This window comes from Erithacus rubecula (genome assembly GCF_903797595.1).
Source record: "Erithacus rubecula genome assembly, chromosome: 5".
Classification (NCBI taxonomy): Eukaryota; Metazoa; Chordata; class Aves; order Passeriformes; family Muscicapidae; genus Erithacus; species Erithacus rubecula.
Window position 1 is genome coordinate 48914513 of NC_136687.1, and position 121896 is coordinate 49036408.

Genomic DNA, 121896 nt, shown 5'->3' on the forward strand with positions numbered 1-121896 from the left:
TTAATATTAAAATATTTATTAATTATTTAATAAGGAATAATTTGAATAGGTACACATTTTTAATAGCACTATGTGTGCTTTTTTCTAGTTTCCTTGTGTGGTTAAAAGCAGCCTGCATTTCTTCATTTAGAAGAAATTTGGAAACTGAGCCTCCAAATTTACTGTGAGGGTTGCAACAGACACAGAAATAATGAGAGAGAGATGTTCAGGGTGTTCTATCATACTTCTCAGAGTGTTTTCTTATGGAATATCCAGGAACCAGAGAAGGGCAGCAGTGAACCAGGAAGCCATGGGACAGGAGAGGTGCCTGGCAAACAGGTCACCCTATAAACAGAAATACAAACAAAAAGCTGCCCCATCTCTGAGGGTTCTGGGTTGGGTTTGGCTCTGGTCACTCTGCTGCTGTGTTCTTCCATCTCATCAGTGTCAGTAAAGTGTATCTCACACTTCTGACACTGTTATTTGCCTGCTAGCACTGTCATAATTTTTTTTTTTAACTTTTTTACCTGTTTTCTTTTTTTCTTTTGGCATATGTGCACATTATATAGTGTGAGCAGTGAGTGATTCAAACCACTTTTCTGTGTACCTAATATATGCTGGTTTAGAACTGGTTTATTTGAAAAGTCATAATTAAAGCAACACAACCTTTTAGTGTGGAGTTCAAGTTGTTCATTCTTAATTTTTTTATTAATCTAGGCTGCATAACTATCTTAGTCTTTTGACTAAGTGTCTTAGTCCTTAGAAAACAAAAGGCTTGTAAGGACTATTATGCCAGTTGGATTTTTAGGTAGCATTTAAGTTTTGGAAAAATATCTAATATTTAGCTAGGTCTAGGAGCCTCTTATTTGGCTTTCAAATACCTCTACGAGCCAGAAAATATATACTTTAGTGTTATCAGGACACCCCTATTCATCCCCAGTTATTCAAGGTCTTAAAGAGACTACAGGTTTCTTCTTGTCTGCCATACAGAGTTGAGTATAATTTTATGATATGTTAGAGCTACAAAATTGGGTTAGAAATCTTCACAGAACAGGCAGTAAGCTTTTTTGAATCTGAAGCTTTTCTGTTTCTGTTCAGATAAAGAAAGCTAATGTGGCAACAACCCCTGAGGTGAAATATTACAGCTTTGACTTCCACAGCTATGCTTTGAACTGTAGCATTTAGATTCAAAAGGTTCTGGATTTAGGGTGTTTCTGTAGCCCTAACCCAAACCAGAAAGTTGTGCATCTGTTTATGCACATATACTTCACTTTCAGTGTTCCAGAACACTGGAAAAAGGAAAACTGTTCAACCCACATTGTACCTGCAGAAAAATTTCTGATCCAACTGGATCTTGTTTAGGGCAAGATTTTAAACTGTTATTTATCAGATGATATTTGCTTTTTTAATCACAATGCAAGTGGACTGAAAAAAAGGTGAATTTTGAAAATATGTTCATGATGGGGATATTCTTCTATCAGGCAAACTCTTATCAACCTTGGGTAACAGAACTTTGATCACCTTAGTCACTTGGTTGAAATGAGAAATTTTTTTAACCTTTTTTTGTTTTACTTTTTTGTTGGTTTTGTTCCTCTTAAGATCAGTATATCAAATTCTTTGTATTGAGAGTGCTACATTATTTTCAAGTAACCCAGCAAGTAGAATTTAGCAGACTGAAGTTTCTCTCAGGCTCCTCCCTATCCCTTTCTGCAACTGATAGATAAAATGAATAAAGTAGTTACTCCTGTGAACTTTTTTCTAGTTTTTTTTGAAGATTTATGCATATCTTCAATAGAATTTACTAACATTTCTCAAGTTGTTTCAGTTATAATATAAGATAGTAAACAAGTAAGATGTACATTGTACCATAAGGTCAGAAAATAGTTTGAGAAAGAAAGGAAAAAGAGGAGAATGTTCTTTTACTTTTCAATTTTTAGTTGCATCACCAAAGTGCCAGTGTATCCATCCTTTTTCAGCTGTTCCAAGTCAGATCCAAGTGCTTAGGACAAGAGAATCCAAACTCTTCCAAGGGCTATGAATTTTCATGCAAATGGGAAATAATGTGTAATGGACTTGGCTCCAAGGGAGCTGTAAAAATCTCTTTTATGAGACAAAGCTGGTGTCGATCTGTCTTTGACTAAAACCGCAGTAGCAGACTACAGTCTACTGGCTTCAGTCAAATAGTTGTGTCTGGGAGAGCAAGAGCATATTGTCAGCTTGAGGGAAGAGGTTTTAGCTGTTTGCTTGCTATTAGGAGGAGATATATAGCTAAAACAGAAGTACCTCCAGTTTAAATGAACTTCTGAAAATAATGCCAGAATATTGGAAATGTGTCACTTTTTTCAGATGCCTTTCTCTGATCAGTTGATATTTCCATTTGTAATGTCACGCATGGAAGCGAGAAGCTGGCCATGCCATTTGTAAAGGAGCAGCTAGATTACAAATGTTCAGCTTTCATCTATCTTTAGAAAATTCCTCAGAGCATGAAAAAATCTCTTTGGCAGATAAAAGTAAGAGCCAGTGCATGAAATTTTAATCCAAAGGGGACCTATGAGGTCATGTGGTTTGATTAGCTGCATGATACAGTCCAGAAAAAGTCATCCAGTTATTTGGGGTTTTGAGAGTTTGGCAATAAAGATAGAAAGTGATCTTAGAAACGACAGAGATTTGACTGCATCTAGGTAAACTCACATTCTACCTGCTAAAGGTCATACAACTTAAGAGCAAAATGTATGCCTGAGGCTGTGTGGGTCGGTTCTGCTTCTTTCAGGCAGCCAGTTATGTTTTTCATGCAGCTAACTTGAGCCTGTCTAAAATATATTGGGGTTGTTTTGCTAAAGATTGTCTTACAGAAAGATGTTGAATCTTCATCTGAATTTATCATTTTGTCATCACTTCCTCGGGTAATTTGCTGCATTGCTTGATCTTCTTTCATTAAAAGCCTTTGCATAATTTCCAGTAGGGTATTGGGATGGGGGGGAAGCGTGGGAATGATGCAGATTTTGGTTTGAATCTCCTCCCTACAATTCAGTGCAAATAAGAGAAAGAAGGGCAATGGATGCAACCTATTGGATAATCCTGATCTATAGCCATTGAAGCATGTGGACAAAAGACTTTTATTCCCATTCTAACATCTGAGTGATTATTTTTATATGTAGTAACATTTAGAGGAAGGTCTTGAATTGAGGACCCTCTAAATTAATGTACAATTTAGGCTAAATAGCTCTATGTAGTCTTGCACACTGTCTTAAAATTCAATTTTATTTTACATATATATATATGTCAGTATATATGTACATATGGTAAATATATGCCCCCACACACTCATATATATGTTTTTAAGGAATAGTTTAGTAGTTGCAAGAAGAGGAGGCAGCTGCATCCTTTCTAACCTCCTAGGAAATGAGAAATAATCACACAAGTTAAGTTTCAACGTAAAAATCAAAGATATCCAGGTTTATACAGGTCTAGATTATACTTGACAGTGGAATTTGAAAAGCAGCTTTCTTATTAGGGCATCACAGTGGGACTTGGGTTGGATTTAGGCAACCATGTCCTTTATGTAGCTGTAGACTCTGGATAAATTTATACAGCTCTTGGTAGGGAATTCAAGTGCAAAATGAATGTGATTTTTTAATAATAAGACAGTAGAAGGGATAGGGCATATGGTTTATAGTATACCTATAACCTAAGAAGCTTTGAAAGAGCTCTGAGGCCTTTTTAAAACTATTTACTGTCACTATTTATATCTTCAGATGGGATTATTACATGTATATGTGTAGTGAGACTTCTCAATATGCATTTGTGTATATAGTTATTTGATATGAACTCATGAGTCTGTGCATGGATGCATGAGCAGATACAGAACAGTACCGAGACAGTACCAAGAAACTGCTTTTCCTAAAAACTGACCCCTATATGTTTCAATTTTAATACAAATTTAATACAAGTAAGGATCTAATTCAAACTTGTGTCTGTCAATGGGAAGATTCTCATTGGCTTAAATTGACTGTTAATTAGACTCCCATATGCCTGGGGAAGAATTGCTTTAATTTGATAAAGAAATTTCAACATCAAGGACTCAACCACAGGAATTTTATCTTCGTTCAGACTCATTACATTGTTCTGTCATTAATAATCACAGTGCAAAATAATTGAAATTGTGGTAATACCATGTAAAATGGCATTACATGAGTCTGTGACTAGTCCAAAGTGTGAGAGCAAGACTTTTTCTTTTGGTTTGGTTTGGCTCCTGTCACAAGACACAGCCAGCAGTTTTATTGTGCTGTTTGTCAGAGGGTGATGAATTGCTGTTACTAAACAGGTGAACTGTGACATGCTGGAAATGAATGTGGGGAGGAGCAGTGCACATTTCAAATTACATGCTCTATTATGTAGATTACAGGTGATAGGTGTTGAATGCTACAAAATGGATGGGTTGGTTAAAATAATTCTTTGTAATGCACACCAAGAAGAATCATGAATAAAACTGGGTGCCCTAAGTTTCTAGGGGATGCTTATGATAGTTACTTTCTCTTAAAGAAGAAAAATCTGACTCAAAGTATCTGAATGTAAATAATTATTTCCTACCTTCAGTTTGCTGGAGAGGAGAAGGAAATACATGGCAGTTTTTTGGCTATTTTTTTATTCCCATTAACAAACTGGAAAGTTTTACTCTAAAATATATAAACAATCCAAGACAATTTCAAACAAAGGAGGTTTAAAAGACACAAGTAATCTAAAACTGTGTATCTAAATATTTTTACGTGTGTGGAGGTGATTACATGTGTATTTATCATTGAAATGGTGACCTTTTAAAAAGCAGAATCTTTAAAAACATTCTGCAGATGTCCTGAAGAGATTATGCAAGACTTTCTGCCAGTAGGAAAATAGAATTTTCTTTAAGAGAAATCCACTTTGTCTCTTTTACTGTTATTTCTTCCACAGTGTATTTACTTTTATTTACTTAAAAGCTGACCTAGTGGAGAGCTTCATGGGATGAGTATCTCACTAATTTGTGGTCTCAAGAGGGGTTGGCAGCTCAGAGAGCTTCCTTCAGCTTGTTTCAGATAAACCCTTATAATATCAGAAGTTCAAGCTTAATTAGTAGATAACAACAGTGAGTAGCTGCCCACTCAGTACAAGGAATAGTGAAAGTTCTGGGAAAGAAGAGACAAAGCCTTTCTAAGAATGAAACATGTTAGTATGGTTGGTTAAACTAGAAGCTTGTTCTACCTGCTTGGATGTGTAAACCCCCTGAGTTTTGCAATTTGTACTTACGTTTTTCCAGGTCAGTAATAAAATTTTTCAGGCTTTATGCATAAAGCTAATGAAATTATCACACAGTGCATATTTGAAGGCCTTTCAAGCTCTCTGGTATGCTGAGTAAAATTGTGCCCAGTGAGTGGCCTGTGCCAAGTAACTGTGGTTGTGCAACAGCCACAGAGAGCAGACAATTCACACTGGAGGCAGAGCACCCACACCACCTGAGGAAGTGCCAGCATTTTTATGTGAAAGGTGCAAGGCATGGCTCATATAATTTTCTTCAGGGTGACACTTCATTGTCAAACCTGCAGAACACTAAAAATGCTGTAGTAGACCTGTTCAGCCATTAGTTAGCTGAATTCTGCTGTTGTTTTACTGGTGGAAATTGAAATAACATCAGGATAAAACACAGGAGTCTTCTCAATTTACAATGAATGAGGTATATTGTGGACAAAAATGATATTTTCAGTAGATAAATTCAGTAAGCAAACATAATGTTAAAGTAATTCAGATATTTCAGGGTTGATTAAACCACACATGCAGGAAGATGAGTGTTACAGCAGACAGACTCCATTCAAATAGTCAAGTGGTCAATAAACAGAGTTGTCTAATTTGGATTCTGCACAAAGTATCAGAGACAACACCAAATTATTTGTTTAGTTGGAGCAGAAAACATAGAATGCAAATATTGTATTGCTATGTGTCTCACTCTAAATGAAAAAAAATATCACTGAAAATATTTGGACTTGTTCCTTCAGAATCTTCTACAGAGGTGAAAAAGTGAGCGATGGTATTTTCCTCATGAAATTACTTGTATCTAGGGAATGTCTGTGGAGAATATGTATTTCATTTCAGAATTTAATAGTTTTGACTGAAAAAAAATGTAGTGGTAAATACAAAGTGATAGAATATGTCATAAGTTTTCTTTCAAGCAATTATGGCATAGTCCACACTAATAAAAATATTCTGAACTGTTACAAAACTTTGTTTCTTGGGTTCTCAGAAAAATCTGCACACTGGAAATGAACTTCTGTGGGGTCTCAGTGTCAAAATTGGAGGAGGCTGTCTGAATGGGAATGATGGAAGCTGACTCAGTTCAATTGAATTTTGTAATAGAAGAAGCCTAACCAGAGGAGAAAAGGAAGCATCTAGCTGGGAAGCTGGGAATTGAAGTTTTGTGTGGTGAGAGGAGAGCTCAGCCATTCTGTGACAATATGTGAGATTCTCTGTATCTAATTTTGAGGGAGTGAAATTCATCTCTTACTGAAAGCAACAGTGACATTATTCTAAAAATATTACTGATCAATCTACAAATCCAGAAATGAAGATAGGATTTCATAATCTAACTTGAAAATACCTAGCATAGCAACATCTGCTGCAAATGATGAAGTAATATTATGCAGGAATTCTTCTCCCAGAGAAGCATGTCCTAATTCAAGAGCTTGGTGTGCAGCTATTAGAAAACTTCATCCTCATACTTGGATGAAAAAAATATGTGTGCTAAATTTGGTATGGGATTTAAAAAAATGAGCACTGAGAAAGAAAACAAGAGGAAAGAAACTGTTGGTCTGTGAATAGCAAGGAGTGCTGGCATATTGTGGAGGTGATAATGTACTTAGCAGACAGTACTTACCTTTGGTTTTCTGAATAAGCCCTGATATACTGGTATTACCAGGTAAATCCTGCTTTGGGTTGTAGCTGCTTGAAAATGTTCCATTTCCTGCCAGCTGGAAAGGAATTTGATTGTTTCCTTATATCTGAAAACCTCACTTACTCCTTGTTTTATAAGAACTCAGTAGCAGTGATGGTGAGTTTATGCAGATGAAGTGAGAATTACTGTCATATGAGCATGAATGGAGGGAATTTCATCGACTCTGCTATTTCCTCTCCCAAATTAAAGCTTCTTAACAGGCATTAGGACCCGGACAAAGACTCCTGCCTCTGCAGAAATGTTCTCTCTTTGTATCATCTTTGCAAGATGGGAGCTGAGAGCACCTTGGGATGCTGCAGCAGAGTGGGAGCTGCTCTGAAGTGCTCTTTTTAGGTTGCAGTAACTTCCCAAGCATCTTTGAAAGAAGTGACAAAGTAGCCTGAGGAAATGGTAGTACTTATGGCAGCAGATTTCTGGTTTTCTTGACAGAGAAAGAAAATACTTCTATATTTATTTGGTTTTACGTATATTTCCTATTTTGCAGAACCAAAATAAGAAATTGTAGGTTAAACAAGTTAACTTTTTCTGGAGGGCAAGAAATCATTGCATATATTAAAAAAAGCTATATGCTTCAGTCATTTGGGAGGTACATTTTGATGGTGCCCTATGAAACAACTTGAGTGAAGGTCAAGTGTGAGCATTAGAGACATATAAAACAAGCAGGGGAATTTGAGAGACAAAAAAAAATGAGGAGGAAAAAAAGCCAGTTGTTTCATTTTACATGCAGAGACTCTCTGAGTGTGAGGTGCCAAATGGAAACAGTTGTGTGAGTGTAGCCAGCTCCTGTGCTGGCCCAAAGTTTGTTGGACGACACTTCTTCAATTTCACTAGTTTATACTATGGAGAAAAAAGAGAGAGAGATTTGTAGGCTATATATGCTGATGTGTCTAAGTGTGCAGAGTCATCAGTGAATGTGAGGATATAGGGGAGCAGTTGTTTTCTGCCATTTTAAGTGGTTTTAGAAGAGCACAGGTGGGTGTCCTGGTTTGAAGGACAGGTGTCTGCCAATAAAGGCAGAAGCTTCTCTTTAAAATGAAGAATGTAACATCTTCCCTTGAAATTATTATAATTTCAAAATTAAGGGGCTCTCAGGCAAAGATACGGGAATTAGGAATAACTGTTCATTACTGGGAAAATTAAAATAGAAATGCAGTATTACAAGGAACAATCCCAACCCTGACAGAGTCAGAATGCACCCTGACACCCTGTCAGTCAGTCAGGGTGTTGGCAGCAGTCCCATTAAATGGTGGCTGCATCCTCCTGCAGTGGCAGGTGTGGTTCAGCTGGAGCAGTGCTCCTGTAGAAGGTGCAGTTTTCCTCTGAAGGTCCAGGGATGATGTGGAAAAGGTGTGGTTTTTCTCAGGAATCCAGTGGAACGATAGATAACTTGTTGTCCAAAATCTAAGTTTTTATCTAGGTAGAAAAGGCTTGGCTCCTCCCCCTGGCTGGAGCATCTCCCAGTGGGATGATGTAATTTTATCAGTCACACAGTAGGACTCAATGGGCCAGCAGCAGATGATATCTTCCTGGAGGGAGGATGGAAAAGATAAAGATGATTGCCCTACCTGTTTTTAAAGATGGCCCATTAGCAGATAATATGTGCCATGGAGATAAGGAATCACTGCCCCACCCGGCTTCAACAAATGGTGATAGAATACACATTTCTGGCCACATCAACCCAACACAGTTGGTTTTATCCACGGAAAATAAATCTCATTGGGTATTCTTTGATTTGTTTCAGATTACTACGAGATTGAGATGTTGATGACAAATTCCTAGTTTTAGGGATTTAGGATTTTCCCTGTTCAAATGGAAGAATTTTGACCCTTGTTTTTTCCTAGGTTTTTCAGGTTAAAAAAAAATCTGTTTCTGTTAGAAAAACCCTTTGAAAGGATACCCACTTTACTTAGAATTGGTTAACCTTTTCCAGTGCTGCAGCAGGGAGAGATTGTCTTTTGTTACAAAATCTCCTCGTGAAGGAAGAAAATAAAATCAACCAAAATCTGCAGAAAAAAAACAGCACAGCATTACTGCTGATTCACAACAGCCATGGCAGCAGCAAAAGCCAAAGGATTTTTGCTAAATCCAGTAAGGAAAGCATTTGCCAAGTGATACTGGCTCATTTTGTGTTCAGGCTGCTGAGCACAGGTGCCTTTGACAAGGTGCACAGTGTCCTTTATTTGACCCTCACTTGATGTTAGGGAAATCTGCCTGGTTTTCCTTCATCTCTAAATTTCTCCTTCCAGTGAAAAATAAAAATAAATCATAAAAAGAAAATTAGAAGATTAATTTAAAAAAGAAAAACCAAAGAAAAGCTAAATGAAACCTAATTTCATCTTTTTCAGCTCTTTGGTTTATTTTGAGCTCCTTGAAAAACCCTCCTTCTTTTCAGGATGAGTCCACACAATATTATCTTCCTGGTGGTAGCATAGGAGGAAGTATCATTTTTAAAAGGACAATCTGTCCTTGCTGAAAAGAAAGATTATGAGCAGAGCTGTATATGAATGACTGAACAGGGGAGAAAATAAGAAAATAAAATGGCAGATTTTCTTATGATCTTTTATTTTATCCTCTGAAACTGTTTACTTATTTCATCTTTAAAGGAGTGCAACATTTTGACAGCCAGGAGCTAATTTGCAATTTTTCCCCTGAATTCTAGTTTCAAATAAATTTCCCTGCCCCACCCCTTCCATTGAAATAAAGTAAATCTCAAGCTGACAAATTTTACTATATGCAGGCACTGCAGCTTCTCTCCGATTTAATGGATTTTGGACAAAGTGGCAAAAAAAATCTGGCATAACAAAGAAATGGTGTATACCAAAATGCTCCATGGGAGACACTTTGGAGTTGTGGATTTGATGTATAGGCACAACCAGTTAACACTAAATATTTTTTTAATAAAATTTTCAATAGAGGAAAGAATAAACAGACTGGAAAACTAGGCTGCAGCCTAAATAAAACTGTATTTTCCTTGGCAGATGTGGAATTTAAGGACACCTAGGCAAAAGAAGATAGGCTTGGCTTGCACAATTTTGCTTCCAAAAGAAAACATTTAGGTAGGAATTGCTGTTGTTTTTCTTATCAATTGGTAGAATAACATGAAAGTTTCATTGTCATTCGTTCCCTTTAGTACCCTTTAGTTAGTTCTAATAGCTAAGACTGTACTGTTACTAACATTACTTTCCTAATTTGTTTTGCTTTAAGTTACTTATGCAAGTAAACATTTCACGAAGTCTAATTTTTTTTTTCTCAGAAACAGATGTTAGGATAAATCAGTGCATATCCCTGCATGAGAACAGTTGCAGTTTGTTTGGCTGTGCACTTTGCAGGCATTATTTAGTGCATTGTCATGGAAATATAGACAAAATCTCAGCTAGACTCCGTTGTCATGTTTTTTTGCTTTATGTGGGTCTTTGGATGACCATCAGTGTTTAGTGATTAAAGTGGTGTTAATATTAGTTAATAAATCCATTCTTTCACCTGGCTGCACACTTGACTTGCCCAGTAATATCTGGAAATTTTTTAGCCTCTGTGCTATTGTTTTCTCTTTGCTGACTTCTGGCCACTTAAGTAAATAGCAAAACATGGAAGAAGGAAGTCTTGTACCAAAGGACTCTGACATTCAATAGAAAAAGAGAAGTTGTGGTTCTGATTTCTGAATGCTGTAAGGGTTTAGTTTTCATTCCAATATGGGATGAAAAGAAATAAAAAATCAGAAACACAGAAAATGTTAAGAGACTGTTGGGGGAAGCTAGAGTTGCCCGAACCATTCTAATGATATTCCACATAGTCAGAAAAAGATTTTATGTACAGATATCTAAAATCACAATATTACAGTAGTGGAATGGAAAGACATATGCAGACAGTTGTCAGAAAATAGGAAGATACTGCTGTAGCTGCTATATCTTGCCTTGTTGAGTACCTTTGTGAGGGAAACTGAAAATACAGGATTGGCATTGTGGATGAATAATTTCTTATATTTTTCAGAGGGCACACTCCCCTAGTAAGGTTCATTCACAGAGATCCTCTTCCTGTCACATTTCTAATCCAAGAGAGTTTAAGGCTGGTTTATAAACAGAAACATGAAGCCTAACAAGACAAGCTTGCAAAAATGTGAATAGTCTTCATGCTGTCCATATAAGAAAACAACTCTCTTGCATAAGTAGGCATTTTGCTTGCCAACTCACTTGCATTTTATAAGTATTTTTACAAGGAAAAGTAAGCCATTTCTTGCAGTCATGTCAGGGACAAATTTGAAATGTAATTTGAGAATTCTGACTACTGTGATCTGATTGATAGCATTTCCTGAGTTTTTTGGCTTGTAATTCTTCATGTAGGCTTGCTCAGAAAAAACATCTATGTGCCATCTGTCTTATGATGTGCATGCAAATAATTTTCTGGATCTCTCATGTTACAAATATCTGGATAACAAAATTATGTGGTATTCATGTGAATGGACTGTAGATACCAGCTCACACTGTACCTGCCTGTGTCAGATTAGCACAAGTGCTCAGGCAGTAGGACAGGGTGGTGCTGCAGCTCTCTTGGCCTGTCCCTTTGCACAAAAGTCAGTTCAGTTTCCTTTTTCTTCTCTTGGATCTGAGCTGTTTGTTTGTGACCACTGGAATATCTTGGAGTGATGTCTGGAGGAGTTGTGGACATCTGAAATACCATTCTTTTCTATTCTTTCTCAGCAGAAATGCAAATTTGCCCCAGGATGTTTGTCAGCTTTCATGTAAAGGGCTGGATTGTAAGGTTGTTTGACTTTGTAGTATTTTAAATGCATTTTTAAGTATGTCCTTAAAGGGCAAGGAGCAAGGATATTCTTAACCAAATGAACAGTGGTCCTGCACAGTGTACACCAGCTCAGCAGCATGAAGAGTTGTCCTAGTGCTTCCTGGGAGTGGTTTTGGTATAGTTAAACCTTATTTTGGGACTTGGGCAGCTGTACTTTTTCCATCTTTGAGCAGTACATTTTTTTAGGCATCGCACCACCAGTTTTCATCATGATGTTGGGGTATGTAGGATATTGCTGCCAGTAGGAGAATTAATTCAGTTAGCTTTCAGTTGGACTTCTCTACCTCTAAAAACTCATTAATGATTATCCCCTGTGGACATTGTTCTGGGATGGCTTTCATGCCCTGTGTTGTGCTCTCTGGGATGGCTGTTTGCTGTTTCAGTTCTTCCACAGGCACTTTGCTGCCTGCCCCAGTCCTGGCTGCTCAGGTTTCCATTTCATTGACCCTCCTGAAGAGATGCTCATATTTGCTACCCAGTCCAGCACAAGTGAATGTTTATTGGGTTTTTGTGGCTTTTCCCAACAGGGCAGTGCTTGTTTTGAGTTTGTGGGCTGAGGATTCTGCTGAAACACACCATGTTTGGTTACAGGTGACCCTGTAGGAAAGAAGTTCCTGCTACCATTTTGTTCTGAGGTTTCTGGAGTCTGTAGTGTGCTTGTCCCCCACCAGCAACCTCACTCTGTCTTGCCTTTTTGTGCTATTTATGCAGCAGAAATGGCTGCTTGGAGATCCACTGAAGTGCAACCTCTTCTGCTGCCAGTCCTCTGCATTTCCCTATAAATTACCACCCCCCTGCTGTGATCTGCTGGCTGCCATCAGACTTTAATACAGAGACTGGTGCAAAATAAGACTTTTTAATGTCACCCTGTGGAATTATTCTGGAGGAAAACCAGTGTTTGTGGAACTTTAATCACTTGTGAGACACCTTTTGAGCAGATATGATCCAGTGGTTCCTATTCTCACCTTTTTGATGTTAATGTTAAACAGCAAAAATGTTATTGAAATTAATAGAGTGGTTTGGGATTTTCAAGACTGTCATCAGTTACAAGTTATTCTTCACTTGGTTTAATACTATTATTTATGAAATTTGCTTTAATATGAGATCAAAATCTTGTATCTTTAAATCTGAGGAATTTATGGACGGGTATAATCTGTGACCTTCAGTCAGGCTCTAATGAAAGTCAGAATAATTCACTTCACTTCTGGAGCTCTTCCAAAAATGTGATTTTTTTCTTTTTAATTTAGGCTGTGATCTTGCAGTTGGTAAGATTCTGCCCTGGTTGGAGGTAGCTCTGTTCCTCATGGCATAAGAAAAAAAAAGACAAAACCTAAATCCAAGGCCTATAGTTTAACAGTAAGTGTAATTACAATAAAATAACATAAAATAAAATAAAACAAAATAAAATAATAACATTTAAATAAGAAGGGATTTCCTATGTTGTACAGCTCATGAGCTGTTTCTGATGTTATTTGTAAATGTGAGTTTTGCTTTACAGTGATTGACAGAAGTGAATTTTATTGTCAGAAAACACCAAAGTTGTTCAAGGGTAGGCTTCAGTTTTGAAAAATGAAATTATGATATATAGGTGGTTTTGGTCTTGATTTATCAGTATTTGAAGAGGATAAGGAAAAATAGAAAATAATTTGCTTTAAGTTTTGCCAGGATCTATTTGGATCTTGCTGGGTGCTTTTGTTCAGCTCCAGTCAGAAATTAATCCCTGCACAGCAGCATGCTCACTTCTGCCTTGTTGGGATGGGGGAGAGAACCAGAAGACAAACAGTGAGAAAACTCATGGATTGAGATAAAGGAAAAGGAAAATCTGTGCACATAAGCAAAACAAAAGAGGGACTTCATTCACCATTTTTCATGCCAACCCCAGGACAGGGTTCTGTCACTGAAAAGAGTGACTTGAGAAGACAAGCTGGACATTCTCCCCTTACTTCTTCTTCCCCCAGATTTACATGTTGTCAGCTGTCCTTGCTGTCTACCCCTGTCTCTGGTGGGGTAGGATGAGCAGAAAAGACCCTGAGACTCTGTGCAAGCCCTGCTCAGCAATAAGGAAAATATCCTTGTGTTGCCAACACTGTTTCCAGCACAAATCCAAACACAGCCCCATATCAGATACTGCAGAGAAAATGAACCATCCCAGACAAAACCAGCACACTGAGTTAGGTGTGAAAGTTTATCAATATCTTTTGGTACTTGCTTTGGATCCAATCAGAGGATGCTTTTCTGGACCTCTTTTTATGGCATTTCATTCTGGCATGCTCTCTGTTCTTTATTGGGACGTCATGTTCCCCAAAATGTTGAGTTTTCCTGCCTCCCTTTGCCTGTGAATGCTCCCTGGAATGCTCCCATGTCATTGTCATGATGCAATTTGGTTGGGAGGGGTCATTTTCCTCTCTGCACCTCTGCAGTGAGCTCTGTCAGGAGGGAAATCAGGGGACAGAGGGTCACCCCACAGCCAAGTTCTCTGTTTGAAATAGAGGCAAACAGGGGAATGGCAGGGTGGGTGCATTCACATACTGGACACAGCTGTTAATAAGAATAAAATGTGCAAATTTTATCTGTGTCATTTTCAGTTTCTTGAAGAACAGTATTTTGAGAGAACTTGTATTATCAAAGGAGTAGTGCTTGAAAATAAAAACATAATTAAGCATTGTCAATACAAATAATGTACTTTTTGTATATTTTAGGACTGAAACTTTAGGGCTGAAACTTTCAAGTATGATGCTAGGAGCTTTTTACAAAACTTTTCCCTGGTGTGTGTTGTAGCTGCATGCTTTTCCATCAAAATCAAGAACTATTTGCATAAAAAGGCTTCTTATAACAATTAGAATGTTTTGTATATAATTACCATCAAAAAAACTTTGGTGTCTTCCTTAAAAGGATTTGTGTTTCAATGACCAGAATATAGAATACTGTCTATGAAACCCAGACTAAAAGACAAAGGGTACAAAAATTCTTTGTTTGCTTCTACCTGTCAGTGTTTTTGTTTTATTGGCCGTTTCTAATAGCATATTGAGGTAATTTTTTTTTTCAGAATTTTGGCAGAAGGATTTTCAAAAAACATATCTCACATTTTTAAAATACTATTTTTTCTGTTGCCTTTAAGAAATAGACTAGTAAGATCATGCTATTAGGTGTATTTGTTTTCAAATCCATGTTTTCCTCCTGGTTTTTCAATATTTAAATACTTTTAATATTTTCAATATTGAAGTACCTTATTGTTATAACCAAAGAAAAGCTGAAAAAATATTTGCAACCAGTCGCCCACAATTTTATATGTTTAGTTTTAGGATTCCAGGAGGTTAGAATTTTGTGGGGAACTTCACCTAGATTTGCAAATTACTTCTCCAGAAAACGCAAATTTAGGAAAAGTCAAAGTGCTTAATTTCAAATGAAATGTCTAAGATGTTTCAAAATCACTTTCTAGTTACTAATATGTAATTTCAATAGTGTTAAGAACCCAATTATGAATTTAAATACTTGAGTTTGGACTCCTCAGAGTGGAGTGAATTCCATGAAAGCTAAAACTGTTTCTTTTTAAAAATAAAAAAAATCTATCATGTTGAATTCCAATCATTGTTCAACAATTCTCTCTCCAAATAATTTTTATTCCTTATTGGAGATTTTCCTAGATATTTGCTTTCATTCTTATTAATTATTTAAAAAAAAATCTAGGAAATTTGTTGGTATCCACCAGATGCAGAGACCACTGGTAAATTTCCAGTCCTAGAAAATTTGTTAAATGAAAAAAAAAAAAGTTGGAAAAAACTAAAAGGAAGGTGTTCTAGGTGTTGCACAGTGATGATATTCAGCTGAAATCAGTTAGAGGGGGAAAAGTTTTATATAATGTTTATGTATTAATGTTTGTATTAATATTTAATGTTTATATAATGTAGAAGTTTTGTATACCATACTCTTTGAAGCCAAATCCAAGCCCACTTATTACATCAATCAGGTATCTTTTTGAGAAACTGAAGAATCACTGAGAGTGTGTCTTAGGACTTGATCTGGTCAGTGATGAGGAGGCAGATAGGACTTGGATTCTGTGAAACCTGTACAATTCAATCTGCAGCCCAGCATTCCTGTCATTTGTCTCCTAATAAATCTACAGGAAGGTGATAATAATGTCCACTGCTATATCTGCACATCAGTAAATTGTAATTGCTTCAGTTTTTATGATTTCTCTGTCAGAAAAAGCTCCAGGAAAGTCTGAATGATCTTTAATTTATAAGTGGGCTCCTATTAGGCAGAGGGTTTATAGGCACGGGACAGAGGATTACAGCAGTGGAAAAGCTGCCTCTCACAGCCTCTAATGTCAAAGCAGCTATTACCAATGACAGCCTGAGCATGTCTGGGTGGTTTGGAAATTGTGGTACATGTGAAACATCCATGGAGGCAGCTCCCTTCTCCATGGATTCCTCTCAGGCACTAGAAGCCAAATACTTATTTCCTGCTGCTAAAATGAGTTCAGGTCATAATGATGTGACATTGGCTGTTTCAATAATAATGCCAAATATTCCCTGACTGAAATATAAAATGAACTATCCTAATGCTGCTTTAGTTAGTGCAGAAGATGTTTCCTGGTGTGCTGTATTTAGGATGGGTAAGATCTTGCTAGCACTGCTCATGCTAAAACTTACACTTACTCCACTAAGTGGGCTAAGACTGTTGAAATATATCTGGTGGTAAAAATTAATTTCCCCACTTAAATGACAGAGGTCTTATTTAATATGATGATGCATAAAAAACCCCCAAAACACAATCAAGCCAAAAATTATGTACCTTCAATTTCTAGGTTATTACAATAATAACTGAGTGATAGAAGCAACTCCTTTTCCTCCAGGAGGACAATTGGTCAAGCAGTATATTAATGCTTTTAGGAATGGATTACTCCTGAAGAGAACGAAGGCATTTCTTTGACATCCTTAAGGCAGGTGCCTAAGCTCTGAAGTGGGATTTCTCAAGCACCTGTATGCTTACTATTTCCTAGTAGCTTGTTCTAGGTAACCATTCACATATTTTCAATGATTTTTCATGCACTGTAATAGGTTTGTAATCCTAGAGATCAAGGTGTTTTTCACTTTTGAGTTTCTTTGCTATGCTACCCCCAAGAAACTTCCTGAATCTCTCACTGGACCCAGTCTGCAGGCAGAGAAAATATCTCTCCTTATCACCTGTACAATACATGAATATTTTCCCTGTCAGTCTCTCTCTTACAAGCTCACACACAAATTAAATTTTAATTATGAATCTGCATCAGGCATTGAATCAAAATGCTAGCTAATAAACCACAGACAACAGCAATAATCCTCCCTGCCTGACAATCCCTGGTCCCCTGTGGACAATTGGGCCATTTATTACTCCACTAGTCTAAACAATTGTGCTGTAATAGCTGGATTGAAACATTGCCTCATAACTGAAGGTGCTTGCTTTCTCTACTGTCTGCAAGGCATTGAGCTCAAGGTGATGTCAAACCTCCTAGCTGGAGTACAGAAATGTGAAAAGTGTCAGGGAGCTTGCTGTGTGAGGTGCTGAGCAGAAATTAGGCTTTAGTATCATGTTATGCAAAATAGACATTAGCACTGAAAGCAATTAAGAACCAAGAAACAGGGCCAAATTGCTTTATATTATTTCTTAGTACACACCTGGTATAGATTTTTTGTGTGTGTGTGCAATTTCACCCTGCTCCTCCTCACCTCTTCCACCACTATGTTTGCCTCCTGAAATTCTGGGGGATATATGCAGAGGAATTGTGGTAGGGAGAGATTGTTTGAATATTACTGGTGCTGAGGTATTGATTAAACTGGAGAGAGAGAGGCTTAGTGGACCAGTATCTGATCTTCCCTAGGATGACAGGAAAATAGGAGCAGCTGCTGATTTCAGTGGAGTTATTCTGTGCTGCTACTGATGTACAGAGGAAGCAGAATAAAGCCTAGTCACAATGCTAGGATCTTAATTTTTAAGGCATTACTTGTTGTATTTCCTAATTTTCCTCTGGATATAAATGGCAAAGATAAAGTGAGCCAGAAATACTAAGTAACAACATTTGCAAGAAACTGCTTTTAGGATTCACCTGAACACTGATGAGCTGAATATATCATAGAGAAGGATGAAAAAAAGCCCCCAAAAAGCTTAGAGTAGCAGGTTCCAGTGAAAATTGGTTTGAAAACGAGTTAGAAAAAATGTCACCTTTGTTTTCCCACTTTTTCCATGCTTGTCCTGCCAAGCCAAGGATCTTCATAGTCTGTCCCTTTTGCACACTCTTTACCAGTGCAAACTTGCTGCTGAGTCTGCGAAGGCAGGTTCAAAGCTTTGTCCAAGGATGCTACTCTGAATCTGAGGGGACTGTAAACAAATGGAGGTAAGAAAAACATTGCAAAAACAGACTTACACTTAAAATCAAAAGCAGCAGCCCTTTCTAGATGTTTTCTCAGTTGGTACTGTCCTGATGTTCCCATACTTTTAGCAAACGGACATCTACTTCCCAAAATCTGTCCCTAAGTACATATACTGATTTCTCTCCCTCACCTCCTCTACTCTCAGCCTTTTTGTGTCTCAAGGAATAGACAAGTCAGGATCCAGGGTGCTTTGGACTACACCTACCCAGAAAAACATCAAAATATTTTGGTTTTAGCTTCCTGCTGCTGCCTGTCATTACTGTCACACTGCTTTTATTTTAGGCATGTTTCCCAAAGGATGACATAAAGTACTTCTTGGAGAAGAGGTTCAAGAAGTAACTAATGGTCAGATTCATTGGGAATTGTACTTGTGAACACTTTATAGAAGAAAGCTTCAGGTTTTTTCCATAACCCTTCACCAGAGCAAATGCATATTGTGAGGTAAATTTCTAACTTAATTTGAAGTTTCATTGTATTCTATCACTATCAGTACATTCTACCACTTTTTAATTTTCCATGTTTCTGATAGATTTATGGGAAAAAAAGGTTTAATCTCCACTAATGCAAAAAATACAAACATAATAAATGTTCTCTGGATTTCATGGATTTTTGTCATGTATATAATGTCGTAACTTATTTAAATTCCACATCTGTATTTCCAGCATGTAGTTAATGTCAGTCTGAGAAACATTCCCTTAATAGTTTATGTGATCAAAAACTTGATCTATTTATCACAAGCCTCAAGCTGTAATGAAATCAAAATTTCTCTTTTCCACTTTTTGGTACTGAAATTGCAGAAAGCCAGCCATGTCTCTGTGAGTAAGAATAGGGCTCTGTGATGAACCAAAGCACTGAAAGAGGCTTTTTCAAGAGGCTTGTGAAAAAGTGTTCAAATAGGAGCCTTGAATTAAATTCATTTTCCTGATGGTTACTGTTCTTTCCAGATTAAAAGATGTTTTCTTTTATTGAAATCCAAAAGTGCCAAGCATTGAACTTGCTTTTTAAGACATACATCAAGAGAGAAAATATTTCAGTGCAATGACATGACCTGACATTTTAAAGCAGACAACAAATGACACCTTGTCAATGCCACCAATTTATTATTCCCTCTCTTGTACCTCTATGTTGCAGTGGGACACCACATTCATTTTAATCATGGGCACATGTTAAACAAATTTTTACCAGAAAAGCATTTAAAACTCCCCTAGCTGTTTCCCATTTCCTGACCTTACAGCCATCCCACTGTAACCCATAAAGACAAAAGCTGTGTTAAATTTTTCATTATTTTATCCAATTTCTGATCCAATTACATGAGGCTCTTCCATCACTAACATGAATGTATCTGCTATAATGTCAGCTGCTGCACATTAATCAGGCTTTTTTTTATTCAGTGGACACTGGTGCTAAATCATCTCTCTGAAAAAAATGGGACAAGAAAGAGATGCAAATGAATAAGGAGGAAACTCCTTTTTAAACAATTAGAGTAGGAGTGGGTGGCCTTCCAATCAATGCCCCAAAGACCTGGAAATGCATAGGTTGTTTTACATCTTTTGTTTTTCACCTAATTAAAAAAGAATAGATGCTTTTTTCTTTTGTGGTTTCACTTTTCACTACTTCTTACAAGCCTGTGTGGAGGATTTGAACTATGGTTGGCTGCTAGTCTTAATTCTTTCAACTGAATGTTTCATTCATGTGCAGTTTTATGGATGAAGGAGGGATAGGCTTTCAGGTGGGAAGTACATAATAGATTCTAAATTTGATATTTCATTTATTTCATTGGAATGTGATAAAAAGATCCACAGTGTGATTTATCACTTGTAAGGGAACTGGTCTCATACTCAGATCAAGAATATATTTATAATCAGCACTGATAGGCATAAGCAGATATGGAGCTTTGGGATTTTCCCAGGTCTTCAGAGTCAGATCCAGGGTGTCTCTACCTGGAGGAAAACAAATGTTCAAGAGCAAACAGACAGCATCAAACTGGCTTATGAAGAGCCTTGAACTTGCAGCAAAGGCTGTTATTAGAGGAGGTCTACATGTTTTCTTAGGTTTTGATATAGTTGCCCAGGAATTTTAAAGGTCAGGATTAGTCTGAACAACTCCCTAGCTTCAGGAATATAAATGTTTGCTGAACTTTACATTACTTGGAGAGGGTTTTTGTTTACAGAGATGTTGTCTTTCCCCTTTGATAGTCTGTGGATTGAAATTAACACTATTTTGCAGTTAGATTTGTGGTGCTTAAGAAGTCTTATGTGTCCAGTATGGCCTCAAGAAATCTTAGAACGCAGAAAATTATACTAAATATCAGGGCTACCAAGCTTCCTTGTGGGTTTGATTTCTTTTTTTTTTGATTGGCTTTTATTCCCTGATACTAATCTAGCACAAAGTCTGACATAGGAAGCAATACAATTTGCATTGCAAAATGTATGTATCTCAAAATTGTTGGATAGGTATTTAAAACCCTTTTCATATTAATGAAAATATTATGTGGACATGGCATACAGCAGAAAATAGGTGTGGGGATTTTGTCTGATTTTCAACCTTGGCAAAACTTGTTTATATTTTTTACATTTGGAAATACCCAAGGAGATCTTTAATCATAGACATTAAAGGTAATAGATGTTTCAATTCACTAAAATCACTACTAGATTTTTAAGAAATAAAATAATTTGGAATTCTTGTTTAAATTGTGGAGTTTTATTCATTTATGGATGAGGCATTTTCACTGGTTAAGACTATTATGGCATTTAAAATGCAACATGTGATTTCTGTTATTTCTTCTGCATAATTCAGACACCTTGACTGCCACAGCAAAAGTAGAAATTTTAAATTTATGGTGTATTCGATTTCAATCAGCTGTGTCACACCACAGCTGTATCACATTGCAGCACAAGTAACTATATCAGCAATATGGCAGCTCACAGTTAAACTAAAAAATATAACCATGCAATTAAAATAAAATAAAGTATAATATCAAGCAAGCAGAATGAAAGGTAGAGTTATGAATTATTTCTTTTTTTGGGGAGATTTTCTGGGTTTTTTTGGCTGAAAATAAAATCCAGGGTTATTAACTCGAGGGTGGCTTTTCCTTAGGGCCAGCATCACTCATTTTCATTTTTCATTTTTTTTCCCTGGATTCTACTGAAATGGATGTTATTTCTGAATAAGAGAAAAGAAATGGTGTTTCTTAATACTATCTCTGTAAAACAGGACAAAAAATGCTTGATCATTTTTAAGCTGGCACAGTGGTGTGCAACCAGGAGAGAGGTTTCAAGCATGGAGTACATTGGTGTAATCTTTTAGAAGTGACCAGAGGTGACTGGCTGGTTTGGACTGGTTTAAGAGAATTAATATTTAAAAAATAAGTAATCTATATCTCTCATTCCTTCACATTTGTCAGTTTAGAAGAAATACTACTGGGTGACAGCAGTGTAGTGTATTTTGTGGGAGATATACTGAGAGAAAGAGTTAAATGACTCCACAGCTATATTGCAAAAATAACACAAGAATACATATAAAAAAAAAAAGAATGAGTTGTCTTATAAAGAAATAACATTTCTCTAGCTCTGCCATCCTTAGTGTACTGGGGACTAATATCTGTAATACAGATATAATACAGTATATGAGTTTCCCCATTTAGCTAAGCCTTCTACAGAAGTAAATGTCCCTAGTGCAGCTTAGCCTGACCTGCTGAGGATAAGAATGAGTGACTGAGATAAATAACTCTTGCTTCTTTCTGAGTAACAACTTTCTGGCAGTCTTGGTAAGAATGCAGTCACAAATGTGCAGTTTAGGACTTCTCATCACAGAATGAAATTAAAAGATTAGATGAGATTCAGGAGAGGACAGCTAAAATGCAGATAAACCAACATGCAATTATGTCTGGTGTTAGAGACAAATATGGTTACAACTCACTGTGGTGGGGGATGATAAAAGAATGCTGGGAAATGCAGTGGAAACTTGCACAATAAATGCAGTATTTTGCAGTAATTAGACTTTTATACATTTTATCAGGGAGATATTTTCTGTCTTCAGTAGGCTTTGGCTTGAGAATTATTTAATCAAAAGTAGGCAGGAAGCATATACCTGTAACGTAATTGCCTTTACAAAAGAGCATAAGGAGAACTTGTTTAATAATGGAGGCAGAATTAGGAGTAGAAGCTTCGAGAACAAGAAAAGGAATAAGAAAGATAATTTTTGTTTCTTTTAATAATTGGTAAAATAGAATAGCAATTCAAAATATAAATTATTGCAAATATATGAACTTTTCCTGAAGGCCATTCCCTTCAGGTAGGATACTGTTCTCTGATTAGCACTGATGTCAATCCAGGTTCATTTTGCTGAAGCCTGGAGTTATCCTGACTGGTAATGGAAAACAAAATCTGTCCTGAGGAGATTTGTTCTGCAGAATAGTCAGGATATCAACTGCATAGTGGGAACTCAGCAGTTTTGTTATGGAAACCTCTAAAACAGCCAAAGCAAAATCCCATTGATCTTAGCACTAAGGAGAAATCACGGTGGGATACAAAAGTCTGAACTCACTTCAGGGCCCTGGTTTTGATATCATCTCTAACCTCACCTTTGTTGTGAACTGTGCCTATGTTCTGTTTAACAAACCCATTTTGTGCTTTTTTTTTTTGTCTTCACATTTAATCTTTATCAGGTTCCAACAACGCTGCTTCACTTGTGGTGTTATCAATTTTCCAAAAGCATTGTCACTGGAAATAGTTGCAGACCTACAGCTTCCAAATTCCCTGCATTCATATTTTATTATCCTATTAAAACAAATTTAGTTTCTGTCGTAACAACATAACCACTTTATAAAAGCAGTCAAAAGTTCCAGAAGATAGGCTAAAATCAATGATTACAACAGAAAAAAGTCAATAGTGTTTATATGATTAATAGTACTGTCTGAAACATGGAAGCCTAGATAGGGAAATGAGGAGGCCAGAGAATTTGAGAATTAGAAGCAGCACATTAAAACCTTGAAGTCCAGAGAGGGTACATTCAAGGACCTGTTATTTCCTATCAGGCCTGTAGATACTGACATTTTTTGGTCAACTTCGGTGGTATTTATACTGGCATAAAATTGTGTACGAAAAGAATTCAGTCTCTGGTTTCTAGAGCTTAAAGGGAAAATGCTCTAGCAGTCTCTTGTGCCATTTCTGAATGCAGGTCTACCACGTTCAGTGCTTCAAATATCTGCAACTGAACTCACACACATACAACTTGGGAGGGTGGGAGGTCACCCTTCCTGCAAAGCCTCTTATTGAGGGGATCTCGTTAATCCTTACAGCCTGGTTCAAACTAATTAGGAAGGATATGGACACTGTAAAGAGAAAAACAGGCTGCCCGTCCTTGAGGGGCCCCAGGGATATGGGAGTGGAGAGGGAGCTCTGCAATCACTGACACTGAGGAAGGATCTGTGGCAGACTGCACAGAGCTCTGCTTCCAGCACCCTCAGCTTACCTGCTGAAAAGCCAAGCTCTCAGCTTTGAAAGGTGAGCTGAAAGAGCACAGCAAAAATTAAACCTGATTAAGGACCAGTTTCTGTGCTGAGCTCTCCCTCTGAAAAGGCAATGTGGGACGGGCAGCAGAGGACATGATAAGCAGCTTATTTGAAAATATTTTTATACCCAGAGACTCTGGGTTTTGTTTGCTTCCCTAACAGTCATCACTCACCAACATAAGAATGCTTTGGGTTTTGTTTTTAATAGCAGTGAGTATGAATGTAATTTTGACTTTTTATTTTTATTTTTATTTTCTTTTTATCTAGAATGAGGAAAAGTGGCACAGAAGCTTATCTAGCCAGTTCTTACCCCATATTCTTCTGAGCAGATTTTCAAAATGAAAGGACAATTTCACAAACTTTGTCTAATTCTTTGAGGGATGTTTTCCACAGTTCACAAGTTCTCATTAGCCAGGTTTTGATGATGCCATGTTGTCAAGAAAACTTAAGAATCCCTAATAGCTCAAAGCCACACCCCAATATAAGAAAAAAGTTAGTGAATGTCTGCACTCTGTAGATCACACTAAGGGTGGGTCTGCAGAGAAGAGCAAAATACACACTTCTTATAGAGCCATTTCTCTGCAAACTTGGAATACCTCCAAAAGTAGAGTTTCCACAGCCTCTCTGGGCAACCTGTGTCAGGTCATCCTGCAAGTCGATTTTCCTGCTGTTCAGAGAGAACCTTTGAAAGCAGGTAGATGCTCCATCCCTGGAAACATTTAAGCAGCCTGTGCTTCAGTTTGTGCTCATTGTCCCTAGTGCTCTCAATTCAAGGAGTGTAATAGTCTACAGTGAACTAAGCAGAAGAGAACTCATTTATCATTTTGTTTCAGGAACAAACAGAAGCCAGTAGCACAAGGTCATTCCTGAAAATATCCTTTTGTTCAGTTCCAAGAAAAACTGATGTGAGTGCAGCAGTCAATGCTTAAACATGCCCAGCACTGTCAGCCACTTGCGGCTGCAGAGTTTGGCAATGGACGTCTCACACTGCAAAGATGTGAAATATTACCTTCAGTCCACTCAAAATGCATTGTTGTCTCTGAAATAAGCTTTCATCTCCACAAATCTAAAGAATAATTACCATGCAAATCTTTAATATTGGGCAGTGAGTAGGACCCATTTCTTCTAATCATTGCTAAGTTGCTCTTTAAATGGCAGTTATTGGGTGTTATTCTCCCCTTTTTACTTTTTAAAATGCCTTCTTCATTGTCTTTTATAATTTTTTTAAAATTAGCTGCTCTCACTCAAGTGGGAATAGCTAACTGTGTCACACTGATGTGTTGCTGACAGCCCTTACAATGGCACAGCCACATTAGAGAGGGCTGATACCAGCCCCTGGCACCAGCTCTGGCCATGCTGTGTCTCTGTACTGGGAACTGGTGACATAAGTGGCCCAGGACAGATGTCACCTGGCTGCCAGGGAGATGTGGGATGGACAGCCTTGACCTGAGGCTAGGAGAGTCCTGTACAGGCAGGAGGGGCTCCTCAGGGTATAAGGTGTCTGCTAGTTCTTGTTTCCCTGGTTTTGACATCCTCAGCTCTGGACAGTGACATGACCACATCATGACAGTTCCTGTCCCCACTCTCCTCCACCACTCAGCCAGAGTGTGTTGCAGCTTGCTACAAGGACTACTAAGAATAAAAAAACCCCACATAGTCCCAGTCTGCACCATGTCATAGTCCTACAGGCAGCTGTGAACAAAGAAAGCTCCACCTCATCTGCCTTCTCTGCAACCTGTCATTATTTCATGAAGCAAACAAAACATCACAACTAGAAGAGTGCATAACTGAAATGAAATTGATATTTAAAATTTTTCACCTTTGTGCAAAGAGTGGTTCAGCTTTCCAAGGCTGTTCAGTAGTATATTAAATATTCTAGGTGGTTCAGCACTTTTCTGAAGATCAGGGCCTTTTGCTGTGTTGCTGATGAGAAATATAAATTCACTGGTCACCTTTGGAAATCTTGGTTGAAGCCTGAAAGACTTTAAAAAATTGTTATAATTTAAAATTTATTTTCTCCCTTTATAGATTTGTCCTTCCTTGTGTTTGCATTTTCCTTAAGAGGGACTTCCAAGCACATGAACAAAGATGTATGGGGGATCATGCAGGTCACCCCAGCAGGTTACAGGTATAAATTTCCTCTGAACCACTTTCAGCTGCACTGTACATTAGCATCTCCACTGCTCTAATCTCAGTAGTTTGGTGAATATGAGAAATTGCAGTCCTAACCCCCAGCTGATATAATTTTCACAACTCCTTTAAACTCTCTGCCTCTATATCAGTCTTTGTTGTTTGGACCACAAGGACTTGTGAGTAAGTTATCCAGCACCACTCTCAAAAGTTGATTTTTAGTCAGCAGCCTGTAGGACCTAATTATCACACGAGCACAGATCATTTGATCAATGGTGCCATGTAGAAGCCAATGAAACCAGTGTGCCACAGAGCAGCACGAACCAAAAGAACTGGAGCAGGCTAGTCTTGCAGAAAGAATGCCTTTCATTTGCAAAGCAGCACATGTCATCTAACAAAAGCTCAGACAGAGACAAGGAGTGGAAGAATATTAGATTTATACATTTTACAACTAGATGAGAATGTAGAAAATGTGAGCTCTTACGAGATTGTTTTTCAAAATCTTACAAGTAATTATTCTGTGTTCTGCATAAGCAAATTCTTGAATATTATGTAAAATGCTGCTACTTGTCTTAGCTGAAGTGTTGATGAAAAGCAAATGCAACAATGTGATTTGAAATCTGAAGTACAAACAGATGTTACTTTTGAATGAACTTTCATTGCTTAACCACTGGCTCTAGTTATTGCCATCTAAAGAGAGAGATGAAGCAACTTTGCATGCTGTGGATGTGGCTGTAAATTTTCAGCATGCAAATGAAATTGTAGATAATCCTTTAAAGGCAGTGACTCTAAACACAATGGGTGAGCTCAATTTTTAAATGAAGTTTGGCTGCATAGGACATTATACCAACTCCCCATGCTGAAAACAAAATAACATAAGGTGGGATATATGCTTTAACACTTGTACTCTGGTTATCTGATATAACAGCCCCAGAAAAAAAACCCCAAACATTTCTTGCTCCATGCCTGCTTCCCTCTTAGCACGTCTTGTACATGCCTGCACTGGGCAGGGCATTCTGGCACCAGGACAAGCCTGGGATTGGGGCAAACCTGTGGTGGGTTGACCTTGGCTTAAGCGAAGGACAGAGAGAGAACACTTCCAGTTACCAGCCTAGGTAAAACAAACTTGACTTGGGGAAAATTAAATGAATTTTTTGTCAAACAAATCAGAATAGGATTCTCCAGTGTGGGCTTCCCACAAGGACACTTATTCCTTCAGGCATTCTCCTGCTGTAGCATAGAGTCATCCAGGAATCTCAGCTCCAGCACCTGGAGCACCTCTTTCTCCTCCTTCTCCACTGACCTTGATGTCTTTTTAGCTGTTCCTATCACATACCCTCACTCCCTTCTCTGGTTGCAACTTGTTTCTGTGCAGTAGCTTCTATTTCTTTTAAATACATTATCCCAGAGGCACTGCCACTGCTGATGATGGACTCAGCCTTGGCCAGTGGCAGATCCAGCTTGGAATCAGCAAGCATTGGCTCTGCCACACACACAGAAGCCTCTGGCAGTTTCTCAGAGGTGTTGTCCCCCAGCCCCCCTCACTATCAGAAGTTTTGGGTTGCCACACAGACTGAGTAAAAAGCCTTAATTCAGAGTGTAGAAGTGCATAATAAGATGGAGTGGTATAAGTGCTGCAGAAATGCCAAAGTCTTTGCCTAGAATAATTGTTTTCTGAAGGCTATTGCAGGCATTTCTAAAGCTTTAAATGATGCAAAGATGTGGGAGCTCTTAAAGATGACTTTAAGCTGACTTTTTCCCTCATTTAACTGCCCTTCTGCTGTGTCAGCAGACCTCGGATACCATCAGTCATCTGACCTAAAGTACTTATTTGTAATTAGGTGTCAAAATAAAGTGATAATAGCAGTCTAATTCCAATGGGTCTGTCTACCTGAAATGCAAATCTCTCTCCGTTTGAGTAATTAAGCTATGAAATTTAGAGTGCTCAAAGCTTTTGATGTTTTGAAGTAATTAGCAACATGGAGAAAGATACTGCTCTCTGCAAGTACCAACAGCTGATTTGTAATAAAATCAATGTGTTTGGTTTTCTGTTATTAACTAAGTTATATTATTCATTATTTGCCAGTATTTTGCCAGCTGCCAGCATTTGTAAAAATGTTTGTGTAGCCCAAATGCACTGCAAAGATGAGCACAAACTCTTCAAGCCATTAATTGCCACTTACATGAATAGAACATGTAGGCATTGATCCTCATAAGGCAACAGAGCCTTATCATGCAAGAAGCTGTGCAAACCAAACCAAAATTGTTACAACTTTGATGGCAGGCAATGCTGAAAAATGAACTTCAAATCCTCTATTTGTATTTTAATGGGATATTATTATATCTTATATTACATCCCATAAAGTTATTTTTCTGAACTGCCTGTTCAGAATTACATGAAGACATGGATGCACTCAGTGACTGCCAAGTAGTTTGCAAGCTGTTGTATGTTGTATATTCCTGGGCCTGGGCACAAAGCACTTGGAGGAAATAGGCTGGTTTTCTTCATTGGCATCAAAGCTGTAGACAGGGTCTGCTGAATACTGGGCACAGAGAAAGGCAGCAGAGGTGCTGGGTCGTGTTGCATTACAAGACATTCATTTGTGCAGCCCAAGTGCTCTCCCTGTTGAGTTTTGTCAGGAGCCTCTGGCAAGGCGAGGATCCATGAGCAGCCACATGTGTTGGGAAATGTTTAGAACTCTTCCCTTTTATGGCTTAGCTTAAATGCAAACTCTTACCCTACAGCTCCTGTGTATATTTAAGAATGAATATTTGAAAGATGTTTCTTCACACCAGCTGGACTGGTGCTTAAAGCTTGTAGTTCTCATGTGGGAGTATAGGAACTGCTGTTTTAACCTCAGACTTGTCATCTGGAGATTTCCTAAAGGATAGTTTGGAAAAATAACTGGCCTGGGAACATGCATTTCTTGCTTGCATCTTCCTTGATTTAAAGTATTTGTTGCTTATGGAAGTAGAAATATTCAATTTTTTTGTTATTTTGATTATTTTATAAACAGCCTCTAATAATCACAGACCATTATCAGTCTTCAGGCTAAGGAAGCAATACCATCTTTGGTTCAACTCCTGCAAAGGCAGAATGTTGGTCATCATTGCTTCACCTTTGTTTAACCTGTTCTTAAAATACTGCAAAAAATGGACCTTTCACAGCTCTCTGGAAGTCTTGTCAGGTATTTAGTTACTATTCCATGACATAAACTGAGGCTAATAGTCTTATGTAAAGGCTAAACTTTCACCTGAAGACTGAACTAACCACCAGGCTCTGGGACAGGCTAAGTGGTCACAGTCTCAAGCCTGACAGAGTTCAATAAGTGTGTGCACAGTGCTCTCAGGCACATGGTGGGCTCTCGTGGTGTCCTCTGCAGGGCCAGGAGCTGGACTTTGGTGATCCTCATGAGTCCTCTCCAACTCAGCATATTCTCTGATTCTTTGAAAATATTCGACAAATTTGCTGAAAAGTGAAAGAACAATTATTTTATCAGTACTGAAATTATAAGCCAATTTGAAAAGAGGTTTAGAAATATTCTGAGCTGTTTACATGGTGTTTTTTAAACTAATTTTGATTTGAATGTTGGTAATGCTATCTACCAGTAGAAAGAAGGAGGTTTAGATAGGGATTTGGGCCAGTGAAACATGGCTCTGATCAATCACAAAAAAGCTTAAATTTGTTTGACAATAATAAAAATGAAGCAGTTTATAATCCTCTCCATAAATGCTGGGAATAGATCAGATTTGAGTCACTTTTACAGCAATTTATGTACCTTTTTTATTTTACACCTATTTTTCATTATTTTCAAAGCAGTCCTTACTGAGAGCAAGAAAGATGGCTGATGGTGATGTGCTGAAATCAAACAGGTGTACAAATTCTTCGACATCTGTAAATCTAATGGATCAAATGATTCTCTTACTACGAATATTTAAATCCTGAAATGCCCTGAGACATTTTTGCCACCATACACCCCATGCACACAGCCCCACTGTGGGATGCACACGGTGCCCACAGGGTTACAGTAATTGTTGCCTTTTGTGATTGCAGTGACATGGGTGGGAACAGAATAACAGGTTCGAGATACTTCCCAGGATGACAGATAATGAGAAAAGTTTAGATGGAGGTTTTCAGATGCCAACTAAATCACAATTTCTTGACTCCCTACCCATTTCCTCAGTATCCCAGCATCAAGATCTGCACAGGTTTTAGTGGTGGATTTGGGTTTTTTTTTGGTTTTTTTTTTTTTTTTGTTTGTTTTTTGGGTTTTTTTTTTTGTTTTTTTGTTTTTTTTGTTTTAAATTTAAATTTCATATTCATACTTAGGCAAACTATTTCACATGAGAAACAGCATTTCTGATTATTCCTGCAGGTGCAACATTAGTGCATAAAGATTGGTATTTGCATACCCAGCTTCAGAGATACAGATGCAAATCAAGTTCATTTTATTTGCACACCTTCAATTATCTTACTTATTTCATTATTCTCCTTCATTTCAGGACCAGGTGCTGTAAACACTGTGGCATCTACAGTACCTACTTCTCTGGTGGGTTCTTCCCAGGTGAGTGTCTGGTTTGCTGGTATAAAAGCTTGGAGCTTGCTGAGAGCCTAAAAGAATCAAACCAGTTTGAGAACTGCTAATGAGATACTGGAGGTAAAGTCCCTTCAAATTATATTTTACTGTCATTCAGATTACATTTATTTAGTTTACTTTTGCAAAAAGTGAGTTTTTCTTTTCTATCCCAAACCAACACCATTATCTGTGCTGTGAACAAAGATCTTGTAGTCTGAGTTTATTTTCAGAGTTTATTTCCAGACTTGTAAATCTATTGTTTAGATGGGCGGTGTGTTAAAAGATACCAGGTGGCCTGTGAATCCTCAAAGTAAGGAGGAGGCACTTGAGAGGTTTTAAACTCCTGGATGATAAAGAAGAGGTATAAATAGTGGCTTGTAGCAGTATTAAAAAGCCTCACCTACGTAGAAACTGGCACAATATTTACTGCAAGTAATAAATATTTGTAATTGTTATGTGGTGTTTTTCAAATGATATTTCATGTCTAGTTTTATTTTGAGTTATTTTTTACAACTTCAGTTCCTCATGAAAGCAAGTTGTATAGCTTATGGTATTACTCCAGCAAAATGATTTCCATAAATAAAGCAAGAGGCAATAGAAAGGAACATATATAAAGATTAATGCATCAGACTTTTAAGCCTACACTGACTAACAATAATTTCTGAGACTTAAGTTATTGGGAAGGAAATCTCTCATATGGAAACAGGCAACAAATCCAAAACTACCTGAGCAGTATAGGCAATTTACTTTCCTTCCACTTAAAGAATTGTATTTTTATAGCCATTTTCCCAGAGCTTATTGATTTTGTATGCAATTTTCTTCAGAGACAGAAAGCAGCTAGGTTTGGCACACACACAAATGGATGCAGACAGCAATTAATGCTTGTGCTGTTTGTCAGCTGGTGAGTGCTGCTGTGGGGTTCCCTGCACAGGGCAGGGAATGCTCCCCTCCTGTGAAACTGCGTGGGGAGGTGACCACGGAGCTGGTGGGGGGGACCAGGAAGGTAAGAGCAGATCAGAGAATCGTGTCAAAATAAGAGAAGCAGCTACAGAGACAGGCAGGGAATATTTCCTTCTTTAAAAAGAAAATAGTCATAGGCAAGTGCAACTAGAAAGAGACACCTTGCCTTGTATCATTTCCAAATTAATTTCCACTGAGTCAAGTGTGGAAAAAATGTGGAGCAAATGTCAGGGAATGTAAAGTCAATTTTCTAATTAAGGGCAGTTAACAACCTTACTTTTATGTCTTATATCTGAGGTATCTTAGACCCTGAGATTAAAAAAAATGAGCCTACCAAAAAACCTAACACAGCCTGCATCCCAATTAATGCCTGTAAATTGTAGGAGCTAAAAATCACCAGTTTCTTTCAGAAATTTCCATTTCATTTCTTAAAGCAGCAAAAATAGCAAAGTTCATTAGGAATCAGGTTAAACCCACTTTAGACAGAAATGCATGAAGAATAATTTATGAATATATTATTATTTCATCTTTGAATGATAAGTAATATCAAAGAACAAAACTAGAAAATTTGTTAAGATCTTTCTTTAAAAAATGAGAAGAACATTAATTAAGATCTGGGACAAAAAATGTATCTCTATTTTTATTTCATTTGAGTTTACAACTCTTTATCACAAAAGATCATCACAACCTGTAAAAGAAGACTTGATGTGTTTGGAAGGTACTGGCAGTTAATGAACTGGTGCAGTTGTGTCACCTAAGGTGCATGTTATCTGTGGAGTGAATCTAGGAAAAGCTTTGTTGAAAACTCATTATGTATGACGCAATCCATAAATTACTGAGATTCTCTTACTGTACCTAGAATGACAGAGATGTCAATGCTGCAGCTCTGCAGATTAGAAAACACTAATTGTTTAATGACATCCAATGTCAGAGCATGAGACACTAATGATCATTCTTTTTTGTTTTCCATCTAAAAACATGTTCCATATAGCTGGCAATCATCAAAACAAGCAAGAGTCAAAACTGAAATCTTAAACTTCCAATTATGAACAAGCTATACACATTTTAAAACAGCAGTCTGGAAATAGCAGAGGCCAGGTTCAACCTTTCCCCCTCCAGATCTACCTACTTTAAATTCTTCCTTGATTTCTGCTGCCTTGCTGTTTCCTCTTTCACTGCATGGTGATTCCTTTCAATGAGCAATAATTCACTGTGTTTATCTCACAGCCTAAAGAACCACAGTAGATTAGATAGATACAGTTCCCACATCACATACTTTATTAACTTCAAATGAAACCAACAGGGAAAATTATTAGAAATCCTTACAAAAATGCCTTACACCATGGAGAATCAGGAAATTCAGCTATTCTCTGTGAATTGCAACACCAAAAAAATACATAAATTTAGAACTCATGGGAAAGATGCTTGAAATTCTCAGGAGCCTGACTTCCCTTTTTTTCTCCTTTTTTTCTGCCAGAGCCCTATCTCCTGTTATCTTTGGAACAAGGCACTGCGTTTTTTCTGAAGGGCTTTGGGAAGCCTTCACCTGCGGCTCACAGTTCGTAGATCCAACATTTACATTTTGCAGTAAACAAATTACCATTTTTCAGCCCAGAACCTTGGCCCAGGCTGCTCTACAGCCAGCACAGGCTCTGTGCAGTGTGTGGTGGCACCCTCAGCTTTGGGCAGAGCGTGGTGTCACTGTCCTGCTCCGAGCCCCAAGCACAGAGCTGCACCCTTCCTCACAGGCCAGCACTGCTGCACTGGGAGAGACAGCTTTAAATGCCTGTCTTGTCTTGTGAGCACTGACATTTAAGACTTTTCTTCCCAATGAGTACAGCATTCCAATGTCTAAATTTTACATGGCATCAGTGCAAAAAGCAAAGTGTGGGTAGCTCCTTCTGCTTGATCTGCCTCTAGGTGCCCTAAGGCTCCTCTCATTTATTCAAGGGTCTGTGCAGCCAGCTTTGCCTTCTTGTGCCCCTTCCACACACTCAGGAACCAACAGTTCCTGAAAAGGTTTAAATCTCTGTGTGTGGAAGGTGACTCTTTGGCCTTGCACCTGCACAGAATTGCCAAGGCAGATCTGGTGAGCAGCTCTATGGGATGGACATGTGACAGCAAGGAGTGAACACAACAGCTCAGAAGTTAGACGCAGGAGATTTTTATTTTATAGTGGAGTATGATAGAGAAAATAATTCTCTGGTAGAGAAAAACATTCTTTGGCATAGATTACAGAGATAATACTCTTATGGCCTTTTACTTGACAGAAAATGCATTGTCATATACCACATATGCTGTTTCCTGCAGAAACTAGTGGTTCTATGGAAAGACACTTATAGATCTGAGAATCTGTAGTGTAGAAATATCAAAACTAGTTCAGTGAAAGGTTGTTGTTCTTATCTGGCCTATGAAAAGGAAGAGTGTGTTTTATTTGAATTCATGTCCAGTGCTGCTATTGCAATATTTTATTTTTGTGTATATATGGTTTCCTTCTAATGAAGGAAAATAGATGCTTATTGTGTCTTTGGAATGTAATGTTGTCCTGATAGGAAGGCTCTTGTCACTGTGCTAAAAGATGCTTAAAGTAATTCACATGTGATATCTATCAGAATAATAAATTCTGAGGTTTTGATACCCATAATCCTTTTCTAGAAGAAATCAGAGAGCTTTTGCAATTTTTCTGTGATAAAGCTCATCAATCATACTTGTATCAACTGTTTAATCTCTCATTATTGCCTTGTGAATTTATTTCCTATAGCTCCATTTCTTCCCAGTGTTCTGCACATGCATTCTCTATCCCTAGATTTATGAATCTTGGTCTTGACCTCCACAATAGTTTAATGGGTATTTAAATCAAATTATTTTAAGTAAACATCAGAAGCCATTTATTGATTGTGAGCCAGAAAAGGCAGGAGTTCAGAGGCTTGTAAATTGTACATATAAGTCCTTCACCTATGTGAACACCAGATAAATGCCCTGCCCAGGCAGGAAAAGAACATGCCTCTCCTGTGTGTTCCAGTACAAGGCATGAGTTTAAACAAACCAAAAATTAGGATTCTCCACAAAACATGGCTACTTTTAGGCTCAGTTTCACTCTCTGATACCATTCTTCGACCTCCAACAGCACAGGGGGATGCACAATGGGCAGCCTGTGATCCCCTGATACCTCCTTCTTGCTTCTTCATTTTCACACTGCTCCCCTGCTCTGGTGTGAGTACTCCATGGGCAGCAGTCCCTAAGGATAAACCTGCTTCACTATGGGCTTTTTCTTTTAAGGCAATATTCCCCAGCTCCAGCATGGGCCATGGGTATCTGCTCCAGTGTGGTCTCTACAGGCATTGCAGGGGAGTCTCTGCACCAGAGATCTCTGTTTTCAGGAGCTGCACTTTTGAACAGAGTTTTGCACTGGCCATATGGAAGGAGTCCTTGTACCTATGCAGGATTTGGCATGGCAGAGCTGTGGGAGCTCAGTTGTGGAAGGGACAGGTCTATTCCAGGGTCACTCAGAGCCAGGGTGTTTCATTAAAGCAAAGGCTCACTTTAGGCAGGAGTAGGATATCTTCAAGCTTTTTATCCCTGCCTCAGCAGAGGTTGATGTTTCTCTGCCTACAGTACAGCACTTACCTTGCAGTTTCTTATTGCAGTTAATTTTGCTAATGCTGCTGAGCTCTGTTTGAAGATTGGCAACATTCTGCCCTTAGCAGTTGTGCCTTAAAGCCCACTGCAAACCTTCTCAACCTGTCTAAAAATGTGTTCAGCCATCATGCACAAATCCATTGTGCTCATCAAGAGGCTGCTTTTGGCATTAGTGTCTGCTTTGCTCCATCCTCTGTGATGCCACTTTTAATTAAATACTGTTAATGATATATTTTTGCACTCTCTAGTTCAGATGATTAAGAAGCACATTCCTAAACTCATGTTCCCTGCCTTATAACACAGTGGGGCTTATGCTTTTTTATGAACCAAGTGACTGATATGGAAACCCTCTGTATGGCTTTGTATGTTTTTATTTGTGGACAGTTTGTAAGATTAAATTGCATATCAATATTTGCTTACTCTGCCATTTGATTAATGCACTGCATGCAGATTTAGAATGTTGTTTTGTATAGGTTTTTCAAGAGCTGCTTAATGTGTTTGCTCTTGGAAGTACTTGCCCATTAGATTGAATATACACAAAATAAATCATCCAAACAGTGATTAAAAATAAAGCATATTTGACCATCATATCATTTAGTTAAGACCAAATATTTCTATAGAACTGCTGAACTATGGCAGATGAAAAGAGCAATTCCTACCTTAACAGCTCACCAAAGTGCCATCACCGAAGTGAAAGATCAGATGGATATCACCTAGGTAATGTGCCTTGTCAGTAGCTGTGATGTACTGTGTAATGCAGGTGGTTTCAAGAGGTTCTCAATCTTGCTGTGCTACTACCCATGCACTGAAGTGGTCCTTTCTCAGAAGTGATGGAGGGGCACCTGAAGCCAGCCTGCTGCTGAGAAGATCTTCATGTTTCCCAAGGGTATTAGAGAGAGTGGGACACATACCAAGACCTTTCTAGGTTTACATGCAAGATTCAGTGAGAATAAAGTCTCAAGGATGAGAACATGCTGAATGTGTCTGCCCTGTAGATCAGAATATCAGTAGTCTTTGAGAAATGATAATTTGTTCCTGGTGCTATAATGGCAAAGTTCCAATAGAGCTGGTCAATGCCCATTGTGTCCTGCTCTTGCTTGCTTTTGCTTTTTCTTTCTTTTCCCAAAAAAAGCTGTAAACCTCTAATGTCCTCTTTTACAGAATCCAATTTGTGACCTGCCATAAGGGGCACTATCTCATTAATCAGTGAAAGCAGAAACAACACACCAAGCCCATGAAGAATTATGGGTGTGCCTTGCTAACAATTGGAGCTCTCCTGACAAATAAGACACACAGTTTGTTCTCAAGGCCTTTGACAAAAAGCCACCTAATGTAATTAGGCACAACTGCATTTGAGATGGTGCTGGCTGCACAAAGAGTGTTTTCCCTGTATTATCAACACAGATGATGTCAGTACACAGAGTGGTTCTTGAAAGGCTTCTCATCTCCTCTGCTCAGATATTGAGGGCAACAGGAAACAGAAGAGTGGTTTGACTTAGACATTCCTTTGTTTAGAAACAAGAACAAAGAATGAGCCACACCTGGATCCAGTCAAGAGACAAGTATGCAATGATAGCACACCTAGCTGAACAGTGTAGTGTATGTAGTGGTTTAGGCCCCTGCTCTTCTTGCTTATCTATTTTTGATAAATAGCCACATTGTATGTGTCTCAGTGGCTTTCCAAGAACCTTTTTGTCACACCCATTTTTATGCTGTTTTATTTTTAGAACTTCACTGGAGTACACTGACTTCACTGATTCATTAGAAGTGAAGTCCAGCAAACTCTTCCAAAGGCTATAAAGTTAAAAATATTCAAGTGAATTGAGTGAAGCTTTCCTGCCTACCTTTGGCCAGCTACAAAAGTACCAGATTTCTTCAGCAAGATCTAGAGGTGGCAGAGAGATGGGGGAAGTTTTCAAACAAAATTTGTCTCTCCTTATTTGAGGATTTTTATTTTTTTTTCCATTTATGCCCCTTAATTCTTCACGGATCTCAGGGAAAGTCACTGTTGTAATTGTTACTGACTGCCATGATTATTCAATTTATATTATGATTTCAATTTTGCAACTTTTGTTCCATTTTTTCTTTCCCTTACTCTATGTGTCTCACTGTTTGTCACACTGTTGTTCACAATCTTTTGAAGGTGTTTTGTAGCTATAAGTCAACTGAAAAATGGTCAAGCAATATAACTTTTGAACCTATTTCTCTGAAGACAGCATTTCACCTCCTTTTTTGTGTGATCTGAGATAGGCTGTGAAGCTTCTTTGATATTTCTGTCAATGTGTAGGTCTGCATCATACCTCAGCCACTGCAGAGGGCTTTTGCCTTCCCTAAGTCATGCTGAGCTGCTGAAGAAAGAGGGCTGTGTTTAGATCTTATTTGTTTGAAGGGATAAATGCCCATTATGTTAATTCTTCCTGCCCTAGTAAATAACCTTAAACCTTGCACAACTCTGTAATGGCAAGTTGCAAATCATATTCTCCCACTTACCTCCTGTTGGCATTCCCCATACTAAAGAACTGGTTTATCTTTTAGCCAAAGACCACAGACAGTAATTGATAGTATTTCTCTGTATCCTTTTACCTTTCCCCTCTATCCCTGCAGCATGGCCCAAAGGCTTTTCTGTGAGAATGAGGAACTATGTGAGGCTCATGTTTCTACTCTTCAAATGAGTCCTTGGTAATTACTGAGTTGGTTTTGCTGGCATAGTGCAAGATGTCAGCAGTGGACCAAGTGCTGTGCCAGAAAATAGGAAAAGAAAATTTCTGTTTAGATGGGATGAGACAATTTATTGATATAATGAATGGACAGTGCTCTCAAAGTAGAAGCTTAAGGTGGCATTCACAACTGGTTCACCTTTTTTTCTCAATTCATTATACTTTGCCTTTTCCATTCTCTCTCCAAAATGAATATGTTCATTGCTTAAACTGAGAAGTATGGACAGTTCTACAGATTTGGCACTATCTTCTGTACATATCTGAAAGAATAGGGCTCTATAAATAATAACTTATGCTGCTAGCTCAGCATTTCAGTTCATTTAATGAGACACATGTGACAGTCCCACATGCTTTACAGAGCATGTCTAGAAGGGATATCCTCTTGTGTGTCAGCTCAGCAATGTATCTGTGTCTTCCACTGATATGAGTCTGCTCCAGCCTGGCACTATTTTGAAGACTGCAACCAGGGAAAAGATTATGTTTCTAAACAAAACACACCTGAAACAATCAGTTCCTTTGAGGTTCTTTTGAGTCATGTTGTGCTGGCACTTCAAACTGCTGACAAAACTTGTTACATCAGATAGTGTCTGATATGACAGAAAAAACCCTTATACAACATATGATAACAGAACTGGATAATATGTTTTTATTTCTTTTCCTTTTCCTTTTTTTTTTTTTTCCCAAAAGAAAATGTGCTGTCTTCAAGACTGCTGTGTGCTCACTTGTCTAGCCTTCATTTACCTGTAAAACTCAGACTGAGAATAGTCACACATTCTCAAGGTGCTGGGCTTCTGTTTTGTTTATTCATCCTTTCATTCTGAGCATCTACTCTTGTTTTCCTTTCTTTTTTTAAAAAGCTTTTATTAAGTAGCAATACCAAATATCTGTGACTGAAATATAATAAATCCTCTGAGAATGGATGAGACAGCTCTTGCAGGGTATTTGCAGTGTGAGGCTGACAGAGCATCTCTGCAGGATACATTGCAAATGGGGACACAGGGCTGGGAACCATATTCTGTGGGTATTTTTTAAATTTGGGGAAAAACCATGACAGGCATCTAATTCCATTTTTTTGTACAAAACAAGCCAAAGCACCTTTAATATTTTCATATCAGAGGACTGAATAAACATTTTTTTTCATTTCAGATATTCATGCAAATTAAAGACTATGTAATGGGGCAACACATCTGTAAAATCTGTTGCTAAGTACCTCTTATACTCACTTAAAACTGCTGTGCATTTAATTCCCAGCTTAATATGCCCATTGCCAACATCATACATAAAAAAGGTGTGGATTTTTTTTATTTCTGTTGTTCTGTACTTTAGACTTCAGTATTCATAGTTGAAATGTATTTTATCTGAAGCCACTGAGGGATAGAAATATATTTATTTTTTTAGTGGAAATGCCAACGCTAGGAATGAAATAATTACAGCAGTTGGGAGCTTTATGAAAAATCCTGATGTCATGAGACTCTCATTAAAGGTGAAAATAATCACATCAGTTAAAGCCACTGAAATTTATGTAGCTTCTGTTCCCATGCACTGACAACACCTTGTAGTGTCTTTTGTTAGCTTAAAGAAATACCTGGTGTTCACTTTTTTCCCCCCTCTAAGTGTTCTTAAAACCAAATGGATCCTTTTTTAATCTTCTCTTGCATAAACTAGCTAAATCCAGGATTTACAAGAATGTAAAGAGATATTACAATCAGGGATGTCAGGAAAAATCTTACCAATAAAAAGTGGAGAATTCTTCTTGAAGATGCAACAGTTTGGAGGACTGAGTTCAGAGTTTAACAGAACAATGCAAAAGAGCTTTGAAAACTGGTTTGTTTTTTGTTTCTTTCTGCTGTGCAAAACTGGATACACAGTGAGGAATATAATGAATGGTTCATAGCAATAATGTGCATTTCGTGTCTCTTTACACACTGAGCTTTTGTGCATTTGTTTAAGGGGGAAAACACAGCTTTAGCCTGTGGTAAAACTCTGAGAAATGTACAGATTTGTCAAAAGTTTCAAAGAATTTGTTTCCTTAAAAATGTTTTGCATTAGTTAAATCTATGTGTCAAACCAGAGACTTGTGCTTTTTTTCATGCCAATGTTGTCGAATTCATGTCACAAGAAGATTCCAAGACAGCAATGGCAGACATTAAGAAAAATTGCAGTAAAATACACTGTGCTAGGAAAAAAAAAAAGAAATAAAATGTTCTGGTTGAGGAGTTAGAATGGAATGGGCCACATTTGTCAGTAAATGATATATGAGGTGGAGCCAAAATGTCCCAAATATATTTTATTCCTCTTTGGAGCTATCTTTGTTTAAAATTCCTAATTTGGACATAAATGTTTTGTTTCAGGGAGAAAGCTAGAAGACAGGAAATGGTGTGACAGGTTTAATAATATTTAAAAGAATACAGAGGAGATCAAAGCCAAAGAGATAAAAGCTGCAGCTACTGTATGGGCTGGAAACTTTTTGTGAATCATAAGCACCCTTAAGTGTAGTGCTTCAGAGGCAGCCATCCTGAATTCAGGACAGAGGCACAGCTGAAATGGAAACTCTCTATTTACAGTGTTTTATGACCTGCATTGGCTGCTCTTGGCGAGTTCTGTACTTAGGCAGGCACCAAAATGTCTGGGAGCATTCATGAGAAAACAGTAAAACAAACAGTGCCACCTAAGACAGTAGCCCCAAAATAACCCTCCAGGGGCAGTATTGCTGTGAGCTGTTTGCAGAGATGGCATTTGACTGTGGGCCAAGAAAAATCTTGTATCAACAGATGTAATCAGAACCCCTATGGCAGTAATGACTCTGTCACAGTTTTCATTAGCTATTAGGAATTTGGAAGGAATGGGCTTCCTGCATCACTACCTTTTTATTGGTGCTACATGACCTATTACTAAACCAAAGTTAACAAACTACTGCATCTCCTTTCTGAAAGACAATATGTAATAAAGGAAGTGTAAGCCAAAACAAGGTCCTGGTTATATTTTAAGCAAAGAAGCATCTCCACAGTTTTCACTTCTGTTGCTTTATTCTGAATCCATTAATCCTATAAACTCTGCTCTCCTCAAAGTATTGCTGCTGTATTTCTCCTCTTCTGAGGAAAAAAACCCAGAACCCCCACACTTCTCCCTGAGAAGTTTCTCCCCACTCTGTTCCCCAGCCTCTGCACACTGATCCTCTAGACCCAAAGATCCTCCAGATCTAGTGCACCTCCACTCAAATTTCTTGAGGAAATTCCCTCCCTTCCTGTAGATGGGCATGATGAGATGTCTGTTGCTTCTGCTACAGAAAAAGAAAAAAGGCATTAGGCTGCCTTGGACTTGGGGAATTTGGTTGAATGGAAAGAGAAAGTCTTTTTCTTGGAGGGTAGAAGTCAGGTACTCAGTGTGGTGTTTTGAGGAGATGGAATTTGTTCTTGGTACTTGTGGTTGAGTAAAGCTACTGTTAGAAACAAATTGGTATTCAATATTGCCACAGGATTGTTGGAAATAACTCACCTCTGAGCTGCTGCCCAGGGTATTTCTCTTCTCTTCTGACATTTTTAAGACACGGGGTAGTTCAGTTGACTTCTCTGCACACCTGAAAACCCAATCAAGAGGATGAAGTAGAAATGCCCATAATTGTCTTGGTTCAGTCCCAAGCTTTTAAAAGTCATCACATCAGGAAGTATGGCTGCATTTATTCTACTTTTTTCTGTTCCTGCTGCTGTTTATAAATGTATGTGTAGAAGAAGATGATTATAAGGATGAAACACATTTCCTGTGAGGAAAGCCTGAGAGAGTTGAGGTTGTTCAGGCTGGAGAAGAGAAATCTGGGGTGACCTTATCACAGTCTATCAGTACCTAGAAGGGGCCTACAGAAAGTTGGAGAGGGGCTTCTTATGAGAGTGTGCAGTTCTAGAACAAGGGGGAATGGCTTTAAACAAAAAGAGGGCAGGTCTAGATTGGATACTAGGAAGAAACTCCTTAATGTTTAGCTGAGATTCTGGAAACTTTTGCCCAGGAAAGTTTTAGATACTCCAGCTCTGGGAGTGTTCAAAGCCTGATTAGATGAAACCCTGAGCAACCTGGTCCACTGGAAGGTGTCCCTGCCCAGGGCAGCAGGGATTTGAACTAGATGGCCTTTTGTTCCCTTCCAATCCGCACCATTCTGTGATTTTATGACAATGCAAACATGCATGTCTGGTAAGTGCTGTCACATATTCATGCAGTCACTTGAAATCTATACACCAATAGACTGAATGTTTCTTCTTTTTTCCCACACAGCAGACTATGCTCAACAGGAGTAATGGTATTGCTGCAGAGGGTATTCCTTGCTTTCTGGGCACTGGAGGCTTGTAAACTGCAATGTAAAAAATTCTGGATGCTTCTTGGAATTATTGGCATGCATGTGCAGAGAGAAGAGCATGTCAGAGACACACAGATCAGAGCAGTGTGTGCAGGTACACCAGACCACATAAACTGCCATGTCAAGGCTAATGCACACAGAGCTATTGATCTGCTATTAGAGGTTAGACCAGCTCATCTAAAGTGTAATGAAACTGTGTAGCAAACACATTCATAGTGGTGCCAGTGCAGTTGGTGTCAGAACCTCTTGTTTTCTCACATAGCAATAAGCCAATTTCAACACCAACTGGCCGGGGAAAATCCTGGTTAGACTAGACGACCATAGGTGTTATGGTCTTCCATTCTTTTCACATAAGAGAAAGTGATTTTACACATGTAATTTTTGATTAAGGTTTGTCCAACTCTCTGCAAAATTCGGTGCCCAACCAGAGTGTTCTGTGCTGCCTCTCAGAGGCCTCCTTTTGTTATTCAGGTTTCTGCTCAGGAGGACTGCCTAATCATTTGAGCATTGATAACTGAGCAGGAGAAAAAGGATCAATCTTTGTGATATTTTTAGTAGTACTTATTTGTGGCAGTCATCCTGGAGAGAGGTTGTTATATGGCATTTCAATACCACTGGTTTTGAAGAATGTGAAGCTGCATGAAAATGAAAGCTCTAGGAATTTTATGAAGTAGAACTGATAGGGATCACTTCCAGTATCAGACAAGAACATTTATTATATGTGCTCTTGGAAAACACTGAAAAGAACTTCAGAAGCATGTAGTACTTTCAATGTAGGTTTTCCAGACACTGCTAGATAAAAAGTTGTGTGCACAAATTTTAAAAATATACACTGCAACAATTTCATAGATAAAAGGGAGTGTGTATGTGTAAACAAACACAATATATCAAAACACTTTGTTTCCACAAGGAGGCTGTCCATGTTTTTTTAAGAGGATTTGTTTTTGATGTCTTGTATCTAAACAACTAAAAAAGAAGGGGACCTTATGAATAGATGGGTACACTTCATACACACAGAATATACTTTCCTGTGTACATCTAGATTGTGCACATTGAGTAACTTCTGCAGCTCCAAATTTACACAGCAATGTTCCTAAAGCCATTAGACACGGCTTGCAACTTCAAACCAACATTTTAGCATCTCTGAAGCACAAACAGTTTTTCTTAAAGCTGTGTGAAAACCTGCATTTTCACAGTCCCTTTGGGTTTAACCTTCTGGAATCAACATGAGCTTTTTCCCTGCCTCTCCACTCACTGATGGCATCAAGAAGGCTAAGGCTTTGGCTTTGTGTCAAATTTAGGAAAGACTTATCCTTTTTTTCCCAGAAGGTGTCAGAGGAGATAAAATGGTATTTCCAAGTTCTTTTCAATGCCAGAAAGTTCCCTTTCTCAAGTATCTTTCTGGCCATAGGGTGGGAGATAAGTGTAGTGGGCTTCAGAATCAGTGCCAGCAGAATGCTCCCTGGGACTGCCTGTGCTCAGCATTTGTCATTCCCAAGTCCACTGGGGCATATAGTCCAGTATTAAATCTAAACCTCCTTAAGACTGCCCAGCTGTCTTGCAGACACAGCCTCAAAGGCTTAAAAGTCATGGTGTACAATGGGGATTTTACAGCAAAACCAAGATCCAAGCCTTTAGTGACATGAATGCATGGATATGCTACAGGAGATTTCTGAGAAGCAACACATGCTGCTGAATACAAGCAGAGAGGAATTAAATCTGTGCGTCATTGGGTACTTTTTCACCTCTACTATAAGACATCCATAAATTACATTTCCTAAAAACAAAGGGAGCACATGGATTTATTATTTTCTCATAAAGGCAAGAACATCTGAAATTATGTGTGACAGCCACAGTCCATTTACTGACAGTGCTAAAATCTCTAGTAAACCTTTTTCCTCCACTCTATCTTTACAATTTACATAATGGAGGACTACTCCTAATTGCTTAAAATCCATACTCCAAAGGAGCTGAACAAATGAATGTCTGGAAATGTTGAAAACATTTTTTTTTGCCATAAAACAATGCTGTAAAAAAAAGTTTATATATTTAGGAAAATGGTTTTAGCTTAGTGGCATTTCTTACAGAAATTATTTCAACAAAAAAGTTTCTGCAAAGGAGTGAATGCTTCATTTAAAAAAAGGGCAAGTCCTCTAATTAACCAGTGGAATTACAGCTAAAGCAATAAAACCTTTGTTTAAATATAATGCTGTCAGAGCATAAGATCATTAACTGTAAACCACAGTACCTTATTTGCAAAGTTTTCTCTTAGGTGAAGGGGATGTGGTGGGTGTGTGGGTGTGTGTGTGAAGAAAATGTAATACCTGCTCTAGGATGAAATCAAAAACCATAGTTGTCAAACGTGAAAAATGAAAGCAAAATTTTCAGAAGACAATTAAATGCTGGAACAAGACCAGACCACCATCTTTAGGCAGATTGGGAGGTGCAGTTAAGCAATGTTGTGCATTGCTGGCTAGACAGTGCAGTACAATGTCGTGCAGAGGTACCAGGGGTTTTATTGCTGGTGGTGAATGGCACTGCAACCAGTGGATGGCTAATAAGGTTCTCTAAGGCTCAGTATTGACCAGTCCTGCTTGATATCTTTTTTTATTTGGGTGAGGGGATCGACCGCAGCCTCAGTAAGTTCGCAGACAACACCAGTTAGGGTGGGAATGGTGATCTTCCCGAGGGTAGGAAGGCTCTGCCAGAGATCTGCACAGGCTTAATCAATGATCTGAGTATGAGGTTCAACAAGGCCAAGTGCCAAGTCCTGTCCGTGGGTCACAGCAGCCCCAGGCAGTGCCACAGGCTGGGGACAGAGTGGCTGGGGAGCTGTCCATGGAAAAGGACCTGGGGTGCTGGTCAGTGGCTGAACAGGAGCAGCTGTGCCCAGGGCCAGGAAGGCCAATGGATTCCTGGCTGGGTCAGTAACAGTGTGGCCAGCAGGAGCAGGACAGTGACTGTCCCCGTACTGGCATTACTGAGGCTGCACTTCAAGTGCTGTGTCCAGTTCTGGGTCCCTCACTTATAAGGACATTGAGGTGCTGGAGCAAGTGCAGAGCTGGGGAAGGCTCTAGAGGGAACTCTCATGAGGAGCAGCTGAGACAGTTGGGGAAGTTTAGCCTGGAGTCCTTATCTCTGTAAACAACTCCCTGAACTGGTGTTCTAGTAAGGCATGGGTCAATCTCCTCTCCCAAGCAAGTAGGGACAGAACGAGAGGAGATTGCCTCAAGCTGCCTTCAGGAGAGGTTCAGGCTGGATATCAGGAAGAATTTATTCACTGAAAGGGTTGTCAAGATTGGAACAAGCTGCTCAGGGAAGTGATGGAGTCATGATCCCTGGAACCATTCAAGAAAAAAACTGGATGTGGCACTTAGTGACGTGGCCTAGTTAACATGGTGGTTTCAATCGAATATTGGACTTGATGTGTTTGGAGGTCTTTTCCAACCTTAATGATTCTAGGATTATTAATAATAGTTAATTTATATTATGAATTAATTCACTAGTCCATTTTAACCAGTAAATAGTACTTACTGCAGTGGGGCAGTCTCACCATGGCTTTTTTTTAGCATGGCTTTACTTCCCTCTACTGTGTAGGAATACCCATCATGTAGACAAAAGTACAATGCCCTGGTGGTTAAGGAGTTTTTGAAAGTTGATGCACTCCTCTAAGCAAATGGCCCATCACATCATGGATCTTAAATTTCATTATTGGGAATAATCAAATGTGCTGCTGGTAGTGTGCAAGGGATGCCAGTTTGTGTCAATAGCTGTGCTGCCTGCTTAACTTGATCCTAGACCATAGAGTTTTGGAGTATTACAGCCACACATAGGTTGCCCCAGGGATAACACTCACCTGCTCATAAACAGTGTAAATGATAAATATGTGATGGCTTTCTAGTAACAAAATTAATGCTACTTTAAGTGAGGAAAAAAAAAACAAAACTAGCATGAAGTGCAAAGCAAGAAGGTAGTTCCTACTTTTCCCAGGAAAATAAGCTTTATCCTATGTGCTCTGCTGGATCTTTGAGAAAATACAAAGCATTCCTGGTAAATCCTGACAAGCTTACTTAGGCTTTCAGAAGGCCTCTTCCTCTGATAAAGGTGCCAATAGAGCTAATATGGGTATAACACAGAAGAAAAAGAGTCTTTGTTCTACCCAAGGACCTGAGGTCTTTCAGACAGAAAATCTTTGTAGAATTCACTGAAAAATGAAGTCTGGCAGCAAGTACATTGTTTGCAGCTCTTCCAGAGTTATTAGGGCCCACTGAGTAGATGCTCAGAGCATCTGAGCAGCTTTAGGAATGTGTATTACTTCAGACAGGGTAGTCACTGCAGGCTAGTGAATAATATTAATTCTGTGTTAAAATCCAGGTGTTTTAAACCTGTGTTTTTATCCAGTTCTCTGGCTTTGCATTTAAAACTGCTGCTGTACTAGGAATGCCACACTATGGCCATGTGAGGACAGGGTGTCATCAGGGCAACACCAGGCTGCATCCTCAGAACACTGCAGGTAAGTTGAGCATGTGTTCTGAGCCAGAAAATTTCTGAGTCTTCATGATCAGGGTTTCCTGATTTTAATGAAATAATCTAAATGTCATTTGTATGATTATGGGAAATCTTTTCATCCCCAGAAAACAGAACAGATTTTTTGTGAGTGTAATAGTTTTCTTTTTTTTTTTCTTTCTTTAGAAATCCATTCTTTAGCAGTCCTAACATCCTCCATGGTTTAATCCTTAAGGTAATTCTTTCTATAGTTCTGCTGTTGCTGTAACAATGCAAAGAAGTGATTAAATAGATATCTCCTGCTGGCTAAGACTCCTCTGTGATGTGTTCTGGGATTGAATGCCATTCTATTTTTAAATATTGGGCAATTACATGGCAATAAGTTAAATCTGAGAAATGCAGTAATGTTAAAATGAAAAAATTGCAGATTTCTAATTGCAGTAGAATAGCTAAAGCAAAAGGGGATTTTTTGCACTCTGTAGCAAATAATTAATGGTATTTATTATGAAAGAAAAGCACATGGATTTTGAATTAGATTATGGGTATTGACACTTGGCTATTTGTGGTAGACACAAAAAGACACCTTTGTGATACAATTCAGAGTTTTAGACATTTCCTTGAAAAATGTTTTGTTTCTTTAGCTATGTTTAAAGCAACAATGTTGAAAGAGTGAACCAGTACTTGCATAAAAATTTCTTTAGGAATAGTTGAAACACCCGTTATCTCACTAGCACTCAAATAAGAGTTCCAGATGAAGAGGAGGCACTGGAGCTGCAGTAAGAACAAAAATTATTATTTATAAGAAAGTGTCACAAAATAATCCTTAAAAGTGCTGAAAATTCAGAAAACTTCTAGACATGCATGCCCTAGAAGTATCAGCCATGTTATAAATGCATATAAGTTTTGAATAATAGGATGGGAGATTGAATAATGAGGTAACCATAGCAAAGAAGTAAAACATATTCAGGGAGCTCTTCACTTCTCCTAGTGCTGCTGATGTGGCATCTTAGCAGGTTACACTGACAAAAAGTGCTAGGCTTCTTATTTCATGTCCCAGAATTGTTGGAATGAGAAAATCTATCTGTGTGTATATATATTCATACAGAAAAATACATAAATATCTATAAAAGAAGAAGAAAATGATGATAGCATTAGAGTCTTTTACTCCCACATTGTTACCCAAGTAATCAGAGGGTTCAGTAGCAACACTGAGATTTCTTTTGGCTCATCATTAACCCTTCTCATTTGACATTCCCAGCAATTAACCCTCGTGCCCTGAGACAAAGCATCACAGTGGGTGACAGAGGCACCAGTGCCAGCCCTAGAGCTGCTTGTGCCAAGGGCTCTGGCACTGCTGTGCCCCAGTCTGAGCAGCGTGGCAGTCAGGGCTTGGGCTCTGCTGTTAACCTTCAGCCCTGCTCCCTGTGCTGGCCTCCCCTTCCCCCCGTGTCTGCCTTGCCCATCTAGGCAGAGATTTGCTCATGTTGCTCTGTCAGTGACTGTGCTCTCTGTCCTGTCCTACCTCACCCTTCTCCTTCCTTGTCAGGGCCTGCAGCCAGTAATGCAACATGGAGACAGAACTCATGGCAACTTTTTTTTGAGCTCAACTTTCATTTTCTGAATTATTTAGCTTTAGGTATGCATCTGAAAATAGGGAGAAATCTACAATTCAATGCAATAAAGAAGAAAGAAGTGTGAATTTTTCACTGATGCCTGAAGCTCTGTCCTTTGCTCCTTTGGGCTGGGCAGGTGATACCTTCCAGCTGGTTGCTGATGAAGCTGGGCATTTATCTGTATGGGTAGCCAGGGTGAGGCTTTTTACTTCTTAATTCAGGAAAAACATTTGCTCTTTAGTTGTACAACTTGGGAAGCAAGCATTTAAAGGAACTTCAACTAAATATTTGTGAAGGACAACATGTAATCTAAGCTGTACTCAAGTGCAGTTTGAGCTATGGCAAGGTCTAGGGACTACAAGCAAGGTTTCTTTGTTGTCACAACAGCAACTTGGGCACTGACAGAGCCAACAGCAGATGCTCAGCCTTCTCTGCTTACTGGTGTGCATGGCAGTCTCCTTCACTCCTGTAAAATGCCTGCTGCAGGGTTTCCAAAGAAAATACTGGCTAGGAGAACAAGTGTTTGTCTTCTTGAGAACCTTACTGTGCTTTATCAAATGACAGATTTTATATTGTTTTAAATTAATATTGTAAAAATTTACTGGTTCAAGGGCTGGCAAAAAAGAGAATTATGGAATAAGGGACAATAATTGCTTTTTTCACCTGATTGTCATGAAGATAAACAAACCAAAGGGATACTATGAAGCATCTGGAATACAGACTCATGGTTTTCAGCTGGAGCCAATTAATGCCAAGAGCATGTGAAGGATCAAAACTTGCTCTGGGGCAGCAGTGCTGATACAAATTACCTTGTTTTAGTAAAGAACACAACTAATGAAAGTGATTCACAGTTACTGTGTTGTTTTTTCAGTGAACTTTCTATCCAACTAACAACTCTTCATTTATTTTCTGCTTTCAATTACTTTGTTAACCTCTGCTTTCTTTTTAGGTTTTTTTTTTTTTTTAATAGATAATCCTGTGTTTCTACTGTTTCAAGGTGCTGAAAAGCTTACATTATTCCTCATAAAACCCTTAAAACAGAGTGCCCTTTCCTGTTTGATTTCAGAAGGATTGAATGTCAATTTAGCTTTTCCTCAATTTCATAAATGCCTCCCATTTTATTGAAGGTCCCTGGCAACTGAGAGAAGCCAAAGTCACAGAAGAATACTTGTTTTGTTAATGGTAACACATTTGCCATTCTAAGCCATTGCTGTCTACCTTAGCACACACAGATAAGGTTAAAATGAAGTAATGCAATGTAGGAAGGAATGAAAAAGTTTTCATGATCATATAAAAGCAAGCAACACTTACAAATTTTATCACTGCTTACTAGAAACATTTTGATTTTATTGGACTGTGGGGAAAACTGCCTAAGTGAACTATGTACATATAAATGATCCAGGATTAAGCCTACCTAAAACACCCACGTGGAGGTTAATGTGTTAAAGGAAGCAAGAACCAAAAATAAGTGGCTTCTCTTATAGTTTTTATGGTTTTGCTGACTTTGAATTTAATTGTCATTTAGAACATCTGAAACCTTTAATGAGCATGTCTTTGCCATCACTTATATTCTCAGCAAAATGACATAAATGTGTAGGTAGGTCCAGATGGATAAGTAACTATCCATGGCAGTCCAAAAAATATTTCTGATACTTGAGCCTGCTGTCACTAAACAACCTGAGAGAAGGCAGAGCAATAATTCATAACAGTAGCAAACTGCATCTTGAAGAGGTTCAGGGTCTTTGGTTAGAAACAGAACACACACTTTTCTCCAGTATGTCATCTGAACCTGCCACGTGCAATTTCTCACTGGAGATGAAGGAATAAAGTGTTTTTTCTTTGTTGGATGGGATTTGTTTGTCTTTTGCTGAGTGGTTTGGTGATAGCTAATAATTTGCAGACATAGGTTTTATCAGTGACACCTTTTTTCTGTAGCAGCTTAGTAAAGAGAGAAGAAAGCTAAGACATCTAACTGGTATTAGCATGATTCTTGGTGCATTTATACATGTTATGGATATTTAATTTTGGCAGGAGGAGCATGGGTTCAACCACCAAATCATTGAGTTTCTATCTTGGAATGATTTCCTTTACCATAAATTTATATGTTTTCATTGCTATTTCTATGCCTTTTTGTGAAGAAGTAGGAGAAGCATAAGGACATACAGGCTTACTTGTTATCAATTACATGTTCAAATTAAACTTGGGATACCTGAAAGTTTGAGGACATTTACTGATAGAGGAATATAGCTAAACCTCACCACCTAAAACTCACTGTAAAAAGCCGTTCCTTACCATAAGCCCCATCCTTCAGATTTGCATCCCTTCTCAAAGAAAATTCACATGACATTTGGAATATCTTTTAAGCTTTTGGAGTATTATCTGACCTGAGGGTTAGAATGAGCTGAGAAATAGGAGTCATAAATATTTTCACAGCTCTTGCATTGACTTGCTTTGTGACCTTGAGCAACACTTTAGGAGTTTTCTTGGATTTTGTGTTGTTTGTTTTATCTAGAAAATCTTTTCAGGTGTAAGTTATCAAAGGAAAGCACAAGGAAACTATTGGTATTTAACACCACTAGGAGCCAAAATGCTGGTCAGCATCATTGAAAAAACGGTACATTAAACTCTGCCTCAGTTATTCCATCTGTAACAGGGGGAAAGTAATGTGGAGAGTAAACTGCTTGTGTTTAGAAAAGGAAAAAAATAATCTCTGCACAAAATATTGTTTTATTTTAAGGTTTCTGACTGCTGTGTATAACTCAGGGAATCTTCACATTCTCATGAATGACAAATCTATCTCCTATTTTGCCTCCCATGAAAGGGAAAACTTTGGCATGCTCAAGTGTGCCTTAAAGGCAGCACTACCTCTGGGATCTCACATTAACATAATGATAAATGTGCTGTGTACTGCTGGAAAATGCCGTGTGCTAACGTGTCAGGATATGTTTTCCCTGCACACCACTTGATTAGCATCTTATTTACATATTGGCAGGAAAAAGATCCTGAGGAAGACCTATGAAACAGAACAGGTGTTAGTAGGTTGTTCTCTCAGGCCAGGGTATTAGTTCCAAAAGCAGCTCTCTGGTGGCAGGTCCTTCAGAGCTACTGGGCAACACATTTGGAGCCCAGGTGAGTTTCAGCAAGTAGGAGTAGTGCTGATGCACTTTCCCATCTTATACTAGTGTTGGAGTTACTGTGCCATCAAGATTCAATACATACCTTGAACAAAACTACTTTCCCACATTCCCTGGTATGTTACAGGACAAAATATCTAACTTTAGTAGAATTTTCTTCAGTTTCATCCATTCAAGTATGAAAATATGGGAGAAAATAGTGGAAGCATTTAACATCACTCTCAATTTATTTCTCATTGCTTTTGCATATGTCAAAGTATATTGATTATTCTTTGCTTTGGTTTTGTTTGCTTGTTTGTTTTAAAATAATTTTCTGCTTTTCCAGAATTTCATATTATTCAGAAGCTCCACATTCTTGATACTTATTTTAGCAGGAGTAAGCATGAGAGAATATGTACATAGTCAAAAAGCCACTGAAATAATACTTGCTATTCCTTCTATATAAATTAAAGATACTGTTGACATTGTAATTTATGCTTGTACAGTGCTTGTAAATCCTTGTTATTAGAAAAGCTTCAGGCTGGGGACTGTACAGATCTATCACTATCCTATTGAACTGAGTCAAAATAAATTTCAAGATACAACATACAAATAATGTGAACAGGTAGGAACCTGCAAAGAATGCATGGCCAAATTATTACAAAAATCATATGCATTGAACAGACTAAACAACTTTGTGGCATCATAGAAAAATAAGTCCATATTTTCATATCTGAGAATAGATATGAAAGAAATTAATGAAGTAGCCATTGGTAAGGTAAATTCCATTTTCAAGAAGATGTTGCTTATTTAAGATACACTTTTTTGAAATCATTAAAAAGGATGTAGCACTTGAAATGTGAAATGATCAGAGTAGATGAGCTAATTAGGCATTTAGAGAAGCAAAAAACCTCTTGTCTTTGAATTGCTCTTATGATTTAAGGACAAAAAAAGTCAAAACTTTCTTTGAAGTAGACGTAGCCTGGATGCCATGCCTGGAGATGCCAGATTGGAAAAGAATATGAAAAGAAGGAGGGTGTTATGACTCACCATCTTCTGGAAAGGGCAGAGCAGAGTTTGAAGAAGATTAGATAATCCAATTTATTCTGAATTTTATATGAAAAATGGAAAAAAAGTGGGGTGAGCAGCACAAACTAAAATTCTAGTCTAGAGGAAAGAACTCAAGAAAGGATATGGAGGTTTCTGAACCATTAGAATAGAGTTAGGAGATTAATTCATGCTTTCATTGACTTTTACAAATGGCTCCAAGCAAAACTTGGTTCAGGCTATGATGAATATTATTTTGAATGTTACAATATAATGCACAGTACACTAATACCCCCTCAAGCAATGACTGTAAATACAGTCGTTGGTATTAAATGTCTGGAGGTTATGTTGTTTTAATCACCTCTAGAGAGGACAATCTCTGGGAAGTTCTACTCTGATGTTGAATGTTACTGGCTCCTACTGGCAGCTGTGAAGTCTAAAATTAGAATAGTTTAGCTCAGAAAATCTGGAGAGCTGCAAGATCCACTGAACTCAGTGGTTCAAATTCTTCTGGTTTTACATATGAGGAGTCATTTGGAATTCATTAGGGGCTCATGTGTGTAACACAATACTTTCTTCCAATATGATTTTATCAGAAAACTGGGATTTAGCTGTAGCTGATTTATTATTGCATTAGATATCAGTTTGCTTTCATTGTATCTGTCAACAACAATTTTGAAATAAAAATAAAAGGTAATAACACCTGGAAAAAAAAAAACGTTTGGAAGACAAATGATGGCTTTGGAAAACGAAACAGATTAAACAGACAAAATAAATGAAAAACTGATAAAAATGTCAAAGCAAAGTGCCAGGGCCAGACTGTGAGGCTTAACATCTCTGCTGCCCTCTTACTGATGGCTTAACAGCAAGCTGAGGAATTTAAAATGCAGTAATGACTGAAACAGGGTCATTACAGACAGCAGGTGGGATTTTTCAAGCACAAGTTGATATCTCTCTAGTCCTTGATGTTTCAGCTTTGGTTTTTAGCAGGTGCACAGGTGGGCCAAGCCTGGTATTTCAGACCTGAAGCTGGTGTGTGTCTGCTTCCAGCCACAGAGAGCTGGCTTCTACCTCGTGTTGTGCTTCTGTAGTTCTCACTCAAGCTTGCTCTAGACAGTCAGTCTGCATAGATGGACTCTCCTATTGCATCATTAACAGGGCTGAGAGCTCAACCTCAAGGAGTTCTTGCGTGAGCTGTTTGAAATTGATTACTGTGCTGTTCAGAGGCTCTGGTTACACAGCGCTCATTAGTGACAACCAAGGCACTGAATAAAGCAGACCTGTCAGACTTCCTGCCTTCAGAAAGACAGATAAATTAGTCTGGGCAGAGTGCCATGCTCGTCTGGTTCTATTACTCCCAGTAGCTGAGCTAGCTCCGAGAGGTAGCTCGGGTATCCCTCCAGGAGAGGAGAGCATGCTGCCTGGATGCCTCCCGTGCAGACAGACACTTCATAACACTTTGAGTTGACTTTGCCTGCTCTGCTTCAGTAAAACATTCTGGCAACTCAAAATAATAGCCTAAACGTCACAAGTTTTGCTTTTTTTGGTGGCTGTGCTGTACGGGAGACCTACTGCAGTGCCAAGAGTGAGTGGCCTTTAACCTTTCCAGCTGGCTCTGCTATTACTCAGTCAGGCTCCTTTGGAGGAGCACTCATTTGTCATCCGGTCCTGGGGGCTGGGCAAGTGCAGTGTTGTCTCAGGGGAGCTCAGCCTGGGGGCTCTGGCCCCAGCCCATGGCAGCTAATGCAGAGCCTGACATTGAAGGAAGAGAATAAAGGACAGAGTTTTCTTGCTGCTCTCTCTTTCTGTGCCAGGCTACAGCTGGACCCAGAGAGGGGCCATCAAGTTGAGTTGATGTAAAAGCTGTAGGATGCCTTTGCTCATCTTTTCAGTGGTGTTGTTCAGTGGTGAGTATGTTATAAAAGTGTTAGCAACAGGTTAGCCATAGATTTCTCATTTGACCAGAAAGTGTAATATTAATTCACCCAGAAAACCAAGGGAAATTTGTGCTGGAAATATAGTTTCTGAGAAAATGCTTTCCCTTCCCACCTATACTTTATTACATATTTTCCCTCCTCCAATATCAAGATACAATCAAAATATAGTAATATCTTCTTTTTCTCCCTTCACCCCCAGATATGAGAATAAGAAGAATCAGAGAGAAGGACAGACTGCCTAGAACTTCAGTAAATTCAGCCAGATTTTGGATCAGTAAAAATTTGCACCAAGGCAGACAAATCACAGCTACTTTATACAGGGTGGAAGATCCCCAAAAGGAAAGACCAGTTTCCTTCACAGAAGTCTGGCCTTGAAAGCTTATGCTCTATTGAGTAGCAGGAGAACATGAAAAATTGTTTCCCATTTCCTAAGGAAATGCTTCTCCTGTGCACATGTTTGGGCTGGGTGAGGCCAAGCTTGATTAGCTGGCATTTTCATGATGTCTGACATATTTGGACATAGCTCAGTGAAGCAACAGGAAGCATGACAGGACAGCATCCTGAATCAGTGGTAAACATGGCCCTGACCAAACCATATTTGGTCTGGCTGAAACATTTGTTCTTGTGGATAAACAGTTAATTTTAAGGGCTTCTAGGAAACACTGATTTAACAAAATAAACCCAAATTCTGTCTTATTTTAATATCCTTGTATTTTAGTTTTTAGACACAGCTAGTGAATTTTAGAAAGCTGGGCAACTTTACCCAGGACTTCTTGAGCAAGACTCACATTGCTGCCCTTGTGGATGGGCAGGAAGGGTGTTAGAGAGCAAAGCAGGGTTATTGCAACCTCTCACAACAATATTCACCCAGGAAGGACTCAAAAATCAACTCTCAGCTAAAATGGACTCTTTGTAGCACTCCTAATGACTCGCTGGAGACTTGCAAAACTCTTATCAAATGCTGTTAAATAAAATTTTCCACTTCAGCAGCTTATTCAACCAGAGGGAATTCAGGCTGCAGTACAACTGAAAATATTCTTGTTCAGAAAACAGACATCATTGATTACTCGGCATTTGTGAAGGCATTGTTCTTGATGCTGCCCATTGGTCTGTGCTTTGAATAATCCTTCATGATTGCTACTGAATAAGTCAACATTGCAAAAGCATCAAGCAGGGAATGCTTTATTATTATAACAATTTTTTAGATGCAGTTGTTGCCACAAAGGATGGGTAGAAACAACAAAGATTTCCTGTTAAAATGATACCAGGTTCATCAATCTAGAATTTTGGGGTTAACTAATTAGCACATAAGGTACTCTTAAGAAAAAATGCACTCCTATTTATAAGTAATGAGCATAAAGGAAGAGAAAAACCTCAGTGGAGGAGAAAAAATTCACAAGGGCAGCTTTGTGAAAGCACTTGCCAATACTTGTCAATCTGTGAAAAGAATAAAGCAACCCTTAGTTTCAGGACAAGATAATGAGTTATGTTTGCTCATCACACTCTAGTGCAAATATCCAATAACCTTATGTTCCATCACCTCTGTGCTGATCTTTCCCTCCTTCCAGAGAATCCTGCCATGTTTCAGTTTCAGTGATTCCAAAATGAAGGCATCCCTCCAGCACCTAGTCCTAATCTGGTCACCCACCCTGCTGTAGGTATTTAGATAGTAGAGTCTCATCATATTTTACTCTGCTTATTTTCCATGATTCAAGGTTATCTGCAACAGCTTATTATGGGAAATGCTCTTTCAATATCACCTCACAGTGAAGATTCCAGCAGAGTATTCCTGTTATTTGTATTGCCACAGTTCTTTCAAATTCCAGAAAGGTTATGACACCATGTGGCATTTGCTAGTCCCCAAAATTTACCTGAGCATTTCCATCTTTACAGAATAAGTATCCTTTTCCTGAGTGTCATTTCATTCATGACAGAGAGGATTTTAAGTTCACATATGTTAAGGTGGGTCCTAAAGCATTCTTTAGGAATGCTTTAGAGAAATTCTAATAGCAAAAAATTGCTATTAGAATAGCAATTCTGAATTGCTATTCAGAAATTCTGAAGTGAAATTCTGAATAGCAAGCTACAATTAATTTTTTCTCTCATTATCACTTTAGTGGCCCCATGGCCACTAAAATCTAAGTGACTCCTTCATTTCCATTTATTTGACTGCACACAACTGATTGATGCAGCTAAAGCAGCTGTGACCATTCCTTGCTCCCATTACCTTAGGAAGGGGTAAACAACTTCTTACCTTCTCAGAGGCTTGGATTATTATTTATTTTTACACTACAGCCATATCTAGACCTTCTGGTCAATAAGACACTGTTGGCCAAAGCATTAGGCAAATACTGATAAAAATACAATGTCTCACCCTGAAAAACCTGTGTTCCAGAATGTGTGTTGTGCAGATGGAGGGTAGAGAAGGCTGAAGTCAAAGTCATTATACAAGTTATACTAATCCAAAACTTTTTTTCTCATTATAAATTCACAGAAAAAGTGTTGAAACTCGCCATCAGTACTTTAGGCTAATAGACAGGGCCCAAGGATGCATCTGTAAGGTGACTGGCAATCATGGTTGTCCTCTGCATTTAGAACATTCCTGGAAGTCTTTACAGAGAGTGCAGGGGCAGATATAGTTAGAACAAAGCCTTCCTCAAAACATTCAGAAAGGAATAATAGTCTTGAAAAGGCTGTATGAAAGGCAGCCTCAGAGCTGCTGTGGCCAGCCTCTGTCCAATGATATACACTTATCTTTTTCAGTTTGTCTTCAAAAAATGTCTTGTTCTTACAGAGAAGATTTCAGCACAAAGACAAAAGTGATCAAGGTATCTCTGAGACTCTCCCTGCCAAATGAAAGCTGTTTGTGCTGGGGAGGTGGAGCCCTAAGACAGCTCTCAGACAGAAAACACAAAAAGAATGACAGAAATTCATTCTTAAGACAGGCACACATTCTACAGTATGTGGTTTAATAATTGCATGAAATTACAGATGTACCTGTAGGTTTTTTTACTATGAATTGGCAGAAGTTGCACTGAACAAGACAGAACAAAGCACAAGATAAGAGATAAAATGCTGCAACACACAAGAACCCCATTTCATGCCATTCTTATCTGGTGTTACATACTATGCTGGATGGTGTTGTATGTAATGTTGGATGCCATGCAGTGCATCTAGCTGTTGTTATCAGCCCAATAAATTAAGATAAGGGTTCAGTGCTGGTCTCAAAAGTAGTAGGCTAGTCAAAGGCCTTTTAGTTTTCAGCCTGTTCTCTCACAGCAATTGTCATTTTAACTCTTAGTAGCAAAGACTCAGAGGAGCTGCAGCTATGCCTAAGTGGCAAAAATTGTAAGCTTGGTTGTAAATGAAGTGTGGGATTCACTGTCAATGCAAGCTGCCCAAAACATAATGAGAGCATTTAATATTTTATGATTTTTTCCCAATGTTCTACCAGAGACTGAACACTGGAATGAGTCTTAAGTGAGAGCAACTTACCAGATGAAGAGCATAATTAATGTCTTTCATAAAAATTAATATTTAAGCAGTGTAGTTAGTTGTATTATAATTGTTCCACCTCACTACAATCATGATGTTTCATTATTATTTCCCCTAGTATAATTCTAATCTGAATATTATATATATAAGCCCCACTGAATAGGAATCCATCAGGCATGGAATGATCTCTTAGAAATGCAGCTTTTTGGGATGGTTGCTCCAACCTAATTTTGAAGATGTTTCTTCAAATCTTGCCTCATTTCACTACATTAAAAAGTCACATTTGCTGTGTGTGGTCATGCAGATCCAAACACACACACACATGCACACCTATTGATAGGCAACAGAAACACTGATAGAAATTTCAGGCTGGACTGGGGAGCTAAATCAACATATAAAGTCATCTGGGAACATTCAGCAGCAAATTCAGTTAGTAACCTTCCATATGAGTATCAGCTGCCTTCCTACTTAGCAAAACTTTTGCAATCATCTTTTAAATCAGCTGCATGTTTATCCTTCTGAAGCATCATATTAATTATTTTTTGAGGACCACCTCTCACTGTATGCAGAAGAGGATATCAATGTGAGGCACCTTTCTCATTGGTGTGGATGGCCAGATGGGTGGAAATTGAGGAATAAATTTTGTCAGAAGCTGTTGTTCTGACCACCAGAAGAAATACAGTGGCACAGCACCTTTGGATACTGAATGTATCATCAGATACAACATTTTGAGTTCAGGAATATACTGGACACTAAATCTGCCCAGTGCTGGTCAGCAAGGCAAATTGAGAGAGATGGATGAAGAAAGCAGAATGGAATAATTTTTGGATGAAGCTGGTGTTCCAGCTTCATTTCATTCACATGAAATTATCTAAGAAAGTGTTTTGAGTGAAGATAGAGCAGGATTTTGCTTGTAACTAGTTAATTTTGAAAGAGTTCTATTGCACTTGATCCACACTTGCTAAAAGCATGCTGCATATCATTGAAACCTCTCTAATATTTCCTTTTCTAAATTTTCAAGATTTCAATGTCATTTAAAGGATTATTATATACTCCTGTGTTAGCACATGAGTTTTTTATTTGGTGAACACAGAAGTAGATGGGGAGAGGAACACACAAGTGGAACACTTAAATTAACTGAAACACATCTGAAAATATATGACAGTTAAGACAAAAAAATGCCCAAACCACCAAAATCCCCAAAATCCACCAGTTTAAGCTGTTCTTGTTGAAAAATCATTACTGCAATGAAATCTCAGCAAACACTAATCCTTAGTAGATGGCATTTTATTTCATTTAATTGATTTTCTTCACTGCAGCCAAGTAGCTAAAAGATTGAAAATATTCTATTGTATACATGTAAATAACTTAAGAATATTTTTAATATGCACACTAATTAGCTTCTTAACAAATTCAGACTAGAGAATCATACTTTGAGATGCTATTCCAGCTATTTGCACAACCAACCACCTCAATCCACGTACCAAAAAAGAGGCAGGGTTATTACCAGAGCTGTACACATTTATACCACTCCTACTGTCACAATTATGTGGTGTTTGCTTTTTTCATCACTGAAGAGCAGAGCACTGCCACTGCTGTAGCAAGGCATCAGAGAAACCAGCAAAATCTAGGTCTCACTAGAGCATTTTCCAGTGTTGTCTCTTAATTGATGGGCTGCCAAGGCTCTTACTATGTTGACAATGGAGTTGCTTTGACCAAGGCAGCATCATAAAACCTGTGGGCCCCTACAAGGCAAGAATAACTTTTCATAAAGTCATCCTTGTGAGATATTCTTTGTCTTCTCCATAAATTTAATTACTTGCTCCTGCAAAGCATTCAGAGACTTTCAGCTCCCCGTGGCCTCAGTGAAGGATTAGACTTTCTCAGCTCTTGGATGGATTATGCTCATGTGGACCCTGCAGTCAGGAAACTCCTCTGCTTCACTAGTGCATTTAATTGCCCCCAGCCATAGTTTTTACTCTCTGCCATGAATGTAGTCCCTTAAATGCACTTGACAGCAGGCACTGTGAAAAGCCTTTTTTATTCCCATGCATTAAAAGTGACTGAGCAACACATGATTGGAAGAATGAAGCATTACCCATGTGTGAACAGTGTGGAGATATACAGCAAAAAGCAAGAGAATTTTGGGACAGATTGAAAGAGATGTGTGATGAAGATAAGTAGTGCCAAGAGAGAACAGAGGGGGGAAGTTAAAGGACATGATAGACTCTCCATAAAAAAACACTAAATGGAAACTGAAGGAGCTAAAAGATGAGGAAACAGTGACCATCTGCAGCCACCCATGGAGCACCAAACAGGAAGTTTCAGAGCTCCCTATAGATAGGACACCTAGGATGAATGAAGGATAGATGCAGCAATTTTTAAATGAATTAATTATTGATTTATGAAATTGTATTTATGAAGCTTCTGGTAAAGAATTCCATTAGATTCTTGCCTTGTAAAGGAAAAATTACTCAATTTTAGTCAAGAACTTTCCTGGTCTCCTTTCTGTTATTTTATCTAGGATAGATCACAGCCTGAAAGCATGCTAAGTAAATAAAATAGGGGGAGTTGTTTTTAGGTATGGAAATTGCTTAACTGCTAGAGCAGATCAACTTAAAAGTCACTAGATAGTAGAAATAAATTCTTGTTGGGTTCAGATTTAACACTTCAAATCTGATTCTTCCACCTGAATTCATACAGGACATAATTTTGGACTTGAAATAACTGCTTTTACATCCCCCAAATTCTTCAGCTCGTGTTTCACTGAATAGTTCTTACTGTTTGGTCATATTAACAATAATATTAATAATCATCCTTTTAATATACAGTATTAAAGCTGTATTTTCATGTCAAATTCTCTTATGTCATTGAAGAATTAGGATTTAAAACTAATTATGTAACATGGGTCTTAATTTTTTATTGTTTATACAGGTTTTATTTTTATAGATATTTGAACTTATCATACTGAGTCAAATCCTCAGCAAATACAAACTGCTGTGGGTCTAGGGAAGCTATGAAGTTGAAACTATTTAAACCACTTAAATATCTGGCCTTTATTTCTGCTTTTTGACATCACTGACTTCATTGATGTGGATGAGCTGAGAAATGCAGAGACACACAAACACAAACACAAGGCTGATGTGCTTCAACAGAACCATTCTCAAGAATTACACACATGTAGCTTTGGCTCTGAATCCAGCCCTGTCCCTGCTTCTATTTGATATCTCAGGATTTTCTGTCTTTGATTTAATCTACCACACTAGCAGCAACAAAGTTTGACAAAGAGCCTAATAAACAAATAATGAATTTTAAAAAACCACACAAAGAACCAGCATTACATGAATCCCAAAATAATAGTTAATTTTAAGGCACTCTATGTTTTGGGGATGAGGAATTTAAGTTTCAACAGATGCCCTGAAAAGCAAGGAAACCAAGGGATTATTTGAAGTACAGAAACAGGACATGGTTGTACTAATCATCAAAGTGACTTATTACAAAGTGACCTGCTAGGTACCGATACCCTTGGAGTATTGCAGGAGACAGAGATATCAGAGAACCACTTGGTGTCACAGATGCCTCCCTAGACCACCCTCAACAGCTCTTCTAAGCACACCTCCAGACTAAACTGGGCAGTGTCAGGTGGCATTCCCCTTCATCTGGGGGCAAAGTCATTTATAGTCTGTTTTCATGCTGTAGCTAATTCCCTTTGCTCACACATGCATCATCTGTCCTCTGAGTTATGTGGTACACCTGGCCTTGCTAACACCAGAACAGACCTCCAAGTGCAAACCTACAGCTCAGGTAGTGTTTTTCCCTTAGTTCCAAGAGCAGTTCTGAGGATTACAGGCAAAGGATTGCCTTCCTGGGAGCCAAGGGGCAGGACCAATTCATTTTACTTTTGAAGGCTGTAACCAGAACTGACACGAGGGACCTGATACAATTCATATATTGTATTATGACTATGCCATACTACTCTGAGTGACATAGCAATATTCACACATAGGTAGGGTGTCTGGAGAATGACTATGAAACTGAGTTTTTGCAGGTTTTGAATGATTACTATGATTCTTTATGGTCCTATCAAATAGAGAAAGCAGGATCATGTTTATATTCATCTGTATAACTCATTTTATACCAGCTTTATTAATACTGTGGCAGCATATCTTTCATTTCTTTTTCCTGCAGTTATCTAATAATACTAGTTTCCATAATCATAAATTCAGAACAACAAACCACTTCTAAACTTTTTGAAGTTAAATGCAGGGAAGCAGCTACAATATAATATTTGTTGCCTAGGTTTTCAGAAAACCCAGCTAAAAGAATGCACTTTGGTTTACAATTCAAGACCAGACTCAATCATGTAAGTTTAAGAATGAAGTCTATTATATTACTGTGTGCACAATCTGTGTATTACAGTGTGCACAAAACATGCAATTCCTTTGCAGTTTTCCAGCACAGACCCTGATGCCATTTTTTGGAAGCCTGCATGTTTCAGAGCCCAGGACACAGCAATGAACAGGGATCCATTGTCACCTGTGGAGTCACCTGCTGGGCTTTCTCCCAAAATAAAACATCCTGCAGCATCCTACCAGGGAGCTTCATCAGTGACATGCAGGCAGCACTTGCCTGATTCCCTGTCACCATTTCTAGTGCTGTTCTTTTCATTTGGGAGAATTCTTGGAACAATTCTGGTAGTACAAGACAAGCATGAGAGAGACCATCCCTCCAGAGTCACCCCTGCTGCTTACTGAATAGACACCTGAAGGCAACATCATTTGGCTATTTCTGACCTGCAGTAAATTGCTGCTTGCAAACATTTTTATGCAGTTATTCATCTCCTGAGCCATCTGGCCCCTGTTGTAGGATACCTGCAGATGGATTAATAAACCAATCTAATAGAGCTGTACATATTAAATACACAGCAGAAGCAGCTGTTGGGTGTTTGTTGTGAGCTTTCTATTCTTCCCTAATGTTTCAACCACTGTACTTTAAAGTTCTAAAGGAACAGGTTTTTTCCTCAACTACCCAAAAACCAAAATTAATGTATCTCTCTTAAAAGAAGCCTGTCATTGAAGAACAAGTTATAATCAGCATAAATATAATTTTCTCCTTGGAGTAGAAACTTTCACTTCAGCCTTTGAATAGCATTATCTGTTCATCTTATTATAATTTACCCCCCTGACAGCTCTCATATTAATTGCACCAGATTGCCTGCAGTGTGTTCATTTGTTTGTTTACTCTTAGCTAAGAATGACTCAGAAAACTTTACTTACTTAACATACAAGAGGGGTCAGAGGGAAACCAAACCTATCTTGAAAGACTAGATTATTAGTTTTAATGATCCAACTACTTCTCTTTTGGATAGTGCTTATAATTTTCTCAAAGTGGGCCTATAGATGTTATTATATAAAACAATAGACAAGAAATATGTCTATAAAAAAATAATGAGAATTAAAAAAAAATATAATAGTATCCTTAGGATGCCTCTGAAAAATACCTAAGGGAAAAAGAAAAAAAAAAAAAAAGAAAGGAAAGAAAGAGCACACCACATAACCCTCCCAAGCCAGGGGTTTTTGAGCTTGATTAAATGGGTTTTTCAACTTTGCTCACCTGGTAACTGCTGATCTAATTATGCCAGCATTCAAAACACAATTTAAAGAGTAAGAGAAAAGTGCAGATGTAGGATCAAAAAAACCAAAACCAAAACCAAACAACAGGAGAGAATTGCTAACACAACCAATTAAAGGCTGCAGAGCTGAAACCCAAGTATGTTAGTTGTGGTAATTCAGGGTGGTGGAGTGGAAAATAAAAACTATCTGTAGCAAAAAAACCCACAAACAAACCAACAAACAAACCAACAGACCTTTCCCCCACCCCCTAACAAAATCTAAAATGCTACCTGAGACAGAGGGTAAGAATTTGAAAGTATTTAAATAAAAAAAAAATCCCCCCTCTCCTTGTAAGTTCAGCTGCACTTCTTAAAGATCACAGAACATGAATTTGCAGTTTTCAAAACTTGTGCAAGTTTCTCAACTGGGCCTATGCAAAAATCCTAGGGGAAAACCCCTAAACTATCAGACTGGACAGCTTTGCTTTGGACTAAAGCCCATGAAAGGTCATAAGGATCCTGTAGATGAGTTGTGGAATAAATACCAATAATTCTACATATTCAAGGACAACTCTGTTATAAAAGCCATTACTGTTCAGGCTTTGAACATTCCCTGCAAATTTTCAAGGTGAAAACCAACAGCTGTCTCCAGAGACCCAAGTATATCAAAGATCTCTTTTTTTGCTGCCTATATCTGAGTTCTGAATTCCTTTTTCTCTTTTTCAAGCACCCTTAAGTTAAATTAATCAGAACTCCACGCTGTGATCATCAGAAGCTTCATACAGAGAGGATTATTTAGGGTCAGTACCATCCCCTTTGACTTCAGGTGCTGCAGTGCAGAACAGGATGCTGTGCTACCTGCCCACCACTCCATGTTCTTCTGAAAACATGTCAGCCCAATTAGTACTTTTCTGAAAACCTTTTTATTCCTTCTTCTTCCCTGTGCATGTACTGGTGTTCCTTAGAAGGATGTGCTCAATCTGATTCCCATTACTCAAGTATATTTTGCCTTTTATGTCTAGTGAGTCCAAATTGCTACAAACCATCCTCATAAATGGTCAGATTTATGCCGACCCAAGACTCATCTCCATCTGTTTCAGTGGCTGCACTTAAGAGGGTCAAGCTGGATATGAGCCATTATCCCAGAGGTGGAAAACCAAGGCTTTACACACTAAATCTATAGTTATCTTTGTCCCAATACAAGCCAGAGAACAGCAAAAATTCTTCACTAGAGATGCACAGGAGACTATTTGGCAGGTGAATTGCACTTTTGACACCTGTCAGTAGCATACATGGTCATCTACTGAAATGAGATTACATTTTTCTCAAAGGAGAAAAACATTTCAAACTCACTTCTGAAGTACAAGGGTGAAGTGAAAAAGTAAAACCTAAAGCATAATTTGTAGGTATTTTAAGAAAGACATGAGTGACATTAAAGGATTGCCTCTTTTCTCTGAGACAGGTACAAGGATGTACCTTTAACTGAACCATAAAGTTGCTACAAAATTTATTTTTCTCAGTCTTAACCACTGCTGGATAGTCTGCCCACTTGTGGGGAAAAAAGAGGCAGAGAAGTAGTCATGGATGGATACTGACAGGAGAATACCCTCCACTGCATGCAGATGTGCCTCCTTAACTGCATGAAGCAAGCCCTTAAGCACTCCTTGGTAATGAAATATGGATTTACTGTTTCCCAGTCAGCATAGAAATGCATTATTGCCACTAATTTGTAGAGAGAAGTTTTGGGGCTGGTAAGGTGATTTGTTTAGGCTCATCAGCTAACCAGAGGCTGAATCTCAGGGAGGAGGAGGGTGCTCCTTCCCTCCCAGGCTATTGCACACAGGCTTCTCCATCTCTGCTGCCCCAGTCAACAACTGTTCTCCAGGAAGAAAAAGATAAAAGGCCAAAAGGCCACTGGACAAAGAAATCAATCCTTTTCAGCTCTCACAGCTAGAGATTTTTGTGTTCTTTTTTTCCCTGCAAGCATGACTTACATGCACTGGAACTCATTAACAGCAATTGGGTTAAGTCAGTTAGTTATCCAAATAATGCTTAAGTAACAGTATCTTAAAATCCTGGTACTCCAGAGCAACTACAGAAAACATCCTGAAATTACTTGTTCCTCCCCACCAGTGCTGCTAGAGGTAGATGCAAACTTTGCAGAGCAAGGTACAATTACATTCCTGTTCTTAATGATGCAGGGAATATGAGAAGACAGATCATTTGCAGTGTTTCCAAGGTCATGCCAGAAAAAGAGGAGTTGTCTGTGCTGGGATTGGCCACATTGAGCAAGTGTCTCTTTAATGTGGCATATCACGGTAGTATTTAACATTTGATTAAAGTGGATACAACTTATTCCTTGGATCAGGTTTCCTTTCTACTGAGTGTTGCCTATTATACATTGCTGTGAAATGTTTCAGGGAAGATAAGCAGTATAATTAAGCGAGTGAAATATAACTTCCATTTCTCTTATGATATATCCTGCTATCAATTCAGTCACTGATTCAAATTTTCTGAAAACTGTAGATGTTTGCCAAAACAGTAATTTCCTGTTATTGCCATTCAACTACTTAAAGCACTTTGACATGGAAGGCAAAGTTCCCCCCTCTAGTCAGGAAATCCCCAAGAAATTAAAGACAGCAATTTCCCTATGATCACACTCTTCCAAACCAAAAGAAATCTTGGAATGGAAGGAATTCACTTAGTTTTAAGGTTATGAACTACTTTTTTTTTTTCTTTCTGCAATACTGATCCAACTTTAAAAGTCCTTCAAAACCCTTGAAAATCGTGGCCAAAGCCAGTGTTACAGTAACCTAGAGACACTGGAGTGCGGTTTTTGAACTTCTTGCCAGAAGCAAATATCAATTTTGAAATCAGGATTGTTACTAAGGGACTGGCTCCCACAGAACCATATGTTATACAGTGCTTGCATTTCTGCTGATAACTTAAGGTTTCTTCCCCCTTTTTCTCCAGGAAGGTTGAGCACTGCAGAGCAGAAGCACAGATGCAAGTCCCTTTCACAGTTTCAGCCTGGTATTTCTACATCAGGTCTGTGTAAAGAGCAGTCTGGCTTTGAGTCACATCTGAATGTGACAAAACTCTCTGGAGAAAAGTTATTGCCTCAGGCCCTGAAACCTGACCTTCACCAGATTTATGTTGTGTGAAATCCAAGCAACAAAAACCAGCACAGCATATTCTGAGTAATAATTAACCTTAATTTAACAGCTCATCTGTACTAATTTTCATTGTAATCCTCCACAAGATTACAATGTAAGTCCTGCAATACATACAGTGAGTTTATTTTTCTGTCTTATCTGATATGCTATCAGTCAACATCTCCAAAGGGGTTTTCCCCCTCATCAGTCATCTTGAAAATGAAACACAGCAAGAAGGACAGATGGCTGTGTGTGTCTGCATTTGTGTTAGAGCAAAGAGTGTGGGGGCTAATGGACAGCAAAGGAGTGGAAAAGGAAAGGACATGGCTTGTCTCCTGGTCTTTGATTTGAGCCTTGTTCATCCAATGGATCAGTGGCCCCCAGCAAGCAGCCACAGGCAGCCCTGCCTGGCAGGGCTCAGCGGGGCTCAGCCTGTGTCTGACCACTCACCCCACGGGCTGAGCACCTACTGTCACTCATCCCCCTTCCTCTCCTTTAAACAAGTGCTTTCATTACAGATACAAGCATAATTAGAAATAAATATTCTCTCACACAGGCACATTCACACAGGGAAGGAACCCAGCAGGACTGAACTCCTCCTTGATGGAAGGCTGCTAACCTCAAAGCATGAGTGCCATAGGCACACACAGGTAAAAGGAGCCTGTCCATCTTTGGAAAGCTCCTTCAGGAGAACAGAAAAATCCCACAGTCTAAAACAGAGATATTCTTTAACTTTTTTACAAGTTATCATTGTCTGATTGGCCACAGGCAAGCAGAAACAAAACAATATCTGGGATGATCTGGAGAATATAACTCCACAATCTGTTTGCACTTTGAGAGAGAATTAACTAAGCTAACCAGAAGCAGCTGCTTTTCAAAGCCACATACACTTTGGATTCAGTTAAGTCACAAATTATACATGCAAAACACAACGTGTCCCAGAGACACTCAGAGTGCTTGATACAGCTCTAGAGCTGGAGAGGCTAAGCTTGCAACCAAAAACTTTATATTTTTTCTTAGTCTTGGTCAACAGAAGATAAAGTTCAAGATGAGGGGAAAACCTGTATTTGAGCAAAAGCTAAAAGAAATGGTGCTCCTTATTTAAAAGTTCCTTAGGCCCACCTAATAGGCAGGAAGTTTGGCATTGACAGCAAACAGTCACAGTAAGGGATTACAAAAGTTACACAGTCATTAAGTGTCAGACTCAGGAGCAAGTTTAACTGGTTTATGAACCAGTACAACAGATCTTATTGCTGGACATAGGAAAACATTCAAAGAACTTGGATTCAAGGTGTCTCTTCATAGACAGTGAACACCAACAATTTATTAATTTGGTTTGTGCCTATTTAGATTTCAGAAATTAAATTGCACATGACAACCTTTGTGGATTATGAGTTCTGCCCATGGCTGGCAAGGGACTCATATCTGATGGATAGGAACAGGTTTTTATTTTCTTGATCCTCGCTCAGCATGATTAGAACCATACAATATATCCTTAGCAACATAACTATTTCAAGCACATCAAGCTTTTCTTCTGCTTATGGCAGGCTGTAAAATTGTGAGTCATTATATCTTGATCTTTATCTAAAATCAATATAAAATAACATTACATACCTATAGCCCCCACAAAGCATTTTAAAAAATTGCCCTTAAACCTTCCTGTGGACACTCCACTGCCCATACTTCTCCATTCAGAACAGAAAAAACATCCTAGAAAAAAGTGATGGCTTCAAACTGAAAGAGGGTAGATTTAGGTTAGCTATTAGGAAGAAATTCTTTACTGTGAGTGTGGTGAGACACTGGAAGAGGTATTTCAGAGTCACTGTGGATTTCCCGTGCCTGGGAGCGTTCAAGGCTGGGTTTGGATGGGCTTGGATGGGCTTAGAGCAACCTGTTCTAGTGAAAAATGTCCCTGCCTGTGGCAGGAGGGTTGAAACCAGAGAGTCTTTAAAATTTCTTCCAACCAAGAGATTCTATGATTTTGTGGTTCTGTAAAGTGTTTAGACATGTTTCTTTATACTTTGCTCTTCCAATTAAGCATTGAGAACATAATCTTTAAAAAGAAGTCCACATTTCCTTTCTGCATTCTACAGCATCAGATGAAGGCTCAGGGGATTAAAAAATGTACAGCACTTAATGGCTCACACATAAAGCCTGAAGTCTGAGGAAGAAATCAGAGAGTCTCTTTTCTTTTCTATCATTAAACATAGAAGGCTTGTGTCCTTCACTTCCTCTGATAAAATATGCTGATGGATTTTACTTGTGAACCCTCTCTGCTTTGCAGAGGTGAGAAGGCAAGGAGAAGCTCAATGGAGGCTCTTCTGTTCAGGAAGAAGCAGTATAGCTGTCACTGTTCAGCTACTGCAAATAAGTCACTTAAAAACTCGTTCAGAAAATCACAGATGCTGAGGGACAGAATGGCTCAGGTGAGAGGTGATAGGATACCACTACAATTTTCTACCTCGTTCAAAATCTATTTAAAGGTCTGTAAAAAATTTTTTTAAAAGTCATAATACTTTTTTCATCAAGAAGATCACTTGAAAATAAAATAATACAAAGAAAAAAGAATAAAACAAAAGTGAACAGTGTGAAAGGAAAAGGTTAAAATATCTTCTCAATCAAATGATAGCACATGCCTCCCAACCAGGTTGTTTCTTTTCTTTTTTCTTTTCTAAACTTGTATTTTTTGAAAACAGTACATAGTTTTACTCAATCATCTATCAACACTGAAAATCAGAAGAGTCTCCCTTGATTGTTTCATGAGAAAATAAATTGGAGGAGTAATATGTCAGGTTGTATAATAGGTTTACAGATTAAATCTATTTGGGTCCTTACAGACCTTTGAGTTGGACAATATATTGGGTGAACTGTAGCCTATGATCTGAGAAGAGGTGCTTACCATTGGTTACATATTGAAAAAGTAGAACAATTGTGGGCTTACTTATTTTCTCTTGTTTTTTGTTTTTTGTTTTTTTTTAAATAACTATTAGGAAAGCATACAAAGTGACCTTTAAAATAAATTCTTTTTCTCTAATACTTCAAAAGTAAATTTAGTCTAAAAGATTAAAAAAAAAGGAAAACTAATTTTAAAACCTCAAAGACTGCTTTGAAAAGTGACTCCAGTTCTGCAGCCAGCTCTATTATGCCCAAGACAAAGGCATTTGCCATACCTGTATTGATTTACCATACTTATATCGATTTTGCATCTAGGAAAATATAAAAACATGTTCCAAGCAGATAAACTCTATGTTTAGAACAAAGGATTAAATAGTAGCACAATATCCAGCATTTTGAGTAGAGTTAAAAAATGCTGAGTAATTAAGAACTTACAAATAGTGCAATCTCTACTGCAGTGGATATTGAGGGACTGCTAGAGAACCCATCACTTAGTGATGTTACTTTAGTAGTAGTGCAATACTGAATACAAAAGACCCTTGAGCCCCTCATTCTCCTTTCCCTTCCTTAACTTTTTCCTCCTTACTGCAAAGATACAATACACAAACAGGCAGTCATCCAAATGGCAGTGGCTATAAAAAAGAAATACACACATATATATAATTGTTAATTAGTTCCATAACTAGAACCCTTCAGTATGCTTGCATAGCTACCCTGGGGCATCATGAGTCCCCTAAAGCTATGCAGGAGGAAGGAGGTGTTTGAGGCAGATTTCTCTGCTGAAGAATTCAACAACTGGTTCATGTTATCACATACTGTGTAGTGGTGTCCAGCCAGGGATCTGCTTCTGAGGAAGCAGAGACATGGCACTGGGGAGGCAGAGGAGCAGATCAAAAGCAGAATGGGGTCATACAGATTTAAAGGTATGAGGAAACCAGAGTAAAATAATCCAGCCTGTGGTTTAGATAACTTTTCAAAATGTTTCTTTTCCTTGAAAATTGAGTATTCCATAAAATCCTGCCTGCTGTTCATTAAGTCAGATGCTGATGAAGAAAGGAGTTGTCCCTACAGCAGAGCTTTGCTCCTGCTGGGAGTCTCACACGAGCCTGAGGATGGGATGTTGACACTCTCCAGGGGCAATAGCACATGTCCAGGGCAGAATAATCCTAAATCCAGTCCTTACAAAGTGTCAGAAGAATCTTTTCTGTGTGCTAAACTTTTTATTAGTCAGAAGAAAGGATTGTCCAATAGGTAATTTGTTCTTTGACCTTTTCATTACTGTTTACAAGATAATAAAATGTACCCATTATCAGCAATATGCATTTACACTTTTACATTACATTTTACATAGGCATTAGCAAAGTCCCCTATGAGTCACCTCTTCAGATTGAACAGCTCCCTCAGCCTGTCCTCATAACAAAATGCTCCAGCCCCTTCATCATCTTTGTCACCCCTCACTGTACTTGTTCCATGCCCCTCTTGTCCTGAGGAGCCCAGAACCAAGCACAGCATCCCAGATGTGCCTCACTAGGGCTGAGTAGAGGGGGAGGACCACATCCCTTCAATAAATATAGTAGAAACTCTCATGTAAATTATGTGAGTCCAAGTTTCAGATTTAAAATGTTTTAGACAAATGAAATTTAGAGTCTCTTTGTAGCCAAAGTGCCAATGCCAGCTGTTGAATTTTCACAGAATACATAAACCAGGGAATATGTGTGATTCATGTAATGGACACATCATTTTTATAAGGCCCTAATTTGTTTTTCCTTGCAGATCATTCTATCTTTCTGCAAACAAACAGGGACTGGCCACTGGATTACCTGGCTTTTAATATTCCTTCTTTTTAAAAAAAAGTCCATGTTGAATAACCAAGAAGTAACCAGGTACACTGCAAGCTTAGCACAGTTAACCTTGGAACAAATTGTAGTATCCAGCCACCCAAACTCACTATGCTCATCAGCCCCAGATTACAGTTTTGCAAAGTAATTCTACTGTAAATACTTAAATAATGCATGCAAGTGTCATGAGCAGGACTGCTGATATATTGCAGTAACAGACTGCTTGCTGTCTCTGTCAGCCAGCGAATCTTGATTACTATGCATCAAAAAGTTTCCATGGAAATAAAAGGTAATGATTTCAGCACTGCATGAGAAATTTTTAATTATTTCCAATACTTAACACATTGTTAGAATTGCTCTGTTTATGTTTGAATATGTGAATGTATTGCATTTGTGGAAGTCAAGAGAGACTCTTGGGACCCAGTATTATAAAAAAGCTAGGAAGGATGAAGAACTTTACACTTGTGAGTTTTTTAAAATCTTATCTAGAAAAATAAGACTGTGTGCTGGTGGTGCTTTCGATTTTGGCTTATCAACCTGATATACCCCAGACATGTGGGATCAAAGAGGACTGTGTCAGAATGATCAATAATACTAAGGTGACACTAATGAGAGTATCGTCTGCAAGAATGCAGTTGCTCTTTTATGCCCATGGGTGCCCAAAAATAAAGAGGCAGTAATTAATCTCTATATTAACTAGCAATTGTTTACAACACACAGAGAAGCAAAGGGGCATCTTGTCAGCAGGAAATCATTTGCTGAGAATAATGGACTGTGATGCTGGAGATCTGGCCAGGATTGCTTGGCTACTGCTCCCAGACCACACAGGAAGGCCTTTTAAAGTTTTGATCTCATTGGAGCACTCTTTCTCTCCAGTGTTGTGATGAAAAGCTTTTTTGGCTGTACTGGCTGTGAAGCTTGACTTGAAGTCTGACACAGATCTGAAATCACACAAAGGAAGCAGGGCCAACCTTTCAACTGCCAGGGTCACTGGGAGGGAATCAAATATCCTGGTCTTTCACCAAAAGAGAGCTGTTAAGTTGCAGGTTGAAAGCTCTAGGCTGAAGGTTTTAAACTCTTGTTCTGGGTTGTATGCTCCTGCCTTGCCAGCAAAGATATTGTTGAATTGTTAGTGCCTGTGTATGCTCCAGGAATAAAAAGCACATCAGTTTGTTTTTGAAATGTGAAATTGATTTCAAAAGACAAGGTGGGAAAAGTGCTTCTTTCTTCATGCAAGCAAGACACATTAAAAACTGTTCTCTGAACAACAACAACTCTGTATTATGCATTACCAACTCAAAATTATTAGCAGAAAATTCTAAACCCATATTCAATTTCTAAGCATATGATCAGATTTTAAAGATATTTAGCCATTTTATTTATAGATCTTATTTTTTAAAAATTGTGCTAAAGTTCCAGGTGGTAATAACTTGCACATCAAAATAAGTAGTTTCCACATTTATATAATGCAGACATGATTTTCTGATTTAAAATATTTGTTTTTCTAATAGTACAATTCATCACTAAAACTTTACTGAAGTGAATTCACAGCTAACTTCAGTTAATCAATTAAAGACAGTAAAAAGTCTGTACTGCATTAATTTAATGTTTTTAAACAGGGGTCTGTGGTGAGGGAAAAAAGAAACAAAATAGGTTTTTCCCCTTCTTTACACATTTTCTCTCAGGTTGTACATGTTTTTGAGTAGTAATGTAAAAAAAAAAAAAAAAAACCAAAACAAAAAAAAAAAAAAAAAAAAACTTCACTGAGGCTTAGCCAAGAATCCAGTCAGGGTATATGAAAGATGTAGGATAGACAGTCTTATACAAAATATGCTGTTCACCTCAGTGTTCCATACATCTGCACAGAAGAGTGGGAAGAAGTATATCACTGGCCCTAAAAGTAGAAAAGCTCTACTATGAAAGGACAGCTTCACCATATTTCTCCTTCCCATTGCATTGTTTTTCCTTTTCATGTACCCTGTCAGTCCTGGCTTTGTGCTAGGCACAAATCAGGTACTCAAGCACAATTGAATTTCACATATTTAGGCATAAATAATTGCTTGCTATGTACAGAGTGCAATCATCAGGATTGTTTCTTTCAAGGAAGGTGCCCAAACACCTGAGTCCATCATCCAGGGCATGTATTCAGCCTCTGACCTCCCTAGATATGTAAAGTCTAATTTACAACTAATCTCATCTGCATTTACATATCTGAGTATCACTTCATTTATCCCTCAAGTATCTTCTCAGTGGAACTGCATTAGCAGGTCTCAGACCACAGCCCAGCCTCCTACTAACAAGCTGGTGTTGGGTCTCTCCAACCACATTTAAAGTCACTTTCCTTTACTTAAGATGCACATTTGACCTGGGCTTTAAAGACTCCTCAACCTGCAGAAGTCCAGCAGCACTCAACAGTGACTTGGTTTGCCTGAAATAGTGAAAGTTTGTAAAAAAATTGCATAATCTCGAGTGACACTGGACTCTCACAACAGTGAGTGCTACAACAGTCAACAATATAATAACTTTACGGAAAAATGTTGTGGGCAACCCTTCTAAAGTTCAAACATTCCTTTGAAATGTTTATAAATATTTAGGATACAAAGATCACCAACCATGCAAAATTTGAACCATGTGTATTTCTATGCTGCCTTTAGCAAGGACCAGTTTAAGATGAAGGTAACATTAAATACATCAAGGGGGTGTGTGCAACCATGGCAACACAAACTGAAGTATAAAACTAACATGAAATTTTCAAACTGTTTGACTTATTAGAAATGTCTCATTTCTGCCCAGCATTCCTTCTGACAACACCTACATCATAAAACAACCACAACCCAGAAAGGTGTATGGAGAAGCTGTCATTGGGTCAGCAAAGCACTCCCAGGACAAAGAGAGGGATTTTACCTGCCATTGCCACCCACCAAAAACGTTTGTTTTATCAGAAGTGGCTGGGCACCAAGGAAGACCTCACTGGAGATTCAGAGACTGCAAGGCAAATTCCAAATACCATGAGGCAAATAGCAGCCCCTGAATGGGAGACAAACTCAGCACGTGCTGGGATGAGAAGGATGGAGAACAGTGTGGCAGGTCACCTCTACCACCAGCAGCAGCACCACAAGGAATACAAGATCTCTTATAACCACCATGGTCTCATGAATGAAAAAAAAAAAATAAAACAGAGGAAAAGTCATCTTAATACACAAGTATAGACAAAATTAAGTATCAGATCCTAAAAGATGAGACATTTTGAGTAACAGGAAAATGACGACTTTGACAACAACATGCTGCAGCTTTTAGAAGAAATTGAAAGCAGGTTCTTGGTTAGGATTCAGAACAGACAGGACAGATGGGACAGTGAGGTATTTGGATAACTATCCCTGTCCTTCACACATGAGGTGTCTGAAGCAATGTATAATAATGAAAGCAGTTTTCCAGTCTCTGTTGAGACTTTTCTGAACAGAGTCCACTAATTGGTCCTGAAGACTAAGGTTATGCACTCTCTGAGCAGCCTCCCTAATTGAGAAATCACTTCTGAAAACCTGAGCCCATGTGCACATTCTGTGAGTTAGATTATCCTTACATGATATCTGGGGCACCACTTAAAACACTGGTCTTGTCCATTTGAAAAAGAAAGAGCTCACATTAGAGATGGCTACCCCTGCTACAACCTTCTCCTCAGATTTAGAGTCCATTGGCAATAACTATCAATTATTCTTACTCCGCCTTCCTCTTCATCAGACTAACACATGCCATCTTATTGCCACAAAACATGAACCTAGAAATGTCTAAAGAGGCATTAAAATTGCAGCCTTAAAACCATATGCAATGCAGATTGATATTAAGAGGGCTCCTGACATACTGAAGAGCTACTTGTAGACTTTGGGCACTTTAAATCATAAATGAGGAGTTATATAAAACCAGTTAATTTTAGATTAAGCAGTAGTAAGATTGAGGAACTTTATCTAGAATAGCTTTGAAACTCATTTTAATTAAAATTTTTAATTGTTACTAAGGAAAGGAATGCTTGGGAAATATTTGGGAAATTCTGATTGTTGCCAAAAAAGACATAAAGGAAGAATCAAGTGATCAACTAACTGCACATGGCTGCATTTAAAAATGGGTCATTGTGCATTTTCTAAATTAAAAATTAAAAGTAACATTTTTCACAGACTGCTACATATCTCCAAACTGAAGTTCTTACACTTTCTTTAAGGTACATATGCAATTTTATACTTCCTACTTTGTAAAAAAAATTAGCGAGTTTCCAAAAATGGCTAAACATGTGAAGATTATATTTACAGCTTGTGATGAGGTGAGAAGAAGCTGCAGAGACTTTGACAATTTTGAAAGCAGGTAGTGTGAATAAAAAAAAATAAAAATAAAAAGTCCAGAATCTTTAGCTTTTCCCTCAGAGAAATGCAAAGAGCCTGTAGCTGATATGAGATGGAATATAAAATTTGTATCACATATGTGAAATAAGAATGGCAGCTCCAGGTTACCTATAAGGTGTGAAGATTAATTAATGGATGTTTGCATTCTTTGTTGAAGATGTAAAACACTGTATAGGTGCTAAGCATTACTACTAAAAAGAGGAATTTTCAGACTTAGGTAAGTTCAGTTTACATAATATAAATGACTTCATATTTCTGCTAAATAATTTTCCAGTACTTTTGCCAGTTCTTGCCACCATCTAGCTGCAAAAACTGAAACCCTGACTATCTTAAAAGATGACAAAATTTTGCAAATTATCTGTATTAATGTATTGCAAGGCCAGAACAGCACAAGAAAATATTAACCATGATGGAGGCCCTCAAGTGTGTTACATTATCTTAAAATTGATTCATTCTTGTTTAAGGCTTTTTAGACATGAGAAAAACAAAGGAAGAGAAGAACTAAAATTTATTAATTTCTATCTAAAAATCAAAGGAAATGCTGGAAAAACCTAATCCCAGCCCTAGCCCCATTAAAGTCAACACTAAAACTCTACTGACAGCAGAGCAAAAAGGTCTCAGACAATGCGTCATAATTTTTAGCACAATTTTATTGGAGAAAAACAAGTGATGCTAGCTAAGTACTCATAGGTGATTTGGAAAACAGGACAAACACTGAGGTAACAAGGGCAGCTGCTGATACTTGCCCAAGTAAGTAAAAAGGGAAAGCAGATTTCTAAATGTGCAGAAAGACCTTTAGCACTGACTGGAGATGAAAGGACTAGAGACATTAAATTTAGATAAAAGTAATACCATATATTAAAGAAAACAATTCCATTTATACAAAAATAGGCTTGGCCAAGAAAGCTCACTATCTAGGAAAGAGATGTTGGCATTACATAGTTCTGGGAAATATCTCTTGGGGAAGAGGTTCTGGTATGTTTTAACTTACTTCTTTTCAAATTGAAGCTCCAATGTTTCTACTGTGAACAGTAGAAACAATCACTACCTACAAGAAAAGCCTTGGTTTAGGAATGAACAGAAGTCCACAAATGTCCACATATATCCTGCTGCTTCACATATTGCTTGCTTTTATTTGAAGCAGCCATCTAAAAGAATTAATGAAGAATTGGTCTGAGTATTCCTTGTGCTGGAGGATGACTGCATCATTTTCACACAGACCTTTTGTTCTGTTTGCTTTTCCCTGCTGACAGGATGTCCCATTTTCAGGAAGGCAATCTGCTTTTCAGCTGCTGCTCTCCTTGGAGAAGGTATGGCACAGCAGCTAGGAGGAAACATCCTCGTGTGTCTCCAGCTGTCCACAGGAACTGCCAGCCTATGCTGGGGCACAAAGTGGAGAGGGAGGATGGTGGATGAATTTCTGGCTTCCTTCTGTCTAATTGTGTTTTAATGATCTGACTACTGGTTATCCTGCCCATCAACTGCCCTATGCAGCAAAACAGGCCCCATGAATCAGGCATATCATCTCAGCATGGCAGGGCTTTTTATAGAACTGAAATATGTCATTTAATAACACTTCAGGCCAGATTCTCAGCTGATGTGAACGTGCACAATCTCACTGAAGTCACTGGATCTATTCTGACCAGCTTTAGGCAAGGAGCTGGCTATCTATTCATAAGGATTGCAGAAAAGAGCCTTTATTTATACATTAGGCAAGGGCAGGAAAATCCCATACTCCCACTGGGTTGTCTCACTGCATGCCAGTTTCTCAGAGCTCTGAGCTAATTTGAGGAAACACAATTAGAGAGAGTGTCATAGCTGCTAAAGGGTCTGTAATTCATCACCTGCAAAACAAGGGCAGTCAACACTGAAAAATACATGAGCTCCTCTGAGTTTTTTGAGCCACTGGAGCAGTAGATCACAGCAGCATGTATTCCAGTTCTCTTCCCCTCCTTCCAGGTTAGCTCTGAGTAGAACTTTCTCTGCAGACTCTGCCTCCTTTCTGCATCCTTTAGACAGCAGCATAGTTTTTCCAGCAATCTTACTGACACCTACTTAGAGCATTTTAACATAAAGGTCAGTACACTGGAAGGTGAGACACGGGTTTTTGAAATCCTTATGCAGTGGATACAATGCACTAGGATCTCCAAATCCCTGATTTGGCAATCCCTAATTCCAGTCAGTTCAAAAGCCTAAATCAATTAAACCTGCTGGCACACTTGGGCCCTTCCTACTAGAATGAGTTCAATAGGGTCTAAGGCAGCACCCAGTGTTTGAACACCAACGTTTTTTTGTTTTGTTTTGCTTTTTTTGTTTGCTTGTTTTTGGTTTTGGGGTTTTTTTTTTGTTTGTTTTTTTGCTAAGCTATGGGTGTGGCAGGAAGAAAATACATGAAAATAAGTTCTGAGCAAGTACTTCAGAATGAGATAATGCCACACCAGCTGCAATTGTTATGAGAGGGACTTTGTGAAGAAGTTATTAGATAAGAAGGAGTACATCAGTGAAATAAGAAAGTTTTGAGGGGTTTTTGGTTTGTTTGTTTGTTTTTAACAGTATTGGTCTTTCATACTTGAAAACAAGAAGATTATGCAGTCATCATTTCAGGTGTGTACTCAAAGTAAGGATTACATTTTTAAGCACAATAATGAGTGGAAACCAAGGAGAAAGTGGGTTGCAAGAAATACTATGTGCTTTAATGCCAGCTGCTTGGACTCACTGAAGTACACAGCAGGCTGTACTGTCAATTAATGGGATCAATGGGATGGTGTGCCCTGGGGCAGACCACATCTGGCAGATGTTCTGAGGACAATCTGATTCTCTCTCAGCATTGTCTATGGCTCCACATCTGTTTGTGAAAGCTCAAGGCTCAGTTTATGCCACTACTATACCCAAAAAGATCTTCTCACATGTGGATGCACAAAACATGGTGAGAGAAACTTTAGGGAATAATCAGTGAGAAGAGAGCTGAAAGCAGAAAACCTCACAAATCAAGTCTGCTTGTCCTTATCCAAGTCCTGGCAGGGTGGAGGTGAGAATTTGAAGAGAAGGTAAAGAGGTCTCATATTCTTTGATGACCACAGAAGCAATGATTTTCTCAGATTGGATGCACATGACAGTTGATGTGGTGATGAGAAAAACTTATCCTGCTTTAAGAAATGTGCTTTGCATTGTTGGTGAATGTGAGGTGGCAATTACAAACACTGAGGGACTTTTTTCTTCTGGGGAAAGTTTTGAAGAGTTTTTCAGAGAAATCTCTCACCGCTACATTAATATTTTCACCTTTAGGTTCAATTGACCTGACTGCTTGAGGAAATATATGTGAGTCAGTAGAAACACCACCTGGATCAGTATTGTAGGAAAGGTGAATCTGGTAGCCAATGTCAGATGTTAGATGAAACATTTACTCAGAAATATTTTCAGCACCTCTTTTGAACCACAGTTTAGCTGATGTTTGAAGTAAAACTAATGGCACCTCTCTGACATAAAGATGTATCTATGTTGATGAAGCTGCATCTATTTTTGCCAACATTAGTAGCAAAACATGAGAGTTTTACAGGTTATAAAATTGTTTTTGATTTAACAGAGATTTTTCTCTAGTGCTGAGAAAGGTGTTAAAACAGGCTTAAGCACTCTCATTTTTAAAGTAGCTATTTTGTGTTAAGCAGTCCTGTTTAAATGAAAGTCATAAATTGTGCATGTGTTCCTGCTGGCTATTAGCTTCTAGTTAGTAGATTCTGAATTACCTTCCCAGAGTGAAATGCTTATGTGAGTCACAGTTCATAATATTGCTTATTGAGCTACACCTCTGTAATTTGAGCTAATTGAGTAAAGTAATAGTGTCACAGGACTTTCGTACAGAGTTTCTGCTCTGGCTGTAGTTACTTCTTGTCAATTACCAACTCACATTAATCACTATTATTGCCAAAACTGTCATTAGTGTATGGCAGTATTTATTTTATTCCAAAAGGTTCATTTATGGGTGGAATCTATTCTCTGTATTCATGCCTTATTCCCATTATTTGAAGTGTTCCCATCTACCCTCCCCCATTCCATCCTTTCCTCTTTCTCTTATTAGCCATAGGCCTCTTTCATGATTATTTTTTAATTTATAATATTAGCCCCATTATTTTTAGCACTGATTAACAAATGTAGGCTCCCTAGCAGTCCTCTTTCCTCTTCTCCTCCTCATCAATCATTACCATAATAGGCTTCTTGTTATTCTGAATGCCTGCTCAGCACATTTTTCCTATGAAGGTGCTGGAGAGTCTAAAAAGCCCCTCAGCAGAAGAGAACTGATCTGAAGTCTAAAGGATCAGCATCACTGGAAATGAGAGAAAGGAATGGCTGATTGTGGCTTTATCTTGCACTACTCTGTTGAAGCTTTCAAATTTACTTGCAGCAGCTGCTGCTGATACAATATTGGAGAAGATTTTACAGCAGCTGTATATTGATGCTATAAATAAGATCAAACAGCATTCCTGTTAATGATGAGGCTTAATAAGGAAGGAGACTTAAAAAAAAACTTTCAAATCCCTACAGTGTTTCTACAGTTTGTTTATTCTCTTGCTTTCTACATCTCTCTTCAATATTCCATTTTTCTTATGATTCTTTGTTATGACTTTGATACTCTTAGATATCTGGCTTTATTATAGGTTTTATTTTATATTCACTTAGATTACTTCTTCTCATGCTATATGGACAATATTTGTTTCCCCATACCATCCCTTTTCTTTATTCTTTCCATATCTCTTTTTTCCTGCTTCTGCCTTGCTGCATGTCTCTCCAAAGTTCTATGACATTTGCTGCCTTCTAGTGACTGCTTTATCTGTTCATCTTCCTTTTCATTTCTATTCTCAATCTTCACTCTACTCCTTTCTCTCTTTGGGTCTTTCTTAGTTAAGGTCTTTCCATATTTCATTTAGATTTTGCTTATTTCAGAATACAATCCCTAAACACAATATAGTAGCCATAACAAACTCTCCCATCAACACAATTTCCTATTGAGTGAGAATTTGTATGGCTGAATTTAGAGAATACAATTAGTTAGCATATATAATGCAAAAATACAACCTGAAAAAATTAAGAATTACAAAAAGATCAAGATGGTTGGGTGTGTCCCCGGACCATAATTTTCTCCCATCAGAGATGCAATGCATGGTATCACTGCTCTCTGCTGAATATCTCATTTTCATTTTGCTGAAGGCCATGCCCTAAACCACTACAGTTCAGGTTTTTAAATCTGGCTTGCAGCCTGAACTCCAGCACACCTTTGCTGAAGACAGTATCTTTCCCTTCGGTCCTCCAGGTGGGCTTGGGAGGCTCTACGTGCAGCTGAACCATCTGCAGTGCACAAGGAGGGGCTGCTGCTGAGAGGATTCATGTGCAGGAATTTTCAGGCCTGACCTTTGCACTGGCACCTGGCTGAACTCATCCTCCTCAGAGTCTCTGCCTGCAGGGCAGGGCAGCACCCAAGAGCAGCTTCTCCTCCCTGCAGCAGCTGGGTAGCAACAGAAGAAGCTATGGCACTTACAAACACTGCCATCCTCCTTCTGCCTGGGATTTCAGGAGCAAGTACAGCTGAGGTACACACAAAATATTTCCCAGTGAAGTTGGAAAAGCAAGCCTGCAGTCAGTCATGTCCTGCCTGTACTGAAAGCAGCCGCCTGGAGCACTCACTGGCCTCCCAGCAGTATTTCTAATTTATCTCTGTACCTCAAAAATTCACCAGCACCCCAGGCCCACGCTGCTCCAACAGAGAACCCCCTTGCCCTTACACAGCTTCTACCAGACAGCCTGACAGCACAAGTCTGAAATTTTCCCTACAATAAAGAAAATGCTGCCTATTCAAACACTGCATCAAGCACTTTGCTTCGTGGGTTCTTCCTTAGTGCAACTCCTCCCCAGCTCTTCACAAGGAATTGCTAAAAATAGCATTTTTGTTTCTTCCTACTGCTTGGTCTTTGGAATTCTATTGTAGTTTTGCAATCAGTCAATTTGTGAGAAACACTACGGAGAGACCCTGCATGAGTTCTCTCTGAGTGTTGTGATTTAGAAAGCCTGGACACAGCTGAAGGATCCAGTGATAAACCATCCAGACCTGGAGACCAGACAGCATCACCTCTGGACCTTCCCACTAATCAGCACTGGAAGGGGCAAACAACTTACCTTTGATATATTGAAATGCAAGAGTACCAGTTTTCCCCTAATAAAGCAGTGACATTAAACTGTTTTAGACTAATAATTTTGTCTTCCAAAGTGACCCCTATGTATCCAGCATAGCTGAGGGAAAAGGACAGGAAATAACCTGCAACACAGATTGAACAAAGGCTCTGGAGATATAGTGTGCAGCTCCCAATGTGAAGTGTCCTTTAGCAGTAAACCTGACTTAAAATATCCCCAGTTTTATCACCTTTGCAGCTTGGTCTTCCTTCTATATCTCACCTAGACTGCCTCCTCCAGATAGAATTAATGCAACTTTTAAGGGCATGGACTGAAATAATCCAGGTTGAAAAACCCCTTGGGATGGGGAGGGTGGTAGGGTGGAGAAGGCAGAAAAAAACTGATACAAAATTTTAATTAATTACATTGTTCTTCTAGTACAAATCACTTTTGGGGGTTTTGAATTATCATTATTTTAGAAAATGCTTTGTTATTATTTATGGATTCTATAGATTAAAGATTGTTGTTGAGACTTGCATGCTGAGATGAGAGGCTTTAGAAAATGACTTAAGAGTAACAAAATTCCCGTAAACAGGTATTAGTTTCCAAATCTGCACAGACTGAAAAAGAAGAAAGTAGGCAAGATATTGAACACCACAGGGAAAAGTGGTGCAGGTTTTAAGTTTTGAAATTCAGAATATCACAATTTTTTTCACACTGAAGGAATGAGATTATTTTCATAGAAAATGGCCAACATTGGCATCCACTGGCATGTGGTGGACAGTGTGGTGAAGCCACCTAAATATGCAAACTTTGATGGATTTCTCTCAAACCAAAGCTTCCAAAAACTAAGTTTCTGCTGCCCCTGGAGCTTGAAAGGCCACCTGTGAAATGCCCAAGACTCTGGGGGAACGAGTTATTTTCCCCACAGAAAAGGTCAATTGTTCCAGTCCAGTTGCATTTGGCGACAGTGGAATGCTGCCTCCTAAATTTGCAAATTTAAAAAACCAAAACCAAAACTGCCAGCAACAAAGATTATAACTGTCCTAGGAGCCCCATATACCACCTATGAGATGGCTCCCAGACCTTGGAGAAATGAGGTTTTTTTTCCCATGGAAAATGACCACCATTTGCAACCACTCACATCTGGCAACACTGGGTTGTCAAATTAAAATTTTTCAAACTTTGCAGGATTTCTCCCAAAACAAAGTGCCATCAACTAGGGCTCTGGCTGCACTTGGAGCCCCAAATGCCACTTCTGACCTGCCCCTAGACATTGAGGGAATGTCTCTTTTCCCATAGAAACAGAGCATTTTTGGTGCCCAGTCACACTGGGAGACAGTGAGGTGCCACCTCCTGAATTCACAAACAATGCAGGATTTCTCCCAGGACAAAACTACCACCAACCAGGACTCTGCCTGCCCTTGGAGCCTTCAAATACCACTTCTGAGCTGACCCCCCCAGAGCTCAGGAAAGTGAGCTCTTTGTTCCATGGAAAAGTCACTGTTTGTGTTCAGTTGCAGTGGCCAACAGTCTGTTGACACCTTAAAAATTTGCAAACTTTGGAGGATTTCTCCCAAAGCTGCCAGCAACTAGGACTCTGCCTGGCCTTGGAGCCCCAAACACCACCTCTGACCTGCCCCTAGACACTGGAGGAATGGGGTTTTTTCCCCATGGAAAAAGACCATTGTTTGCATTCAGTCATATGAGGTGACAGAGGGTGGCCATATTAAAAATTTGCAAACTTTGCAGGATTTCTCCCAAACCAAAGCTGCCAGCAATGAGGACTCTGGCTGCACTTGGAGGCACAAGTGCCATGTCTGGCCTGACTCCGAGATGCTGGTGGAATGAGGTTTTTTTCCCCATGGAAAATGGACATGGTTTGCATTCGCTCGCATGGTGTCAAAAGTGGCACACTGACTGCAATTTTGCATTTTTGTTAATTTTTTTGGAAGGCCTGGAATTTCTTTTACTCTCTCTTTCACCTTCTCTTTAAGTAGTTTTTGATTTTGCATTGTGCCTGGCTGTTTTCCTTCTTTGTATAGAGACCCTACTGAAACTCACTAGCTCCTTATATGAAGAAAAACAACTTTCAGAAGTTTGGAACATGTATGAAATATTTAGCAAGCACCAATTCATTCTCTCTGCAGCAAGAGGTCTAAAAGGGCAAGATTTTTCTCATATACTGCAAAACAGTTTCATATATATTTAATGGAGTTTGCTAATTTGACAAAATACCAGATTAATAGGGCCAGTGATACAAAAATGTTGCAGTTGTTCAAGAACTTAGGTATTTTTTATCCAATTTGAATGTAGAGGATTTGGCAACGTAGGACATTTTTTTACCCTTTCATTTCCCTTTCTTTCATTACACTTTTACCACAACTTCATATGCCATTAGAAGAAGGATGCTTTATTATTTCATCTGGTTCCTGGCACTTACTGAACCTTGACTTACTCAAAATGTCTCTCTTGTGGAAGTAGGGAAGAGAAAAGAGTCTGCTGGAGGTTTTATAAAAATGCAGGAAAAATAGCAGCTCACTGCTAAGATTCAGGCTGCAGCAGCCTGAAGAGAGGCCACGTTGAGAGAAAAAGTGAGAGGAGGCACAAGCATGAATCCTGAGCACAGCAGTGAGTTACAGTTGGCAGTGTCAGCCTTGCCCCATGGAACAGGAACAAATAAACAAATATCACCAGACTTCCCATCCAAGCCATATCTGTGCCTGATGGAAGGGGAGTCTTTGCTTATCGAGACCTCTACCTATTTTGTTTTTCCAGGGTGACCTCCACAGCACTGAGGGTTCCAGCCTAGGCTTGAAACCAGAGTTTTGATACAAAGACATGTATAGTTAAATGAAATACCATAAAATAAGGTAATTCATAAATCTATATTACAAAAGAGGGTTATAGATCATTATACTTCAACACGAAATTCATGGATATACTTCCCTGACATATCAATTTGGAGCCCATGCCTCTGGATGACTTTTCCCTCCCTGATTTTTCCTCCAAGCATGGATGTCCTTTAGAGGAAACTGTAATAAACTAATTTCTACCATCACCAAGGGCACTGAGATGAAAAATGAGAATACAAGTTGAAATGAACATAAATATTAGATGCTAAAATATATCACTGTTCAGAATGCAGTAGGGACTGAGCACTGTGCAGTCCTGCATATATTCTGTAGCTTGTGACAAAGTCATTTCTGTTTCTTTCAGGAAGATAAATAGGTCATAGAGTTCAACTATATAATCAGTTAACATGTGTAAGGGTATAGGAGAGAGTAGCATTTTCTCTTCCTTTATCAATCTTTAAGGAAACAAATAAAGCCTGAGAACTTCCAGCTATCAAATGCTAAATGAGTTGAACCCCAGAATCAGAGTTTAGACACAAAATCAACAAAATTCTGTTACCAAAAAAGAGAAGGAAAATTAAAGATGAAATTGAAGAACTTGATTTTCCTAATGATTCAATATCTATAGCATGAAGTGGAGCCTTGTCAAGTTGTTATTTATTACCTGTGAGGCTGGAGAGTCTTACAACAGCACTCAAAGTGAAATGATGTCTATCAGGATTTTGTTGCTTTGGATCTAAAAATAAGACCTATCTTTCATATTCATTTCAGTTAATATTTAAGTCAGGCTATGGCACATGTATGGGATTGAGTTCCAAAAAGCCAATTAAAAAAAAAATATTGACCTGTGATGCATATTTTTTGCCAAGTAAAATGTATATAAATTATTTGAAAGCTTTTACTCTATCTTACTGAACTGTTACAAGTATTCTTCATTGTCTTTTCATAACATGATTTGGAAAAAACAATTGAAAGCTTAAAAAGAACATCTAAACTTACTATTTGATCCATAAATTCATCGTATTAATTTCTTATTAGCTAAATATACTTTAATGTTTCTATAGTATATCAGCATATACAACAGGTTAGAAGAAAGAAATTTTTGAATAAGGACACTTATAGCAAAAATTTTCCATTTCCAAATTCACTGTAGTATGAAGAATATTCATATACTTTTGTTTTAATTTTTTTAAGTACAATCAATCTGGGACATACTGTCTTGTAGGGGAAAATATGAAGACAAACATGTTTAGGATGAAGAAGAAAGAAATTGCAGTGTCATTTTCTTTGTGATTTATTTCATTATTGAGAGAAATTTTTCTAGAAAAGGGAAGGGAGCTGAAGATCTGTGTCAGCATCCTCACATTATGCTAAGCAAAAAAAATGTAGCACAGAGAAGGGTGGTCATGAAGTTCAATGAGGCTAGTGATGGGCTTGCCTTAGGTCAGGTTTTCTGGATGTATCTGGACTCAGAAGCAGGATGAGTGCCAAGTTCCTTGGGTCTCTATGGTTTCTGTTTGACTCCTTTGGTAATAAATACATTAAGGAGTCTAGTTTTCTTTGCATGAGGTAACTAAGCTCTGCTGCTCTTTCCTGTGCTGGATAGCACTTCCTATATTTTGGAAGTAGAGAACATTATCAGAGTAAAGAGGATAACTTAGGAACAAGACTCATGTAATGTTAAAAAAAAGCCCAGATCCTGGTCCATAATTATAGTTTTAATGGAATTGCATGACACATTCAGGTGAAATAGGAGCTCACAAACCTTCAGCCAAACTTTGCTCTGCTGCCTTGTGCACCTTTGCTTGTGTGGATGATGGCAGCCTCAGACCTGGTCAGTATAGCAGGATCTGCCAGCTCCAAATTTCTCTAACATTTAAAAGCCTCGTCAACCAGAAATTGAGCAATTTTTTTTTTACCTCTTTAGTCTGTAAAAGCTTTCCCCAACCAAATTATCTAAGCCTACTCTCTAGGTAGAATGAGACCAAGAAGGAAAAAGTTGTTTGGGAATATCTGGATGAGACCACTTTTATACAAAGTAACACACAGTGTTAAAAGTAGGGATAGCAAATTAGGCCAAAAGCAAAATGTGGTAATGGACAATGATATGTTATGTGACAAAATATAACCACAAATGTGCATTTTAAAAATTCATACATATAGAATAATTCAACATATAGAATAAAACAACCTTAAACCTTTAAACCTCTTAAACCCCCGTGAACTTCATCTTTCAGTTTTTAAACCTGTTCCGAGCTATAATAAGAACATAAAGGTTTATTTATGGGTTTTTTAGGTTATTACATCACAAGAGTTAAATGGAAAGATGACTTGAGAAGAATTGAATTAAATGGAAGATTACCCCTAAATTGTATTAGCATGGAGGAAATAATTTTACCATATTAAGTTGTTTTCACAAGTTTAGCAAGAAGTTCTTGGAAACATATGCTGCAGCAATGGCAGATGTCAAAAACCTTTCACCATTGCTGTTGGTTTATAAACAAAACCAGGCAGCCCATTTGAAATATAGGAGTATTTAGAATTCATCATTCATTGCAGACCCTTATCGACCCAAGTGACTGATAACTGAGGTCATCTCCAACCTTGTCCAAGGTGTAATTACTTGTAAGGTGGTAGTGACAGTGTCTTGCTCTTCAAATAGTCTAATAAATGGCCATTTAAATGGGGCTTGGGTGTGGAAAGAGCTCCAGGCACAGCAATGTTGGTCTCTTTGTGGTTGCAGGGAAGGAACAAATGAGTGTGTGCACATCTCTGATCCCAAGTCTAAGCAGCAGTTTCTGAGCTGCAAACCAGGTGGGGTTGCAGGACTATGTAGGGAAGCTTTTGAGGAGTTCTGCCACCCCTTTCCTCAATGCCCCCATGGAGCCACACTGGCCTCACCAGGTCACAGCCCTTCTCAGGAGGCTGCAGACACAAATTCACACTGGCACTGACCCCAGCAGCTGGTTCCTGACAGGAACATAGCAGCACAGAACATCATAAATTCTTCACCTTGGTATAGAAACAAAGGTGCTATCTATGCTTGTTTCACTCCCCATTAATGCAATAACATGAGGAATTTAGGATTCCTGCTCTACATCCATGGATATTTTTCAGTTCACATTGTCAAAGCAGAGGCTCAACAGTGAGTAAAGTTGTTTGCATAAACAATATTAACAATAAAATCTAGGTCAACAGTACTGCTGATTTTATATAGATATTGCAGGTCCCTCTCACTCAAAAACTGCCAGGGGTCTGCAGTTGTGACTAAGATGACAAAGTAAGTGAAAAGGAAGGTTATTAACAACCACCATATCTCTGTGAAAATCAAACAACCAAGAACCCAAAACTGATACATGTGAGAGGAGATATCATGAGGGTTGTAACTGCATTGTAATAGAATGAAAGAGAAGGGAGAGAGGTCCTCAGGACAGGGGCAATGTGCATCCAACATGAATAATGGAACAAAGTTTTCCCCTTGCTGCAACTCACATACTATTCATGAAGTTTTCCCTCCAAGCACCTGAACCTTATCAAGCAAACATTTCTCAGTATTGACTGATAAGTGGGTCTAGATAAGAAGCACCTGAATTTTTGAATACCAGACCTTGGACTACCTTTTCAGATCATTCAATCTCCCTGTAAGAGCAATGAAATGCTGAGATTACACAGGATGCTTTTAAGGTCTAAGATTTGAAAAAGCCCACAGCAAGCTGGCATCTGGGAAAAAATATCCTCTGGCAACCCAAGCAGAAGGACATACAGGGAATACATATATTTTTACAGTTCTCTTTCTTACCTTTGGCTGTCAAGACCTCTCAGTTTTGAGTAGCTATAATTTTTAACAAAACTTTAACAAAGACTGAAAAATAACTATTCATATTCTACTGCATGTATAGACATACACATTTTACTGAAACAGATGCCTGCAGCTTCTTAAGCAGATAATGTGCATTAATTTACAATTGTTGGGATTTAAAATAATTTGTGTGCACTTCTAAATGGTGTGAGGAATAGAAGAATAGAGCATAACACATTCCTCATGCCTGCTACATGTCAATGTGACAATGTCACTCATTCTCATACTCACTAATTGGTTTGTGTATTCCTAAGTTTATCACTGACTTTTTAGAGATGGAAATGCTTATACAACTAGAATTTTAATTTTTGTACTTGATTCTTATTTTTTGTTATCTATATGTTTAGGATATTCACCTACCATATTTTATTGAGCTTTATTATTTAAATTGTAAAAAAACACAGACTTTGCATTTACTATCTGCCCCTAAAATAATCACCATTGTTTGTTCTGTTATGAGACTCACAGGGTTGCAAAGGAAAATACAACAGAAGGGAAATAAATTTATTACTAAGGACCATACACAAAACAAGTTATTTAGAAGAAAGTAATTTGGCTGTTTTTTTAAAGCTTCACTCAAATTTTCTTCACAGGAACATCCTGAAAAATGTACAGGTTTACTGCATTTCAGAAATCAACTGGTTTGCCAACCAAACACATCAGACAAGGCAAACACACACATACATTATTATTTACGATCCAGTATTCCTGAAAGCATCAATCTTGATCCTTCACTCTGCTCTTTGTATCTTGGTAGTAATAGTTCATCAGCAGAAGAGTGACCTATATAAATAAATCAGGGCAGAAAACAAATGACCCTAAAAAGAGACTTTGCCCTGCTCATCTTGAATCTGAGAGAGCTAAGTGACAGAGAGATGGACACAATAAAAGATTTAGCTTTGCAAAGAGGGGCTACAAGGAGCACTTCCCTCTCAGTCTGAAACTGCAATTCAGCAGCAGACACCAGCTACCACTTCAGCCTGAGGGGACCTGTTCCCCCCTGAACTGAGAATCCCCCAAGCACTGGGGCTCACCTGTACAGCTGCATCTGCTGCTGCTCTCCTCAAACACAACAGTCAACCCTGCTCAGTCCTGCATTACCAAAGCATGGGAAAAAAAAAAAAGTTTTGGTGATGTCCTTTAGGCTCTGGACCCAAGCTGGACAAAGAGGCCTTTTTACAGCCCTGGGTGACACTCCAAACCAACAGAGTATTCACCCATCACTGACAAGGTCTTCTCTTGTCCTCTCCACAGCAGATCTCCCTGTTGGCAGTTCAGCTGCTTTTGACCCAACTCTAAGTTGCTCTGCCCTTCCCACACCTTCCTGAGGAAGTCCAGGCACTCAGCATATCATTCCTACCTCAGTGGCCAGAGCATGGAAAGTTAAATGTTGAAGTGAGGAGCTGTTTTTTTCAGTCCTTAAACAAAACACTACAATGGAGAAAATTTCCAAACCCCTAATAGAATCTTTTATTAATACCTTTTCTTAATATGCCTTTCTTTTATCTCAGGCTTACTTTTTTTTTTTTTTTTTTTTCTGAAAACTTTTTGAATGATTAGTTTTTAGGGAGAAAGACTTAAAATATTTTTTTAATAGCAATATTATTTTTCAAGCATTTTCTGCTCACCTGCCTCTAGTTTTAAGTGTCGTTCTGAGTGGAAGAACAAAGATGGGATCCGTTCTTAATTTAATTTAGATAATAAATCATTTCAGCACAATTAAACAGCAAAAATGTTCAGAGGGATAAAGGCACCACAGAAAAAAGTGCAAGTCAGAATCTTATTCCCTTTTCTTTCATGTCTCATATTTCAGAATTTGTGCATGGTTGCAGCACACTGAGAAATCATTTGCACTGCTAGCACCTTCTCTGAGCACAGCAGTTCACAGAATTAGCAGTGTCACTGACAGGACAGGAGACACTGGAAAGACAGGCCAAGGACTGGACTGAAGCTCAGATGTGAACTTGTACCCTTGGCAGAGCAAGGTGTGATTTTCCCAGAGGACAAGTACTGAAGCATTGTAAAAATAGCAGCTCCATGAGGGATTCTCAAACTCAGGAAAAAAATGTTGGCAGGATGAAAAAAATATTGAAAAAAAGATTGAAATTACACCTGTGGTAAGAAGACTAATTCTGAATTCATTACATAACAATGGATGGAGCCCTGCTACCTGGCCTGCTTTGAGGCAAATACAGCACATTTTTACCTCCTGCTCTAAGCTCTACCCTGTTGCAGGAGTCACATGGCTTTGCTTGTCCTTCAGGCAGAAAACAGACTGCATACTATTCAAAGATCAGAAGCTGCTGAAATCTGATGAATTAATGGTTTAATTCTGCCAAACTACCCTTGAAGAGACTTTCATTTCATGGAGGAATTTAAAAGGGTTTTGCTTCTTTTGAAATATTTTGCTTGGTTAAGAAGAAAAGCACTTTCACATATTCTTTGCAGTGCCAGGGCACTTAGCAACTCCTCCAGTGGGTCTTTACCCTCTGTATAGAAACAATACAGCTATCAAACTTGAATGCTTTTATTTTGTGTTCAATTTTTTGGCTTTCTCTGAGCACTGTGGTACGCTGTAATAAAACCCATTTTGAACTAAGTATTGCTGAAGTTCATTATGGGCATGCACACAGTGTTATCTCCTATTTCCTTTAGAGCAAAGTAAAATATTTAGAATTAATTCCAATTGAAATATTTATTTGCTTTTCACTCTTGAAGGAAAGACAAAACAAATCGATTTGTTTTGGCTTGCAATATGTTTCTGGACCATGGTGCCACGTTTTAACTTGAGGGAATGGTGTGAAGTTGTGGCAGGGTGGGTTTTGGGTGTATATTAGGAAAAGGTTCTTCACCCAGAGGGTGTTTGGACTCTGGCACAGGCTCCCCAGGGAACTGGTCACAGAGCCTGACAGAGCTCAAGGAGGATTTGGACAATGCCCCAGGCACATGGGGTAATTCTTGGGGTATCCTGTGCAGGGCCAGGAGTTGGACTCAGTGATCCTCAAGGGTCCTTCCAGATCAGGATATTCTATGATTGGTGATAACCCTAGGAGAGACAATTAACTTCACTCCCTCCCTCCACTGTGAGACTGCAGAGAGAATCAGAGTAGCAACCCTGAGAAGACTCATGGGTTGAGATAAAGACATCTTAGCAGGTAAAGCAAAGGCCATGCACACAAGGAAAGCAGAGCAGAGAATTCACTCAGCACACCTGATGGGCAGGCAGGTGCTCAGCCATCCCAGGAAAGCAGGGCTTCATCACAAGGAAAGGTCACTTGGGAAGCCAAACACCACCACTCCAGTAAACTTGCATGTAAAGAGGACTCATTAAAATGTCCAAGCACATTTAACTTGAAAAGTAGTACTCCAAAGCTTTCTGGAAACGCACTTAATTTATGTCATTGCTCTTCTGCTTCAGTGAGAGGTAAATGAGCATATAAATAGTGAAATTCTTGAAAAAAACCTAAACCAAAATGAGGTCTAGAGCATGGCCTTTTAGAATACAGGTAATTTGCAGCTTGCAAAGCCATACAGGCAGCCTGTAAAACTACTTTTCAGAGGTTCTGGTGCTCCTGGACATCAGTGTTGCAATAGTTATAAACCACAGCTCAGTGTCCACCTTGGAACCAGTCCTTACTCTAGCAGCTTTTATCAGCTGAGTAGGAACTGAGAGCAATCTCAAGAAACACAGGTTACTTTTCCTGAAGTTCTATATGCCATGGGAAGAGAGTGGGAAGAGAACTGCTGGGCCAAAGCACCAGTTCAATTCTGAGCAAAGAGTTTTGCCTGACTCAAACCTGTGAGGTGAACAACTACCTCAGACTGTACAGGGTATTTTATTTATGCCATTTGCATATATATATACATGCAACAATCTTACCTGCCAAGATGAATTCAAACTAAACAAGTCCTTACAAACTCAGAGACATGACAGAAACAGCTCATACCACTACATCAAAATGGAAAAGGGGGACCGAGTTTCCTAGGTTTTGGACAGTTATTAATGTTCTTATGTATTTATATAGTATTTAATACAAGCCCACTATGATCCTAGAGTCAAGCATGATTGATCATTATGAATTATGTGTTAATAATGATTAACTGCAATGATTAACTGCTGCTGTTCAAGTCAGTGACAACTATAGCTTTCATTGTTATGTTAATTTGCAACACTGTAAAAATGATGATGGACTAAATTGATTTAATTTACTTTAACATAACCTATACTCTGTTTTAATTATTGTAAAGTCTGTTCTTACAGTTCTATAAATAACTTTCTGGAATTCATGTCAAACCCCATTCTCCCATTTCTATACTATTAGCAGAGCTTGTTTAAGTCAAAGTCAAAATATATGTAATTCTAAGGTAATTTATCCATAACAATATACTAACATTCTTTTCTATTATTTAGGCAATTGAAAGGAAACACAGTTTAATTCAAAATCCTTAAATAGACCCAGCACCAGGAATTACTCACATTACCTGCCTGGATAGGAACTATGTAAATAAGGACTTGAACAGCTTGTACTGCACGGAATAAAACAGGGATACTTGAATTTGACAAAAGATTGAGTTCACCCCCTTCAGGAATCCTGTGGCTTTCTGCCAAGTTCTGTGTTACCTTCATCCCTTTCTTGCCAGTTTTCCTTTGGAGAGTGTCAACAATGAATGAAAGGAAACTAAAAACCCCACCCTTTTTCCTCTATTGTCTCCTCAACCAGTTATTCCACAGATTCCCCAGGAATAGCACAAATGACACATGAGAAAAGCCAAGAGCCCTTCAGAGCTCTGTAAACTGTCAGGAGAAGTCTAGCCAGTGACCAAACCTTTAGCAAACCTGCTATTGTGAAGTGGAATTAGCTGAAAAGTTGCCAAGGTTCCATTTTTTCCTTGTACCATTTAAAACGTACATCAAATTTTAAAAAAGACATCACAGTATACAGTGCATATACAGTATCTGTATAAACAGATATATATTTTAAATTCTGACTGACAGCTTTTTGCTAGAGGCATGCTCAGCCAGGTGATCACAAATGCCTTGGGTCCATGAGGGACACAGCACTTCTGAAATCTAAAGAATGGTCCACAAGATCCCATCTTCACTAAGTGAATGTGAAATGGGAAGTTATTCCAGTTACAGTGCTGTGAGTGCAGAAGGCCTGTGGTTTGGCAGACAGGATACCAGCCCCAAGCATGTGTCTGAAACCTTGTGTTTCTGTCAGGCTTTCCCTGCATCATGGGAAAGATACTCCACTTATCTGCTGGGTGGGCATTTTCTGGGAGCAGGGCTGGAACACTGACTAAGGCATCATCCCTGCTCTCCTCCAAACCATCTGTCTCCCATGGTCCAACACCCTATTTCCCAGTCACAGTGGTGGCCCTAGAGATGACCCTGGCTGCACTGAGGTGTCATATCTTTCCCTTAGGATCTGCCATGCCAGCACTCCATCCCAGCTTGTCCCGGGGCCACTGCAGATCTAGCACGTGGCTCAAATAATGGGAACAGAGGCTGCTCCCCTGTGCAGTGCAGGATGGGTGCTCAGCCTGAAGCACAGCCCCACCCTGATCTGCTCCCCTCCTCAGGCCCTAAGCAGAAATATGGGATAGATCCATTTCCCTGCCTTGCAGGACAGTGAGGGCAAACAGACACCAATGCTGCCTGGCCAGGCAAAGGGATTGCCCAAGGGCTTGGCTCCCACTGGCTTTGGCAGCTGATCACTTCTGGCCAGCCTTTTCCTCCTGCACTGAGCTATTCCACCTTTTTTTGTCCCCAAACCATACCAATTGCTCTGTTGGAAATGAGAGCTGAGGTCTCTCAAAAACCCAGCACAGAGAGCAGCAATGAAATTTGGAAATGAAGAACAATAATTAAAAAAACACAACCCTTTTCAGTGGTTGAAAAACTGGGGGAAAAAAAAATCTAAATAACATTTAGTAATAAACCAAGAATGGTGTATTTCCTTCTTTTAGCATTGGTTTATTATGAGCCTAGAGTTTGGACTGCGGCAATGTATCTCATTACCTAAATTCAAAATAATTAAGCACCATTTGAAGATTCCTTTCCCAATATCTACAAACTGAAAAATAAAATATAATCATAGGGTTATAAATAAAAAATATAGGCCTATTAACCATATGTTTCAAAACTATTAAGTGTCTGTCCTTCTGATTTGTACTTAGAGGAGAGATCTATGGTCTGATTTAAATACCCCAAGCTATACTGACTATAAAAAGCCAGCTTTAATATTCCATGTACAACTAATCAGAGGTAAAATAAAATAAAAATATTAAGCTATTCACATGCTGTGGAAATTATAACCCACATTCAAGATTTGGCTGGTTGCAAAGTGTACCCTTTATAGATTTCACAGTATTTCCAAATTACAATCAGTTCAGTGAAGGTCACCAACAAAATTTGAGCATACCACAATTTCAGCTACTGAAGACATTGTTGAAATTTTGATATCATATGTTACAAACATTGATCAATAAATTTTAGTGGAATAAATTTTATTACTTACATGTAACTGATTATTACTTTTCAGTAGTAATTGGTAGATTCATAGTCTTCCACATTAAGGAAAGTCATGTGGGGTCATATGAAAAAGCGTCAGATGCTTTGTGTAGCCAGGGCTATTAGAGCACACAGTGACCCTTTTGGAATTGGAATACAGAAATGCAGAAAGTTCTATTTGCTCTCAAACAGCCCAAAGCAATGAGGTCAGGTGCCTGGCCCCAGAGTCAAGCTTACTTCTCAAATTTCTTGATACCCCAGATTTGGATCTTGCCTTGTAAAGGAACTAATTTTTTGCTATTGTGCCTTCTGGAAGAAAATACTTAGTTCTTGACTGCAATATCCATAATTTTTGTTTTCTTTAGTCTCCTGCTTTTACAGTGCCTTTTTTCAGATTGTTTTTTATCTCTTTTCATTTCTAACACATTGATGGTGCTATTTTTATACAATTACCTGAGCCAAGATAGCTTAGCTCAACAGATTATTAATGTTCAGAGCATCTTTTCTAAAGTGCACTAAGAGCTATTGACATGCCAAAGCACTGACTCCACACACACACACACAGAAATGTAATTTGAAATCACTGCAGATCCCAGGACTTTCATTTACAAATGAATCTCCCTCACTCCCATTTTCTGCTGTTATAACTTTTCCTCTCAGGCTTTATCAATCAACACTCTCATGGGGATCAAATATCAAAGCCCAACTGCCCCGTCTAAGGCAGGCTACCATGTAAATCAGTTGTGTTTGAAGAATAAAACAGGAGAGGGTTAAGCCACTCAGATGCCTCAAGATTAGGTTAACTAAATTCAGCAGTGCCAGAACGACAAAGGTCAACAAGGGGTTTTACATCTCCCTAAGTTTTACAAACCCGATGTTTTCTTGTGCTTGAAATGAGAGATTTTTTTTTTTCATTGTGGTTGCTAAAATCAGCAAACATCAATAGTTCAGGAGCTGTGAGTACTGCTATATTTATTACCTATTTCTTCTTGTGTCACTGTAGCATATGAGAGCTCAAGTGCTGAACCATCCTTGTGCTGTGCTAAGAGTTGTTTAGACACAAGGAAAAGCCAGAGCTCCTGGACACAAGAAAGCCCAATGGTTAACAAAAAGTGCTGCTCTGATTTGCCATAATTAGGAGGAAATTTTGTTGGTAAAATGTTTTCTATCTTCCATAGACCTTGTCATGTGTAACACTGTTTTCCAACCAGCTCTACTGATTACAACTATCCTGACCTCAGCAAGGGCTTGGTGCAGTTCCAGGATGTGGCACTGTGTGAACAGACAGGACACAACGGGACACACAAAGGCAGCAGCCCCTCTGCATGTCCCCCTCTGCATGGGGGACATGACTGCTCCTTCTGCTACCCAGAGAACTTTACCTGAGATGAGTCTGTACTAATGGCACCACTGAGGATACAAAACATCATCAGCATTACCTTGGTAATGCAGATGACAGGAAACATTTCAGATGCTATTAACAGCTGAAGAATGTTTTGCCACACTGATACTTTTGCCCTCTTAACAAGCCGTCTTTTCTAAGAGTTCCTTGAATTTATATTTTCAAAACAGAAGATAGCTGAGAAGTAATAAAATACACTGTCCAGGGCATTTTTAATGTCCAGAAAACACATTATCCCGATTTCCTAAAGAATGTTCAGACATGTACTATAAATTGCAGTGAATTCTATATATTAAAACAATTCATAATGGGCATTAGAGAGCAAGTTATTTCAGAAAGTAGGCCACTTATCCAGAAAGCTTGTCATTGTTTGCATTAGGTTGAAATGAATAACAAACTGTCTGAGTTCTCCTGTGAGTCCTAAAATACAATATTTAAAAGTACCCTCTTTCCTTGGAAGGTATTTACAACACCATATAATTCTTCAGAAGCCAGTTTGCAATACTTCATCAAAAAAACTTTGAAATGACTGAAAAATAAAGGAGAGGCAATAATGCTTTTATAGTTCTTTGCCATGTTAAATAGTCATCTGTTCCCTGTCTTTAACATTTACAAATGTGCACCATGACTGAAGGAGAACAGATTCTCCTCTCTGTGTGTGCATACACCTACCTGGGAAGTGCTATACAGGTAATCTTCCTTCTGTGCTACATCGTAAATTACATATTTATCCCAAACTTTCAGGCTTTATTTAGTGATTATACACTTGTTCCAAGTCTTTTCCAAGGTGAAAGTAATTCTTGACATTTGATGACCATTAACATGGTGGTGGTGGTGCTGACTGGCAGAAAATCACAGGCCTGAGGTTGGCAGTGGTGCTGGCAAGCAAATAGCACTAAAAAAGCAGATTTACCCTACTATCCCCACTGCCCAAACACTGTTCAGCCTGCAGTTTGTATGCTTTAGAGAGTAGGTGATTAACTCTTTCACTCAAACACATTTCCAATAATAGAAGACCAAGATAAAAGAATTTCAAATAAAAATGGAAGAAATAGACCTAATATAGTGTAAGGTGTCCCTGCCCATAGCAAGTGGTTGGGAACTGGATGATCTTTAAGATCCCTTCCAACCCAAGGTGTTTTATGATCCTGAGAAGTCACAGCATGTGCAATTTCATGAACTCGTGTTTTAGAAACATTAGATTATTCTCTATGTTAGCATGCCTACACTGAGTTTCACCTGCATGTCATTGCTGAGCTTCAGAATTTCTCAGCAAATTATTGTGAATTTCCAGTGAGATATAAAGGATGCCACTATTACCCTTACACTATTACTCAAAGGGAATAGCACATGTATTTAAGTTGCTCCTGAAAGAGCCAAACCTTCTTTCACTTTCTGTGCTCTTTACCTCACCATCACAGACCTGTATTGCAGATTCTCAGAATTCAGAAACCAAGCATCCAGGTATTACATATCCCCGACCCTTTCTAATATTTCATTAGCTTCCAAAATATAGTTAAGTTCAAGAAATAATAATAATAAAAAAATAAATAAATAAATAAAAGAAAAAGCATAGCGAGAATTACCTGACTTGGCAAATTCAAATGAAAATAAACTTCCCATAGGAAAAGAAAAAAACCAGCAAAAAGCACATATCTTGTGTTCTTCAAAGGCAAGGATGTCTGCTTAGCACTGCATCTAATAATCTGTCCTGATGATTGGTAAGGAATATAGTTTGTATTTAACTTCTGAACTAAGAAAAAGCATATCAATGATATAGCCATTAGTAAACAGTTCTAACATCTGAAGACAGCTGAGTCAATTAAATCAATGGTAAAGATTATGCCTGTAAAGCATTGTACTTCCAGAGTGTAACTAATGGGAAAGGAAATCATTGGCTTTGAATGAAGAGATAGATACGATTCCTCTTAATTACACTTCATTACCCAAGAGTAGTCCTTGTGAGTGATACACTGCAAAACAGTATGCAATCAGTTCAATGTTTTATAAGTAAAAAATCACCGTGGGATATGATGCATGCTAAGAGAACATAGCATTACTGTTATCTTCTCATTTATATTTCATGACTACTGGCCCTTTCAATGATGAGATTTCCTTTCGTCTAGAAATGGATGTCCTTTGATAAGGGACTACTTAATTAGTAATCAGTGACAGAAAGGATTTTTGGCATTTTGAATATTGCAGTCTTAATCTCAGCCCTTTACAGCTACAGATGAAAGGCATGCTTAACGACTGATATTTTCCCTTTATTGGCCAAAACAAGAAGCTTATATAAAGGAAAATTTGGATTGACCAAAATATGACCACAAGGCAAAAGAAAAAATATTGTTAAAGATTTATTGTCTAGTGAGCATACTTCATAGTTAACTATATAGTTAACTAAGAATGAAGCAGTTTTTTATGATTTTTAATATTGTAGAAAATTAATTGATGAAGATGTAGTCAGACAATTCTGAAAAATAAATAAAAAAGGTTTGGTTTTTTTAGTTTACCATACTTTTGTGGGTTTTCCCAATTTTTGTCTGATATAATTTTAGAAATTATATAAGTGTTTTGGTTGACTTTGTGATGTAGTTTGTGAATTATGTCTCAACAGAAAAAATCCTTCCAATGTCAAGAGATGTTATGGGAATTTTGCCATCAGACTAATGAGAGGCTGAGCCCTGATTTGTATCCGGTTTTTGGGAAAAGGCCAGAATTGGGCATCGGGTTCTTTATTCATTTGTGGACAATAAGGCCTTTCACAGTTATATTAGAAGAGCAACAAAACCTAGAAGGAAATATTTCAAAAGCTCTTCCCATCTGACAGAAGGGCAGGAAGAAAATAACTGTTGCACTCTTCTAGTACACAATCCCTTATAAAGCCTTGTCACACACGTGGCCATTTTTGGAGCCTGAACGGCTCTGATCTGATAAAGCAACTTTGATATTCCTATGCTCTTGAATGCTTATATTTATTCATAAATCATCCATAGATTTAGAGTAATCTCAAAGTTATTCAAAGTTATTCTGTGTTCTGGAATAGCTTGAAAAAAACTTTAGCCCTGTCACTAATGAACACATGTTGCAAAACCAAAAATAAGCACAAGGTCCTGATTAAACATTTCGTCTAATTTCAGAGAATGTTGAAGCAAGTTTCCAAAGAAGCCAGCACATCCAATCTCATTACATGAACTCTTTCCTACCACTTTTGATGGATGCATTTGTGGAGGAAGAGAAGTCCTCTAATGAGACCACAGATGTGGTGACTCTCACCTTGGGGCACTACAAATCTAATTCTTCTAAGACCAATTTTCAAGAACCAGAATAGTAAAGAAGTGAGGACATTTTTCTTGAGCAATTGGTTGGTTCTGTGATCTTTGACAGTGTGGGTTCCATTAAAATCTTGACATATACCAGACCCTGGTATTTACATTTATTGTTTTCTTTTTGAGGTATTCCTATATGGATGTCAAAATTTTAATGATGCCCTCTGTTTTCTGAAGTGGAAGGGATGGAGCTGTCACTTGCAAGGGTAGGCAGGTCTGTTATCTGAGAAAGAAACAGCCATTCTATAGATATTTTTCACATGAAACAGTGCTAAGCTAACAGCAAGGGACAGTCTTCAAAGTGTCAGTCCATTCTTAACTCACTCTGCAATGCCTAGATACTGTCAGAGCACAGTGCAGGATATATGACACAAAAATCTTCAAATACCATGCGGAGGGGCTCAGCATAAGAGCCAGGAAAGACAGATACATATGTTATAATGCAACACCTCAGTGCAACAGAGCTTAGGCTGCTGTATTTGTCACTACTAGTTGTATTCTATATATGTGTATATATATATAAAACCCCTCTTTGCTTAACTATTAATTTGAGCTCAGCTTAAACATTCACACAAATACATGTGTGTGTATATAGTACGTATATATATCCAAGGTTATAGAGGTGCCTGTTGAAGACATAAGCCACAAAAAAGTCATCTCTATGGTTGGACCTGCAGTGTTTTAATCCTTTTTAAATCTTCTCACAGGCAGTACAACTCAGTGACAGATTTAATTTTTCTGAACACCAAAACCTGCCAGCTTCATGACTAGGCTTTTGGGAATTGCACTGGTCTGGAATACCAGAGATATAACATCTGTCCTCTGAACATCTTTTTTCTTCTCCTTTACAGGAGCTATAAAGCATCCTACTCTTGTGTAGTAGTAACTGCTCTCATTGACAGAATGTCCAAAGGCAGTAAGGCAAACAGTTTGGGATAAATCCCCCTGCGCTCTTAAGGGCGGAGTCCATGAACAATGCAATTTTTACACTCCTCATCCTACTGGTTATCTTGTAGCTAAAAGAGCAAGTCCAGATCTCTGCAGAAGTAATGAGACCCCAAGTAATCATGCCCTCTTATCTTTCATTACCAGCGCTTTCCCTGAGCACTCTGGATGTAAAGTCAGCAAGGGTTTAGCAGCTGTGGAGCCATTCTCTTTCTCTTTTCTTTCATGGACATATGTATAAATCAGGGAGGCACAATTGAAAAGGGGGTGCACTTACTTAGGCATAAAAGCAATGAGAATCTGGCTTCATATGTTCTATTTACTCAGAAAAGTAGTAAACTCTCCCCAGGCATGGAGCCGGGCCAAGCTACACAGCCCTGCCAACGCACCGCCATAGAACGGGGGCTAAAATTTGGCTCTAAAAACTTAATCCCAAGGAGTAATTTGATTACTTTTAAATGCAGCTTCGTTTTCAATTATTTTTCTCAGCAGGGTCCTTCCTCGCCTCCATCCGGAACTCGAGCTGTGCCACTCTGTGCCTGCGCCTGGCCGGAGGAGTGCGCAGACCTCCGCCAGGCAGGGGGGACCCAACCCCGCTCCCCCTGCTCCTGATAAAGGCTCCCTCCTCCTGCCCAGGGCCTCGAGGGACCTTGGCTTAGCTGAGAGACAGCACAGTGCTGGGCAGCCCGTGGAAGAGCAGCAAGCGCTGTCACCCGTGAGTGCGCGACGATTCCAGACCCCACCTTGGACACGCAGCAGGAGCAGAGCCACGGAGAGATGCTGGCTCAGGGCCTGGAACAGCATCACTGCTCCAGGGTTTGCCTCCTGCTGGAAACTTGCTCACACAGTGCAGTCATTACCTCACCACGCCGTATTTTGTGTGACAAGCATGTTATATATGATGGAATAAAGAAAGGAGTGCTGCTGATGCTCCCCTTATTGTCCTTACCAGATGACAGCGTGCACTTCTGCAGGCACTTGCCAGCACTCAGAGGAAACTGAAAAGGCTCAGCACTTTTCTGAAACTCAGGACTTAATGCCAAAGTCAAACATAAACCTAAGTGACTGCATTTGGACACTCAAAGTTGAAAAAATATGTTAACTTAGTGGCCCTTAACTCCTCAAATATCAGTAAAAATTGGGTCAGACTGCAAAGTGAGAATATCAGCAATTCTTTACCTTTTTCAGTTCACTTAGATCAGTGCATGGTGATATTTTATACATATAATAAAAAAATCAGGGCATGTAAATTAATCCAGTGAAACTAAATATTTTAATTTTCAAGTCCTAAAAATAGATCAAAGAAAAAATACAATATTTCTTCAGAAAACTATATAAATATAGGTGGGATTTTGATTATATTCTTTAAATAAATTTGCTACTAAGGATAATGCCTAAAGCTCTAGCAGACAACAAGACACAATAAATATGTCAGGAAAATTCATACCTTGACTCAGAACTGGGTTGCAAATGTAAGTAAAGTGATTTAGAAACAAAAGAAAACAACCAAAACCTCTGTGGGATTATCCAGAAAGCCAATATAGTAATATTAAGGTATCTATCATAATTTTACAGCTATTGAGTTGCAAACACTTAGCCACACTAATTCACTCAAATCTCACATTGATCTTCACAGAAACTAGTCAAAGATGAACTATGTACCACTGCACTGCAACACTAAAATGTAATTATTGATCCCTCCCCCTACACACAGCATTTCTCATGTGTGGTGTGAGCTTTGCTTTTGACTCCCAAGTGTTTAGCACGACTTCATTCAGTCACACGGTAGAATCTGAAGTAGAATTTCAACACTGATATTCACCTCTCAGTAAGTCACAAATGATACACAGCATCTAGTCAAGATGACCTGACGGGGTCTAGGACTTTGACCAAGAATTCAGAGCAATAGAAAACAATCACAGCACATTTTAATGGATTGAAATTAGATAATCAGTGGTAGACAGAGCTTTTATCAGAGCTGTACAGTGATCAGGTTTTAGCCCTAATATCTTTAGCAGTTTTATCAGTGCTCTGGAGGACCAGACAAAATCACAATCTAAGCCACAAAAATGGCTGATAGAAAAGAAAAACACCTGATGGGTTAGACAAAAGAGCAAACCCTTAGTGTTGTAACACAGTTACATGTAAAGGAATATTTCCAGGAATAAAAAGTGTAAGACACACTTACAGGATAGTAGGAATTTACTTCAGGATCCCCAGAATGCATTTAGGAATGATAGTGGTCAAATAATAGTACATGAGTGTCAGCATGATCCAAAAGAATCAATACTGTCCCTGGAAAAATAAACGGGAAAATTCCTGTAGGCAAACAGAAGGGAATTATTTTAAGTCTGCATTTGGCACTACAGCTTCATTTTTGGGAGTTTATATGATGAATAAAATATGATATCTATGATTCACCAAAGATGCTGATAAATTGGAGAGGGTTCAGAGAAAATCAGTGAGAATCATTAGTGGATTGGAAAGAAAACCTGTACACTCCACGACAGCCATGTAGTTCATTCAACAAAGAGGTTAAGGGATAACTGGATCTGTGTCTTTATGTAATAGGAAAGAAAACTTTGATAATAAAATTATATAACAATATCCAGAAGTACAAGTCAAAAGAGTAGAATTTAAGCTGACATTTTTACTCATCACTGAAACAATTTAAGAAATATCTGTGCTAGATTCCTAAATTTGTAAATGCTACCAATAACTTGGGGGTTACTCTAAAAGAGTTTCTTTAGTTAACTAAGACAGGAATTAACTCAGGAAAGGTCTGTGTGAGTACAAGGTCAGGCTATTTTATTTTAAAATGGTCTTTTCTATTTCCACAGTCTAAAAAGAAGTTAGGAGTAAAAAGTTGAAACTACGCATTGCAAAGGTCAGCATCATCTAGAATAGGGAAACTTTCTGCCCCTTAACTAAGGACCTTGAAACTTTAGAGGACAACCATGCTCCTTGTTATCTTTTTTCTCTTCCATAACTCCCACTGACCTGCACATTTCTTTAAAACAGAGCTACAAGACTTTAAAAGGAGCCAGCCCCACAGGAGGAACAAGCTTCCTATGGAGCTGCACTATTGCCTTGGTGGCTCACATTTGGAGCATATTCCTCAGAATGCAGAGTACAAGCTCCCAGTCACACCTGTGCCAGGTACCTGAGCAGCCTGTTCCCATTTGTGCACAGGGCTCTCAGTCCTAAGCAGAGACAGCACTTTGCTCTGGTCTTTTTGGAACACTATGTTATTGATTTCAGTTTTACATCACCCTGATTGTAGTTTTAGCTGGGCCATCGTTTCTTAGGCAGCTTACAAGAACAACACAGGGGAATGGACCCAAAGCCTTGATGTCACATCCTTTGCCTACTCACAGGACCCACTGGAGATGCAATGCTGCTCATTGAGGTCTTGTTCCAATATGATTTATTCTTGATAAATCCATGTTTGCTGTATCTTATCACTGCAGCCTCTCACTGCTGGAAAGATCTTTACACTCTCTTAAGGTACAGAAAATCAGCTTGTCAGTCTCTAAATCCCCATCTCTTTTATTCTTCCTTCCCTTTTTGAAAAAAAGTAAGAATTATGTCCATCTTCTTGCATTCCTCTGGAATTCACCCTTCCCTACAGAGTGTTAATCACTACCCAACAACAGCTCATCCTAATCTCTTAAATACTCCAAGGGTACATTTCAGCCAGCCTAAGGACTGCAGCACACTAACTCTATCTAAGTGTTATTTGACCTGATCTATGACTATCTGGCCAGAGTTCTTGTCCTCTCATTAACTGCTATTAATCGCATCAGAGGTGCAATTACAAGCTCATTATTTTTTAACATAAAAAAAAAGAAACAAGCTAAATGTTCCCACTGCTGCCTCCATTAGGCAAGAGATTGTATTTCTCCCCATCTCCCATCAAGGAACTATATTCATAGAAATATTATGTTGTTTCCTATGTCCATCACTAGTTGTAATTCCATTTTGTCTTTAGTCTTTCTGATCATGTCTGTGCATGGTCATGTGTTATTTTACAGCCTCCAGCACCTTGTTGCTGCTTATGTTTTCTCTTTGATTTTCATGTAATTCAATAGCCCCTGGTATTGCATTCTAGTGTTTTATTACAACCACTCTATTTTATTCACATTGGGATGAATTGTTTTCTGGCCTGCTTTTTGTGTTTTGTCCCCTAGAAACTTCCAACTCTCCCCTTTGTGTTTGTGCTGCTCCCTATGAGAACCTGCCAAAGAATTTCTCTGTGTTTACTGAAGTTCAATTCTTTAGCTCTGTTATGATGAAGCATGTAAATCCTCAGGCCATCACTACATCCAGGCTTCTGTACAACATGAGCCATTGATCTGCTTCACCAAGCCACTGCTGGCACATCATATCCCGTGTCTCTTCCAGAAGTTCCCTTCCTGGATGCAGTTCTTGGCTAACACACTGGTTCCTCCCTCCCGCTTCTTGCCCCATGCCTTACTGAAATTCCCCACAGATACTGTTAGCATGATCTGAACATCTACCACTCCAGCTAAAGCAGGGACTATATTTGTATTAGCTCCTGGCAATGGTAATTTATTAAATTCTGGAAGATCAGCCACTAGAGGGAATCTAACACACCCTGCAAGCATGTTAAGCTCTCTCCCTTTGATCCTTTTCCTCTTGCACAGTGGCATTTAAAATGGCTTTATGCATAATGAAAATCTACTTTTACCACCTTTGATAGACAACAACTATTTGAAATGTCTGTTCCCTGCAATGAAAATATCTTCTCTGAACTGCACCTGCTGTGGGTTATCTCTGAGAGTCTATTTCAGTCCTAAAATGAACACATATTAACTCCCTCTCACCATCTCCCTAGATGCAGTTCTAGTGCTTCCTAGGGCTCAGTTGTCCAGGCATCCCTAATGAAGTGACTTACACAGACGCAAAAAACCAAAGTGTGTCACACACTAGCAATTTTGGTTGGTGTGTTTGCATCCTGATGAGTTACCACCTTCTGCTACATAAGGGAGTACATGGTAACAAATCCTAAAGAAGTGTGAGTGTCTGCAGCTGCAAAGTGTGAAAAAATATCAAGTGATTCCTTTTAAAAGGTCCTTCTCCTACCGAAGACTTTAAAGGGGGAAAACAGGTAGGGAGGAAGAACATAACATACAATGTGGATGGCACATAGATGGACAACTTTAAAAGCTCAAAGTGATTTGAGCTTCTTTTTTTTTTTTTTTTACCCTGAAAATGGACCAAAAAAAAAATTAAAAAAAAAAAAATAGAGGGCCCCTTTAAGTCCTACTGACATACTGGGGCTGGTAAGTAACTGCACCCTGTGGTTCGCATTACTTTTTTATGTGTTCCTGTTTTTATGGAGTGCTAAATGACTTAATTACATTTTACTGGTTTATTCTGCTCACTTGCTCATAACCTCATTAATCTGACACACACTGTTTTTTCCCCAAAATGGAGAATACACAATCATTTTTGTGTAATAGAGTCTCTAGGTATTTGCAGCTGTCTGACAGGTATAATGTGGTTGAATTTGCTATTTTTTAAGAAATTATCACCTCTGCATAAAGGTGCAAGTTATGAATAAAGAACATAAACTGGGCAGACTAAGCTCTTTAGCAGCACATCAGGATCCCAGCTGATTTAAGTACTTGGTGGTGCTGGTGGAGTGGAAAAGATGCACTTTTCAGTTTAATTATCATTATCTTACTTTCACATGAGGAGATAGATAGCTGGTGTTCACCCAGATAATTTCTAGACCATAACTGCACATCTTTTAAGCTTGATCCCCCTACTAATTTGGCCCACAGCAGACAGTATGGAATGTCTGGTTCTGCTAAATAGAAAAGCAGAGGTGTGGGGACTACAGAGCCCCCTCATCACAGCCTTTGCTGGGAAGTAGGTTTTATACAGCAGAGGGATGTTTTCTGATGTGTCTGGGATGATGTATCTCTAGGTTTTAATGCTGCAGATAACAAGAAGTTGTTTTGTTTTGACTTTATTTTGGATCATTTTGTGTGAGATGTGGCACAATGAGGCAAACTGAAAGGTCCAACCTGACAGAGATCAAATACAAGGCCAGATTTGAGAACAACTTGGAGGGCTTCCTGTGGTTGCTCCCATTGCTTTCCCCCATCTCTAAACAGCTTCCACTCATCATTTTAGCTAGTTAAACCAAGTAGAAACTGGAATTCTGTGCCTGTGAGACAGGAAAAAACCCCAAATAAACCAGCTTCTGAAAATCTCTATTTCAATTAAGAAGTCTTCACCAGAGACAAAAGGACTTGATTAAATTTAAATGCTGAAGAAAGGGGAAGTTCTGTCACATCTCTAATTCCACCCTTGTGAAATCTTCCTGCAGGAAAGATGTGAAAACCTACTGGCCATTCCTGGCAATGTAAAAATTCAGTGAGACTCTGAGAGTAAAATGGTAGCCAGGAACTTGGGACTTCACTGGAGGAACTCTGTCAGATTTTTATGAGATGGTTGTCTACCCATATCCCTCCATTTTTCAGAAAGATGGTCTGCAGTTTACAAGCATGTGAAACACATGAACAAGGTTTCCACATTGAGTTGTTTGATAAAATTTAAAGACACTGCTGATGACTTAACATGTCCTAAAAATGTTATATGTATGACTGTTACAAATAACCCTTAAAGCAACTGCAAATAAAAATAATGGTAAAACTCCTTTCAAACAGTCTTGCCCTTTTCCTTATCTTTTTCTTTCTCCTGTGTCTTTTTCTGCACTGAGCCAGCAGTACACTGGAAGGCAGTGCTTACCTGAAATAGCTGCCACAGAGATTTGAAATTGAAACTGGAGACGATCCAAATAGAGACAGGGGTGAGGGCAGAGAGGAACTGGATAGGCAGCAGAATTCAAACACAAATCAGGGCAAAAGGCCTGCTTGTCCTTCACACTGAAGAAACAGACCAGGGATCTGTCAAAAACTCAATGGTTCTGTATGAGCCACTGCAAAGAGACCACAAAACTGAGAGTATCCTTTTAAATAAGATTCTCAAGCAACAGATTTGCAGAGACTACAATAGCATAAGAAAGTATAAATTTCAGGTTCAAAAGATATGCATCAATCTTCTTAAACTAATATGTTAAAATAAAAAGCATCTTCTTGCTAAATTGTGGGGGTTGTTTCTGATTGCTAAACTAATTTCTTCTGATTTTTTTTTTCCAGCTGTATTTTCCCCTATCCTTTTCTTCTTTTCCCTTTTATTTTGAAAAAAACCCTCAGTTTCTTATTTTTCTTTAATTTGATTATATCAAAATGAAGATTGATCTTTTGCCTACTTTCTGCACAACTTGTTAGCTAAGTTCTCAATCCTGCCAACTCATTTGCACAGAATAGCTCCAGCTATCAGTGAGCTGAGCATCCCATGTAAAAAGACAGAAAGGCTTGGTTCTGATTAATTCACCCATTCATCTTGTCTATCTTTCTATATATTTTTATTGAGATGTCTCTAAAATAGTTGCCATGTGCACAGGGTTGGTTATTTCCTACAGCACTTGAACTAAACCAATAATAATCATAGGTGGTTGTTCCCATTGGCTCCAGAAAGGGTGCCTTTTGCTCTCACACAGAGTAACTCCAAAGGATAAATTATTTAGAAATAAAAGTGAAAAGAAATATGGAAAACAATGCAATTAAATGGCCTTAGCTCTTCTATTTTAAAAACTTGAACTCCTCTCATTAGAATTCATCACATGAGGTCAAGCAGAAATAAAACTTTCCCTCTTATTTTTGTACATTAAAATGTTCAACGTAAATCAAAGGAACTGCAATAATTCATAATTTAAAACTAAAGCCCACCACATTTGTATCACTGCAGGAGGTCGTATTTCTGCAAGAGCACTCTCATACAACAATAATTTCCCAGCTGCAGTCACAGGTTATTCTAAAACAAAACACAAGGAAGTGATTAAAAAAAAAAAAATGCTCAACACTACAACTGATCCAAGATAAAGTTTATCAGGTGAGAATTCCCAAAGGTTTAACTAGTACAGGATCCCATATGATTTTAATAAATCTCTGAGACATCTTTTCTCAGTCATACTTCTTCCAAGACAATAAAGACAGCATAGAAGAGAAAAGGAAGAAGAAATGAGAAGTTACTTCCATGCAAAGCAGTTGCAAATTATCATCTTTCAAAGTGCCCTTTTGCACCACTTCCAGCTGGTGATCCCACTACTGACAGTGTTGAGAATCTTGAACTAGGCTTTCGTTAACCCTGGGAATGGACTGAGACTACAGAGGTATCAAAGGGTTGCTAAAAATTCAAAAGCAGCACTTTTACAGTCTTGCTGATTATACAAAAAACTTTGAGAATCTAAGTCAGGTGAATCCTAGCACATCTTATACTTCTTTTGCTTACTCAAGGAGTATGAAGAACCTTATTTTATTTAACTTGGTCTGACAGTATAATGGCTTGAACAGAAACACAAACCCATCCATGCAGACACCATCATAACAAAACACATTTGCATGCAGGAGCCCAGTTCAGTACTCCTTTTTCATCATAAAAGTCTCCATGGTGGGGCACATCCTCCTGGTTTCCTTCCTAAAGTGGGCTCTGAAGCAGCCCAGGAGACCATCTCACATCTGCAGAGATGCTGCCCCATTAAAATGGTACCACTAATCTCTGAACCTCTCCTGTGATCAGGTGTGGTCCTTCCTTCAACATTGATAGGTAACTCAAAAATATTTCTGATGTCACAGCTGGGCCCAACCCACAGACATTTTTGCTCTACAGCTTCTCTGAAACCAAAATTCTGGGGTTTTCCCCATCAAACAAACTTATTCTATTCCTTAACTCCAGTTTTAACAGCATTATTACATCCCAAGGTGAAGTGACAAACTTTCAATCATCAGTTTTAAAGCCTATAGGCATAAACAAAAGAAAATAATTTGTTCAGCTTGTGCTTTGTGAGTAATAATTACTATTTCAAATGTATCCTGATTCTATAGGATGATCACTTAATTAGCTACATATAAATAGAATAAATAATTGATGCAAGTCCCACTGAAAACTACCCTTGGCTCTAAGATGGATCCCCAAAAGAAGGTCTGGCAACCAGAAAAGGACAGCTCTAAGCCACCTGCTTTGGATCTGGCATGAGTAGATGGACAGAGGCTTTTAGTCTCTTTCAGGATGCTACACTGCACAGTGGGGTATTAAAAACAGCAGCTGTGATGTCAACATGGTTCTTTGGAGTGCTTTCAAGCCTTGTTTCTTCTCCTCAGAATGGGTACATTTCAGGAGCTAGACATTAATTTCAAGAAGGTGCATAGTAGCAAAGGTTTCCTTGCAGTAGGATATTATTTTCACATATGTTGTGACCAAGTGCAAGCTGTAGATACACAGTTCTTTTCAAAACAAAATTGGCTCTCACATGGGTGACATCATCAGTACAGGTGCATCCAGACCCCCAGCACAGAAACACCACAGCCCCTTCTCTGGGGTCCAGGAATGCCTTCACTTGCAAACAGTCATCTGCACAGATACAGGTGGATTTTTTAAAATGCACAGCTAAAAGAATTTTCTCCACTGGCCTGTTGAGAATCTCTTTATATGACTAGTGGTTAGTGTATTTAAGAGTAGTTCTCTGAGCTTTCCTGGTCTGTGACAGCCTTAGGAAGTGAAATCCTGTGACTATCACTACCCTTGGAGCTAGCTGGAGCAGCTGACAGGTCCTCAGCCTTCTGCCTGAGCATATACCTACTTTGACTGCTCATCAACAACCAAACTATGGCCAAAAACAGGCAGGAAAGGAGATAACCTGACATTTTTAGCTCTGTAGGGGCACCTCAGTCCCTGAGGTATAAGGGTAAACCTGGATGTAAAATGGAGTGCAGTTGAAGCTGGACCCTTCTGTTTTGCACTGTAATGCAAACACAGGTGAAATTCATAGTGACAAACAAGATTTGTGATTCTTTCTATTCTATCATGATATCCAAGACTGAAAAAATGTAAGACCTGTGGATCAAAACATATGAGAATACTTGAAGGAGACCCTGTGAAATCAGCCAGACATGTTTCTCACCACTTTATAGGACAGAAGGATGGAGGTGTATAAGCATGTAGTCACAGTAGTCCCAGCAATTGTCTTAAATCCATCTGCCTATACTATAGGGAATTTTCCATGTGAAAACTTCTTAACACCAAACAAGAAATAAGGGTTGCTGAGGGCATTATGCAGAATTCAGGGGCTTGTGGTGTGACTGAGTATGCCAGCAATGACAGACTTTTCATGTGGATATGCCTGCAAAAGAGAAATGCACGTGTTGGTGGCAGATCAGACATCTGCCCGGCTGCGAGTCATGTGGATCTTTGGTCTCTCAAACCCACATAATTTCAGTACAAAATTTCCCTTGAACAAACATTTGCAATTTAACTGTCTGGCCTTTGGTATTTTGTGAGTGAGGGATATGACACTCACAGATGTACCAATAACATTGGTGAAGGCAGGAGAAAATGGAGATGGGGAAAACACTTCACAACTTGTCAGTTTTGGGCCTTAAAGAGAGCTTCTACAATACCAGAAAAGTCCTGTATGAAGAAGCTGACAACCATCATAGAAATGGATTTTAATTGCTCTCTTCACTGTATTTTAGTATGATAGCAATTTGTGTGCCAACTGACTTGAACAGTGCCCTGTGACAGAAACTGCCAAGGTAACAGATCATTCTGTGCAAATACAAGTATTTAAAATTAGATCAGGACATTTTTGACGCTAGCTCTATCTCAAGACGCTAGGATAGTGCTAATAAAGACTTTTGAAATCCTCTCTGCAGCACAGCATCTAAATCACAAAATATTATTCTATTTCCTTTAAATGAGCAATTAATATTAGCCACTCAGGAGAGCAGGACTTGCAAGCTCTCCTTGCTGCCCATCCTTCCCTGCTTTAGTCACAGATACCTGCTGGTGCCCAGCAGCTACAGAGGACACACATGTGCATCTCTACTACGCCGTGCACCATTTCCCTCCTGCTGGCACATCCTCTGCCAGGCCAGCCTGACAAGTGGGTTCAGCATCAAGGCTTTCGCTGCCAGTTTCCCTCCTCCACCAGCTGGGAAGAGCGAGGGCAGGGGCAGAGGAGCCGAGAGGCTGGTACTCATCTCCCCAGCTCGGCTGATGGCCGCTTGAGTGGCCTGCCGCCATGGAGAGGAGCTGGCCCATCTCCATGGGGCCGCTGGCCACCACCGCTCCACTCAACTGGCGCTTCGCTGGTGTGAAACACAAAACCAGAACTGCGCGAACTCTTTTCTGAGTGAGCTGAATTAAGCGGCGGGGAGAGCACCGCGGAGCAGCTTCCTGCGATCACAGCGCTTAGCTGGCATCACCGCTGATAAGGAAGCACAGGCAGCACTGCTTTTCATTCTCCCTTTGTGGGGCTGATCTTATTACAGAAAACAAATTTACCAAGCATGAATTATCGCTAAAATTCTTAATGCTCTGGCGGAGAAGAAAGCCTGATGCAGACGCCAGTAAATACACGTCTGTGCATGAGGATGCCTCTCCTCGGCACGCTACACTCCCAACTTTTGGCTATGTGCCGCTGCTGCGAGAATTATTCAAAAGACGGGCTGCAGAAGAAGGATCAATTAATCTGCTGAGCGAGTTTCCGAATCCATTCTCAATGCCGCTGACAGGCGCAGACCCCCTCCCTGCGCTCGGTAATTACCCCGATATTTCCCGCACGCTGGTTTGAGCGGCGTGCACAGGGGCTGCCTGTGAAGAGCTGCTCTCCCCGCGCCGATCTGAGGCAGGGCAGCAAGGCAGCTCCCCTTATCGCTCCGCTTCACTCCGTCTGCAGCCAGCGGGGCGCCGCCTAATCGCCGGCCCTGGGACAGGGACGGGCGGGCTGCGGGCTGCAGATAGACCTGGCACCAAAGGGGACTGGGACTGTCCTACCGCGCTGGAGCCGCGGAAAACTCATCACGAGCTCGCTGTTTCAAAGGCGAGAGAGGAGCCCCTTTAAACCAGAGGCCTGTCCCTTAATTAGACAAATGCAGCGATCAAAGTTATTATCTGTCCTTACAAAGGCCGGAGCTTTAATTGAATGGTGTGCTGCTACCTTTGAGAGAAAGTGTTCAGTACTCTTGGAGAGCAAAGTGCCAGGAGGGGGAAAATGGGAAAAGAGAGTAAGCAAGAGGAAAAGAGCAAGAGGGAGAGAGATGGTATTTAACACGGAGGCTGCTTTATATGGAAATGTAATGAATATAGTTGATAAAAAAGGGAGAGACAAAAGTTGTGAAGTTTCAAGCTGTGAGAGAACTTCAAAGTGTATTCAAATGTCACATTGATTTTTCTTCAAATCTCTAAGTCGTAAGTTTTTCAAAAGAGGAATATGATCCCCTATTTTATCCACTAATGTTTTATCTACAAAAAGGGCAAAAAAGCACAATGTTTTCCTTTCACAGGATATAATCCCTATATTGGAAGTCTATCTTTTTTTTTTTTTCCCAATCAAAGATTTTTTTCTGTGTGTTTGAAAGTGGTGAGGTCTTCACCACATTTGTGCATTGTATGTTTAACTGGAGAATTCTGGGTCTAAGAGCCTGCTCTAAGTGGAGAAGGACCATACTCAGATGGGACTTCATTACCACCCTACTCCAAGCCAACCAGAACAAGGCAATGCTTCCTTTCCTGGAAGGAAATGATTAGACAACTCTGGGAGCAACCTTCAAAGAGATGTGAACCAGCAAGGCTTTGCAGCATGGTACTAATATGTTGGCAAAGCAGTAGATTAAAATTATGCTAATTACTCAGGCAGCGACACAAACTAATATGAACTTAGCTCTAAATGAAAATGGAATGGTCTATCAACTTCAATGGCCTACCATGGATCTAGACACCAGGAAGAACCCATTTGATGCCCCACAGCACTGATTATCAACTGGGTTATGTGTCTGCCCCTCTCTATTATAGGTTGGTAGAAATTCCAGATAACAACTCTGAGAAGTAGAGCATAATTAATGACAAAAATCATTAGAGGGAATAAAAGCTGTTTTATGGTAAATTCTGAATATCTCTAGCAGTTCTTCCAAACTAAGCTCCTACAACAATGCAAAGGAGAGGTTTCTGCAGCGCTCACAGTATAGTGATTACCCTGTAAAAATGCAAACCTCAAAAAGAGAAGAATGCAAAACAAAACAAATATATTTTGAGAAATCTCAAAGGTTTCGTGTGAGTGGTTTCATAGTGTTCCAAAAATAGCTTTCAGTCAAAGAGGCTACTTTGGAATTTGATTATATTCTGGGAGTCTATTGCATATCAAACAAATTCAGCTGAAGGCATGAAAATAATAATACTGGAAGGGTGGTATGAGGAAAAAAAAGTAAGGATCAAACTGGATGGCAGCAGCTGTATCCTTGTTTTCTATTGCACTTTGTAGTCTTGGCAATAGGAGCAAGCCATGGCTGCTTCCTGACCTTGTAGGGGCTGCATCCCCTTGCAGACTGAGAGAAACAAACCTGGGTGTGAGCAGCATAAGGAGCACTACAGTGCATCTCCCACTTGGGATAATCATGGCACTAGGGCTGCTGGAGGACCACAGAGCACACCTTTCTCAAGTGACTCGTGAATTTTTACATTTGGCAAAAGAAACTATCATTGCTTGGGGACTTCTTTCTTGTTGTTTTGCTTGTTCTTAAGATTTAGCCATCTTGTTAAGAAATCACAAAAATGGAACACATTCTCTTCTTTATCAGGTCCAGTTCCCTTGCACATGGATTTCAGTGCTAATACTACTAAATCCAAGCAGAATATGCTCAGATCTGTGTGGAAAATTATCTGGAATTTGGATTTCTTACAGAGATTTACATTTGGGCATCAGCTAGTAGTGGGAAAGGAAGTGTGTCTCAGTAAGCTGCCTAAAATTTCTGCTTTGTGGAGGAGTCCAAGATAATACAGGGACAGGATCTCAAATACACTTTGCTTTAAGACTGCAGCTCTGTCACTTTGTGGAAGGGCAGGCAGGTGTAAAATACTGCAGTGCTGTGCCAAAGTACTTGTGAAATTGTACGAATCTGTCTTTTAATGATTATTTTGAACAGTAAATATACTGTTGTACAATACATCAGTTTCTAGTGAGAAAAGCCTTTGACACATTTCTAGTTAAGCCAATGTAAAATTTTTTCCAAAGACTTCTATAGCAATCCTTACATGCTTACATGGAGTTCTCCACTCTTTCTGCTGACAGTTTTCAAGTCAAAATAACCACAAGTAAAATTTGTGCTGTAGGAACAGTGCTGGTACTGACTCTGGGGCAGCCTTCCAGGTTTTTTGAGATGAAAAACCTTTGGAGGAGTTAGTATTTGCAACAATCCCTTTCCCCCAAGCCCCTTCTGCAGAAATAAATCAGGTCTTCAGATATATCCTCCTGGGTTGTCTGTAGGCTGTAGATCAGTCTTTCCACACAAGGATTCCAGCACTTTCTATGGGGACTTAGACTTTACCTAGTGCAAATGCAGGTGGGACATGTCAGCAGGCAGAGTCAGGGCTGAATGGGTGATGCCTACAGAAGACAAAAAGTGAATGCTAGGAAGTAAGTTTAGCAGATTCCTTTGATGCCATGGGTGTAGCAGAATTATGGAGCCACCATGACAGTCCTACAGAGAGAAAATCCAAAGGAACCAAGTAGGCACCACAATGACATGGCAGAAAAGAAATAATTTACCTTTGCTTGCCCAAAGCATTAAGATGAATGAATAATTCTTCTAAAACCATCAGTCCTCTCTGGCTTTTTACATGACTCCCAGCAGCTCTTTGCTCTCTGTGCTTCTCTTTCTTTGACTACTTTTGCTATATCTGTTCACAATTCAGTTCCTATAACTTGTTCATGCAACAGTAATCAGGAAGATTTTCTCAACAGGTGGTTCAAGCCCCAGGAATACCTGCTAAATTTCTAACATAATTTGAGATAAGATCTGAATAATAATAAATGTAATTCCTCATCTTTGTATGGAAATACCAATTTGTCTTGCTCTGATTTTTAATACAAATATATGCTTCTTAAGAAAACAGAAATATGCCCTTCTTGTGCCACATTTTGAGTTACCTATGAGATAATTGACAAACTTCACAGGGAGAGGTTTATTTGTTATTTAAATTCCACTGATGGAAAATTTATCCAAAGTAGAGCAGGATGCACTGAATTTCCTGTGGTTGCTGGCTGAGATAAAGGATTCTTTTGGAGGCTGAGGAGAAAAAAGGGTTGCCATCAGACCTAGGGACCATCACAAATCTCAACTTGCTCATGCTCCATTTGCTCAGTGTATTTCCTTCACCCTGCCTATTGTAATGCAAGCACATTGCATTTTAAAGTGAAATAAATATCTTATCATGACAGACATTGCTACTGCAGGTTTGGACACCTGGTGTGATAAACTCCTTCCCTGCTGCCTCCCAAGATGTTAGCACTGGGAGCCTTCATTTACATCATCCAGCTCAGTAATAGCAAACTCCCCCTCCCATGAACCCCTCTTCTAGAGACTCCTTTCCAGATTCCTTTCCAGAAACTTTTTTTAAAATCCAAGAATGTTAAAGCCATTCAGTTATGATTTTTTTTTTCTAGAAAGAAATTTCCTAACAATTATGGCTGTTTTTCTTACAAAGATTTCTCTCACACCAGAGAGTCATTATTTACCCCTGTGGGAGATGCCATGGTTTGGTCTAAAATTATAATCATCTAATACTTGGTCTGTAGTTAGATTGTTAGTAGATTTCCTTGAAGCTGAGATTAAGCTCATCAGGCTTCCATTCTTGAAAATGATCTTTTATTCAGTCAAAAAAGAATAATAATTTTTATTCTAAGTACAGGCTAGATTTTCTCTTTTAAAGGGAACAGCTGCTATTTTTAATGATTTATTGCCAGTATCTTCCCTCTTTTGCACTTTATTTCTTTCTGAACCCCCCGATGAATACCATCTGGTTCAAGTGATTTACTATGCTTGCATTTCATGAGCTGCTCCATGACATCCCAAATTAAGACAAGGCAAATATAGTCTGAGTTTCAGGAAAATCTTTCTGACAGATCTATTAGACTGTGGAGTAATCTTTCAGTGGGAGTCTCATTGTCTGAGACATTTATAGCAAGACTGGACAAAGCATTGGTAAAATATACTTCAGGGGACAATTCTGTATAAGCAGAAGGATAGTATAGGTACATGACTGAAATTGAGATAGACAAAAAATGTTAAGGGAACATTTTTCCATCAGAGAACGCAGTTCTTCAGACAAAACTAAAAAAAAACTTTACTAAACTGTCTGAATTTTGGTGAATACTATTGGAAAAAAAAATGCAGGAACTATAATGTCAGAATGTCACATCAAAGTACTCTCTGAATAAAGAATTTAATTTTTTAATGAAATTTTTATTTATCCTATTTCTATACTACATTCTGAAGCAGAAATCAAACTAAATACTAAATTTTTCCAATTTAGCCCAAATTTATGGTTCTTTCCTCTAGAATGTACTTCCTAGAGAAATACAGAAAAGGATAGGTTTTTCCTGTCAAAAATGAAAGAAAATAAGAAATACAACTTGGGCACAGAAAATTGCCTTCCAACAGGCTTCTGACAGTTTTCTGTGGCAAATGACATCTCTTTATGTTCCATGTTTACAGGAATTTCTCTGCATTTGCCCTTTCACTTTGTCATTTCAGTACCTTATGCCTCAGTTTCTTCCAGATTAAAAGAAACAGAAATGTGCATTTTTGCTCTGAGAAGTTGGACTGAAAGGCATTTCATAACAACTTAGATTTTTATTAGTGAATTTCTTTCTTGTTCCCTGTGGCTTGGCTGCTTTATTGTCCTCAGGTTGACCTGCAGTTTTATTCTGCTTTCATTGATGTGTTTTATCCTTCCAGCTGTAATATAATTGGAAATCTTAATCATAGTTGAAATAACTCCAGAGACAGACTTGGAGAAGCAGTGAACACTGAGGTGAACTGTGTATTTTCTTCTAAAGCATGGCTGGTCACAATAGTTCATTGAAACCTTTCTATCCTTTTCAAGAGTAGGAGACAAAATAGAGATTCCTTTTGTAAACAAAACAACTTCTGAAAGTGTCAAACCCCACATTAAATCTTGAAGTCCTGGGATCTGGCCAGTGCTTAATAGCATTCAAAATTACTGACCTCAGAAGCAGAAAGTCTCTATATTTAAAGACCGACTGTTGCTTCCTCTTTCTAAAGGAATGAGTTTTCTGAAACTGGTTTGTTTACCCCTTGATCTATGGACCCTTTTGGGTCTTCTCCTCATTTAATCTCTATTTGAAGCCTCATATCTTCCACAAATAAACCAAGAACCTGCAAAAACAAACATGCCTGGACTCCTATATACATTCCTCCCATGGTGAGGTTTTCTCCCTTTCCTCACAAAAATGCTCTCTTCTGCCACCAGTTATCTCCTGCTCTCAAACTACCTTGTGTCTCTAATGAGTCCTTCATGCTTCCCACACACATCTTGCCTCCTTGGAGACAATCAGGATGACAGGAGGGTTCCCTTCCTGCTCTCTGGGCTCCATCTGTGTTTCACAGAGGACTGGCAGAATGAAACATTCCTGTCCCCATCTGCAGAACCAAATTGCCTACAGGCAAGAACCACATCCAGCAATATCTGATATCTTAGAAACAATCTGATCATACTTTGTAAGGGTAAAGCTGCTAAGGTCCCCCAGCCACCATAGATATTTTTGAGGATTTTCATTCATTCCTACTTTTTATCCCAGTAGAAGGCAGATGCAAACTTAGCATCTTCTGGCACTATCTCATATGGTGCTCTGCATCAAGAGACACAGACATTTAAGAGTGTATAGAGAAAGGAGGTGTTTGGTGGCCCTATTTTTCAGCTTTATAACAAAGGGAAAACAAAACAAAATAGCTACCTGGAAGTTCACACAGCCTTGACAGAGAAAATTCCCTGAAGCTGAGCTGCAGCACAGAAGGTGGAAGGAGATCTCTGGGCTCTTTTACAAGCAGCAACTTAGAGAAATAATGTCCCACAGTTAATTTGGTAAAGAAGTGAGAGAAAAAAGGAAAGTTCCAGATAGGTAGAAAAAGGTAGGAAATATGATTGAAGATTGAATTTCTGAAAGGTTTCTTGTCATAGTGCATATAACCACACCAGGCTGCAAGGAGAAATCTGCTGCAGAACTCAAATCACAAGCACTTTTCTCTATCTACTCTAATATAACTTATCTGTACCTAGTGTAATATAAACACATTCTCAACACATTCTCAACATGCCCCTGGATTGCTTTAGGCAATATTTGAATTCATTGTGTAGCTTTTTTTCCTGTATATTTTGCCTATATGGGAGAGGAAAGAGTAAAACTCGAGTAAGAGAAGAATAATTGAAATTAAGTCATAGAAGTTTAGGTGATGGATCAGGAAGAACATTTTTATTTCATCATTAAAAAGCATAAATCGAATCACTTGCCACTCTGCTTATGCAAAGGAAAAAATAAGGCAAACATTATCAATTTTACTGAATCTACATTAGAAGGGACAAGTCTCCTGTTAAAACAGTGCTGAGGAATAATTGACTGTGTTACCTTCTAGCTTAAGGGGCTAAGTTACTGCCAGATCAAAGAGGTCAAGTTGTAAATAACAGTGGTTATTTCAGATTCAGGGAATGCCATTAAAGTTAAAAGCAGTTGTAATGCAACTTAATGCCTTTGCCTGTTTTATTTACATCTTATTCCTAGCATTTAACAAAAAGGTTATGGAAAAAAATAGCCACCTGTAGGGAGAAGGGAATTTCATTATGATCTCACTTTTAATTATTTAGTGTTCAATGGTTAGATTCTGACACTCCTATCCACATTATTGCCTTACTCCATTAAATACTTTATCTAGTTTCAACAGTACTATGCCTTTAGCCTCATAAAATCAAGAGGATGGGAATTTCACTTTTAAATTCTGCAGGAAAAAAATCACTGCAGTTTATTCTGGATCAGATCTACTGATTGATGTTTGCTGTCCCACAGGGAAAAAGACAAAATATTTCTAGCTCTTTCTTTGGTTAGCAGATACCTCTTTAGGTACATAACTGATTCAATGAATGACACACAGCCAGTAAAGCATTATCTTTGGGCATATATCACTAACCTTAAAAGCAATATTTTATTATTAAGCTAAAAAAGTCATGTCTTTTCCATTAAATGGGAGAGGTCAAAATCAAAGGACAATGTTGCAAATTACCTGCAAATGGCCACACTATTCACTGATCATCTGTAACACAAACAGAAGGCACAGTGCTCAATAAGCAGCCTGCACAATTCTGCCCACTTCCAAACCCAAAATCTAAGCAACTCCATTAAATACCTTCAACAGTTGAAGTCAATTAATTTGAAGTGGCAGCATACAAGTAGCCTTATTTGTTTTATTTACAAGTTACTTGTCTCAGGTCTCACCTTCTAATAGGAGCTTAGGCTGGTGCCTCTAAATACATGGCTTCTTGAAAGTGAATTTTAGTGCTCCTGAGAGATACTGCAATTTGATTTCTGACTCCAGGTCACAAGACTATCAAGTGAATTTCTATTTTCTCACTTTTCTAGGCAAGCAGGTCAGGGGGTCTCCTGTGAGACTGATTAAACTAGACAAAAGTGGATCATGCTATGGTCTGGATAAAAATGCATGCTTGAAAATCACAGTGGCAAAAGCTAACACTAGTGCAAACAGTGTTGTAAGGGGCAGGAGAACTATAATGCTACTGGCTTACAAGAACATTTTAATAACTATAACTGCAGTTTCATCTATACAGAAATACTATAAAATGCCTGTTGGAATATTTTCATGCCACATCTAGATTCATTAGCTCATTTAAAACGCAGTGCTAAAACCAGTGCATTAGCTGAGGTCATTACAATACTGCCATCAGATAATTTCAGTGCTTCTGCTAATTAAAATGATGGCACTATAAAAGAAGAAACCCATCTTGTGAGGCTCAAAGGCTCTTTTGGGGAGAGAAATTACACTCCCTTGGCTGCATGCCCCCATCACCTCCCTTGGATGGGGCTGCCCTTGCTGCAGGCCCTTGCTAGGGGTAAGTATAAACATATTTGTAGAACCTGGTGTCCCAGGCAATACAGAAATACTGGCAACTAAACATTTGGTGTTTACTTTCCCAAGGAAAGGACAGTCCTTGGAGAAGTCACCTTGGTTTCTTGGTTTCTTTAGTCCCTGCCATGGTAGACACTGGGGAAATCTTGCAGACCATTTCAAATCAATTGACTTTCCTGTAACCAGTTTGAATCTTGAATCCTTGCTTTAAACACTTTTGGCAATGTGTGACTTGATTTACCCTCAGAAACAGAGTTTTTTTTTCCTGAATTTCCCTTTTTCACGAGCACTGAGGTAAAAGGCAGGGGAAATGCTAGTAAAAAATTAAAAACCCATTACAAGCTCCTCTCAGATGCTGCAGTCCACTATTACTACCAGAAGTCAGTAAAACATTTCATACTTAAACCCAATGCTGTGCCTTCTTTCGAATGCAAAATTACTTTTACTCCCTGCAGCTTGGTTAACAATAAAGAAAACCAACTCTAATATAGCTTTAACATTTGTAAAAACTGCTATTTTGCAAATTCTTTTGACATAATTGCTATTTCAAAGTCTACTAAAAGTTATCATGAATTACGATTTATATATTAAATCTGACTGGCCATTACAACATGATAGCTAGATATTTATGATGAAATCATCATGTAGGTAAAATAGGATTAGCTTCAATTTCTCAGCTTTACAGAGAAAATAATTTCATTATGGATTCCATTTTTTAAAGCTTCACAGACAGAAAAAACAAATATGAAAAGGAAAAAAGACTCAGTTTTTAAATGTATTTTCTTCATGAGAAGTTACTGAAGTAGAACATGAATCAGTCTGTTCCTAGTTTAATGAAAGAAATATTCAAAATGTAGTTTAGACCTTTCTTTTCAAAGAGATCATGTTCTATCTTCAATTTCTTCTTTGCTATATTGTATCAAGAACATAAAACACATATTGGTCATGATGATAAGAGATTATATTCTTTACAGCTTCATACACAGGAAAATGCTGTGGTGTTTCTGAGCAGATTAGAGAGTATATACAGAAATGATGCAATTTCAAAAAATGAAGAGTAGAACTGATTTTCATTGAGTTGAAAAAAATTTTATTGGCTGAGA

The 121896-nt window shown here is 38.7% G+C and overlaps 1 long non-coding RNA gene across 1 annotated transcript; it reads right to left on the reverse strand.

The window, feature by feature from the left end:
* Positions 1-12114: 12114 nt before the first annotated feature.
* Positions 12115-119955, reverse strand: LOC306802536. Its single transcript, XR_013774395.1, has 3 exons — positions 119933-119955; positions 13958-14178; positions 12115-13046 (listed from the first exon to the last, which is right to left on the reverse strand). It is a non-coding gene; the product is annotated as an uncharacterized lncRNA (long non-coding RNA).
* Positions 119956-121896: the final 1941 nt, after the last annotated feature.